The sequence below is a fragment of the Manacus vitellinus genome, unplaced genomic scaffold (genome assembly GCF_001715985.3).
Source record: "Manacus vitellinus isolate BGI_N305 unplaced genomic scaffold, ASM171598v3 scaffold_25_pilon, whole genome shotgun sequence".
Classification (NCBI taxonomy): Eukaryota; Metazoa; Chordata; class Aves; order Passeriformes; family Pipridae; genus Manacus; species Manacus vitellinus.
Window position 1 is genome coordinate 700,337 of NW_021939882.1, and position 140,559 is coordinate 840,895.

The 140,559-nt window shown below is 45.6% G+C and overlaps 5 protein-coding genes across 11 annotated transcripts; 3 read left to right on the forward strand and 2 right to left on the reverse strand.

The window, feature by feature from the left end:
• Positions 1-5,984: 5,984 nt before the first annotated feature.
• LARP1 (La ribonucleoprotein domain family member 1) lies at positions 5,985-40,228 on the forward strand. Of its 2 annotated transcripts, none has more exons than XM_029960272.1 (20): positions 5,985-6,072; positions 14,515-14,541; positions 27,930-27,991; positions 29,529-29,594; positions 30,332-30,503; positions 31,061-31,192; positions 31,368-31,520; positions 32,194-32,356; positions 32,606-32,750; positions 32,891-33,065; positions 33,925-34,094; positions 34,337-34,696; positions 35,888-36,011; positions 36,616-36,821; positions 36,919-37,025; positions 37,409-37,560; positions 37,827-37,971; positions 38,204-38,313; positions 38,817-38,944; positions 39,527-40,228. In XM_029960272.1, exons 5-20 carry the CDS (start codon positions 30,380-30,382, stop codon positions 39,746-39,748), a joined length of 2,616 nt encoding a protein of 871 aa, XP_029816132.1. In that variant the 5' UTR covers positions 5,985-6,072; positions 14,515-14,541; positions 27,930-27,991; positions 29,529-29,594; positions 30,332-30,379; the 3' UTR covers positions 39,749-40,228. The 2 variants fall into 2 exon arrangements, with proteins under 2 accessions (XP_029816132.1, XP_017929060.1); XM_018073571.2 differs by lacking the exons at positions 5,985-6,072; positions 14,515-14,541 and adding exons at positions 19,993-20,053; positions 22,938-23,032.
• A 5,878-nt stretch (positions 40,229-46,106) lies between these two features.
• FAXDC2 (fatty acid hydroxylase domain containing 2) lies at positions 46,107-60,977 on the reverse strand. 6 transcript variants are annotated; one of them, XM_018073578.2, is made up of 11 exons: positions 60,870-60,977; positions 57,159-57,268; positions 54,906-54,970; positions 53,723-53,770; positions 50,873-50,964; positions 50,671-50,768; positions 49,861-49,982; positions 49,338-49,543; positions 48,335-48,440; positions 47,484-47,650; positions 46,313-46,469 (listed from the first exon to the last, which is right to left on the reverse strand). In XM_018073578.2, exons 4-11 carry the CDS (start codon positions 53,768-53,770, stop codon positions 46,313-46,315), a joined length of 996 nt encoding a protein of 331 aa, XP_017929067.1. In that variant the 5' UTR covers positions 54,906-54,970; positions 57,159-57,268; positions 60,870-60,977. The 6 variants fall into 6 exon arrangements, with proteins under 6 accessions (XP_017929062.1, XP_017929067.1, XP_017929066.1 ...); XM_018073577.2 differs by having other exon boundaries at positions 57,159-57,288; XM_018073576.2 differs by lacking the exon at positions 60,870-60,977 and adding an exon at positions 57,396-60,831.
• A 1,684-nt stretch (positions 60,978-62,661) lies between these two features.
• Positions 62,662-68,716, forward strand: CNOT8 (CCR4-NOT transcription complex subunit 8). The gene is made up of 6 exons (XM_029960246.1): positions 62,662-62,879; positions 64,514-64,707; positions 66,136-66,297; positions 67,093-67,237; positions 67,912-68,022; positions 68,337-68,716. The coding sequence occupies exons 1-6, from the start codon at positions 62,763-62,765 to the stop codon at positions 68,484-68,486; spliced, it is 879 nt and encodes a 292-aa protein (XP_029816106.1). The 5' UTR covers positions 62,662-62,762; the 3' UTR covers positions 68,487-68,716.
• Positions 68,717-70,864: 2,148 nt separating this feature from the next.
• Positions 70,865-87,534, reverse strand: GEMIN5 (gem nuclear organelle associated protein 5). Its single transcript, XM_029960167.1, is given in 30 exon segments — positions 70,865-71,466; positions 71,992-72,088; positions 72,518-73,091; positions 73,712-73,874; positions 74,524-74,781; positions 75,353-75,563; positions 75,791-75,910; positions 76,034-76,181; positions 76,550-76,687; positions 76,987-77,082; positions 77,678-77,806; positions 78,181-78,294; positions 78,802-79,029; positions 79,261-79,432; positions 79,830-79,969; positions 80,074-80,255; positions 80,636-80,709; positions 81,002-81,138; positions 81,844-81,938; positions 82,428-82,513; positions 83,203-83,415; positions 84,044-84,203; positions 84,631-84,763; positions 84,958-85,086; positions 85,311-85,462; positions 85,966-86,147; positions 86,669-86,823; positions 86,998-87,079; positions 87,081-87,366; positions 87,527-87,534. Coding segments are annotated over 30 exon segments (4,818 nt in total). The 3' UTR covers positions 70,865-71,310.
• Positions 87,533-94,062, forward strand: MRPL22 (mitochondrial ribosomal protein L22). Its single transcript, XM_018073625.2, has 7 exons — positions 87,533-87,537; positions 87,723-87,878; positions 89,573-89,708; positions 90,861-90,926; positions 91,409-91,486; positions 92,316-92,385; positions 93,580-94,062. The coding sequence occupies exons 1-7, from the start codon at positions 87,533-87,535 to the stop codon at positions 93,789-93,791; spliced, it is 723 nt and encodes a 240-aa protein (XP_017929114.2). The 3' UTR covers positions 93,792-94,062.
• The last annotated feature ends 46,497 nt before the right edge of the window (positions 94,063-140,559 follow it).

Genomic DNA, 140,559 nt, shown 5'->3' on the forward strand with positions numbered 1-140,559 from the left:
TAGAGGACAAGTTAATCGTGCTAGGTAGAAGTCTGTGTTCGGATTGTTTGGTGGTTTGTCATTGTACTCCCTGACATAAGCAAAGCTTAAGAAAATCCAGGGCAGCGTCGCTGTCTGCATTTGCCTTGTGCGTTGTGGCACAAAACTGGTCACATCGCTCCTTTGTGTGAAGGTTGCACTCCATTGTGATGCCTCCTAAGGGTAACAATTCATAGAAATAAACCAAAAAATGCAAAATTGCAAGATTGAACGTTCCTGTTTGAGGCTCTGGTCTAGGGGGTGTCCAGATTCATTACCAGGCCCATCAGCCACAAAGGTGTGTGAGATGAGACAGCTGCCCAACACAAACGGGGTCCTTACAACTCCTGGGATGATTTTTTGGAGGGAGCGAGTGAGAGTGTGTCTGTAGCGTGTCCACACAATTGTAGGGTAAGGGAGTAATGCTGCAACATCAGAATTATCCTTGGGCCCAGTACAGTTGTCCCAGTATTCCCGAAGGTGTTTAAATAATGGAATTGGTTGGTGGTGTCTTCTGGGACACTTGGCAGCAGCAGCTGGTTCCAGCAGTGCCCCCAGTGCTGCTGCCTGGCTCTCTTCTCTTGGGGCATTGTTTCTTTTGCTGCCTGTTCGTTAGCAGAAGAGAAAACGTGTAAAATAAACACGGCTGGTGAGCTCCCATGAGAGGCAGGCTGCCAGCTGACCTTGCCTGGCAGCGTTGCGCCCAAGCACCTTCTCGCAGAGTTTGCCGGCTCCCGTCATGTCTTTGCTGCTTTGGGTGGAGAATTTCTTTTGGCAGATACTTACCAAAAAAGATCTGAAGCATGAATTTGTGTGAAAGAATGTGCTGGTGAGGTGAGTTGTGTTGTAGTGACCTCCAGAAGGATCACCCAAGGAAAGTGACTCTTTTTTACCCTTACAGTGAATTGAGAGCTGCTGAACTCTGGGAAGGCACTGCTGGATGTCTTTGGTTTCTAAGCAGAGCTTAGGAAGCCTTGGCTCATAATCCAGCAGTGTTCCCAAAGCAATGCTTCTGTGCTGGAGATATTAAATGTTTTCAGCCCTGATCATGCCAGAAGTAGTGAGGAGACCAAGAAGTGTAGAGCTGAAGACAGCTCTATAATGATAAAGGGATCCCTCTATGACTTGTTTTACAGGCTTTGAAAGCCCTAATTTTTTTTTATAATCATTGTATTAATTATAGACCCGTAGAGCAGATTTAATAGACAAGACCTACTTACTCCTTAGGTGTTCACTCATTCTGTAATGGTCTGTGTTGGAATTGGTGTTTATAAAAGTAAAGGCATTGAGCTCTGGCCCAGGGGAGACAGAGCCACCTGCAAGATCTTGGTGAATTTCTGCTGCCTCTGTTGGAATATGGTTAAGGAACAGCTTAACAAACCCACCTTTGATTGTTTTGAACTGTTTGACTTGTGACAGCTGGGCGAGTTCAGTGCATTGAGGGGCTGATTCGGGGACTGAAGAACAGGGTCCTTTTTGGCGGATCAGGATTTACCTTCAGAAGCTCATGTCTTGCCTACCTGCTGCAGCGTTTTTTGAGCTCAAGGTTGGCAGTGAAGTCAGTAATATAATAGGGTGTTTGAGTAAATGTTTCTGCTTTTTCAGGAAGGAGGACTCTTGAAGCAAAGCCTCTCCTCGCTTTTTAACCTCCCAGAAGCATGACAGTGTAGCAGTAAGTGGAGCAACCATTAGGTCGAGTTAAACAGCAGTGATACTGCTGATGCTGTAAGCAGAGGCTGAGGCTCAGCTGGAGTGGCACACTAGAAAATTTTCCTGATGTCCTGATAAGATGTGTGTTACATTTGTTTATGTGTCTGTTTCAGAGTGGAGGTGCGAAGATCCTTTGATCCCTGAGATATGCACCGTCCTGTCCTATTTGACAGGGCTTGACACTGCTGACTGCTTGTGAGGGACGCTGCAGAGATGTAATGATGCCTCGTTTTTACTCTAATGATCTAGTAACAAGGTCTATGTGACTGTCCCCTCATTATTACATGTTCTTTTCTTATCATGTAAATAAATGCAGCCAGCAGCCTGGCTGGTGAAGGCGTGATGGTAGTGTGTGTGTCTGTAGTAGCAAATGAAACATTTTCTGGCAAAACCAGCTTTGCACTACTGTCTATAAACCAAATTCAAAGTATTTTCTCCAACTCTTCTATAGAGGAGAAGTGTGGCTTGCAGTTAAGACAGCTCGACCTTCTGGAACATGTTGTACTCCTCCGCTGTGCCCTGCACCGGGGCTGGTGCTGATGCAAGCACTGGTACAGACAGGTGTTAACAGCACCCCGTTTTGAAAACCTGCTGGATTTATTTCAAGAAATGTTGCATCAAGGCAGTTGGCACTTCTTTATTTTTAAAACCATTTACATCTTGGAAGTAAGAACACTCAGGTTTTAATGACCAGCACTGCAGTCCCTGAGCTTTGCCTGCACTAAGTTTTATGCCGTTTTTCATTCTCCTTGGAAGCGCTCGACCAGGAAAAGCAGTGTATTTCCTAGTGGAAATGCAGGAGGTGCTTTGATTTCTTGAGTAGAGTTTCTTGCATGCCATTTGGCAAAGGCACTGGGTGGATAAGCAGTACTTTCCAGAAGGCACACCTTGGTTGCTACCAGCAAGCACCAGAGGTTGCCTGACTGTTGTTAAGAGAGAGTGCATGTTGCTTTATGCCAGAGCAGAGGTTGGGTTGGCTACCGGTCCTGAAGAGAAGGCAGGGGAAGATTTGTTAGCTTCTCACCCCTTGCAGACTAACTCCCCATAGGGCTTTCCTTGAAACCAGCCTCCAGCACAGGAGATAGGGTGTATGGGAAGCTTATTTTACCTTTGGTGTGTCTTTGCGTTCAGAGTAGACACACTTCTGTTTGCTCGGGCACCCAGCTCGGTAGTGCTACACACACCTATTTCCAAAGTGTTGGGCAATTCTTGCTCTGTCGTGGCACGTAATTGTGGAGCTCTCCTGGCTGTTTGTTGCAACAGAGCTGCTATCGCAGCAGGAGGCCTCCCTCCCCATCACCCCAAGTTTCCTCTCCGAAATATTGTTTTGTTCCGATCCCACAACTCATGTTTGAGTAACTCTCCCCGCCTTGTTGGGGAGGATGAGGGTAACTGGAACTCGTTGCACCAAAAAAACGTGAAGCTTAGTGTTTTCCCTCCCCCGCATACCTTTGCCCTTCAGCTTTGTGCTGGACCTTTGCCCTGTTCTGCACTGTTTCGGGAAGGGAAGGCTGGGGAATGCAGCATAGCTCCTGAGAGCTGACTCACTGGCCCTGGTTGCTGGGCTTCAAGAGCCTGCTTCTGCTGTGACCTCTGGATCCAAACTGCCAAGGCATCACTGAAGGATTCTCTCCAACCACCTCCTTACCTTCACAACTCTTCTTTTAAGCTTTTTTTTGCCTGTGGTGTCATGGAGGTTTCCACCAGGAGTGCATCAGGGATCACTGGATTGGGCAGCAGAAGGGCTTGGTTCAGATGTGAAGACTAAAGATGTGAAGGCTTTCCCAGAAAGGAGGGCTGGGAATGGGGGCACTGGGGCTGCAATGCTCTGCTCTCCCTTCCAGATTATGACACCCGATATCCTTTCGCTGTGCTCAAATAGTGTGAAATTATCCTCAGGGGAATGCCAAATGCCGACTTGGATAGAGTTAGGTTGCTCTTTACATACTTGAGACTACTTTGTAATGAATCTCTGACACCACCTCAGTGGTTGTGCTTGTTTGGCAAAATAAGGAATGAGCATTTTAGTAGGCAGCCATGCTGTTCAGACCAGGTGGAATGTTTTAACCCTTACAGTTATTACAGCTGTGCTTACCCTAAGTCCAGTTGGGACCGGTGAGCTTTGTTCATTCCTAACCGCGATACACATTTACATTATGGTCTTTAGCATGTTATTTAGCCTCTGGTCATCTTGGCATTGAAACCTTTGCTGACTTCCTACCAAGGGCTTGAGTCTCTATGCTGCTAGCTCTGTCAAATCTCTGGCTTGCTGTGTACACAGAGAGCTTGGGGAAAGAGGTGATGCAACCTTGGTGATACCTGCTGGGCTCTACCATCGTGGTATTGCTGACTAGGTGGAGCTTTGCATGGGCAAGAAGTTGTCTCCTGGGGTTGAGTAAAGCTCTGGGTACCTTGTGGATCTGTGGCACGGACAGCTCTGCATTTTTTCCTTTCTTCACTTGAGACTGAGCTTCAGTTCCAAAGTCATTCTGCAGGTCCAGGTCCTCGTTAGTGAGCTTTGAGTGGAGTTGGGAGACTTTATCTCCTTGCATTGAAGTAACTGGCTAATCTGAATATCTTGCAGCAAATAATGCAGCTGCACAACTTGAGCAGGTCAGAGGAGAGGGAAAAGAAAGGCTTCAAAGAAGTTAATGCAGTGCTGGGAGAACTTACAGCTACTTGTGTATTTAGGCAATGCTGATGGGTGACCAGAACAAATGGGAACTGAATTTGGCCTTGAATAAATTGATTACCAGACAACTTTGTGGGGAGAGTCCTGGGTCAGGGTCAGCCTGGATTGCTTGGCTGAAAGACATGGGTGTGCACATGAAGGTCCCGCAGCTGTGGAGTAAAAACTGGCACGAGGCATTTGGTGGAAATAGGTTTGCTGATAGCAATTCTAATGCTGTGCAAGATAAACTTTTGTTTTTGGGAAAGGTTGTGGAAATGGTGGTCAAGTGTCAACATGTTTCTAAAGGGAGGCTCATCCTGTAATTGGAGATTCCCAGAAGATCCTCTTAACTGAACTTTCCTCTATCAGTGCATGCATTTATGCTGCAGTTTTGGGGCTTCCTTGGAAGGCCTGGGTGGATTGTCCTTCCCAAGCAAATCGGTGTGTGATGTGTTGTGGCTCTGCTGGTCTAAATATTGCACCAGGCTGAGCAAGCTACTGGAGCCATCCTTAGCAAGTCATCTAGCCCAGCTTTGGTGTGACACTCACTGTGGATTTTGCCAGGATCAAGAGCTCTTCCTGCAGCATTAAAGCTATGTGTGCTGGGGGATGTTCTGCTGAGACATGCAAGAGAGGGAGGAAGGGCTGTGAACCTGCTTTATCAGTGGTTTACCTTCATTGTCCTTCTAGAGCAAAGCTGACTTAGGGAGCAGCAGTTTCCCTTGACACTTCCATGTGTTTCAGCGTTGTATGGGAACGTGCAGCAGGCTTCAGTACTCTGCATGGTTGTGATTTTATTTTGTGGGTTTGAGTCACTCTGTTCCTTTGCGTGGCCACAAGTTGGAAGGTTTGGTAGAGTTCTCTGCTTCAAATAGCTTGGGAGTGACAGTGTGTTGGGGGTGATGATGGTGGCCCTGGCTGGGTTGGGTGCTCTGGCACCACAGGCCAGAGAGAAGCCTCCATTTCCTTTAGAAATGGTCAACAAAGGTGGTTGTTGGTGTGACTGAGGTCTCGGTGCTGCTCAGTCTGGCTCTGGTGGCAGTCAGAGGTAACACAAATGCCCTTTGTTCGCTTGATCTAGGAAAATGGCACTCTGGTTCCCTCCAGAGTGGGTGTGACGCTCACAATGTGCTGGCGGGCACAGCTTGCCCCAACCTGTGCTCCTGGGGAGGCACGTTCACTTCCTGCCGGACACCTCTTGAAGTGGCTGGAAACAGGTCTGCAACCTGCTGCTTTAGCAGCAGAGCTGGCCTGTGACCTGGCCACATGTCCACAGGCACTGCTCTCCACTCCCAACTTGCTCCCCAAAGCAGCCCCAGCCTCTGATGGGGCCGAGGAGAGGCATCCCTGCCCCACAAGGAAGGTGTTGAAGGAGAAGTGTCTCCAGTGCTCCAGTGTCACTCCTTTGATCTCTGGCAGGCTCTGCAGAGATCCCTCGGTGACCATGAGAGTGACAGCCAGGGAGGTAATGGGGGCTTGGATGGGGCTTGTGAACCTCACGTGTCCTTGACACACGAGCCAGAGTTAAACTGTGATTGGAAAGCTGGACGGGGGGCGGAAATGTGAAGCGTGTCCTTCCTGCTGGCCGCCCGCCGGTGCAGCCGGAGGGGCTGTGTGAGCCCGGGGGGACCGGCAGCTGGGAGATGGGTCCTGCTCTGCTCTTCCCGGCCCAGGTATGGGGGTGCAGTCCCGGGGGGAGGTGGGAGGAGGAAGCGGAGTCTGTGCTGAGCACACTGCTGAGCACGTTTTTCCAGCTGAGCGGCGGCGTGTGCCGCGCTCCTGCAGAGTGACTCTGCAGTCTGCAGGGCATGGCTGCGCCGGAGGGACCCGGCGAGGGGGGCTCTTATCGCTTCTGCTTTCCTGGTAGTCATTTGACTTCTTTGACTTGCCTGCCGGGAGAGAACAGGGGGTTTTCAGGGCTAGATAAGGTAGCTTTTAAGAAGTTCTGAAACACTTGAGAAAAGAGGTGAGTTTTTTCCTGACTAAATATGTGGGGAAACAAGTATGAAATTGGAAAAACCACAACAATGAGGAAAGGGTAAAGTTTTGTTGATGGGGGAAAGTAAGAGAAAAGGTGTGTGGGGAGATTGGTGTTTTACTTGCTTGGTAACTCAGAGATGGGTATGTTGCTAAATACTGAGCACTGTCTTTAAGCAGATTATTTGTGATATATATTCGGCCTTCACACTAAGTCACACTGCCCTTTTTTTTTTTTTATTTATGACTGTGGTTTTGAAAGCTCCTAGTTAGTGGGGTAAACGAGTGATTAATTTACCATATCTTAGTTACCAAGCTGTCTGGTCTGCACACTTACAGATGACAAAGCTAGTGATGGAATAAAAGAGTGAGAACTTAACGGTTTATAAGCAACACTTAAATGTTTGATAAGCCAGCATTCACTTCAAACTACAGGAAATTAATTTCTTCAGATTCTCCAAGGTCAGATCTTCCTTTTCTTTATTTTATTAAATGTTACAAAAGAAGCACTGAGTTTATTCCTGCAAGACCCTTAGGATTCTTTTGTACCTCTGCTGTAACCAGAAGGGTTGCACTTCCAAATAGTCACAAAGTCTGTGTCAACTCTCCTGGCCTCACAGAATGGGCCTATGAAAATAAAGACTTGACCATAATAAGAAATAGCAATGCTCTTGGCCTCCTCTAGCACAAAAAGAGATACTTAAAGGAGTGACTGAAGCGCTTCACTGTACCTGTGTACCTCCAGGGCTCTTGTTGGTAGGTCAGCTGCAAGGCTGTGTAAGTGGGCAGCAGGTAAAGGGAAAAACAGAATGTAGAATTAAGTGTAAAGAGTGACAGCAGTATGCAGGATGCTGACAAAGTAGCAGCAGATACATTGCTCCACATTTTAGTATCCAAATAATGTTGGGAGGTTTTACTCTGACTGAAACAGAAGCGATGGGATATTTGTGCACGAGGTTCCACCCAGCAAAAAAGAAGAGCAAATCGCAGAGGTGTCTCCACCATGTGCTCAGATGACAAAGCAGGAGACTTCACTGTCTGCAATCATATTGAATTTCATTTCCCAGCTCCCAGCTGAACCTTGAGAGCTCGGGGGAATACCGACTATGATCTAATGCATCTTTTGAGTACTCAGAAATCCTCGACCACTGTGGAGGGTCTTGCAGTGATCTGAACAAAAGGGGACTTTTCTTTTGGCTTCCCAGTCTCGGGTGAACTCAGCTCCCTGCTTGTTTGGTTTTTTAATTAAAGAATGATAAATGTGACATTTGCACACTGTGCAGGGAAGAATTTTCTGTTAGTGACCCATGATTTTAAATTTTTAAACTTAAACATCTAAGAACAACTGTGGAGATGATTTGGAGAAGACGTGGCAGATTACAGCGAGATAACCCTCTTGTTGGAGTTGAAATCTGAGTTGATCTAACTGCCAGCAGAGAAGTGGAACCAAGCACAGTTGGAGTTCGAAGGGTGATTGGAAAGGCTTTGTGTTTGATTAAAACCAAGCAGATAGCCTGGACCAGAGGGAGGGAACATCTCAGACTGTGAGTCTGATGATTTGTAATTCAGTTAAGAGATTTAATTATGTTGTCTTCACTGTGCTGCCTTGTGTATCCTACATCCCCCCTACTTGGCCCTCTGCCTCCAGCCCTAAGGTGGAGAGAGTCTTGCAATTTTGTTCCTGGAGTTTTCAGAGGGATTTATGGCATCCTTGACTGATATTATGAGGCTTACCCATGATACTGGTGGTTTTGAGGAGCTGGGGTGGGATCCCCTTTCATGGAGAGGCTGGATTTCTGGCTGCTGTAATGGATTCTCCTCTGTAGAGAGAAGGATCTCTCCTGCCTGCTGCTTATTGCACTGTCCTTGGGCAAAGCTTGGCTGTGGAGGCTGAACCTGCCCTTGATGTGCACACAGATAGTGTGACAACCCTTTCAAAGGGAAACACCATCCTATCTCCCTTTCCACAGTATGGGATCCAGTTGGCTTCTGAGCTCCACCAAAATGGTTCCTGTGTTTCAATAAGAGTCTTTAAGACATGTTAATTTTGCTTGATTGTGCCTGAAATTTTGCTACCTGTTCAATATCCGGTGTCTTAAAGAGCAATTTGGGGAGGATGACTGTGATCATTTGGCCCAGATTCGTGTAGGGTTGGTCTCCTGGAAGGCTGGAGGTCTGCAGTAATGTCACTTCAGGCTTACTGGTGATTAAAGAATGTGAGGCAGAGCTGAATCACCAGCAGCTCCATAGGAGCAGTAATTGAGCACCTTTAAGGTACCCTGTACTTCCTCTGCAGCTCCTTGTTCGGTTCATGATTAGGAATGTTGGGACTCTTGCCTGGAGCAGCAGTATTTTGCTCTTTCTCCATTTTGGAGTTGAGGGAAGGGGTTAATAGGAGAGAACACCCAGTGTTTGTTCTCTCCAGTGCAAGCACTGATAAGTGGATGGGAGAAACAACAGCCGTGACCTTCCAGTTATTCCTCGTGTGCCTGTGCACATGTGAGTGTTGGATTCGCAGGACTGTGTTTGGACAGTTCTCATATTTCTGGTCAGGCTGACCAGATGCATTCCTTGGAACCCCACTGGCATCCGTGGCGCTCAGAGAAGAGACCTGGACCCTCTTCCACAGGGATCTCTGTAAGGTGCTTTTGCTGGACACAGTGCCGGTCCCACTGGTGCCCGTGTTTAGACAGTGTCACAGCCCTGCTCTGTCAGTGCTGCTCCCCTTTGGCCTGGAGGAGACTGAACATCAGCATTAAGGTACTAATTTAGTGTTGGTGTGAAGTTAAAGTTAGGGAGCTGTCTCGGACAGGTAATGCTCTGACTTTGGAATAGGTAATTTTTTTCTAGAGGTGTTCCTCTTACAGCTCGTTGATGCTGGAGGTCTTCATTCCTTTTCAAGTACATAAGCAGTGGCCCCACAGCTGAGCTTCACCAAACCCACAGGTGCTTATACACTGAAAACCTATTTCAAGCATTTGTTTCCATGTGGTTTGTGGGAAATTGATGTTTAGCACTCACATTGACTGTAGCTCTTGAGCTGGTGTAGGCGACAGGGGTGTCTGAGAAGGAACCAAACCTCTCCTCTGAATGGAGAGTAGAAAATCACTTACTGGGGTCTGCTAGTCTGGATACCCTTGTGGAGGAATTGATGTGGGTGCTGATAAACCCTTCGGCAGATTTTTCTTTCTCTTGCACAGACCATAGGTGGTGTCTTAGGACTTAACCAGCATCAGGTTAGGATTGATCCATCTGTCTCAAGCTTCAGCTTCTCTTTGAGAGGGGGTAAGGATACTTCCTACAGTAAGTTAAGAGGCATGGGAGGTGTTTGTGTGGACCTGGCAGCTGGATGGGGTTGGGAAAATCTAAGTGGCTGAGAGCTGGACCCTCCCTGAGCCTGCTCAGCAGGTAACAAAGGAGGGGAACCGGAAGCAAATGAGATCTCAGGAGTGATTTAATTGGCCATGCTAATCTTTGGGTTTGGGGTTTCTTGCTTTGCTACTTTTTCCTAATAAACCTCGCCCCCTTCTCTGCTGAGCATTGCTTTGAAGAGTCCTGTAACTGTCTTGGGAACCTGTGCAGGCACTGCCTTGGCCTCTGAGGATGGTAGAGGTTTGAGCTGGAATGTTGCGTGGGACAGGGAAAAGATTCAAGCACCACTGGTCTCTTTGCAGCACATGCTGGACTATGTAATTTGGACTTTTTTGCTCTTTGGATCGTCCCTGCTGGGCAGCAGGTCAGGAGGAGAGATACCAATCGATCCTGCCATCCACCAGCACTTCCCTTCCCAGTCCCTCTCCTGGGCAGCCAGCACAGCCCTGCAGCTTTCGAGCCATTGTGATCGAGTTCTGGTCACGTCTCTGCTGCCGAGTCCCCGCGTGACCTTGGAGAGGTCATTTGTTTTGCTGACGTCCGAGTCTTTTGTCTGCAAAACGTGGAGGATGATTTGGTTACAACTTCACGGGTCGAAAGCCAGAACAAATCAGCTGGTGTCTTCCTGTAGCAGTGGCAGTGTGGATGAGCCCTGTGTCCCGCTGGGAGCGGCTGAGGAGCTAGCTGTCATCTCCACTGGTACCTGTGCGTGCAGAGGCGCAGCCTTTGCTCAGCACACCGGTGCAGTGGTACCAGGCAGCGTGCTTTGGTGACTGGCAGGTGACACAAAGCACTCTGAGGTCCTCTTCCCCCCAGCTTGGAGAGCAGGAGGGTAATTGGAGCTGGTTCCTGCTGGTGCTCCGCCTGCGGCCGCGCGGCCCCTCGGCAGTTATGGCTGGAGGTTGCTGTAATAACGAGTCAGCGTTTCTCTTGCGTCAGGGATAATGAGCTGCTCTTCAGCCGCTGCCTCCTGGGCCCTGCCAGGAGGAAGCAGTGTCCATGGTGGAAAAGGGGGGCTGGGAGCAGGCAGTGGGTGGTGGAGGTCCCTTCCCAGCTGTAGCTTCTGAGCAGGGAGAAGATGGGCTTCCTGCGAGGGTATTTGGAGTCAGCACTGTAAGTGTGGCTGGTGGAGGAGCCCCCTTGGCAGTGTGCTTCCACAGGGAGTGGGAGGAGCAGTGGAGGGGAAATGGGGGCTCACAAATGGGGTAACCTTCCTGGACCTGTCCCAGATACCTGAATAGCAGCAGGAACCAGATAGCCCCTGGGGAGGGGGTATGTGTGTGGATGCATCAGCTTTTCTCTTTAGATGCCCCATTTTAGCATACGGGCTCCTCCTGCATGTAAAAATACCACCAGGCAAAAATTGAGATTCTGTATCCACCCCCCCCAGCACCACCTAAAATCAGGACAACTGCCCTCAATTTAGTTATGTCTCCTGGGCTTTTTGTGCAGCATCTCTTGGTATTGGTGCTCAGAGCAAGCACCCCTGTACCACATCTGCACCCTCACTGGGTGGTCCTGAAAGGGGCACTCTATGCCCGTCCCGACACTCTGCCATGCACACCCTGGACCTCCTCCTGCTCACTCCTTCCTCCACCTCCCTTTCCTGAAAACGGGAAGAGTCGTGGAATGTGTTTTCCATTGAGATGTTGTAGGCTGTGTGGATACTGTACAGAGCCCAGGAAGGATGGTCATGGGCTTGGGAAATAGCTGGCTCGGCAGAGACAGGTGCAAAGGTTAAGAGATGACTGGTTCCTGTGGTGATTATAATCCCTTTGTTTAGTCACCAAGTCTTTCTGATTTTGGGCACATGCTGAGAAACCAAAGTGCCTGCATGCAAGAAGGGGAAGGAAATGTGAGACCATAGGGCCCAAATTTCCTAGGCCTTCTTATTTGCATTATGCTCCTTCCCTCTGGGCTGACTGAAGGCTATTTAGTGTTGGTCCAGCGGGGCAGGCAGGGCATGGCTGGGATGTGTGATGCAGGCAAGGGCAGAGCTGCCTGGCTCCCACACAGGGGCTGCCCCTCCTGGGCAGGTGGCTGATGGGATGGTGGAGAACTGCTGTGGAGCATGGTCCTACAGTGTCTGGCCTGTGTTGGGAGACCTGGCATCAGGGTGCTTTGGGAGGTAGCAGGTGGGAAAGCAGGGTGTGTGGTAGCAGGAAGCCAGCTGGTTTTCTGGCTTCACCTTTCTATGTTGGGGCTTCGCTTGTCCAAAATGTCAGCCTGATCTCTGTGCCTGGGTCTTTTGTGTTTGATTTTTAACCTTGGGAGAGCTGGGAAGGGAGCTGACCTAGACAGGCAGCCTCAGTCCTGCAGTGTACTAGACAGGCTCCTTGGAGAGCAGTCCGAGGGGTTTATCTTTGCCTTGCTGGCCACATGTGTTTCTGCCTCCTTCCCTACCATGGCTTTCTTGGGAAAAGAAAGCGCTGCCTGATTTAGACTTCTCTTGGGCACCTGAGGTGCTGCCCTTAATTGGCAGGCTAATTTTTAATCTAGTCACTTGTGCTTGCAGGGGAAAAAGGTGTCCCAAAGGGTCGTTGTGCCTGACAATCCCTGACCAGCCCTGCCTCAGATGTGTGCTCCCAGCAACCCTGTTTTTAGAAGAGCAAGTCCTGCAGACTGATTGCTCTATCCTTCTTCTCAACAGTGGGGAAAACTTCCTACAAGCCCAGAGTTCTGGATCTCTGCTCTGGAGAGGTTGGAGTCAAATCTCTGTTAATTTTAGGTGTGATGAGTTGGACAGGTCTGACCACTGGATACAAGTGTCATTCCTCCGCAGGAGTTGCACTGGCAAACCTCTTGAGGTGAATGTGAACTGTATCTGCCCTCGACCATGATGTGTGGTCCTTGAATTCTACTGACCTCAGCCACTGAGGAGTTTCACTGCTTTTCTAGTAAATGTGGTGGCAAATCTGCTATTGAGTTGTGGCTGAGCTCAAGAGGAGCCAGATGAACCTTTCCACACATCTAGAGTCAGATGGGGCAGTGGGGGATACAGCAGTGAGATGAGAGGAGACCTTGAGGGACTGCGGGCTGGGAGTTGTGGTGGTGGCGTGACTGACAGGAGATGTTGCTGAGGGGTCACCTGCAGCTGCTGCCTGGTTTGGTGGCAGTTGTGGTTTCTAGAGGTGGGTTCTAGCCTGGACCTCTTGTGAGTAGTTGGTTCTGCTGCGGCGTGTGTTTGAGGAGTTGGTTGGACAGCCTAGCAGGAATGCAGACTGGAGAACTGCACCCACTGGGGTATGGCAAGGGCAGTGATTGCCAAGGCCTGTAGTTCTTGACGGGCACAAAGGAATTTCTTTTATCAACCTTTATATTATTATTATTTTATTTTGCTTTCTGATAACAGCTGATATAGCTGAGTGAAACAGGTGGGATACCAGTGGATGCATTTGGGTTGTGGGCTGGTGGAGGACTGCAGTAGAACATGCAGTTTGCAAAGGATCCAGACTGGTGCTTGGAAGCTTTTCTGGATGTGTTGGATTGGCCCTGATATCATGCCTTCAAATGGCCGCAGACCATAACTGTGTAATGTCTTGATTTAGGGCTTTTTGCTCCACTTACTACTTCCTGCTCATACATGGGATGAAAGCATCCCTGCCCGAGGATGCTTTGAACGTGGTGCAGTGTCAAAGGTAAAGAAATAGAAGTTCTTTGTGTGTATTTTTGCTGTTTTGGCACTGGCTGAGCCCAGGCCAAAGAGCATTGCCCTGTATGAGGGGTAGTCCTTGTGACTTTCCAGCTGAATGTGTGTTTTGGGTAGCTGATAAGCAGGAGCCAGGGGCCTGCCCCTGTCCCAGGAGACCTTGCCTTGCTGGCAGCCTCCCTTCACCCTTCTCTTCCAAGATCCTTGAAGAAAACAACATAATGTATTGCTGTCTCAAAAGTACTGTTTTCATAGCTTCTGGGGGAGCCTTTATTAACAGGCTTTCTCCACGTACAGTGTCCTGTGTGCTCCTCAAATGAAAAATCTTCCATCTGGTCCTTCCTAGCTACTTCAGGAAACATCCTCCCAGCAATAAATAGGGTCCTTCAAGAGAAGGACCTGTACCTCTAACTGGAAAAAGCGTGGGGTGGTCGTGAGGTTGAATAATCTGTGTCAGGGTCTTAACTCCCCAAGACTGCACAGCAAACTGTGCTTGCTGACAGGGACACCTGAGCTGGGAAGGGGAAGGCATTCTTCTGGGGTGGTGGGTGATGTGCCAAGGCACTGGGTGCCCATTTGATGATGGTTGGGTGCTTCTGGCTGCCTGTTCTCTGATGTAGGTGCTGTGTTAGAGCCAGGCACAGCTGCCGATGTCCCTGGTGGCTGTGAAAACCAAGGACCATGAGGAAAATGCTCACTTGGCTTTTGCCTTGCCTTCCACCTGTGCTCCCTGTTAGATGTTCTCTGCAGGTTTCCATCTGATATTGCTGCTCAGGGGGAGTGTGGGGGTGCCACCAGCTAGCTCACTGTGTGGATCTTTGTACATCTCAGCAACCTCTTTTATTGCTCAATGCTGTGTGTTAGAAGCCAATACAGAAGGTTATTTATGAGAGCAATGTGTTCAGGTAAACACAGACTCCTTCAAAATCTTTCTCACAACAAGTGGTTGAATTGAGGTGGGTTCCAAGCTGGATTGATGTTTAACTTGAGATACTAAGAAAATACTTCCTCTATTTAGCTAAAGCAAACAAATCGAGAGAGGAGACCTTTTAAATATGATTCGCACTCCAGCTGCAACCAGTACTGATTTTTTTTCTTTCTTTTTTTTCTTTTACAGATATATTTCCGACTGACAGCCAGTCTGGTATGTATTAAGTAAAAATGGAACTCTTCAAACCCTCTCCCTTGCCTTCCCTGCACTTCTCTTTCTGCAGAGCCAGCACTAACCAGATACAGAAGACCGGTAGAAGAATATGCAATGGGCATTAATTTTAAAAAAAAAGCCCATAAAACAAGAAAACACCCAAAAACCCAAGCAAAAAAAAATTCTTAAAATACAAACCTCTAATATTTTGGCCATCCTCATATGGCAGCGACATCTTTTATGCTTTCATGTAGTGATGACTAAACAGCGAGAGGGTTACTTTCCTCCCATACATTGCAGCTTAGCAAATTTGGGTTTCCAGGGTGAAAGAGTTTGGCAACTTGTTGGTCTTGGTCATCAATCATAATAGAAAAACATTGACATGTCAAGATGCAAATGTAATTCAGACTTGCTGTTGTTTATATATTACTTGTGTGCAACTGGATGTGTCCATGAACCTGAAGATGTATATCTGAATTAGCAGTACTTTGGAAAGATTCAGACTTTCCCTGTGGCTTGTAGTCTGTGTTGCTGTCTAGTATTGCTGTTAAGGACAACAAAAATACAACAGTGTTGCCACCAGTGCAAGACCAATGAAAACTTCCTGGCCCCAGCAGTGTGTGCACATTGCTGGGAAGGATGGAGCAGAAATGGATTGGGGCCCCTGAGAGGAAGGGAGGCTGCTCTGGGTAGAGATCCCAAATCAGAAAAGGAGTGTAGCCAGTATTGATGATCTCAATTCTTGCCTTTCCCAAACTGCCAGAAGGTCTTCATCCAGGTTAATGTTGTCAGAGTGCCAGGACTGAAGAAGAGGTTTGTGTTTTACCCAGTGATACCAAGATGGGTCCATAAGATCTTGTCTCAGATCTGTAGTGCCATGTGGAGTTATTCTATAGCAAGGCACTGGGAATGGGAGTCAGTGCCTGCCTTGGCTTTGTGCAACCCCAGGCACCTCTGACCTCCATCTTTGGCTTTGCATGGGATTACATTTCACCAGTTCATGGATAGTGTGAGGATAAATTGCTGCTGATTGTGGAAGCATTGCATGATCAGGATTTAGAAGTATGGGAGTCAACACCATTGTCTTAAAGATGAGTTCAGTAAAAGAAACTCACTGGTTTAGAGCAGTGTGGTGTAACATTGGAGACAGTGTAATTTAACTTGTGAGTTGAACAGAGGGCTGGGTGTTGTGGATGTGTTTCCAGAGCCCTAGCCAGCTAATGAGGCTGTGGTATATAACTGAATCCACTGGATTAAGGCTTTGATTCCACATTTGTAAGTCTCAGGATTTTCTTGCTTTCATAACATGTGTAAGAGTGACATATTAAGACTGGTTTTGAAGGAGCAAAGGTACGTTCCCATGTGTTGAGTTCATAAGAGGCTTTTCTCCACCCTGCTTAAGATCTGTCTTTGTTGGGTGTTGGATTTTGTCTGCCTGTGCTGCAAAACTCAGAGATGTCCTTTGCTTGGCACAACTCCACCCTCTTGTTCTCCAGCTGGTTGGGGACCTCCAGGGTGGGGCACAAATGTATGTCTGCAGCAGATGATAGTGCTTCAGAAAGTGCATGTTACATGTCAATAGTGTTACAGAAAACGTTACCTACAGAGCTTGGGGCTTTTTTACTATTCTGTATTTTTTTAGGAGGTAAGTGAAAGCTCAAACAGGATTCCTCTTTATAGTAGCTACACAGGACACTGTACAGTCTTTCTCCAGAAAAACCTTCTCCAGAAAAACTTTAAAGCTGGTGCCATGCCTTTTCTTCCCATGCACTACGCTTATCTGGAAGCCCTGGTATCTCAAAACACAGTGAAGTGTGAGCCCAGCAGGCGAAGGCAGAGCAGCACTGGGAGCATACCTGGCACCAGAGCTGTTGTGCACTCCTGAGGCTGCTGGGTTTGACTCCCTCACTTCCCTTTCCTTGCTGAGGTTGTTGAATGAGTTAATTTGCTCAAGTCTGTTAGTGCAAGTCACTGGGACTCTCATACCTATGTCAGTGCCTATTTTTTAAGGTTAATCTTGTAAGGTCAGATGGGACTGTATGGGCAGTTTCCCCTCTGAGTGAAAAGTCTGTTGTTCTTCCTCCCAACGAAGCAGTTAGCAGAGTGATGGAGGATGCTAAGTTGCAGTAACAGGGTTGGGAATTGCATGGGTGAGGAGCCTGAGCCAAAAATCAGCCATTTGGTAGGCACAGTAGCTGCAGAGTGCCCCAAAGCGTGTTCCCGCTTGTTAGTGATGGATGCCAGAGGCGTCCTGCCCTCAGCCTGGTGTCACGTGTGAGCTCTATGGAGGTGGAAGGGCAGCAGTGTTTGTGTCCTGGTTACCTAATAGTGTTTGGAAATACAGTAGTTGTTGGAGAGAGGCCTCTGACTTTCCTTTTGTCTGGCACAGCGGTTCCTTGGTCCTCTCCTCTCCCACATCCACCAACTAGATTTGGCATCAGAAGAAGCCCCTTCAAACCATGTGATCTGGAGTTCACATGGAAAGCTGAAAGACTGTAGCACCCTTGGGAGATGCAGGGCTGGGCTTGGCAGGGTGGTGGCAGGGCAGAGGGACACTGATATTCCCCACTTCTGCTGTTGAAGGAGAACTGGGGGAGTACATTTGCAGCTGGGCTTCCTGTGGATGTGTTTGCCCTGAACACCAGACCCCTCTCTGAGGTGGCTGATGCTCCACCTCCCAGAGCCTGCTACTGTGTGTGGTGGTGAAATTTGCTGCCTGTTCTGGAAGGGAATACTTCTATCACTTCGAACAGATCTCCTGCTGGCTTCGTGTGCTGTGCCTGTGCCCTCCTGGCCTCGTGTGCCACAGCCAGCCCTCCTCCTCTCCATGCTGGAGGATCCCAGACTTTTTAGTCTCACCTCTTGAGGAGCTGCCTCTGGGTGGTTTAATTGCTTTTCTTTGACCATCTGTAACACTGCTGTGCCCTTGTTGAAATCCAGAGACCAGAGCTGACTGCAGGGTGCAGTTGTGGATGTGCTGGTGTTCAAGAGAGCAACAAGTGATGCTCTGCCTTGGTCTCACTACTCCTGATGACTTTTTTTAATCTACTGCTGCACCCTGACCTGTTCATTTTATACAATTGTCAGCTGTGGCTGGGATATCTTTCTTGAGTTATAAATGCCCCTTTGAATTAAATGCTGTAAAGTTTTCCATAAAGAGATGAGGGTGATATTACTACTGCAAGGAAGTAGTTTTTAATCCTTTATAAAGAAAAGGAGGGGAGATAGATCTTTAAATTAGAAAAGTGCTGTGTTGCTCTCCTTTTTTAATTGGGTATTCCTGACTTCTTTGACAAGACTGATTTACTGGGTTGTTTTTTATGCTGTGTATTGACACAGGGGAGGCAGCCACCTGTGGCACTGAAATTACCTAGATTAGAGAGAGTGGTTTATGCACCAGGATCAATGTGATTGAGCACCCAGGAAGGAAGCTGGCAGGGTTTTTTTGTATCAAAGTTATTCAGAAAATCTAGAATTTCTCTGCATCTAGCTTAAGGTGGGAGGCACAAGTGAGGATGTTGTATTTTGTGCTTGGACAGCATGCCCTGAAATCAGCTTGGCTGAGGTACAGTAATCCTTAAGTAGCAAAAAAAGAAGCCTTTCTGCTTGCTCTCAAAGATGGCAGGGATATTTAAGTGCCTTGTCATGGTTTTAATGCTCTGGATTCGCCAGCTGGAGGAAGCCCCCATACCTGCGCTTAGTTTAATCCAGGTGCTTATGGGACTGTAAGATTTTTCTCTGCTCATTTCTGGAGACACTTTGCTTAGCAGGTGACCTAGGTCTGGCCTCCCTGAATTCCTGGGAGTGTTTACTGCACTTGCTCTCCTGCCTCCAAATCGCTCTTGCTTTTCTCCACCCCAGGAGACAGGGCTGGATTTCTGCCTGGTGGTGGCTCTGTGTTCCTTGGCTTCACAAGCTGAGCTGCTGCTCAGTCTCCTCATTATATGCAGTCAGGGAGGCAGGTTTGCAGCTGTCCTGGTGCAGGCTTTGAGGGTGAGGTTAAGTGGTCGCTGCACAGGGGACACTCTGGTCCTACTGAGATGCCTCTGCAAAAGCAGCCAAAGTCCAGGTACGGGAATCAAAGCAGGAGGAACTAGGAATGATGTTACTTAAATTACGTCACAGTTTCCTTCCTAAAAGCCCCTTTCTTTGAGATGACAGGTTTTTCCAGAGGCATATTTTGTGCAGAGGTTGCACTTTAGCCTTGTATGACCCCTCACCCCCTCCACTGGCGCAGTGGGAGCTGTGCAGTCTCCTCACAGACAGTGTGAACGCTTGGAGCTGGAGGGTCTCGCGGCAGGCGCTTGGCTCTCGATTCCTGTCTCTTCATTGTTAAATATTTACAGTGAGACGTACCAGATGCTTCCCAGGAAGGGTTTTGTCAGCTTCCAAGTCCCCAGCTGCAGCTGCAGAAGAGGCTGACGGCCATTAAAGGGATCATGTCAGCACGACAGTGACCTCCTCTCGCTCATGCTGTGGGTGCCACCGGTTTTGCTGTCTCGGTGGCCACAGTGGGATGCAGGCAGAGAGCACCCCTCTGCTGATGACAAGAGATTAATGATGTCTGGTCCTCAGGCTTTTGTTTTTCGTCTCCTTTGAAGTTGTTTCACTGCAGTGGCAGAGGGAGCGGGTGATGCTCTTGGATTTTGTTGCTGCACATCTTTTTTTGTGGGACTGTCTCTCCATAGCAGTGGTGCCCACGTGTGACTCCTGCACGACTGCCTTCACTCCCTCTCTGTTCTTGGCATGACAGTGTCTGTCTTGTTCACCTATCCACCCTGTGGAGAGAGGGGTGGGCTAACAGGGAGGCAAATTCCTATCACCAGCTCTGGACACCACCAGCCCTGGGCATGCAGACTCCAGCAGGCTGGAGCATTGCTGCTGAATGCCACTCCTGTGCTGGTCTCACTGGTCAGGTTTCCAGTGTGCCTCCTGCTTTCAAGATAAGGTCCAGGACCTTGGGCTGGGCTCTGTTTGTGGGCTTTGGTGCTTATCAGCTTTTGCTGCTGACAAGGTGACCCGCTCTGCAGCACTGAGGATGAGGAGGGAGGGTCCCCCTAGCCTGGGCCGTGTGCTGGTCTGCCCCCCTACAGGACAACCTGTAGATGCACACAGGGCTTGCTCCTGTCTCAGTGTTACAGCTGCGATGGACGAAGAAATTCCCGGGTCTCATGGAGGTGGGATCTCCAGAGGTGGCAGGTCTCCTTCTCTGGGGGGGGCCAGGGAGGAGCAGCCTCGCTAGGTCATCGTTTTTCCAGCTAAATATAGTTGCCTGTGCTTTCATAAGGTCAGGATTTTTGTATCACGTGACTGTCTTATCCCGCCGCCCTCGGTCAGAGTAGGGGATCGTGTGTCTGAATGGGTAATAATTAACTGTTAACTAGCTTTTCATTAGAGCCTGGCAGAACAGGCAGAGCAGTGCAGCAAAGGCTAAGGGGAGCAGGAAACTGCTCCTGGTCCCTCCTGGAGGGTGGACACCCCCTTTTAATTTGCAAATCAGTTGTCCCCAAAGGTGAGTGGGTTGGGTTTTCTATTGTGTTTTATAAGGAGTTGCAAGTCTTGCATTGTTCGTCTGTCCTTGCTGTCCTGTTGTTCCTGCTCGTGTCACCCTTCCCTTCCCCCACTGTGAACTATCAACTGATCTCTGAGCTGGATTGGAGGAGGGCCTAACCCTCATCTCATCCAGGGTTTGGCCTGCCTGCATGCCCCGGGCCCCTGCAGCCTTGCCTCAGGCGCCCTGCTCTCCCAGCACTGAGGTGTCCTTGCTGTGTGGAGCTGCCCTGAGTGGCAGCTGGATCAACTCATGCCTTTTCTCAGGGGCCCAGCCTGTCCAGGATGGACTGACACAGTGTTTTCCCTGGAGCACTGCTGGCTTTTTCAGCCCCTCTCCCTGAACCATTTAACCTGGCAGAGTGTTTGCAGGTGTCCTTGAAGGCTTTTCTGTCTTCCATCCTGGCAGAGGAACTGCTGGTTACGTGGTCTGCTGGCTGGACACTTGTCTGCACTGGTGCTGGAGTAGCCTCTCTGCAGGGATGGTGGGGTGATGGGTGCCTTTTTCCCTGGTTATAGAGGACAGGGTGGCTCAGCAGCTATGGGAGCCTGAGCCAGCCCAGCTTCCTCATTTTGACAGTTTCTGGAGTCTGGTCAGCTGGGTGACCTTGGCTGTGTCCCCTGTGTGATGCCTCTTGGTTTCTGGGAACCACTGGCTTTCTCAGCAGAGAACCCTTAGTTTAGGACTCATTTTTTTGTAGAAAACTGGGGAGGGGGAAGGGTTTCGTGTGCTGTCTCATTCTGCATGTGCCTGGCATCTCGGGGATTGTGTGCAGTGGTGTGAGCATGGATCGTGTGTCAGAAGTTTCCTAGAAATCTCCTTCAGGGAAGAGCATTGCTTGAAAAGGCAGTGGAAAGATGTCACTTGCCCTTAAAGAGAGTTCATTTGCTACCTTTAATAGTGGCTGTCTGTGCCAGGAAGAATCCACAGTGCCCTCACTGACAGTGTTAACGTTAGAAATGCCTGTCAGCATTTCTTAAGCCGCTCCTCCTGGAGTGTAGCTTGGCCACAAGTTGAAGCATTTCTGTCTTGGGTAGAGAGATGCAGGGAGGATGATCATGCATTTTTGGTAAGTCCAGACCCTTCCTGTCCCCCGTTTGCCCTGGAATTAAAAGTCAGACCCTGCAGATCACTGGTGTGTGCAGAGCTTGTAGCAGCTATGCGCATTTAAAGGAGCAGTGCTGCTCCTCAGCTCCCCGTAAGCAGGGCTGTGCTCTGTCTGAGCTCCTGCTCGCTCTGAGGGTCTGTGCAGGTCTGTGCTGCCTGTCTGTGCTGTCGGCAGAGATCGGCTCTGCACGTGTCCTGAGCTGCTTTACCTCCCCTTGTTCCAGGGCTTTTGGTAGTATCAGCTGAGGGATGTGAGAGCTTGGAGAGCTGGGATTATAATTTGTGTGCCCACACTCTCAGCCTGTGACAGAGGTGTCCTGCCTGTACCTGCCTGTATCCTGGCCTCTCTCCCTGCACTTTTCCAGGGCAAACTCATGAGCTCCCAGAGCTGCCTAGGACACCCAGGTGGGAATGTTCTCATGCTCTCTATAGAGCTGTCAGATGCCCTTTTTGAAGTTATTTTTAGAGAGTGATCTTTGCAGCAGTTGCAGAGCTTACATTGCAGGGAGGTGTAGGCAGCTCCTTGCTTCCTTTGCTTTTACAGTAGGGCTTGTACAGTGGAGCTTCTGCTGAGGAGCTGTGGAAGATTGCTTGGAAGGCTTTAAGCCATGGTGCCTGCAGCTTATCTCCTGCTCCAGTGGAACCAGCTTCCCACATGCTTTACAAACCTCAGTCCCACTCAGCCATGCACCTTAAGGATCCAGTCTTCGGCTTGGTCCTGACCTTGCCTGTACTAGTGCAGCTTTTCTTGCATGTGCAGGAAACCTGTGATATTGCTAAAGTGTTCCTAAGTCTTGCCTTTGTGAACAAGGCCAAATGCTTCTAGCATGAGACCATGTCCTGCAAGTGGTGTTCCTGGGTCCTGCAGTCCCCAGGAACAGGTGGGAACCCCTGTTGTGGAGACACCAACCTCCTCATGCTGGAAGATGTCCTTGTGATAACATTTCATTTAAAGTTGTCAGAGAACTCCATCCCGTGCTCCCTTGGTTTCCCCCTCTGTGCATGCACACACCTCCAGCTGCCACTGCAGTTTGGTGGGAGATAAAGCCATAAAATGTTTCAAACCTAGAGGAGTTGCAGTCTGTGTGCTGAGTCTGTCCTGAACCTTGCTGGCTTTGTGAGCCTTGTGATGCCTTCAGCAAAATGTGAGCATGCCAAGCAGTCAGTGCTATAAATCCCAGGCTTTTCCACTCGTGTGGAGCTGCAGTGACAAGCGTTACCCATGTCGGTCTGGCATTAGCTCTGACACACGGCTGAGGCGGTGCTGGGAGCAGCTCCTTGGGAGGCAGGCAGAGGTGGAAGCTGCTAATCGGTCTCGGGGGTATCTGCACCTCTCTCTGCACACAGGAGTGCTACCAGATCACTCCCTGGGCAGGCTGAGGCCCCCTCCCATCTGCTTGTCCTTCCTGGCCCCTTTATAGGAAGGATACGTTGCCCAGCACCGCTGCCTTGCTGATACAGAAATGGCTGCAGCACCCACAGTGGGCAGACAGTGTTTGTCCGTCCCTCAGGGCTTCTCTGCCTGTAATTTCAGGTGGTCCTCTTTATGATGGAGTCTCAACAAGAAAAATCTTTGGCACCATCTGCAGCAGGTGACCTGCTGGTGGGAGGGAAAGGGCTGTTTTTGTATTGTGGGTCGCATCTGGCCTGCAGGACTGATCCTGCAAATGTCTCTGGAGAAGTTGTGCTATTGGTGGGCATGAAGCTCAACAGCTGTGTCCTCTGATGGCTTGACCAGGCTCGGACTCTGAAGTCATGGAGCTGAGTACATGGACAGCAATGAGTGCCACAGGAATGCCTCCGAATCTGTGTCTTGCCCCTGGTGCTGTGCAGGTAAGGCCATCCTGGGAGAGAGCTTGCTTGAGGCCTGGAGGAGGGACAAGGTTGGTACTCTTGAGTTTCCCATGTTGGCAAGGTGAGGATACACCTTTGGAACTGTTATCTGTTGGCTCTCTAGGTCTCCTTTTAGGCCAAGAAAGGGATTTTTGCAGCCGCAGTGGTGTCCTGACAGGCTTGGCTGTGGGTGACTGCCTCTGCTGGGTCTGTCTTATGGGAGTTGCTTTGCAGGTTGGTGCTGTCCCACCACATCTTTGGTGTGTGTCGGTACCCCAGGAGGGACTCGCCCACCCTCCTGGAAAGGCTCTGAGGAAGCTGTCTCCAGGGGAAACAGTTAATCTCAGACTGGTTTTCTCTGTTCAAACAGTGAGCATGGATATACCAATAGTGTGAGCGAGCAGAGGTCCTCTTGAGTGTAAGCTGTCTAATGGTTTGTCTTTAGTCTTCTCAGAAGTTGTCATACCTGGGTGTCAATTGGTTTCTCAGGAGGTTAATGCAATACCTTGTCCTTACTGTGTCATTTTGACTGGGGCACTATTCCCCCTCTCACTTGCAACCTGCCAAGCCCCCCCATTGCTCTGGGCACAGCTCATCTTTGCCCAAGCTGCACTTGCTCTTTCTCACCTAAAAACCTCTAGGGAGCATTGCCAGAGTGGGTGTCCTGTGGTAGTGTTTATGACCTGTGGTCTTCATGTGTGCCAGGACTGTCCCGTGGAGGACTGTTTGGAGACAGAGTAGTGGAGTGGATCCTGGTGGACTGCTGGGCACATGGCTGTCTATCCCACACGGCACCCTCGAGCTCCTGCTGGGGCTCTGGGGAAACTGGGGATACCAGTTTGGCTCTTCCAACCCCGTCAGGACCTGCAGTACAGAGCATGCGCCCCTGCCTCAGCCTCTCCAGCACAAAGTCCGGGCTCTTGGCTTTGAAACCACCCTTATCAGCAGTTTCTCAGGTGCCAGGCCTTGGGCTGGAGCAGCACGGGAGCAGGCCTGCTCCTTTCTGTTGTCTTGGCTGCTGGGTAAGGAGGGGTGTGCTGTGTCAGGGATGGAGCATATGCTGGAGCTGAGGACTCTCTGTTCCTGCTGAGAGCCTGGGCTGCCCTCTCAGGCTGATGCTGGGGTTCTCTGAGCCCTTGTCTCTGTCGCACATGAGCGGTACACCTGAAGTAGGCACTACACCATTCTTACTGTAGGTGCAGGTATTTCTGCAGTATAATGCCAGGTCTCTGCCCATCGCTGTAGATTTATTCCCTCTCTTCATCCACCTTCTCTAAAATTCCATTGCAAACTGCATTGGGATGTAAGAAAAGACAGGGAACCAGGCTGGCGGGTGTTGGTGATTTTCAGAGGTAAGGTCTCCTAGGCCAAGCTCAGTTTTCCGTCTTGGGATGGAGGGACATTTAGCTGTGGATCTGCTGTCACTCTGGCTGGGCTGTGCTATCACTCTGCCTGGCCTTGTGCAATGGCTCTTCTCCTTCCAAGTACCAGGTGTCACTCACCTGGATGCCCCCATGAGCTCCCTCCCTGAGGGCTGTGCCACTGCCATCCGTGGGCTGGAGCAAAGCACAAGGTGTCTGCACAGCCTTGCCCTTGGTGTTTGTCGGGTGCATTGGGGAGCAAGTGTCAAAAGCCAGCGAGTGCTTTGGCTGCACCGTGCCCATGGGAAGGGTTTGGCTGCTATACTGGTGTTGGGGCCACTGTGGGTGCTCCCACCTGTGCCTTGTCCCCTCAATTGCTAAGAAATAATCTCTTGACTGGGCAACCCTATGGCTGGGCAAACAATCAGGCTCTGGCTGCAGGCAGTGAATCCAAACTTGAGACCTGCTTTTCTGTTCCTGGCTGTGCCAGCATCTGTTCTGTGGCCGCAGGCAAAGCTGCTCCTTGCTTCCCTGCCCGCTGTCCCCTTGCCAGTCTCACACCACTAAAGCCCTGGCTCCTGCTGCAGCTGTTTTCTCTGTCCTCTCACACACTGAGGCCCTGTTTTTTGGGGGCTGGTCAGGGAGTGCTAGTGCAACTGAAAATTACTTATTGCCAACAAATAAAGGTAAAAGGAGGGTTGTAAAATTACCAGAGGTCTGAGACATCTGTCAGCAGCTTTTAAGGGCTCAGCTATGAACCAGGGCAGTATTTAGTGTCCCTCACTGCTTGTCCTGAACTCTTGTGTGGGGTGAGCAGCATCCACTTGTTCCCCACTTCCCAGGTTGATGCAGTGACAAAGGACAGTTGAGTTTTTGTACAAAGGGTCTTCTCAGCTGAGAACCACAAGATGTGTTGCTGTCCCTATAGGAAGGACTTCTGAAGCCTGAGCATCTGGATTAACCTAAATGTGTTTTGGGTGCGTTGGGTTTGGTTTTTAAAACACTTGTGTTTGCTAGAGTCTCTGCAAGGCAACATTAAGAGCAGTTTTGGGTTTGATGTCCAGGAGCTTGACTCCAGAATTGCTGATGGGTTGGAACTGGTGCCCTGGGTTAGGCTGGTGTGCCCTAGAGGGTGCCAGGCATGCATGGCTTCTGCTCACCACGGTCTTGGCTGGGTGGATGGTGTGTCCAGCTTTCTGTCTGCCAACACTGTCACACCCTCTTGGTCTCCTACCTTGGTCTCCACCATGAATTGCTGGATCTCGACTCCATCATCCACGCTGGCTTGGCTGTGCTGCCTGGAGCAGCCTCCTTCCCTACCTCCCTCCCTGCCTGGCTGCAACCTTTTGTGTTTTGTCTTCCATAGCCTCTGCAAATGCTAATTAGTCTTCTCAGCACCTCAGCGAGATAAGGGATCCTTGTTCCTATCTTGCAGATAAGGAAAGTGGCAGAACTTGTTTGAAACAATCTCCTCCCTCCCCCACAAAGATGATTGAGACTGTGGCACACACCCCTGCAGCCTGTGCCCCTACGTCCTCTTTCACTTCGGTTGTGAGGGCACCATTCTTGACTGGTCCCCAAAAAAAGCACAGGAACATCTATGGCCATGAGGCTTCTGAGCTGAAGCAGCTGGAGGACAAGGCTGGATGCCATTGCTGTGAGCCCTGGGGCAGCAGCATGGTGGGAGCAGGCGCTGGGATGGGATATTCGCAGGGAGAGAGGGAGCCCTGCTGCCTCTAGCCCAGGAGATTGGTGCTGATCAGGCTGCAGAGCAAGTTCAGTTATTTCTTTCTGCAGTGCCAGTGATGTCAGTGCTGTTGGAGCAAGCAGGGGTGCTCTGTATGTGTGGAAAACTGGGCTGGCTGAGGGTGCTGTAGCTCCGGGTGCCTTTTGAGGCTGTTTTTAGCTGGTGACATCTGTGAGCGTTGAGGGGAGGATTTTGGGGGCTGTTTTGAAAGCACTTGCTCGTCCTCCACTATCAGGAAAGTTCAGAAGCCTTGTGGCAAGCTTTGTGCAGTAGAGCTGGGATTCTCAATGAAGTGCACGTGGAATAAATGAGGGACATGTGGGACTGCTACTTCTCATGAGGGGAAGCAATGCAGATGGGTTGGGGAGGTCCTGCAGGAAAGGGGAGGATCCAGGGAGAGCTTGGACTTCCCTGGAGTTGAAATCCCTGTGCAGATGCCTTAGAGAGAGGAACTGGGGAAGGGGAGTGAACATTGAACATGGCTCTGTCCTGCCATGTCTGACTCTGCCTTATTGACACTTCAAAGCCTCCAGCTCTGAGCAAGGCCGGGCCAGCAGGATGAATCACTGGTTTCAAGGCTCGGAAGGGGACCGGTTTTGATCATCTAGGCAAAGTTGTCCAGCCTTGCACAGGAGATCAAAGGCAGCTTTGAGCAGAGCTGAGTAGGCTACTTAGGGTGTTTCCTGGGGCATCCCCAGATAGCCTCTGCATTCCACCCACCCTCACCCTACCCCCAGTCAGGGCTGCCTTGCTTTTAAACAAAGCCAGTGAGTCAGCGGAAAAGCTCACGGAAAAGCTCACTCCTGCCGGCTGTGTGGCACCTGGCACGGGCTGCCCCTCGAGGCAGGGGACAGTGGGCCCTCCTCTCCCTGTGGAGAGGGGAGGAGACCCTCGTACCTGTCCTGGAGGAGACCCTCGTACCTGGTCCTTGTGGGGCTGGTTTGTGTGGGGCAGTGACGTGCTGCTCTGTTGGACTGTGTGCCCTGCGTGAGCCTGATCCGGAGACCTTGCAGCCAAACCTGTGAGGGGGAAAACAAATCGAATTTCTATTTCTGCCTGTAAGGAGGTGATGTGTGAGCAGGAGCCAAGATGGGTCATGATGGGGTTGAAGTCTTTACTTCCTGTGAGGTCTGTGGTGGTGTGAACCCCAATAGTTGCACTCTGATACATTAAAACACCCCAGAGGCACTCTGGTGCCTAAATACTTTTGGCTGTAGCAGGATTTGGGCACTTCATGGATCTGGTTACTTCTCTCTGTATATTCCCTGTTATGAACATGCTGTCCCCTGCTGGGATGCTGGAGTTCAAACCAGGAGACAGCAGTGCCCGTGTGTGCATCCCTGCGCCGAGCCCTCCTCTGCACCCTGGGGAGGGCTGGCCATGGCGTCATGATGGGCCTTGGCTGTTCAAGGGCGTTTGCTTTGCTGTTCAAAGCAGATCAGGTTCTCCCTGGTGCTTTGCAGAGCAAGCTGAGCTCCTCAAAACCCCTCCTCCCTGGCTGGCAAGGCTGAGTCGGGAAGGCAGAACTAAGTCAGGGAGTGCCTTCCTGCAGCAGGATGGGGTTAAAAGTCCATCTCTTGGCCACCTGGATTGATTTTCTGATGTTGTGATAAGGCCCTTAGGAGACACAGGTTGGGAACTGGCTCTGTTTCCTCTTCACCTTTTCCTCTTAGCCCTCCTTTGCTGAAGGGGGAGCTGGTTTGCTTCCTGCCTGCTTCCCTCCAGAGCCAACATGCCCACAGCCCTCAGCTATGTTTTTAACAGTTTTGTTCTCCTCCTCCTCTTGCAGAACTTACGACTCCAGCAAAAGTGGTGAGGGCTGCCAACCCAAGACAGCGGAAAGGAAGCAAGGTAAGGCTGTACCTGCTGTCCCTCTCTCTGGCCTCCAGCTTCTGGTGCAGTTGTCAGTGCTGCATGAGTGTCTTGGGGGCCTGGAGAGCAGACCCCTCCCTTGGCAAGCCTGGTTGTGGAGGGGCTGACCTGCTGGCATGGCTGCTTGCAAGGGTGTGGAGGAAAACATTGTGATTCTCCATCTCTTCAGCATTTTAGTGGTCTTGCATGATACCTTGTCTGGTTTTCTGCCCAGTCAGGCAAGGGAAAACCTTCTTACCTCCTCTCTCACAGGGAGGTGCTTGGAGCAGTCCTGGATGTAGAAAACCTGTCCCCCACTGCAAGGACACCCCAAGTTCCTTGTGGGCTCAGCCTGTGCCCTGTTTTGCAGTGCAGGCAGGGCAGCAATAGTGGTGTGTCCACAGGTCCCTTCTTCCCTGTGCTATCTGTTCCTCACTGGCACATGGAGAGCCAGGGTAATCGATTTCAAACAAAGCAACTCCTTTGGAGGAACCTGGCCAGTCTGTTCCAGGAGATCAGTGTGTGATGGAGGGACAGTTACTGCTGAAGATGTTACATGCAGCTGGGGCACAGCAAGGGACATGGGTTGTTGGTGTTGGCTCCCAGCAACCAGTGAAGACGGATCTGCAGCGTGATAGGACTTTCCTTATCTTTTCCATTTTGGAGAGAGGAGGGCCCTGGGGATGGAAGGTGCTCCTGTCTGTGAAACAGGCATGGCCCTGCACTGGAATTGGTTTTCTCAGGAAACCAGCCTCCTGAGGAGAGGAGCATGGCACCTGAATGTAAAGATGTGATGTCCTGAGGAACTCAGTGACTCCATAAAAACCCCACAGGGGCAGTGAGGAGTTTCTGTGCCCAGATAAACTCAGTGCCCAGCCACGATTCATTGGTACCTGGGCAGCTCTTTAGGTTCTTTCCTCTGTCCACTGGTTCTCTCTGAAATGTGAAAGGTAGAAATGATGGCAATGGTGAGGTCATTTATTGAGCAGAGAAGTGACCAGTGTTCCCCATATGGGCATGGGGTGACTGGAATGAGGGAGATCCCATCACCTGCTTGAATTTTCTCACCAGTCCTGCTAGACAATCTGTTTGCTTTGTTGTTGGCATGTGGGTGTAGTTGGGCACTTAAGTGGAGCTGTGCTTGGCTGTGACCTGCCACTAGGTGGAGGAGGTTCTTTAATGGGATGTGGTTGCTTCAGGTGGATTTAGAGTGCTGGAAGCTGAGTGCTTTCCCTGTCCAAGGGATGGTGCTTATGGTGAGTTAACCTGGGCTGCTTGCCTACCAAATGCTGCTGCTGAGGCAAAATGAGGCTTGCAGGACTGGTGACAACCTTGTTACAATCGCTGATAGACATAGTTTTTTGGGATTAATTCAGGGACCCTGCCTTGGAGGGAGAGGGGCTGTGTGTGTGCAGTTTGTCTGTCACCCTCAGGCCTCCCAGGGACAGCTGTTTGTGGGACGGTGGTGCATGGAAGTGCTTCTGGCTTCCCTAATGCAGAGAACAGCACTAATGGGACCTTTCTCTTTGGACTCCAGGTTGGTGACTTCGGTGATGCCACAAATTGGCCAACACCTGGAGAAATAGCCCACAAGAGTGTCCAGGTGAGAACACAGAACCATTGCAATGAGCAGGATAAGGCCCTTGCAGACCTCTCTGTCCCTCTGGAAGCACTGGCTGAGCCAGGCCATTTGGGGTGCTGAGTGTCAGTGTGGAGGCAGCCAGGAATAGTGTGCAGGGGATTTCCTTTTAGGGCCACCCATGCAGCCGACTCCCTCCCTCAGTGCTATTCTGGGAACCTGGAGCCCAGTCTAAGCCCTGGGCTGGGTGAAACAGGTAAGGCAGCTCTCAGACCCACTCTCCTCAGGGCTACTTAGTGCAGGAAGGGGCCTGGGCCAAAGTAGGACTTCCATAGGAGGAACTGAAAATGTGTGAGAAAAGGACTGGTGTGTCTGAGGGGCTTGGCCCTTCCTCTCCTGCTAAGGGACCTGGGTGTCATTGAAACCTTTCTATTTTTGGATGCTGCTCTGCCAGCCCCTGGTTGTCTGTCACTCACTGTTTTGCCAGTCTGGTCCCTTATAGGACACTCCATCCAGGAGCTCCAGGCCTCCCTGGCAGTCCATCTTGGTATCTCAGCACATCTGGAGCACTTTGCAGCATCTCCCAGGCCCTTGCCCTGCTCATCCATAAGCTCCCCAGAGGAGCAGGACAGCTCTGGGAGGTGCAGAGCAGGGATGCTTCCAGCCTAGGACAAGGTCTTCCTGATGGGACAGTTGGGTTCTACCTTCAGCCCTTCCTTTTTCCCACCTCTCACATCTTTCCTGCACTGGTGTGTCTCCAGCAGCCGCACAAAGCACCAACCCTTCGGAAACTGCCTGTCAAGAAAGACATGAAAGAGCAGGAGAAGGGGGATGGGAGTGATGGCAAAGAGAGCCTGAAAACCAAATCAGATGAGTCGGGGGAGGAAAAGAACGGTGATGATGACAACCAGAAGTCAGCGCAGAAGAAGAAAGGTAAGGCAGAACCTGATGAGGGCAGTCCCCTGGCCTCAGCCTGGCTCCCCATCCACAACCCAGATGGAAGCATCCACTGCCTTCCCTGGGGGCCATGCTGCAGGAAAGAATCCCAGTGTGGGGACAGCTGTAGTGAAAGGTGTTGGCAGACTTCAGAGGAGCAAAGTGTCATATTGGTGGGAGCCAGGGCCCAAGTAGGGGTGTGACAGGAGCCTGCCCTCCCTGCGCTCTGTGGTGGCACAGAACAGCCCCTGACTGTGGGTTGTGTCAGCTGTGGTTGACACATGGGCTTGGTCTGGTCTGAGCAGGGGCAGAGGAAGGACAAGTGCTGTGGCAAGTGCAACAGGAAAGGTCTGTCCCTTCATGCCTGAGAGTCCTGGTCAGTGCCTTTCTGCATCCAGCAAGGCCTGGAGGGATGTCCAAGGACAGGGTCTGTCCAAAAGGCCCTGCTGCTTTCTCTCCTCCATGTGTGGGGGTTGTGTGGCAAGAGAGGGCTGCGGGGGAGGAAGCAGATGCTCTCTGAACCTATGTCACACCCAAACCCTGTCCTTTTGCAGGCAACAAACACAAGTGGGTCCCTTTGCAGATAGACATGAAGTCAGAGGTGCCTAGGGACAAAACCGCCTCTCGGAACAACCGGCAAAACGAGCAGCACAGGCACCCCTCCAACAACCGCAGCGAGCTGAAAGGTGGGGGCTCAGGCTGGGGACCTGCTCCCTGCCCTGGCCGTGGGGCACAGCAAGCCCTCATGCCCAGTGGGCACATTTCCTGCCTTCAGAGGGCTCTGGGTGCAGCGGGCTTGCTCCAGGGAGGTGCTTTCATTCTGTAACACTCCTCCTGCCTCTCCTTCCCTGTCTGCTGCAGGCTGGCACCCAGACAACAAGCACGAGCGCAGCTGGCAGGACCACGACGAGACCTCCAGCGTGAAGAGCGAGGGAGGGGCTGTGCGAGGGACCTTCCGGGGCCGAGGCCGTGGCCGTGGCAGGGGCCGTGGCCGTGGCAGAGGAGGTGATCACTGTATGTGTGGTCTTGTGACAGCAAGGAGAGAACTGGGCATGTGACAAAGTGTGCACAGCTCTGCGCCTCTGCGTGTGAGAGATTTGGGCCTCCGGAAGTGGGCTGGGAAGGGCAGAGCACTGTAGGGATACAAGGAAATATTGTGGCAGGTCATCCCAGCTGATAAGTTGAACTGCTTTTAACAAAACAAAAAATTCTTACTAGTATTTTAATAGAAGCAAATGTCTTCCCACTACTCAGGCCAAGCTGTTCTTCCTGTTTTCTCTGCCTTGCAGTATTTCTGTGAGCAGGAGTTGAAACATGTTGATACTCCGTGTAGGCTTTATGTCATGTTGAGAGCCAAGCAGGAGGTGTGTCTTGGATAAGGGAGAGCGTCTGCCCTGGCATTGGACTGGGCAGTGTCTGTGCTAACCCTCACCTGGCTTCAGTATAGGGCCTTTGTGTGTCAGCTGGGCTGCCCAATTGCTCCTGGATAAGAGGGCTTCTGGCCTCTCCTGTGGCAAAGGCAGAGAGCATGTGGATGAAGGATGTGGGTGCCCCATTATGGGCTGCAGTGGGGTCCTCAGGAACAGTGCAGGGGGAACTATTGTACAGGAGTCCGGCCCCATCTGGCAGCACAGCCTGTCTGGCACATCCCAGTGTCTCTGTGCTGACCCTTACTGGTGTCCCACAGGGCACTTTGACTACCAGTATGGGTACCGGAAATTCGAGGGCTCGGATGGCTCCCGCACCCAGAAGTACGCCAGCAACATCACCTACTACTTCGACAACATCAGCAGTGCTGAGCTCTACAGCGTGGACCAGGAGCTGCTCAAAGACTACATCAAGAGGCAGATGTGAGCACCACCTCTTGTCCTTGTCTGAGCAGTGGGTGGTGGGGGGGACTGCACAGCCAATCCCATGGGAATGGTTAGAACTGAGGTGTGTTGACACTCTGCTTCACTTACAGCACCACCTTGCCCCACATGTGGGCTCCCGAGACTTCTCCCTTCAGTAGCTTAATTGGGAGGGGGGTATAATTCCTTAGGCGTTGCCCAGGGGACAGTGACTTGGAGCTTCCTCTCACTGACATGTTGTCCATACAGAGAATATTACTTCAGCGTGGACAACCTGGAGCGGGACTTCTTCCTGCGCCGCAAGATGGACTCGGACGGCTTCCTCCCCATCACCCTGATCGCCAGCTTCCACCGAGTGCAGGCACTGACCACTGACATCAGCCTCATCATCAAGGTGAGGGCAAGGAAAGGTGGCCTTTCCTTCTTGTCCTGCATCTCACCACCCTTTGTGTGGTGCCTGTTTTCTATGGACGAGTTAGCCCCTCAACGTGCCAAGGCTAAGTGCTAAGTTAACCAAGTATCCCTTGGTTCCAGGCTCTGAAGGACAGCAAGGTGGTGGAAATTGTGGATGAGAAGATCAGGAGAAAAGAGCAGCCAGAAAAATGGGCTCTGCCTGGCCCTCCTATGGCAGACTACACTCAGACTGACTTCTCACAATTCATCAATTGCCCTGAGTTTGTCCCCCGGCAAAGCTTCCAAAAAGAGACAGGTGAGCTCTGGGGGAATGTGGAGTGAGGTGTGGGATGCAGTGCTAGGACTGCAGCAGGACTGAGACCCTGATAGTCAGGAGTGTTCCCCAGGGCAGGGCTCTGACACTGGCTTTCTGCCTGGTGGTGGGAGCTGATCTGAGCTCTGTCCTTGGACCTCCAGAGCTGCTGCCTCCATACGTGGGGGGAAACATGAGAGACTGAGTCTTGTGGCTTTTCCTCTGTGGGGGCTGAAGTCATTCAGGGAGGGTCACTCCTGCTGGAAGTCTCTTGGCTGTGCCTGGAAATAGTCTTATGGTTGCTGGGCAGAGCAGAGGACACTTGGGAATCCAACTTTTCCTTACCGGGTGAGGAGATACTGGGCACAAATTGGGCAACAGGTGTGGAGCTGTCAACCAAGTGCTGGGGAAGGGTCTGCTGTCCTTCATGAGCTGCTCCTGCTCTTGTCACCTAACCCCATGGGGGCTGGCAGGAGCCCAAACCTGCACCTGAGAGCCCAACTGGAGAATCTTCTTGGTCCTGTTGTAAGAGTTTTGGCAGGAGAAGATCTATTCCCACTGGCTCCAGACTGTCTTGGGAAGGTTTCCCAGAGAGCAGCACAGCATCTGCCTTAGGGCTTTGTGTGTCTGGGAAGCTGTCACCTGCAAAGCTTTGTGGCCACCACTGGCATTAACTGGAGATTCCCACTCCAGCACCTGTGGGCACTGTGCTGGTAGCCTTGGCCACAGGATGCCAGCTAGTCCTGCAAGCTGTGCTGTGCTGCCGGAATGACTCCTCCTTTGGTCAGATAATTTGTAAGTACACAACCCCCCAGGCTCCCTCCCTCCCTCTAAAGCACCTTGTGGCTCTTTTTGGCTCTAGAGTCTGCTCCTGGCTCCCCACGTCCTGCCAGCCCTGTCCCCACCAAAACAGAGGAGGTCAGTAACCTGAAGACAATGCCCAAGGGCCTGTCCACAAGTCTACCAGACCTGGATTCAGAGACATGGATTGAAGTGAAGAAGAGGCCTCGGCCTTCCCCAGCCAGGCCCAAGGTAGGTGGTGATGTAGGAGCTCTTGGAGTGGGGGGTTTCCCAGTTGTTGAGGTGACTTGAATCATAAGTTGGCAGGCTTCAAATCAAATAGGGTACTTGAGCCCCTTTGGAGCTCCTCCTCAGTGGTGTGAATAAGGTGTTCTGGCTGGGGTGAAGAAACAAGGGGCAATAGCTGGATCTCTTGTCACTTGTTTCGCTGTGTGGTCTTTACACTTGTGTCACCCTTGTCCCCCTATCTGTAGAAACCAGAGGAGTCAAAGACACCCCAGCAGCAAAAGCAAAAGGACCAAGATGAGCCTGAGGAGCTCGACTTCCTCTTCGACGAGGAGATGGAGCAGATGGATGGCCGCAAGAACACCTTCACCGACTGGTCAGATGAAGATTCCGATTACGAGATCGACGACCGCGACGTGAACAAGATCCTCATCGTGACGCAGACACCTCCTTACCTACGCCGGCATCCTGGTGGGGACCGGACTGGCAACCACACCTCCAGGGCTAAAATGAGCTCGGAGCTGGCCAAGGTGATCAATGATGGGCTCTACTACTACGAGCAGGACCTGTGGACAGAGCAGTTTGAGCCAGAGTATTCACAGATCAAGGTGAGAGCGGCTGATCCAAGGAAGGGAGTGTGTGTGGGCTGTGGGGAGCCTCATGTGTGGCAGGGTGGCTGATGGTTAGTGTGGGGTGAGAAGGGCAGTACAGCAGGTTACAGCCCACTCATGGGGTAGAGCTAAGCTGGGATTAGTCCTCTTGCAATGTTTGGACTTCCTGGTTCCCAGCATCATGCCCTGCCATGTCAGGGATAAACACAGCTCTGTAACAAGATGTAAGGCTGCAGCCAGGTAAACAAAGTGCCAGTAGTGAGGTGACCTGGAACGTGGGGCCCATTGCTCTGCTGTCTGCCAGGGTCTTGGCTGGCAGTGCCAGATCTGTGAGGGGAAACAGGTGTTTGCACTGTCCAGAGCACCCTGTGCTTCGTGGCACAGTCTGTTGGAGACCACACGTATTGGGAACAGGTTCATAGATGGCTGGGCTGCACTTGGCCTCTGCTCTTCTCCGTTTTGGTATCAGTTTGCACAGACATGGGCTTTTTATAGAAAGCTCATCTGCTGCTTTGAAACATTTGAGTCCCAGCTTGGTGACTCTCACGGTTGGGGACTTGCCTAGACTTGCTCAGTGACAGAAATTATGGCTGAAAGTGGTGTGACTTGTTGGAGCTACAGCTGGGCTCAGTGCTTCCATGTCTGGTTCATGGCCCCCTGGCTGAAGGAATGCTGCTGTCTGGGGTGACAGAAGCTGTGGGGGGAGCAGGTGACAGGGACAGTGTGTGCTGTGGGTGTGGGTCCTTCAGATACATGGGAGTGTTGTGCCCCACTGCTGGCGTGGCTGTGGGGGTGTGGGGAGGGAACTCTAGGGCCACAACACTGTGGCAGTGGCAGAGGGGCCTGGCTGAGAACAGGTCACTGAGCTCACCTTGAGCTTTTACTGCACCAGCACTGGCCTGGGTGGGTAAAAGCCTGAGAGAAGCAAGTGCTAATTAGTGGAGCTGCCTTGAAGGATCCCTGGAAGCTTAGGAGCAGCAAGTGGTTCATAGTTCATAACTGGACTGTGCAGTGCCCAGTTTTCTGTCTGCCACACCTCCCCTTCCTACCTCTGTGCAGCAGGTCTCCCTCTGGGCACCAGGCCCTGTGACTGCACTCAGGGCCAAGTGCCGTGGCTGTTGCACATGGTTGTGATGGGGTGAGGGCAGAAGAGGGCAATTTCTTCACCATCTTCCTCTTACAACATAGCAAGAGGTGGAGAACTTCAAGAAGGTGAATATGATCAGCAGGGAGCAGTTTGACACCCTGACCCCAGAGCCCCCCGTGGATCCAAACCAAGAAGTCCCTCCAGGTCCCCCCAGGTTCCAGCAAGGTAAGAGATGGGGCATGAATGGGTTGGACTGAATTTGTCCCTGTTCCTTATGCTGAGAGGTTCTTGAAGGTTGGGTAGCAGATAGGGAGAAGGAATTGGGACCACAGGCACGTGGGATTATCTTTCCCAGAGTAATTATGTTCTTCCAACTGAATGTTTTGGGGCTCCGTCAGAGGAGGTGCAAAAGAAGGGGTGTCCCAGTGGAGTGAGGTGACCTTGGCAAATTTGGACGTAATTACCTGGATGTGACTTTCCTCTTGGACCCTCTCTGAGTACCTGGAAGGCAGCTGCCTGCTGGACCTTGTTTGCCTGTGTGTGCCCCCAGTGTCATGTCCTTCTCTTGGGAATGGGGGGTTTGTTGCTGTAGTTTGCCACTAGAAAGCAAATACCTTGTGGGATCCCTGGAAGCTCCATCCTTGGATCTGCTGCTAGGCTTTGGGTTTTCTGACCAAGCTGATGTCATGCTGGATTTGATGCTGGTCTTGTGGGAGGGCTGGGATGTGTCCCTGCATTCCTCCCCTCCCTACTTCCCATCTGCCAGATGGCAGAGACACTCATGCTCAGAGCTCAGCCTGACCTGGCTGGGGGGGGTTTCTCCCTGCAGTACCTACAGACGCTTTGGCCAACAAGCTGTTTGGAGTCCCTGAGCCTTCCACCATCGCCCGGTCTTTGCCCACGACTGTACCAGAGTCACCCAACTACCGCAACGCCAGGACCCCCCGCACCCCCCGCACGCCGCAGCTGAAGGACCCGACACAGACGCCCCGGTTCTACCCCGTGGTGAAAGAGGGCAGGACGATAGATGCCAAGGTGGGAGCCAGGGCTGGGCTGCATGATGGGAGCTGGGGTTTCCCAGCTGGGGCCTAGGGAGGAAGGGAACACATCCCTGATATATTGTGTCTTGCAGACTCCACGGAAAAGGAAGACGAGGCACAGTTCGAACCCTCCGATGGAGTGCCACGTGGGCTGGGTGATGGACTCTCGGGAGCACAGGCCACGAACCGCCTCTATCAGGTACCAGGGACGTGTGTACGAGATCATGGAGCAGCCAGAAATGGGAAAGGGAGCGAGTGTGGAAAGGAAGGGGGAAGGCAGCATCTGCTCTTGTAGGGGAAGTCTCCTCTTAGGTGACTGCAGAAAGAACTAGGACCAAACTTGCCCCTCCTGGAAGGGCTTGGGGAAAATCTGAAGCCATGGAGAACAGCGAGATGAAACTTTGTTAGAAACATTGATTCCCTTCCTAGTAGGCTATTCCATGGCTCAGATCCCAAGCCCAGGGTAGACAGTCACAGGGAGTGGGACCAGCAGACAGGTGCTATGGGGTGGAGCGTGGCCCCACTCCGCTGTTGGGTGGGTGGTGCCAAGGAAGGGTGTTGACAGGAGTCTCTCATGCTCAGCTCCAGCCCCTCGGAGGGGACTCCAGCTGTCGGGAGCTACGGCTGCACCCCACAGTCCCTGCCCAAGTTCCAGCACCCTTCGCACGAGCTGCTCAAGGAGAACGGCTTCACACAACACGTCTACCACAAGTACCGTCGGCGCTGCCTTAACGGTAGGGACGCTGAGGGGACAGGGTGTCCCTGCTCTGCTGTGTTGGGCGCAGGAACTGCCACAGAGCATGGACACAGGCATGGGCAGGGTCCTGTGGGACAGCCCTGCTGACAGCTGATGTGTCCCCATGGTTTGTGGAGAGCATGGGCTGCAGTGTCCAGCACTGGGGCTGGGTGTTGTCACATTGCCATGTGGCCCTCCTGTGCACAAGCCCTTGACTCCCTGGGAGAGGATCTGCCTTGTAATTATCCCCTCTTCCCAAAACAGAGCGGAAACGACTGGGCATTGGTCAGTCCCAGGAGATGAACACGCTTTTCCGGTTCTGGTCCTTCTTCCTCCGAGATCACTTCAACAAGAAAATGTATGAGGAGTTCAAGCAACTGGCTGTGGAGGATGGAAAGGAGGGATACAGGTAGGAGGGGAGGAGCAGAGTGGCCTCTCCTGGAAGGGGAGTGAGGGAAGAAGGGTTGGCCTTTTACAGGGCTCACAGCAAAAGGCAGCAGCTCTGCCTTGCTCGAAGGTGGGTCTGAGGTCACCCTCAAGTCACCTGCTGCTGGTGCTCAGCAGGGCTCTCGCCTCAAGAGCCTCTGTGCCCTGTGTTGTGTGCACCTGTGTGTGAGCCCCCCATGCTGCTCTGTTCCCAGGTATGGTCTGGAGTGCCTTTTCAGATACTACAGCTACGGGCTGGAGAAGAAATTCCGGCCAGACATATTTAAGGACTTCCAAGAAGAGACCATCAAGGATTATGAAGCTGGTAGGTGCCTCCTTTGGGATTGGCAGTGATGTAGCCCAGCTGCAGGGCTGCCCCTGGGCCTCTTCTCATCATTTTGGGGAAGCCACATAGTGCTGTATGTTAACATGTGCCACGGGGACCGGGTAGACGTCCTGTTGCTCACTTTGTGGGAGGGTCAGTGGATGCTCACTGTCCTGAAGAGTCCTGGGGTATGGAGGAGGGCAGTGGGGGGCTGTAGCTCTCCCAAGGCATTCCTTTAGACACACCAGTTCACATAAGATTTCTCAAGGCCCTCCAGTGGCAGGACCTTGTCACCACCAGATCAGCTGAGCTTGGAGACATCTCAAGTCAGGGGAGCTTCCCAGGACTATTGTAGGTTGCTTCCTTTGAGGTTTTCCATCTGGCCTAGGTTGTGCCCATCAGCAGGACAGGAGGGTTTGTGGGGAAGCCTTGGAGGAAAGGTGTCTGACATCTGGTTTGGTTTTTGTCCTGCTGACATCTGGATTGGTTTTCTTTCTCTCCAGGGCAGCTCTATGGGCTGGAAAAGTTCTGGGCCTTCTTAAAATATTCCAAAGCCAAAAATCTGGACATTAACAGCAAACTGCAAGAATACCTCAGCAAGTTCAAGCGCCTCGAGGACTTCAGAGTAGATGTGAGTAGACACAGCGCCTGCACCACACTGATGTACCTGCAGACAGCCCTTGGCCCCTCCAAGGATGGAGGATTTTGGGGGGTCCCCAGGTGGTGGCAGGTTGGGGAGTGGGAACAGTGACATCTACTGCTCCCTGTTATTGTAGCCGGGCCGGGAACAATCTGCAGGGTTGGAATATTGTAAATCCACTCAGAGCAGGATGAAGGAGCTGGATGAGCCCGTCCTCCCTGATGAACTGAGGATGGAGAAGGAAAGGGAGCCTTGATGGTTTTAGTAGAGCCAACACTGTGTGGAGCTTCTGCTCCCAAACTTCTGGACTATGCCCCTGTGTGGGAAGCAGGTGCCTAAGAACAAGTTATCACCATTGTGCTTGATTGGAAGTCAGTCAGTCTTTCTGTCAGCAGATCTGTCAGTGGGAGGTTTGGAGAGGAGGGCAGCTGAGTGCTTGGGATATGTATGTTCCTTGTGGGTCAGGGAGAGAAGTTGCAATTGGAGGCTTGCAGGAAGGCTCTTCCCTGATCCTGCGGGAGGGTACCTGCATTTGGAGGAGGCTGTGCTGATACTGGGGTGCTTCTCTTCCAGCCACCCATGGGGGAGGAAGGTGGACACAAGAGATACCCTTCAACGTCAGGGGGAGATGGCAGGAAGCGCTACCCATCCCAGTCTTCCAGCAAAACGGTCAGCCAGTGCCCATCCAGCCAAGCCCACGCCTCACCCAGCCAGCCTGCACAAGAGGATGCCAAAAACCTGAGCCAGCAATCCCCTGCCCCATCGGCTGCAGAGTCGCAGACAGTGGGGAAGTAGAGAGGCTGCAGCGTCTGCTTCCTGCCGGGGGATGGGGTGGGTTGGTGGGGGACTGGCTTGGAGAAGGGAAGACATGAGGGGGTGGGACAGGAAGGGAGCTGGAAGGTGGGTGCCCAGGAATAGGCTGCTTGGGAGAAACTTCAACGCACATGATCTTCTTCTCTTGTGGCTGGAAAGCAAAGACTATCTACATCTAAAACACCATTTTGCTATTACAACCCTGACCAGAGCCAGACCCGCTCCCAGCAGACCCACCCTTTCCTTTCCCTTCCCTCCCCTCCTGTGCACACACTCATGTCTTAGCGTCTCTTCAAAAAAAAAAATGTGTTCTGGTTGGGTTGGAAAGGGGAGATTTTTTTTATTATTATATATATATATCAAGTTTTAAATTATTGCTAGAAGTTCGTCTGGATTTACCAAAACAAGTCTGCTCTGTGTGGCCCCAACGACTCCCCTCTGTGTCCCCCCTCGGATCTCGCGGGGCAGCCGCTCAGGAAGCTCGGAGGAGCGAGGTTCCCCAGTGGGGGACCGAAGCCACAGCGTGTCACGATGCTGCGGAGCCTCTGATCTCCATGACCCGGCTGGCGTCTCCCATTCCACGTACGGCGGTGCCTCTCCCGACACCGACCTCCGCGACAGGAGCATCGCCCTGTTCGTCCTCCTGCTCCCTTCCCAACGTCTTCACCTTCCCGAGGGTCTGGCTCTTCCCTCTGCCCACCTCTCCCTTCTGTCACGGACAATTTGGAAGTCAACCAAAGGACCTTTGCCAAGGATAGGCTTGTTCTGACTCCTTCCTGTGAGGATGGCTGGTTGGGAGGCTGGCAGGCACCTGGACTCGAGCCTGCGTGGACGGTGCATCCGCTGCCCCAGGAATGCCCATCGCATGCAAAGACAGGACTTTGCCGAAGGAGCTTTTCCTTTTCCCTTGGAAAAAATGACATGACATAAAAAAAACCCACAAACCCCTCTAAAAAAAAAACGACGACAAAAAAACTCTTTAAAAAGACACATCTCCCTTTGCTTTCTTCCTTGGAAATATTATTGAAGAAAAAAAAACAAACAAAAAAAAACAAACAAAAAATCCCCAAAAACACACAAAAAAAAGTTGCCTTATGGTGGAGCTGGACGGGGGAGGCTTGTTGGTTTCCTGCATCCTGGGGTGCACTGGGCTCTTGGCCCCCCCAGGCCCAGAGACTCCTCACGGCATTGCTGCCGAGCTGATCTTCCCTGCGGCCTTTCCTCTGACCCCGCAGCTCGCTCGGATGCCTCTCCTGTCATGGAGCCTCCCTGCCAGGCCTGAGTCTCCTGGGGAAGGTGCCGAGGGCAGTCAAATCCAAGACTTGTGCTCACGCTGTAGCTGAAGCTGCTCCGCTGTGTTTGTACCATGGCAGCCTCCTCCCCATGACAGCAACTGAACGTGCTCATGGCCTTGCTCAGACCCCCCGGCCCTCTCCAGGCAGGAGGTTGATCTGCTCCAGTCTGTGCTTCCAGTGTGGTTGGGGGGTGAGCACGGAGATTGTCACAGCAGCTGGAGGTCCTTTCTGTGAGCAAGTCAGAGAGCTGGCGTGTTCCTGGTGCCACTTGATGCTGTAGCCTGACAGGGAGTGATGCAGCCCTAGGAAACCTGTCCCACAGCAGTCGCTGGCTCGGGACTGCTGGTGCAACCTGTGCAGGGGCGAGCAGGAGACCTGCCCAGCACAGGAGAGCTCTCACTTCTCACTTTGTGTGTTGTGGTTTGGCAGGTGGCTGCATGGAGCCTCCCACTCAACACAGTCCCTGTGCACCTCCCAGGGCTCAGATGACACCGTGCAATGCAGCTCCTTGCTGGGCTGAGGCAGGGCGTGGCTGCAGAGCTGCTGTGGCATTTACTTGATTGATCCTGCTACCCCACACCGGGTGGGCTTTGGCAGGCAAACCCTCCCCAGCCTGTGAGCTTTGCACGGGGCATGTGTCAGAGGAGTGAGATCTGAGATTTCCAGTGCTACCTCTGGAGTTGCTCCAGAGGTAGCACCAGAAAATTGTTTCTTTCCAGCCAGACCCACCTGCCTTGCTGCCACCGTGCTCCATCTCCTCAGTCCCTGGAATACCTGCCGTGCAGATGGCTTGGCTGTGGCTCTGGTGCTCCATCGCCTGAGCTGCAGAATGTGCTCCTTTGTGATGTGGAGTGGAGCAGGTATGCAATAGGTGGCTCCAGAGGTGCAGCTCATTGTGTGACCCTCTCTGCACCATCACAAGCTGGTACCAAACAGCGTTTTCCCAAAGGATCCAGTTGATCCAGAGCTGCATCTCAGAGCTGGGAGGAGTCATCTCTCCAGGGCTGTCCTTATGCAGCCACAGGGCAGGTGGGTGAGAGCAGCCAGGAGCTGAGGAGAAGGAGCAGGAGGGGGAGCATGGTCAGGCTGTCATGAGCAGTGGCTGTGGGTGCTCACTGGGCCCTGGCTGAGGTCATCACTTCCCAAACTGACACTGCCTCAAGGATGCTGCTTTGGTGGGGGGAGCTGGGCTGGAGTGAAGTGGCTTCGTGAACTGCTGCTAGAATTGAGAGCACGGCTGGGTTTGAGAGGCTGGGGAGCTGCTACTTTGCTGTTTCCTGGTGGTCTGATCCTGCCCTGCTCCATCCACCCCTGCTGTGTCACCCTGCAGCTGGTACCACTCACAGGCCAGATTCCAGCAGGCCAGCCTGCCTGAGGCCATGGATGCTCCACTACGGCAGCAGTGCTCTGGGGTTGTGGGGTGGGAACTGGGCAATATGGGCAAAAAGTTAACACTTGTACAGTGCTGTGGCCGTGACTGTTATATCTGGATTTCCCCTCTTGTGAGCCAGAGTCAGATCTCTTGAGGTTACGGATGTAGCCGGGTTTGTCCCTGATTTGGGAAGGAGGAGGCTGGATCAAGGACATTGGAGATGTGTTGCTGGTTGTTTGCAAGTGGAAGCGGGTCTGGATGTGCGCGGGTGGCCCCGTTGCCACGTCCTGTGCTCCTCTTGTGGGTGCGTGTTCTCTTTAGAAGCCAATTGTCTGCGTTTTAGCAACAAACATAATAGGAAATGAGGAGGAATGAGCTTCTGCTGTGGAGTTGTTGCTTGTGGAGCAGACTGTGGAATTGCTTGGGTAGTAGAAGAGGTAGAACGTTTCCCCAAGAATTTCCCAAAATCTAAGTTGATTTTAAATAATATTTTCACTTCTGAGTCTGAGACTCTAGTCTCAGAGTTTTCCCTTCCCCCTCTGCCAAGTCAGTGGTTTGTCACCTTAGTGTGTGCACCTGTTTCCCAGGGGAAGGTGGGTCAGAAGAGCAATCCCAGTGGTCCCACCACCCTCCAGGTTTGTGGACTGTGTGCCTTGTTTTACTGTCCGTCGGAGAGCAGCGGGCAGGGCAGAGCAAAGAACAGATGGACATGACAACTTGAGGCAGCTGTTTCTTGCTCCCACCTGCCTTCCTCCAGATGGAGGGAACACAGAGCCATTCACTCCTGCTCTGTGTAGGGGTGGGTGCTGGCAGAGGGCAAGGGAGCTCCTTGGAGCAGTGTCCTGCACCCCTGTGCTGTGTGGCCGTGGCCAGGCCAGGGCTGCCCAGGTCTGTGCGTGGCTGCAGGAGGCACCGCACATGACTTGTGTCCCACCTGGACGAAGGGACAGCTGTCCAGAGGGGCGTTGTATTTGAGGAAGTTCTTGCCCTCCTGTAGAGGACGGAGTTTGGCCTTGCTTTTAGCTTGGATCCTTCACCTCCCCGTGTTCTGTGCTTTTTTTGATTTTAGAGGTCCGAGTGGTTGCACATGTGCTCCTGTGAGTGCTGATCTGTCCCGCAGCTCACGAGAGCTGCGTGGTGCTGGTGCCCAGCTGCTTTTGGAAAGGTCTGAGGGAGGCTGAGTCGGGAGGGGGAAGTGCTCCCCTCTTCTCAGGAGTTCCCCCAGGCTGCCACAGCTTGGGGCTTCTTGCTGAGGTCAGCCCATCTTTGGGGTGCAGGTGGCTGCAACAGGTACAGAGCTCTGGCGAGGGGTCAGGAGTGGAGGTAGAAGGTGTGTTTCAGAGGAGGTTTTGTTGCTTTGCCATGCTCATTTGGGAAAAACAAACAAAAAAATTAATAATACTGCTGCTCTGTTTTTGCCTGTCCATCCCTCTTCTGCTGCCCCCTTGCACCCCTGACAGGGGTCCCTTGAGTTTTGGGAACTGCTCGGGACTGGTCGACTGTACTGTAACAAACTGACGTGTTTAACCTCAGTGTCCTGCCACGTGTCTGCATGGCAGTGCAGAGGGGGCCTTCTAGCTGTTAATGCCTTTCCAGTTATTTTGTCAAAAAGAAAAAGAGAAAAAAAAAAAAAAGGAAAATTGTATATGTAGCAAGCTGTGTTTGCAATGCTTATTGTCTCCTGTCTCCTCTGAGGCTGGTTATGTCACTTGTCACTGTTTGAAATGGGTGCTGGGCTCTTCTTGAGGGGGTTGCTACACTTGATGTTAAATGCCTCATTGGCTTTTTTTAAAGCTTCCAGTACAGGTAACAGATAAATGACATTTTTAACAGATGTTCCTCTCGGTGGCATGGAGCAGGCGGCTGGAGGGCAGCATTTCCAGGCGTAGTTTACAGTTTCACTTTCTGCAGACACTTGAACATAGGACCGATGTATCTGTGACAAGCACATCCCCTTGGTGGGAAGCTCCAGAGGAGCGGGGAGTGTCCTGGGTGCCAGCAGGCCCTGCAGGGTGTGCCGGGGTCCCCCTGGCCCCCCCGTGCTGTCCCTGCTTGCTCCCCAGGTGCCAGCCCTGCACCAGGGGGGCTTGTGCCCGTGGTGCCCCTCGTGGGAGGGGGTGCTTGGCACCACTTGGTCCCTTCAAGCCTCCCTGGTGCAGCCCCGCTCCCCCTCCTCCCCTCCCAGCCTGTCCTGGTCCCGCTGGGGTTGAAAACCTTTGGATCTGTGGCTCAGAAACCCCTGCTGAGCTGCACCCCAGTGAGTGCAGCCCTCTGCTCTCTCGCCTGGAGCTAAAGGGGTGATGGTTTGATGTGCTGGCCCTTCTCAAACCCCATGTGTCCAACCTCAGCCTTCTGTTTCCCAAAACTAGAAAGTGTGTGCAACCTTCTTCAGCTGCATTTATCGTAGAGACAAACTTAAAATGACTCATCACAGACCATGTATCACTTGGGAGGAAAATCTTGTTAATACGGCCGGCTGTACATGATCCATCTCTGTTGATAGTACATAATCTTTGACCCATGTGCTAGGATCATCATCACGTATAAACGGAAAAGAGAAAAATGTAAAATACTTGAATGAGAGCTTGTATTATAACATTAATATTATTCAGATTATCTGCTTTCTAGGCTGATGTGATTCATTATTCTAGTAATGCTTTAGTCCTTTGTAATTTGTGGTAATTATGCTTTTTCCTTTTTAATACAAAAAAAAATGTATAAAAATAAAAACTTCAAAAGACATCGCAGCCTGGGTTTTCTGTTCTGACTTGCCCTCCCAAGGGAGCTGGGAGCTGATGAGTGGGCCAGGTTCATCCCTGTGTGGCTGTAGGGACCAGAGGAGGGCTGGGGAAGTGAGCTGACTTCCACAGGTAGAGCTGGGCTGACCACAGGTGAGTGCAGCACAGGTCAGCCCTGCGTGTCCCCTCCTCAGGGGGCTGCTCTAGCACTGGGGGGAGATGTGTTGTTTTTGTCCCAGGCCCCCAGGCAAGACTGGAACTTAAAAAGATTGAGAAAATTCACAGTATGTCTCAATAGGTCTGTAGGTACTTGGGGATGTGGATAAAGCTATGTTGAGTCCTTTCTTACAGTGTTTCACTGATGTCCACACAGCTCAGGACAGCAGGAACTCAGCTTTCCTTGGAAAGACTCTTTCTGTAATTTATCATTGTGGAATTTTGGTTGTATCTTGGAGCGAGATGAGGCTCAGCAGGAGGAGGTGATGGCAGGTAGCACATCAGCTCCCAGCTCCTTCCCTGTCCCATGAGGGGAATCTCACTTTTGTTTGCCACTGGTCTGTGGAGCAGCCATGAGGCTGTGACAGCTCTAATTCAGAGTGGGACTGACCTCTCCCAAGGAGAGACTGCTCAGGGGGAGTCAGGTCTCTGAGAGACCTGGGAGAGTTTCTAAAGCTGTGCGACCACTGATTTTTCCATGGGATTGCATCTACTATCCCAGGTGCTCTGAGTCTCAGAAAAATAGTGGTTTTAATACTATCACATGCAATTACAGTGACCTTGCTGGTGTTTCTATAGAATCAGTGCTGCTGAGAGTTGCCTGTGGAAACTGGTGCCAAAACCTCAGTAATTCTTAATGAAAACTCCCCAGAGTCACATGGCCCAGAACACACCTGGTTCATGCACAGGCAGCTGGAACCAAGGGACAGTGCAAGTAATTAAGAAGCAAACCACTACATTTTGCTTAAAAGTAGATTTCTAGAGCAAGAGTTTTTTGCAGTAAATGTGCAGTCATTTCCAGCAGCATGTTTGACTTCAGTTTCGGGTCTCATTACGTGTGAACAATAACTTGTTTCCCAGTTAAAATACTATTTGGCATAAATCATTGTCTCTCACTGCTGGTCACAGGAGCTGCTGGGCTGGTTCACTCGGCCCTCTTGGGTGCCTCGGGGATGCTTTCGGAGAGCGGTGTGAGGCCGAGGAGGACCTTGTGTCTTTCGAAGGCTTTGGTTTGTCTGAACACTCTGTCTGTGCCATGCAGATAATCCAGCACTCCCAGGACTCCATAGCACTGGTTGAACCTGAGAACCAAATGAAGATAAACATCGCTAGAAAGCTACTGAGGTTACCTCGCCTTTCGTATTTCCATTCCTTTGGGAGCCCTGTAACCTGTCTGTGATTTCTGTCCCTGCACCAGTCTCCCTGGCAGCTCTGTTGAAGCCTGGGTGAAACTTGTGCAGCTTCCCTCTTTGATGCCTTTGTTACCCAGAAATGGTGGCACTGAGCAGCAGCCAGGACTCTCCTGGGCAGCTGAGCTGTGGGAGCAGCTGGACACTTGTATTACCATTTCATGTGCTCCCAAGACTCAACTGCCATGGGACACAGAGTGGCTGTGCTTCCAGCACTGGGATACTGGCACAGCTGTCCTGTCCAGAGAGCATCTTGGATCTGCAATCATCTGTGTCCTGACAGGAGCTAAGATTCAGAGGAAACAACAGATAAGAACTGGCACCATGTTTGTTGTGCTGCCCAACATTTGGGGGGTGAGTGAACTGTCCCATGGGCTGGATCTGTAGGAGGGGCAGACTTGAAGAATCTGGTACACATCTGGGAGATGGGAACAGTTCTTCCACTGCTCAGGTATGTGTCCCTGAACAACCTGCTGCAACTGCTCTCTCCAGAATAGGAGGAGGCTGGGAATCTCTGCCAGGAAGGGTTGTGATTGTCTGGGCAAGGTGTTATCTGATTAGTGTTTCTAATCCCAGTGCATGGGAGAGGAACAGACAGGCTTCCTGCATGTTCCCTTCACCTGTGTGACTTGCCCTTGCTCTGTCTTTACATCACATGCAATGTCCTCTAAACTTCTAGGAAGAGCCTTGCAGAGAACTGTCTTTGACAGGGCTGGAGTCCCTTGAAATCCTGATCTGTTTAACTGCTGTAAGAACTGGCAGCATTCAGCAGGTGAACTGGAGAGCTGCTCTGCCTGTACATGAGTCGTGCAAACCCACTTGACCCTTGGAAAGGAGCTCTGCCCACCAGCAGTGCCGGAGTGCCGGCAGGAGGGGAAGGGGAAGCTGAGCAGTGCCCAGACGTACTTGAGGTGGTGGAAGTCGTGGAACTCTGGAGATGGCAGGAAGGGCAGGTGGTATCCGCAGTGTGAAATGCTTGTTGTTATGAGAGCAAGGGAGAACCACACTGAGATTGAAACAATGTGAGACCCCATGACCATCGGGCCAGTTATGACAGGCAGCGTGTTGGAGAGCTGGAAAGGAGAACAAACCACCTCAGTAATGCTCCACAACAAGCAGACCCTCCTCTAGGAGCTGAATTGTGTCACTTGGGTGATGCATGACATTAGTTTTGTGCAAACAGCACAAAGGGAAGATGCCTCTGTGAACATCTTAATAAAGCTACATAATCATCCAAAAAATAATTATGGGACTAACAGAGTTCTACTAACTGCAAACCACAGTCATAGCCCAAGCTCCCTAAGCTTGTAGGAGGAGTTAGACATGAGACCAAACCATGGATGTGAGGGCAGCATGATTCCAGTAAATCATCCTGGAGTCTGAGGTATGAATTTCAGCTTCACTGTGGAATAACACTGAGGCTGCTCTTGGGAAACCTCACTGTAAAAGGGAGGCCTGTGGACACACACAGTGATGTGATGATCTGCATCACTTCACTGTGTCCTGCCCGTGACACACAGAGAGACTCAGAGCTGGTGCTCTGGCCCAGGACTCCTGTTAACAGGAGATGAGACTTCTAAGTAGAATCTTTTCAAGGTGGGATGTGTTTTCTGGGAAGTCTCAGCTGGAGCAGCGTTGGGAGACACTCCTGCAAACACTGATCACATTTGCTTCTCTTCTCTTACCACTTCTCCTAATCCCATGGAAATCATGCTCCACACAGCAACTGGAGGGTGATTATGGGAGAATCCACTTACTATGTGTTCTACAGGGTGAGCATAAATGGAGACCACGCCGACGGGGGCTGTCCACTCATGGTGCTTCTTGTGAATGTGCTTATACAGGACTGGGTGGTGAACAAGCCTAAGCAGAGCAAACAGAGAAAGGAGAAAACAGAGAAAGGCAGGTTTTGAGCTCTGCAGAAAGGAACATGGAATAACAGAACACAGAATTTCTGTGGGGGACGTGCTCATATCTCCTCTCACTTAAGGATTTAAACTGGGAATAAGAGTGTAGGACTCCTGCCTTCCTATGCTCTCTCTCTATAGTACTGAGCCTTCACTCAATTGATGTGTCCACTGGCTGATGTTAAACTTAGTCCACATAAATCCTATAAATCAATGTCCCTGAATGACTCATTTGCTCAAATATGGGAGTACTGCTTAGGGGAAGACTCTGTATTTTCACTGGTTTGACTTTTCCAACTGCCAACTATTAGAGTCAGAATTTTTGGTTCCATGGGCCCTTTGTAAGAAATAGATTTTACATTTTTTTTGTGCATTTGTCTAAAAGGGACAAAGAGTGCTGAGCTCACTTCTGCATGGGCTTTTGTAGGCCTTTGTCCTCCTTGTTCTAGCTTTGTCCTCTAGAAATCCTGCAGTGTTGGGAGCCAGGCCCTGTTTCGTAGGTGTGTACAAGGGAACGGGAGATCAGTCACTGACCTTTTGGACTTTTTTTCTTTCAGGATACTGAGCCTCACTCTTTTCAAAGAACACAGCTCTTGTGTAAAGCTGCCTGTTTTCTTTCTTCCTTAGCTTCTAAGCTGTTCCACCTTTGTAATTTTACCCATTTTTGCTTACTCTAGGTAGTGGCAGCACCAAAGCCTCATGTTGTAAGGGTGCATTTCAGGACCTGTAAATTTTCCCATATAAATACTAGACTGGTGGAAGAGGAGGACTAGGATTATTGCTGTTGTAGGAGATGAGTATAAGCTTAAAGGCATGGAGGAGAATCAGAGTCCTGTTCCTGTGCTCAGCTCACCTGTGTGTATAATAGAAGAGAATTTCCTCTATTATGATGAAGATGCTTAGCTCCACAAGAAACCACTGGAAAGTGGGTAATTCCTTGCTGAAGGTGTTGCCCCACCATTTCATGACATGGAACATGGCCACAAGCATAGGCAAGGAGACAAAGAACTGATTACCCAGTGCTGTGTAGATGGCTTGGCATAGCTTCTTTGTGTCCACCTGCAAAAGAGAAGTCAGGACTTGAGGCAAAGTAAGAAGTGATGCAGCTTTAGTTGGAAGGATAAAAAGCTTTTAGATTTATAGGCAGTTCTTTTTGGGACCAACTTTTTAACAAGCTGTCAATCCAGATCTGATCAGTAACCTGATTATAGGATCTGCCTTCCTCTCTGCAGTGGATATACAAGACTTGGCTTGATTCTCCTGGAATCCTACCTGGTTGCAAGAGAAAAGCATAACAGGTTCTTCTCCCCATTCCTGGCCTAAGAGACTGCAGGAAGTGTTTAGCCAGCAGAAGAGGCAGAGTGGGAAGTACTTACAGGATCATTCTTGCCCAGCTGAATGCGATAGCGAGTAATGAAAGTTGGCTTTCCTGTTATATCAGCCACCATAAGGATTCCATTGAAGCCCCAGAAAGCAAGTGCAGGCATCAATGCAGCCCCTGTGGCATGAGGAGAGGGCAGAGATGTGTGAATGAATTGAGAGCTATGAATAAATCAGAAACAAAATACACTGGCATAGTATCCAGAGGACCTTGCTGGAACTCAGATGTGCCAAGACCTGCCCTGAGATGCTTTAAAATGGAATATAGGTAAGTTTTGACATCCAGGTAAGATCTAAAGAATGGGGAGGAGGTTAGAGAGGACAAATGTCTCACAGGTTGAAACTTGAGAAAACTGAGGCTAAGAAAAGGCCTCTCTGTTCTGGGTTACTTTTAAATACAAGTAGTATAACGTTGAGTTGATCCCTAGAACCTTGCAAGGTCCCTATAAGTTCTGTTCACCAGCTGTTAATCACAGAGAAGAGTTTTACAGGTACTAGAGCAAGAGTAAAATCCATTAATTGTACTTAAATTTTTAGTAATCAGTTCTGCTGAGTCATTCAGTTCTCACAGGAGCAAAGTATCTTCGCAGGGAAGCCATTTCAGCAGCAGAAAAATCAGATTTTTAATCTGTACAGGGGGTCTAATGGTGACCCCATTCAAAGGCAGAACATGCACAACATCAGCTGCCTCTGGCTTCCAAGCCAGTGCTTTTCTGTGGGATTAGTGAGTTTGGCAGGTCCATGAACCCCTTTTACATACAGTACATGGATGATTTCTCCTACAGAGGAGTGTTGTTAAAACTCACCAAGGAGGAAGATTGTCCACTCATCTCCCTCAAAGAAGTTGTAGAACTTCAGCCATGTTGTTTGCCAGAAATTGCCTAAAGTTATATCCTGCATAAACCTGTGGAAATAAGAGTTCTTGGTTGCCCATCTTCTTGTCATCCACTTTTTTCCCCTTTTCACAGAAAAGTTTCCCCTCAAGCCACTTTGTTTGAACAATCTTACCAAGAAACAGAGTTCACTAAGGCAGTGAACATGAGCAGGCCTGTACTGAAGGCATAGGCACTGATCTTCAAGGCATCCCAGAGCTTCTCTTCCTGTGAGAATCAAAAAGAGAAAGCACGTGCTGCTGAGGCCTGCCCTGGCATTTTTGGTATTTGCAATGGTAAAGGCAGTCCTGTGATGGCCTGTTTTGTTTCATACACACTCTAAAGTAACAAAGCTGTTATGGGATATTGTGTGTAATTGAGGGGGGAGTACACACACATCCATCTGCCATGCTTACAGAGACCTGACGTGTCACTGATGTGGAATTTCTCTGGAACAACCAAAGGGAGAGAAAGGACCACTGATTTTTCCCTCTCTGTTTTTATTTGGCATGCTGCTCAGTACCTGGAGGGCTATAATACAAGGAGCTTCTGGATAACTCGGAGCAGTGGGAAAAGAACACCTGGGGGTAAGGAGTGGTGCTCCACTTCAGCACCTCCCTCCTTCAGTATTTTCTCCCTCCCAGGATACAGTATGCTTTTTCCCACCCAAAATAGTCAAGAACTGCTGTGCTCAGATGACCTGGTTAACAGCTCCAGTTAATCCAGAACCTCTCCTCTCAACATCCCTTTTTGTTTTGAAGACCCTTTGTGAAGCCCATTGCCCACATGCCCAGAAACTTGCCTTTTTTCCCCAAGTATAACAGAGCTTTAACACCTTTCCTTTCGTAATTCACTTTGCTGTGCCTTTAGGCCATCACAGGTACAACTCAGCTCCAATGCTGAGAGTACAACTTGGCCAGCAGGTATCATGTGCCATCTGTATAAAACAACTGCACATCAACAGGGAGCTAAAACACTCAGCTTCTCACAAGTACAAAGTTCTATAAATCCCTGCTCTCAGCCACAGAAATGTTATCTTCTGAGGAAATATTCCTGTGGGCAGCTCTAATGTTAGCAGGACTTTTTATCACAGTAAGGATTTTAACTGTACAGAGCAACTGCAAGACTCAGAAAATTACCAGTGAGACCTTTTGATTCTAGGAATAAGTATATTCAAAAAGCAGCATTCAATATTTGAATATTTAAATATTCAAAACCAAGAATATATTTAAATATTCAAAACCAAGAATATATTTAGCAAATATATGACAAATTTGTAATTAATCATCTGTCTTTTAGAGTGGCCCAAGTTTCAATTGGTTCTGGAGTTCAGCAATCTTAGTTTGGTTTTTCCTGAGTGAATATGAATTATATTTATCTACAGGATGTTTTTTAAAAAAATCAATGTAATTTTAAAATAATATTATATAATAACCAGCTATTGTCTTCTTCATTCCTCTGTCCTTCCTGTTTTTTAACTGTGGTGTTGTGCTGTACAAACAGACTGGAGTAGAAATAGTATGATTCATAGTTGCAGTTCTGCTTGTCTTCTGTCAGAGAGGACAAACAAGAGAGGCAGCTCACTGAGAAACATTGAATGCAGGTGGTTTAGGGTAATGCAACATAGAAAAATTCTCTTTACGTGGCTTTCAGATTCTGTAACAGCTACAGAACATTAAATGTGACCCAGGACTTGTCAGCAATATTTATCTGTTCCAGGACAGAACTTTGCTTGTTAGCACTGAAATATTCCTTATTAAAACAAACAAACATTTCCTCTTATCACCTTTTTTTTTTTTAATCAAGTGAGCAACTGGGGAGGAATTAATTGCCAGGACTCTTGCCCTACAGCTTGATGTTTGTGAACCCTACAGGTTTATATTATAGCAATGCTATCAGCTAACAGTGTTATCACTGGCTGTACTGAACTGCAAAGGCCAGGCTGGCAAAAGTCTCAACTCCAGCTTCAGATAGTGCCTGCTGGATCCTGGGCTGGAGATCTGCTCTCTTAGCAATTTCATACATCCATTTGCCTCCATGTTATGCTGAAGTAAGACTTTCTTAATCTTTAGACCCTGGAACATCACCCACCGATTCTTTAAAAAAAAATGTTATAAAAGCTATAAAAAGCTTTGAGCTTTTTCTCCTGGGATGAAGAAAGAACATACCAAACAAAAATTCTGATGTCTTACAAGTGTTAAAATTTTTAGTTAGACCAAATAAGATTTCAGATGCTTTAGCATCCTCCAGCTGAAGAACTCAAAAGTTTCAAAAATTAGTAACTCCTAGTACTCACCACACACTGTGCAAGTCTTGCCTTGAGACAGGATAGAGTAGGTAAAGCTCAGAACCTCAGCTATTTAAAAAGCCCTTTGGCTAGAAACTGTTTTGTTTTGGGGCTGTGCTTTTATTGCATGTGATGAAGTGATTACATGAACAAGTCACACACAATGTAATTACATGAGCTGTAGAAGCAGAGAAGTTTACATATATATATAAAAAAAATCTTGTTCATCAAGTCCAAGTACTTAACACCCTGTTTCTCTTCATGCCAACAGCTCCAGCACAGTAGTTTCCAAACTAATTCATGGATTGCTTGACTTCTTGCCCTTAAAGGGCTTGTAGAAGCTGGCAAATTCCTTAAGTGCAGAACAGGGTTGCTGCTGGCATGGTGAAGAGACTGGGGCACATCAGCTGGGTCTGAGCCCAGTGAGGTGGTCCAGCTTCTGATTATGGGGGAGTGTTGTGGGTTCTTGCCACACAAAGATAACAGGCCTTTCCTCACTTGCTGCTGTAGCTGCAGTCCACTGGAAGGGAAAAACACAGGGGAAATGCTGCTGTAGTGATAAGAGATGAGCTCCTAATTGTACTAAAGTGATCGGAATGTGGATGTGTCTGTCACTTCTCTTAGAAGATGATTCAACACATCCAGCCTTCCAAAGCACCTGGATAATTCTTCCCTTAAAAGATGACCTTGAGCCTTTACCTGCTTCTGCTGCTCAGCCACGGTGGAATATCCAGAGTCTCTTTTCATCTGAAATAAAAGGTGATGTAAGTAAGTGAACCTTGGACAGCTGGAGAGTGAAAGAACACACTGCTGGCAACAGCAAATCCCCTCAACTTCCAGTCAGCTGCAAAAGTGTAAAATATTTACTCTGTGTGCCCCGTCCTGTCCTGCTCCATCCTTCATGTTGACCATCGAGCAAAGCTGAGCTCTAGAGAAGAAAAATGCCCTTATTTCCTGATGAGTTAGAAGTGTCCCAGAAGACTAACAGGCATGCAAAAATAACAAAGAAATATGGGAGGATAGCCAAACCCAAAGCTTTTTGCTCGTGGCACACGTGTGTTGTGGCACATCTGCCTCCCTTATCTGACCCAGGAATACAGTGCACCCAGCAGCAGCTCCAGCCCTTCTCAGACTGTGAGGAAATAATGATGTGGGATGTTTCCTTCCATAACAACAACATGCAGTTAAACTAACAGGAATGAAAAAAAAAAATCCTAGAACAACAAAGTGAGTTTGTGCCACAAAGGATTAACACAGTAGAGCTCCACACAGCCTTCACTCATGTGGCAGAGAAACTGTAAATTACAGCCTAAGAACATGGTAACTGATAAAATCATCTTTGCTTCAAGTCCTGCTACGGTCAGTTAGAGGGTTAAAGTCCTAAATGGACATGTGGCCACCTCATAATAAATCCCCTTGCATCTGGCTCTGGCTTGACCATTTGTTAATCATTTTGTTAAAAAAAACTTCAAAAATAAATCAGACCCAAGGTTTAAATAGCTGCTGGGCCTTCACCACTGGCCACAGCCATGAAGGGTTCTCTATGTCAGGCCATGTCCTAGGGATTATTGTGTAGCTGTTTTTATATTGCAATGCTCTTATCATCAAATATAATTAGCAAAAGTTAACAAAACATTCCTTAATGTTTTCTTGGTTTCACATGATCTTTAAGAACAAACACACAAGTTCTAATAATACAACAGCCAGATTACTGAGGATTGAGGAATTTAATCCATTTTGCTTTTCATACTCAGCAGAATATTCAAGCACAGGCAAAACATGTTACCTAAGGTACAAAGGAAAGCACAGAGAGGTTTAAAGGCACCTGTCTAAGGCAAAAACACTTGGAAAATTACCCATTAGGAAGATGATATTCTATTACCTTTATGATGGAGGGAAGCCTCTTAGGAGTACTCTTCTTGCAGCGACTCAGAAAGGAGGAATACACTGCCAAAAAGAAGTCCCCTTATTAGCCAGAAGGTTATAGTTTCCCTTTGAAATTATAGCCTTCTGGGTTCTTGCAAATATAAGTCTGTTTATTTACAGGTGTTTCCAGCTCTGTTTCTCTACGTTACATATTAGTATGCAGGCTAAAGGGCATGAGATAGAAAAATTAAGACACCTTCTTCCTGCTTACTCATGGACAGAAAAGGACAAGAACAGCCCACCACACACTTCAGTGGAAGAAACTAATGTTAAACAGTTTTGAGAAGGAAAAAAGAAAAACTAGGCAAAAAGTGATTTGAAACTGGAAACTGTGAGCTCAACTCCCAACCCCTATTTCAATACCAGGGATGGATGTACTCCTATGGAAAATGCCAACTTTTGGTAGCAGTCTTAAAAAAACCCCACACCCAAGTTCACTTTGTCTCCCTTGGCCAAAAAAGGTAGTGTGAGAAGTGCCCTAAGGTGCTATTGCTTAAAATGAGAATGCATTAGGGAGCTCACAGTGTCCAGGGCTTCTTGTCTTTCCCCAGACCTAGAGCTCCTCACTACTGGACTCTGTGAGCTGCCAGGGCCAATCCTCTTCTCCTCTTATATGTTGTTTGCCAACCACAATTTTATTGATAAAATATAGTTGGACTCTAAGATAGTTGATGAAGAATACCCGTAAGAAACAATCGTAAATAACCTGCTGGCCTGAACACAACAGCGTGAATAATCCTTGCCACAAGGATAAATTTAAATTGATCTTATCACAGTTTTTACAAGACCTTCTGATCACATCTGTTACATAACATGCATTATATGCCCATCTTGTCACAGAGGTCCTCTCAGGGCAGGTGTGCCCACTGCCTCCAAGAAAACACCACTAATACTTGAAATATGTCAGGCTTGAATAATCCATTTATTTTTGAGGTTTTGTTCCATTCCAGCTTTCTTAACAGGTTGTTCAGAGCCTTCAACAGTTGAGTGTCTGCAGGGAGGGAGATTCCACAGCTTCTCCAGGAAATCTGTTCCAGCATTTGGCAACCTTCACTGTGATTTTTTTCCCCTCAGAATTTGCCTTGTTATAACTCCTATTATTTGCCCTTTGGCTGTGCACATCCCTATCTTTACAACCACTCAGCAGGGAGCTGAAAACAGTAATGTGCAACACTTATTAATGTGTAAAATGCAATATGCAACCTCTAGTAAGCCACACTTCAGGATAAAACTTTACATTATTTACACTAAACCAAGATAAATTTGGATGGATGAGGTTTTCCCCAACATCTAATTACCTACTCTTTTTAGTGTTGGGTAATGTCTCTCCTGATTCAGGATAAACCAAATACATTAAAAAACCATTCATGTAACCATGGCTGTTTCAGCAAACAAAAAAGCCATTCAACTGCTTGGCACTGCTCTCATGTTGGCATGTTTTACAGCCCCAAATCAACCAGTGAAGCTCTCAGCTGCCTGCAGCTATTTCCAAATATCAGCTAGAACTAGAGCTGTGTAAGAAAAAAAAGAGTTCCTTTTCAGTTATTTCATATTAGTTAACACAAAAATTGATCCAGATCAAATTCTCAACCTTGAAGTAAGAGTAATTGATTTTCCAGTCAGTCTCTTGACATTAAAGGGGATACATACACTAGTCAAAAAAGAATTCTACTACATTTTTTAAATTATTATTTCCATGTATAACTTCATTTGTCCAACAAGTGTTCATTAAGTCACAGATCTGTTTTCAGCAAATTTTCCACTTCAGATACCAGGACAGGTTAGTTTGTCTAAGCCATGTTTTACAATGCTCAGTTTAATCTGAAAAGGAAAGAACTGCCATATTTTTTACAATTGTTTTAACATGTGCATCATTATGGGGCAGACAGCCCCATCTCTGCTGTCCCCTTAGATTTCTGGTGCCCAAGATGAGGCACCACAGGTGCCATTCCCCCTGCACTGTACCCATTGCACTGCACCCTTCTGACAGCAGCCAGACAGTCCTGCACAGAGGGTGCAGCTGAGTGACTGGCTGCCCACCTTGGTATTCCTTCTGCCTTCCTGCTTAAACCTTCTGTTGTAGACCTTAATTCCCTGGAATCAACCTTTATAGCGCACAGACAGTGGAAAGCTGCTCCTGGGAGAAAAAAGGCTGTAACTATTCATGAAAGTACAGAACATATAGAAACAAAAACACAGGACCACTCACCTGGTCACCTGAGCAGTTGCATATCCACGAAGCTCTGTGGACAGACACAGGACCAGACGTTGTTTGATGTCCTACCAAGCCCTGCACAGGTCTGAGGGCAACCACTGTTCCTAGAAAAGCTCACAATGGACTTCACACAGACACACGATACTGCCTTTTAATGACTTCCTCAAAGTTTCTATCATATCTTTTCAAGCTCCTACACCCTTGAACTCTGGCTGCCCATTCTTCGCTCACCTCCTGCTGATGGTAGCCTAGGAGAGGTCCTTTGTGTCTATTCAGAGCCCAGACTTCAACTCTTCACCTTTCACTACTGCTGTGGAAACTTTATGAGGGTTTAGGCAAAGGCAACAGGGGTGTGTTTCCAAGCAGAGCCGGCTGTCCCCTCCCAGACAAGTCATGTGAAGCCAGTGCCATGTCACTCACTGTTAGTGCTGGCAGTGTTCCCCGTGCCTATGTGCTGTTACTCAGTTAAGCATGTGCAATGCATCTCTGCAGGTAAGAATTTTTCATCAAGAGTTCATCACAGTACCTGAGAATAAAAGAGCCACCAACGCCCTAAGGATAAGTAGTTTTTATAATACAGCAACTCATGTTTTGAGCACAAAATAGCTAGAGTGAGTACAACTGAATGGGTCAGAGGTGTATTTGTTAAAAGCAATAAGGGCTACTGTGCAATCTGGCAAAAAACCAGCAGTCCAGTTTTCATTCTGCTGTACTAGGTCTATAAATTACACCAACGCTGTTGTTACACAGTGTCCTCAACCAGTCACAGGCAGTGGTTCCATGAGGAAGAAGATGCATATAGGTTAGCACGTGCTTGGGCTTAGTTGTCTTTGAATATGATGTTTACAGACCATAAAGTCTGTAATTATGGTATTGCAGAGAGCAAGATGTAATTTACAGTAGTATTGGTCTTTATTATGCAAATGTGGCCCCAATCTGTTACTTACCCAATATGTAGTGACTTATTACAAACTAAGCTCTGAGAACTGAGTGTTATTATCATAACTTTCCAGACTTATTTTTTCACATGAGGAAAAACAAGGAATATCACCTCTCCCTCACAGTTAGCCTTGTATGGCCACTCTCAGGTGAAGGAACCTCTCACACCAGCAGAGCTGGAGCTGTGGAGGGCTGCAAGCGTGACTAGAATTTAACAGTGTTACTGTTGCTGTTGACACTTTCTCTTGACTAATTCCAACTGCTCCATAGTAGGAATTTGTAATTCTTAGCTACTGCTACTAATTGTTATTTATCAAAGACAGCAGACTCAACAGGGAGGAATGTGATTCCTTCAAACTATGTACTCACATGCAGAGGAGGAAGTGGAAATGGGCATTTCAAGAGGGGGATGCCACATGGATGATGTCCTGAGCCCATCTTGGTTTGGACTTGAGATTGCAGTGGGAGGATTGTCCATCCAACAGCCAAAAGCAGCTGATAAAACAGTGAATTTCAAAGACCTCAGTGTTCCTTTGTAACCACTGCTCAATTCCAACATGGGTGATCTCTGAAATATTCATACCCATAGGAACAGACAGCTCAGCACATCAGGGATGTGACAGCTCATGACATTACATCATAGGGATGTAAATGTCATTTATCTTCTGCTGCAACTTGTGTCTAGCACATGTCACTAATCAGCTGCTTCTCTGCTGGCTGTCCTGTGCCCTGCACTGGTGTCTCCACCACAGACACTCCAAGGCTGGTGCAATCTTTGCTGAGGAATGCAAGAAGTCTGATTTCTTCTCAGCAGAAAAGCTTTTTGATTAGAGACGTAATACCTTTGATCACTCTCCACAGTTTTTTTAATAGTCACTGGTTGTTTCACTGTTTGAAAAGAGTATCAGGAGAAAATCTCTGAAGTACATTTCAGGCTTGTACAAGCCCACTCTGATAGTTCCTCTAACACTGAAGAGGAATCTGACCTTGGCATGCCTCACCTACTCCCTAGTTCCCTGTGTTCTGAACCAGATTTCTAATCATCTCCTAGGGCACACGTGGCCACCACCTACTACTGCACTGGTGGCTTTGGAAGCATCTGTGGAACCACAGAAGGGTTAGAAAAATGTAAAATTTTAGGATTTCCATAAGTAAGTTTTTTCCTCATTTGTGGTGCTGTGACTGAGAGGAAAGGAACACAAAGAAAGGAACAACTGTTTCTACAGAGCATGATCCAGGACATGCAGCTCCAGCTGCCCAACATGAAAATGTTGAGCTAAAGCCCTTTATTCCACTTTATAATGTAGCTCTACACACACAAACTGTTTTTTGTACTCTGGTCTTAACAGAACCAGAGGATGTGAGGACTCCTTGGACTGCTGGACCTGGAGCATGGTAACTTCCAAGTACAAAAACCATGGGACTTTTTTAAAGAGGAAGGTGCCTTTTCCAGCTATTCTTCATCTTTATTAGCAATGATCAAAATCAGCCATGCTTGGAGAAACAAATTCTGATCTCCCTCAGCAAAATATGTCACCAGCACTCCCCACCAGTGCTTGCAAACATCCTTCAACAGCCTTTTTTTACACAGGAATTTTTAAACACTGCAAGTGTAATTTATCACAGGCAATTATTGCCTGCAACACATTTTTGTGAGAGTACCAAGGCACAGATATTTACAGTGTCCTGAGAAGATGCATCCTCCCTTTTCCCCTGGATTCAACATACCTTCGAGTGCTGGGTCTAAGAGCAAGAAAAATATGTATGTGTATTTAACTCTGAACTCTTTAGGGAATAAAAAAAAAGATCTATGCACAGAGTGCTGTAATCCAACCTGGTGAATTCACCTGCTAACAACATGTTTTCTAGCATGAAATCCCAAACTCAAGTGACCACGGGCAGAAAGGTGATTACTTTCTGCCCATGTAGCATATTGCATAATAGATAAGATACTCAATGCCAGAGACTGCAGAGCTAAGGCAAAATGGTAACTATCATCTATGAAGATAAACTTCGACTCAAAATAACATGAAATAATGGCATGTCATAAGATGTTGACAGCAACAAGGTCACTTGACAGAGAGCAGCACACAAAAACCCTCTTCTAAATGTTACATTTCTGCTGAGGCATGAACATTAAAACTGAGACACTGAACTATGAAGTGGGAAAGAGCCCATGAATCGGTTTTCCAGATACTTTGATCGAAATGGGTGGGCAAGTAGCTGAGACTCAGTGAGAAGAAAGACTCCCAAATGGTGGGCAGATAACCCAGTACTAGAATGCATGTAAATATATATATATATACACACACACACATATATTTATTTTATAATGGATGCAACCCTGTCCAGAAGGCAGGCAGTCTAAAGGAAATACTATCCAAGCTTAATTAGTAGACAAGCTTCCAAGTAAATTGCCTCTCTGCCATCAGCATCAGCCCGCAAAAGTGTTGGCGGCCGCGTTCCACAAACGGTTCGCTTATACTGCTTCACCAGGTAGAACCTTCTGTTGCTAACTTAATTGAAATTCCATTCCCGGAACAGCAGAAGCCAGACTAAAAGTCTGCAGGTGTAGCAGGGACTTGTAAGACTTCTACGCTCCTGCAGGAAGCAGCAGAATTTCCTCAACTAATGAGCTCGATACGCACTGCACCGTAGGGCCGGGACAGCGGTGGTTTGCACTCTGGGCCTTGGAAAATGAACCCTTATCCCGCTCCGCCACCCTGCGCGCCCTCGGGCCTGGCCCCGACCCGGGGACCCCCTCACCTCCCCTGTGGTGAGGGAGGGGCGGCCGCTGATCCTTCCGGGGACGCTCAGCCAAGGCCCGGCGCAGCCCGTGTCCCGAGGGTCGGCTTGCTGGGGCTCCCCATGCTGACGAGCCCATCCATGCGTTCCCGCCGGGCGCGATGTGCGCCTGTGTCCCCTAGGGAGCGGAGCTCCCGGCCTCCCTCACCCCGTCGTTCCTCCCCCCGCCCTCGGGCTTTGGACCAGACGCCCGCGCGCGCAGCGCTGAGAGCCCGGTTGAGCCCCATTCCCGGGCACCCGCAGGGGGGGGACGGGGAAGAGAAACACTGCGCTCCAGCGCTCGTGCGCATGCGCAGTGCAGCGGCGGCGCGGCCTGCTGCGCCCGCAACGTAACGTTTCCTCTCTCCTCCCAAGCCCTCCGCCCCGCCCGCCGCGCTGCGGCCGCCGGGGTTCGGCACCTCTCGCGAGAGCAAGCAGCCGCGGAGACCGGAAAGCGCCGCCACCCGCGGCTAGGGACCTGCGGATCCAGAAGCCATCGCGGCTGCGCGGGACGAGCGGCGCGTTGCCGCTGCCGGGGCTCGCCCCGGGCTGCAGTACCGCCGTGCGTGCGGGAATTCGCGGGGCCCTTGGCACAGGCACCGCTGGGAGCGGGCTGCGGCTGAGCTAGCCGCCGGGGACAGCGGCCCACCCGCTTTCCCCCCTGCCGCTGAGCCGCGTCCGGGCGGCCCCGCCGCTCTGAGGGCGGGGGGGGCCCTGAGGGAACCCCTGGGCTGATGAGGCTCGGTTGCTTCGTGCCACTTCCGCGGTGACTCGTGCCTCAGGGCCCGGCCGGGGGCTGGGCGGGACCCCTGAGCAGGGTCTGTGTTCCAGCCCGGGAGCTGTCCCGGGGTAGCGCTGCTGACGCTGCCGGTGTCAGCTGGAATGTTGAAGCTGAAATACCCCCCTGCAACGTGTCCTGAGTTAGATCAGGGAATCACAGCATCCCGGAGCGGGTCGGGTTGGAAGGGAACACTGCGGGTCAGCTGGTCCAACGTCCCTGCTCCAGCAGGGCCATCCTAGGGCACATTGCACAGGATTGCGTCCGGACGGTTCTGGAATTTCCCCGGGGAGGGAGACTCCACAGCCTCTCTGGGCAATCTGTTCCAGTGCTCGGTCACTGCACAGGAAAGGAGTTCTTCCACAGTTCACGTGGAGCTTCCTGTGCATAAGTTTGTGCCTGTTGTCTCTTGTGTTGTTGGGCACCACTGAGCAGATCCTGGTTCCAGCCTCTTGACATATCCCCCGTCAGACATTCATGCATATTGAAACTTATGTTGGTGAGTGTTCTCTCTAACACGTTATGTTACTGTGTTTAAAAGCTCTTCATCACAGAATCACAGAATGATTTGGGTTCAAAGGGAACTTAAAGATCATCCCATTCCACCCCCTGCCATGGGCAGGGACACCTTCCACTGGACCAGGTTACTCAGAGCTCCATCCAGCGTGGCCCTGAGCACTTCCAGGGCTGGGGCAGTAGCTGAGGGTTAAACATGAGGATTCCCTGCTGTACATCGTGTGCCCAGAGTTTCAGAGCTTATGCCAGGAGAAGGAGAAAGATGGGATAATGATTCTTTGCATGAATAACTGTACTGTTAATTGTGCATCTGCTCTGAAAAGGTGCTCTAGATTTCAATCAGCACATTTACAGAAAGTGATAAAAGCAAGAAGAAACTTGATGTAAACTTTAAATGGGTTGTTTGAAGCTGGAAATGGAAGTGTGACTGACTGCTAAAGAGCATTTATTCTCATGTGACTCTTTCTTCATTTAAAGCATTATTTATGTCTCTTTAATGCAGCTCACTGATAAGATTGCACAGCTTGTGATTCTGCACTGTTGTCTGAGTTCAGCATCAGCTGCCTTTCCTCTGCTGCAAGATGCCAGCAGCTCTTGCAGAGAACAGCCAGGTTATCTGTGAAGTATGGGCCAACAACCTGGAGGAAGAGATGAGGAAAATTCGGGAGATCGTTCTGAGTTACAGCTACATTGCCATGGTAAATGTTTTATACTTGACCTAATTGCCTTAGTCAAGGGATTTTTTTGGGTAGAGGGAGTAAGTTGATTCTTGAGTGAGAAATGATTTCTCCCTACCCCCAGTCAAGCTGCGATAGAAGAGGTGAAAAATTAAAAAGATGTTGAGTAACTTTCCAGAATTTAATACAAGCAGTGTTGAGCATGGATTGAGTGAAAAAAGGGCAAGATGGAGACCCACTTAAAAAGATGAATTAATTTAACATTTAGCTATTCATGGTATTTTAGTTTGTACAATACAAAAATGGAACAGGTCATAATTGTGTTTAAATTTCTATTTTTCCACTGGTGTATTTGTCCTTTGGATGTCTTTCTCTGTTTGGCTGTGGAAGATGCCATGGGACTGTAGGTCAAAAGGCCTGACATCCAGTCAGCTGGGCTGCCTCCAGCTCCTTTTTAATGAGGGCAGATGTTGATTCTTAGGGAAGAAAAATATTCTGGCTGTAGATAAGACAGTGTGTTCAGAAAGCTTTGTTTAAGAAGACCAGAATCTCCCCCGGGTGGGAGGAATCTCCTCCTGCTCTTACAAGTCTGTATCTGCTTGGCAGCACCCAGTGAGTTACTTAAAGAACTGGTTTTAGTTTTGATACTGCAAGTTCTGCCAACTTTGCTTAGAAATACTAAACCTCAGGATAGGAAAAGTCCTTAATAAAAGTCTGGCACAAAGACAGGTGCCCCTGCAGTGTGTGCAGGATTTCTGTGTCAAATGCAGTTGTGGATGGGAATATGATTTCTTGTTGTCATATGTCAGTGGGAAATGAGCTTTTTTGCATCTTTTTCATCCCACTGAAAGTGTGCTCAGGGCCTGTTTTAGTGGCTGTGCTGTCAGAGTGGACACAAAAGCATCTTGGGCAAGGGAGAGACTCTGTCAGATGCACCAACCTCTGGGTTCGTTGTGGAAGATTTTGCATATAGTCAGTAGAAGCTACATGACCTAATCTGAGGGTAAAAATAGTGTGGCAGTTTGGGTTTCAGCAAAGGTAGCACACAGTCTCTGGCCAAGTAAAATGTTTTTCATCAAATAGATGGTTTTTTTGTCTAATAGAGGGTTGCTGTTGTTGAAGTCTGTTTTGATTGATAGTAATTTTTGTTAATGTAGGCATTGGCTGTTCCTCAGAAACAGTGAAGGTTTCACTGTCTGGGCTATCAAGTGAAGATGGTCAGAGTGCCAAATCTAACTTGTATTTAGAACGTGAAAGAATGCTGAATAAATAAAAACTATTTCATTGTAGTAGATTTAGAGAAAATGAGGGGGTCTGTTGCAAGGGAGAGATGTTTAGATTGTACAGTAATGCATGTTGGAGGGCTTTGCAACGTTTTTGATTTGGAATAAAACAAAACTGTAAGAAGGCATATGTGTAGTAAATTAATGCAATAGTTTATTAATTGTGTGGAGTTTTTTAGTGTCTGACTTGTAGCAGTTTAAAAGCTGTACGAATATGGAAAAGGAGGGAAAAAACCGCTGATTTTAACAGAATAATTCACAGAATACAGTGCTGAGACCTGCAGGTGTGGAACCAAATAAACTTCCAATAGAGGGATAATAGTGACTTCTAACAGAGAACATGGTGAAACAAAATTTTCCCTTCTGTCCTAGGACACAGAGTTTCCTGGAGTTGTTGTCAGGCTGATCGGGGAATTCCGCAGTTCCACAGACTACCAGTACCAGCTCCTGCGGTGTAACGTCGACCTGCTGAAAATTATCCAGCTGGGCCTAACTTTCACAAATGAGAAGGGGGAATATCCTTCTGGCATCAACACCTGGCAGTTTAACTTCAAATTCAACCTCACGTGAGTCTTTTGAGCCGGGGAATAATTTCCTGTTCTCTTCTGCTGTGGAGATGTTTTCCTTTGGCAAATGCTGGTGTCCGTGTGCTCATCATCACTGGCTAATTCCCAGCAATAAAAATTCAGATTCTAATGCAGAATATGTGGGAACCTCTTTTGGAGTGCCAGGAGTTAATAATGTTTCTCGAAGTCAAAACTGTGCTAAAATCCTTAATACCCTTTTATCTCTTGATAATTTTATGTGTCTTATTCTGGAACAATGTTATAGTCTGAAACTTCATGTATTTTATGTGTATATATATATATATATATATGTATATAAAAATCCATGTCTTTCTGCTAAAAATAAATGGATGTGCTGTTTTCATCATAAAAGACCTCCTCACAGATCCATGCTAAAATATAAACTGGGATCTAAAAACATGTTGGTGTAATCATCACACCTGTTCAGGAGAATGAATATTGTTAAGTGGAGCGTGGCAGTTCTTGTCTCCTCCATACTGCAATATCCTGGGTTGCAGCTGAAACAAGTTTCATTATTCCTTCCCCTGTAATTATAAAGACAAACTCAGCATAATTACCACTAGAGCTGCCTGGAAGTAAAGAAAGGTTTATCTGACAAAACCACACACTTATAGGAAATCAATTAGTGTTTTTATGAAGCTGTCATTGGAAAGCATTAGTTACTTTGTGCAGGGCACACAGTTCTTGAACCCAAAAGTTGTACTATTTACTCCACAAATCTGTGAGCCTCTTAGAAGTATTGAATCAGAGTGAAGGGGTTTTCACAGTGTGATCACTTCATTTGACTGAGTAATCATATTGATAGGAACTTTGATCTGTGTGTTGTCATGTCCTTTCCTCCCCCTCAATTGAAGCAAACCAGTAAAGAAGTCAGGTTCCTGCTCAGCTCTCTACCAAGCACATCATCACTCATCCCCGTCCTCCTTCCTGAGTCAAGGGTGATGCAATTTTGTTTACTCCCAGAGATGGAAGTGGAGGTGATGATAAAGTGGTACATGCTGTGAAGTGAAAAGGAAAAATGTAGACAGGAATGATGCTCAGTGCTTTAGAGTTGCACATCTTCCTCTTTGAGAGAACTCCCCTTTTCTCTGTGGTGCTTCCCTTTGCCTTGCAGAAGAGGCATTTTTCAAAACTCAGTTTCATTTCTGTGGAGTTGGAATCTTTGGAATTTGCACTAGCAAGAGTTATTAACTAGTTACGATCACAGAGCAGGTTGTTACAGATGTAGGAGGCTGTGGTAATGATATTAAAACTGAGTCAGTTTGAATTTTCTAGAGAGACAAATGTGGAACCCAGAGGTCTCTTACTGGTCAGTCCAATTCTTGAAATACTGTGTGGGGACAATTTTTCTAAAATTAACTTATCTTGGCAGCACCTTAAGTGCAAACCTGGTTTTTTTTTCTTCAGGGAGGACATGTACTCTCAGGATTCCATAGACCTCCTTGCCAGCTCTGGGCTGCAATTCCAGAAGCATGAAGAAGAAGGGATTGACACCCTGCATTTTGCTGAGTTGCTGATGACATCTGGGGTTGTCCTAAGTGACAGTGTGAAATGGCTCTCCTTCCACAGGTGGGTCTGAGATGGTCACTGACCCTGTCAAATCTTTTCTTGATTCTGTGCTTTTTTCCATGGAGACTGACACAGATTTTAAGGAATAAAATTAGCAGTCCTGCAGTTCTTAAAATAAGATATGAAAGCCAAGTTTAAGAAGTAAGGACATGTGACACTTCATGGTCTGAATTTTGTTTATGTGTTGCTTGCAAATCCTTTTGCTGTTACAGTCTCCTTCAATGCAAGAAGTTAGTAACAATTTAAAATATGATTACACTTTAGTAAATGCATTGTAAAGTAAGGATTTTGTTTCTTTTTCCTTACCATACTGTTGGTGGTGCTCTGAACTTCCATCTTGTGTTTACGTAGAGCAAGAAATCTGTGTGGTTAAGATGTGTTTCCTGTAGCCTTTCAACCAACTTGATTGCAAAGCCTCTGGTGTCTGATGCCATCACAAGTGAAAGGACCTGCCATCACCTCCTCCTCTCTCAACAGACACTTCCAGGGTTTCCTGCTTTTCTGTATTGCCCATAGCTACAGAAATGTACAGTGTTGAGAAGAAATGTTTGTTCTTCCCAATGGCTTAGCTGTTTCACAAGAGGTTAGAATCCTCAAGGAGGATTCCAAAGTCCTACACTGGCATGAAAATCAGGATGAGTTCTGGCTCTGATCCAGAGAACTTTTATGAGTGTCAGAATATGTTAAGGCTTGAAAGGTACAGCAAGTAAAATTCTGTTGAAAAATGAGATATTGCTACCGACTGAATTACAGGTGCTGCCTGCTTATCTGGTTTCTGTATGGGTTTTTTTTCAGTGGTTATGATTTTGGCTACATGGTGAAGTTGTTGACAGATTCCAAGTTACCGGAAGAGGAACATGAATTTTTCCATATCTTGAACCTTTTCTTCCCATCTATCTATGACGTGAAGTACTTAATGAAAAGCTGCAAAAACCTCAAGGTAACTTGTCTCTCCCCAGCAAGCAAGTGATGGGCATCAACACTGTAAATGTACAGGAAGCCAAGTGACAGAACTGCTACTTATGTTGTCTTAAAACTGGAACTTGTGTAAAAGCCAGTGGTGACACAGAAGCAGCTATGACACAGTTTGTCTCTAATGGATGCTGCCCTCTCCACATGAGACTTATCAGTATGTTTATTATAAAGGAGACATTCCCATAGTGGGGAATTCCCTTCCGGTTTGTGTATCAGAGGCTAATTATAATTCAGCATATTTCCTATGCAGGGCTGTTTCTTTTACATGAACCACTCCATGACTTCATTAGTTAATCAGTTAGTAGACACTCAGAGGGTTGAAAGTAATCTATCTACTGAATCACAGCCTTGTTTGAGTAAAGGGAGGGAAAGGTCCAGCATGTGTAACCTATGAATGTACCCACAGTCATCTCAAGTATCTGCAGCAGGAAAAGGAAGGCACCTAAATTTGAGAAGAGTTATTTATGCACTCTTGAACAGTATTTGCCACTGTGTTTCACTCACAGCTGGTGTGTGCGTACTGCTGGAATCTGCATCGATTTATCATATTCAGTGTTTGTCCTCATGTTTTGGAGAAGTGTGGCAATTTTGGCAAGAGATAGATCTTCTAAAATAAAACCTGTTCTGTTTTATTTGCAGGGTGGCCTTCAGGAAGTGGCAGATCAGCTGGATTTGCAGCGAATTGGACGACAACACCAGGCAGGATCAGACTCTCTTCTCACAGGAATGGCGTTCTTCAGAATGAAAGAGGTACTGCAGTGTCCTTTCTCCCGTTCCTACCCATAAATGTCAACATCTACAGTGTGTTCTTTGTTTTGTTTTGGATTTTTTTGAGCCTTGTGGCCATCACACTTCAAACTGTCAGTAATAGGAGTTGTTGATATTGGCACAGACTTGTTCTGTTTACTCCTCTTTCATGTGCTTATTTTAATTTGCACGCTGCATCTTAGGGGTGGCCGATTTCAAATAAGCTGTTTAATTAGCATTGGATGCTTTCTGATTTAGAGGCACAATTAAACAATACCTGTTTCTCTTCCCTGTTTTTTTTTTTTTTAAATCTGCAGTTGTTTTTTGAGGATACAATTGACGATGCAAAGTATTGTGGGCGACTGTATGGCCTTGGCACGGGGGTGGCTCAGAAACAAAATGAAGATGTGGACTCAGCCCAAGAGAAAATGAGCATTTTGACCATTATCAACAACATGCAGCCGTGATGAGCGGTGCCCCTCAGCAGAACATGTTTACCACATTGGCAGCTGCTATCCTCAACCTTTTTCCCTAATAGTGTCTCAAACAAAAGGCCTCTCCAGTCCACAGGCTGCGCAAGGCCTGCAGTGTTGCTGAAGAGCTGCATCTTCATTTGAAACCCAGAAGAGTTGACTGAATTCCTAATACCAGCATTTGTGGTTTGCCATATTTTTAATACCAAGGCCAAAGGACAGAATCTACTGTGTATACCTCTGTTTATTTTTTCCTCTTTATACTGTACAGAATCTGCAAGGAAGATTTAATGGTAGCTATTAAGTAGAGCTAAGGGTCTGGAAATCCAGTGACAATGGACACAGACATGCACACAGATTTGCAATTTGTGCTTTATAAAGCTTATTTTAAAACGTCTGCATGGTGTGAGGGTGACAGCTTCACCTCATATTTTGCTAATTTTATCTTTGTGTAGTCTGCGAAAATTGCTCCCTTTGATCACTGCAGAGGTTTGGGAGTGGATGACATTAAAAATGATCCTTGCAGCTAAAAATATTTGGAGATTTGCTTTAACAGCCATAGGAGTGGATATTAATGGAGCTGATTTGATCAGAACTCCTTAGTTTCTAATTCTGTATGTTACAGGTTTGACCAGTTCTGAGCCTCAGCTTTGTTCTTACGGGTATTAAGGAACTGTTCTGGAAATAGATTCAGAGGCCCAAAAGTTTACCTTTGACAGGGGATTGGACCAATACTCTGACTTCAGTTTTCTTCAACTCAACCTACAAATTTTATTCTTCTCCTTGCAACACAGCTAGTTCAGCAGATGGATAAGTATTTGTTCCTCTTCTCTCCCCTGCTTCTTCAGCCCCTAATTTTACAGTTTGCTTAACAGATAAAACAACTGGTTCTTTTCATTATATACACCTGAAAAGTAGTTAGAGGATGGAAGAACTTGGGATTCTGACTTTGAAAAAAATGAGCTATTCTGCAGTGCTTTTTTTTCAACAGCTCTGTAATGACATTTCTTTAAAAAAATCCCTTTTGGACCTGTCAAACTTAAAGTTCATAAGACTTTGGCATTTTAAAAAGTCTTAATCCATTGTTATGAGTTGAGGTTTAGAGCTGGTATTTAAAATGCTTGTAAATACTAGGTTTTATTTTTTGTAAAATAAATTTTTTTAAACCAGGCTTTGTTTTGGATTTTCTATCAAGCACTAGAATTTCCAAAGTTGAGGCTCTGGAATCTGAATTTGGGCGATACATGCTAAAAGATGCTCAAGTTTGTTTCCTTTACTATTTATGATGTGCAACTGGGATAGTTCTTTGTAAAATCTGCTTTTGAGCTTATTGTACAATAGCTGATGAAAGCTGAGCTGAAGATCTCTGGGGGATTTGTATTCTCTTCCTGCTCATCTCAGCACAGGTCACAGGAAGGTGGAGTATTCTCACAGTGCAGAGTGGCCACTTAAAGGGAAAAATTGTTGTGTGTGGCACTTTCCTGCTCCATCTAAACTAGTGGTTCCCGCTGTAAGTGCAGGAAGGCAGTTTGGTTAAGCACTGGCTCCCCCACGTGGTTTTCGAGTACTTTGTACAGAATTTAGCGAGTTCGAGTAGGTGGCAACAGTTTAGTGATTAACACATCTACAGAAAGATCTTGTTTTAGTCTAACCCCTGGCTTTCACCTGCTGCTCTTGAAGTTGTTCTGAGCTTTATTTAGCTTGAAGCAGGAAGTCTGTCAGGATTAAGTTTGCATTTTGGCTGGAAGAATTTGGAACACCCTTTCATCTAAAAAATCCATCACTTCTTAAACAATGATCTTTAGTGTACTTACAAACTTTCTAAATTCATGATACATGCTCCCCTCCCACCCATATCAACCTTTCTGCTGCATTTAAAACATTGCTTCTAGAAGTGACTAAGACAGCTGCTATGTTCACTAAGGCTCATACAACCTTGTGCTTTTCTTAGGAAGAGTTACTTTTTCTAACCAGACAGGCAAAGCCTTCAGGTAAGCTGTAAAACTGGTCAAAATATTACATGTTCAAGACTGCAGAATCCACAATTGGTTTTGGCACTTCTAGAATAGCACCATTCTAGAGAGCTTGATTGTACCTCAAATTCACCACCACTGTAGCAAAAAGCAGTTTGTTCAGCTGTGGATGTTTTCAAAAGCAGGGACTTTTCCTGACCTGGGGAAATTCCTTCTCTCTCTCGCTAGTCATGCTGGAAACAAAAGATCTTGCCCCCTTTTACCTTGTACGGGTGGCTTCACCACACAAGGCTAAGCCATAGCACACATTTAACAACAAAAAAGAACCCACCCCAGACTTATTTTTAATGCATTTGCCCTTGCTTGATATTGATTTCTATATATCAAATTAAATACCAATTCATGGTGGTAGAAGACTTTATTTAAAGGAGGGAAAAATAAACTCACAATGCTTCTAAGAACAATACTGGCTTAAGGGTCAGTTTGGTTACAGAAACCATTGATTTTCCTGAGGGAAGCTACTCTTCCTCTGCTGAGACTGTACAGCTGCTCAAAACTGTTTCTCTTACATGTAAATAGCAAGAGCTTTCATGAGCATAGTTTCCAACAAATAGAAAAAGACTATACAAAAATCCTGTATAACAGTTCAAGCCCACACCCTCCTGCTTTTCAATTTTCTAACAGTGTCCTTAAGTATTGTTAGTGAATGAGCACAAGTGGGTCTGTATATAAACCTGACTTTTTGTTTCAGTAACAGCCACAGCCATCAAAACAAGCCTTCACTTGAAGAAAGAAGAGCCTTGGTGTTAAGTAACTGTAGGCAGCTCAAGAAGGGAGACAGAATGTCATGTCAAGAACCTCCTGACAGCCTTTTTGTAAATATTAGCACTGCTGTGTTTCCTAAGGAGATCCAGAGCCTGTTCCTGTAGCTCAGGAGGGCACTGGGATCCAAGGTGAAGGAGTACAAGGCAGCATTCCAGCACGTCAGGGAAGGGCAAGACCTGCAAAAAAGGAGCATGAGGTGACTGTCAATTACAAGTGCTCAACAACATATTCAGGTAGGCAGCTCTCTAAAAACACTGCTTTATAGAACCCTTGAAACAGAGATAGTCAGGATGCATTGTCTCCTCTTCACGTTTAACCCCGTTTGCCCCCTCTTGCATCATCACCATGGTTACATGTTTTCAAACATGTGATGAGTAGTTTCTACAGTTCTTGATCTATAAAGGCCATTTTATAGCTTAAATTTCTGATTTTACTGTTTATCAATTTTTTTTCCATACATAAGTAGCAAGGAATTACTTCTAAAATGCATGAGATAGATCCATACAGGATATCCCACTGAATTCTCCCATGCAGGAGCTTTAGCTACGCTTTCCAACTGGACAGGAAAAGTTAGGCTTGAAAGAAAAACACCACCCTGATGCCACATGTCAGCTGTGTCTCAGCATCACAATCCCTCCATGGAAGGGATTCTGTAATGAGGCTGCCCTTTCAGAACCACAATGGCTCTTCTGAAAACTTACCTTTAAATTGTCTGGGAATTCCGCTAGTTTCTGCTTTGCATTGAGAAGCTGCTTTGTGAGCTCAGGGAGTGTAATTGGTTGCTTTATTTCATCTTTGCTGTCAAGAAAAAAAACAGGTGTCATTGGTAACTGTTTTGCTTAAGTTACTGCATAGCCTCTCTCCTGTACACAGAGCACAGGAGATAAATGGAAAAGTGTTTTATGTTCTAGCTCCTTCTTGCCAAAGTCCCAAACACCTGTTCAACAAAGAAACAGATCTCTTAGACCATGCCTGTCCTTTTCATTGTCCTCCCCTTTTCAAGATGCCCTATTTTTTCACTGCAACAACACACCTCGTGTATCATGAAGCTGTTCAGCTGCACTAAGTTTAGGAATAGGGTGGTTCAGCCCCAGGAAAATGCAAGATTTCTGACTGTATGTTTAAGTGTCCCTGGGTGTTCAGCTGGAGATTAGAGGCAATTTGCTGCACAAACACACAGAAAAAAGCAACACTTTTCAATCCACTGATTCATGTGCTGAATCTTACCCATTCATCTGGTTGCTGTCAGAGCATGGTTTGTCTAATTCAGTCTCTGAACTCTGCTCCAGGTTGCTTTCCTGGGTGTTTCCATTTGTGTTTTCCTGGAGATTGTTCCTCTGCTGCTGATGCTGGCGGATCATTTCTGCTAAAGTCTCCTGGACCTCTGCTATATCTCTCTGGGTGTTCTGTAACACAGCCATCTCTTCTGAAAGGAGCACTTTGCAACCCTTCAGTTTTGACTGTCCGTCTACCAAATCGACCAAGTTAGTTCCTGAGTCACTTTGCGTCTCACACTTCTGCACTTCAGTTGTATTGCAGAGGTTTTCATCCATCTCAGCTGGAGTTTGATCCGTTTCTCCAGGGGAGGAGTCACCTGAAAGGTAACTCTTCTCAAGAGTTGTCTGCTCACTGGGGCACAGCACAGGATCCAACACAGCCTTTTGCAAGCCAGGAGGGTCTTTGGGTGAGTTCCACCACAGGTCATAGAGCAGTCTGTAAGCCACAAAGCCCTCCAAACTTCTGCAGGCATCCATGCTCTGGGAATTTGTGTTGTCTAGTTTGTGTCTCAGGTCATCACAGCCTAATAATGAAAACAGGATTACAAATAGTTCACAGAGCTTTCCAAAGACAAAGAGCAGATCTGGTAAATGAACCAGGAAACCCTGGAAACCCAAATCAGGGATTTACTCAGATGCTGGCAGAGCAGTACAGGAAGTATGAAAGCAAATACATCTTTGGAATCTTTGTAAACACAATACTTTGTTCTAACATGGGACTGTTCTCATCAGCTACAGCAAACTTCCTTGGTCCCAAGCTGCACAACGCAACAGTCATGAAATCAAGAGCCACAAAAGAAATGCACAGCATACTCTGAAGAGAATGAATGGAAGAGCAGGTTGAAGAGATCTGTAGCTGTGAGATGAACACAGCTTTCTAATGTCCCCTATCTTCCTTACAGAACAGAATTCACTCTGTTTCCTACATCAGCTGACACAGCTGAGCTTCTCACAGGCAGGAATTTTGATCACCCAGCGCCCCTTGCACTAGCAAAATTCTACAAGTTTCCATAGATATGGGTGTCTTGCTCCTTCCAAATGTTATTGTGCCTAGGAACATTAATGGACACAAAGCTGTGCTTACAGGGAAGAGCCCTGTATCTGTCTGTCAGTGCCAGGAGAACAGACACAAGGAGAGACTTACCCTCAGGAAGGATGATACTGCAAATCTCCTGCATCAGAGTGAAATTACCAGCATCAAAACTGCGGGTCACAGCCCCAAGAATACTTTTCACTGCCTCATCCCAGGTACCAGACTGACAGCTCAGTGCTGCAAGGGCCAGGTCATGGGAGATACGGAAAAGCACCTACAGAAAGCACCAGAGAGCAAATTAATGGTTTTTACTGCAAAGTATGAGCTTATGGCCACTGTGGAAGAGCCCAGAAGCACATGACTTAACTACAAGCAATTTTAATGACAATGCAATTTACAGTCTCCTTCATGCAGGAAATACAGCACTTCTACATCCCTTACAGCTGTAAAATCAGCAGCTGTGCTTGCATGTGTCCTACTAAGTAGATGAGAAGTGGGAGCACACCAACTGTCAGTGACTCACCGTGGTCAGAGAGAAGAGCTGCAGGAGCACCAGTCTATGGACAGACCTTGTAAACTCCAGGATATTTTAACAACAAGCAGCCCTGCCTCCCCTAAGTTCAATACAAACCCCTGAACCAGTGCTGAGACTACTCAGCTATCTCAGTCACTCCTGGCCAGCACATCTCGGTGACCTCAGTGCTCACCATGACGCCATACGTCCAGTTCTTATCCTGCACAGACACAAATGCAGAAGCACCTGGTGGCTACACAAAGCTGTCCCAGCTGATGATCATCTCTTTCTCCCAAACTACAACCCATCCTGCGGCAGGGTGCAGACATCAGTGTCCTGGCAACGTCTGGTACAACAGCACAACCCGGCTGGTTTTACTGTGTGTGTGTGCAGATCAAAATCCATTTACCTGCTTTGGGGGTGTGTTGCTGGTAGAAGGAGGATGCTCAATCTGGTGCAGCTGCTCCCATGCACATGTGGCTCGTTCAGTGGTGTCCATGCCCAGCACATTCTGCCACACTTCTATCACCATGTCAAAAAACGAGGCCTCTCTGTTCAGCTCCCAGCTGTGGTAACAGGGGGGAACGGGGCTCTTTTGCTCACAGGGATTTCTTTCACTAAGGCACCTGCAAAGCAGCTCGTTGAGGCAGAAAACAAGTCTTTGTCCCTTTAAAAAGGAAAAAAAAAATAAAAAAGAGCACTGAGCTGTTGCTACAAGAAAAACAATCCCTTGCTGACCACAGCAGGTACAATGATTTAAGAACATCATGGCTGACAGCAGTTTGCTGGTGACAGACTGACAACGGCAGCTACCAAAGAACAATGGTGACACAGACTCTGATGGGAAATCAGAAGGAAACCTCAGAAAAAGCCAAGGTAGTCACCTGCTTCTCAGCCCACTTGAAAACAGATTTCAGGTTTAAGCCTCCAGCAGCTGGACTTACAGTTGGGCTCATTTGTTCCTTTTCTCACACTTAAAAAAAGAATCCCCCTTTTCTCAACAACCTCTCATACAACTAACAAGCACAGAGTCTACCCACCTCCCTACCATGGGCCCTCTGCAAAGACACATGCTTTTCCATAGGGTCATTGCAATATACTCCTAGAAAAATATTTTCAGGCAAAACCAGCTCAAAAGACTACTTGTGGACTACTAACATATGGGAAGTAGTGCCAAATTAAGATAATCTGGAGAGACAAAACATGAAAGAAAGCAGAAAAGAAATGACCAGACTCACAAATAAAGTTTTATGTTGCTGAAGGACTTCCTGAGCTCCCACCCAGTTGCTCGATAACAGCAGGTCTTGTGCACATCTCAAAGACAAAGTTGCTGACAACTCCTCCTCTCCAGTTATCAGTGCAAGCTCAGCAGCAGTTTTAAGGGATGTCACATCCCCTTTTCTTGACAACACTTTTACTGCATCATAGGGTGAAGAAGCCCCCAAATAACTGAGATAAAAGCAAATCAGATTGATTAGTACTAAAATACAATTTTAAAATTGTGTTGCAACACAGTAGCTTCTTTTCCCACCTACATTAGAGGGAATCTAGTGAGATAGGCTCACCTCAGACAAACAATGACCAGAGGAGTTAACAGAATTAAACTGCTACAAAACCAAGGACTTTCTTTGTTTCAGGCATGGAACCAATTCTGTCTTTTTCCCAGTAACACTCACCATCTGGCAGCCATGGAATAATGACCAGCTTTTTCTAACAGAGCTGCCCAGCTGGTGTAGAGATCCCTCAGAATTGGATCCTCTGGACGCAACCTGGCCTTAGCAATTACAATTGCTTCCCTAATGCACATAAGGGAAAACAGACAGAAAAGTTAATTGACTTGTGTACAAAAAGTGAAACAAAATGTCAAATCTAACCTACTAGAAAACAAGATAAAATGCTAAACATAAATATACAGCAACCTGTAAAAATTGTTCACTTTCAGGAGCTCGATGGCCTCATACACTTTATGGATGGACAGGAGATGGGAGGCAGCCTTCACATACTGCTCCTGGAAACACAGCTGCTTTGCAAAGGCTTCTACTGTCCAAACCCAGGCCTGATATCCAACTGCAAAAGAGAAGGCAATATCACTGGAGGCAAAGGTTAAGACTGGAAGAATTCATGTGGGATGACATCATCACTGGTTCTTCAACATGTATCTACTCTCTGCCCCAGATGAGTTTCTTATTTCTTAACCATCCTAATACAAGTTCCCATGAGGGAACAAAACAGGGCAAAACTAGGGCTTGAACATGACTGTAGGAGTTCACTACCAGCAAAATAACTTAACAGCATATTTAAATCAACAGCCAGCTGTAAGGACTGCTACTTATTAGAAAGAACCCAACTCCTGAGTTCCTATCCCAGAAGGACCAGCATGAGGGTACCCTTGGCAGCCAATTTCACCTGCTTATGTGTTACAAGAGCAAACATACCCATGGGTGACATTGCCACGAGCTGGTCTGTCAGCTCCCCCCTCTCAGCAGCTGCCTGGAGGACACCCTTCATGTCTCCTTTCCACAACATGAGCTGCTGGAAGAGCTCTGGATGCCCATTCTCCAAGTGATGTTTTCCTGTTGGAAGCAAGCACACCTCCTATCAGCAGGAGTGCAATAGCATTATTTGTCACAGTAAAATATCTTGGGAAAAGTGAGATCAAGCACGCCCAAGATACTGCAGGTTTGCATCTGAAAGGTGCAAAAACTATCTGGGAAAAATATGTATTTTCTTCTTTTCACACAGAACTGCATTCTTAATCCTAGACTGTCATCCAAAGTAGAGAAAACTTGAGCATTTTTCCCAATTTGTTTTCTCCTTGAATGTACCAGTTACAATGAACATACTGGCAAAATGGATTCATTATTCCACTTACCTTCCACATCAATCATCTTGTGCAGAGAATCTCTGTCTGTGAACAACCCCAAGTGGATGCAATCCTTAAGGTCAGGGGACACATCTTCATTATTATCTAAACCAGATAAGAAGAATATTTAAGAAAAAGATTTAAGATTTGGTACAACACTGGGAACTGGAACGTGCCAAGTCACTACCACTCAGTTACACTCAACTGCTGGCAAATACTTATGTCTTTTACTTCCTTTCCTGCATAGCAGATTTAATAATTTGCAGATCAACACTCAGCACTTAGTTTTAAGTTTGATTAGAAGGATGGTATTTGCACAGAACATTTATTCTAAATCAAACATAGCACATTTCTTTGCATGCTCTAAGGAACAATACTGTGAGCAGACAAACATTTCCCTCATGGCTTGTTTTCCTCTGCTCACATTATACTTTTGAAGGTGAAAGCATTTTGCACATACATAGACAATTCTACCCTGTCTCAACAACATAGGATCTTACCCAAAACCTAGCTGAGTGCCTACAGAGCACAGAAACACTGCAAGAGCAGTGAGATAAGAGACCACAGTTAGTCATACACTTTGATAAAGGGGAGGATTTTTAAAAACTAGTGCCCAGTTGTCAGCCAAGTCCCTGGACACACATGATTCTGAGAACTTGAGAGCACCTACCCTCTAAGCATTTTAGTTTTATACTGATACCTTTAGTTTTCAGACATGTAGCCAGCCTCAAGCAGTCCTGATGCAATTCATCTTTTGATCTGTGATCCATGAATGTGCTGAAGGGCAGAATAGAGCGAGGCTTCTTCTTCTTCAGAGAGGCATCAGGAGCTGAAAAATCAGACACATTGTAGTCACTGCTCCTGTTACAGCAGAACTATTCCAAAGCACCCTCTTCCTCACACTGGAAATCAAAAAGCAGATGCTCAAGAGCCACAAAAATCTTTACTATGACAAACCTGACTTTTGAATACTGATCACTTTGCATATTTTCTGCCCATCTTGCCTGGAATAAAACTAGCAACTAAAAGGCACCATTAAACACTTACTGAACTGACCTGACAAACAGGGCAATTAAAATAAACAAACACACTCTTATTTCTCTGGCACTTATTTGGTCACATCAGGAAGGGAAGCTGCAGCCAAACACAAGCCTAGAATGAGAAACTCTGCAGGACTGTTAAAAGACCCTAAAACACACTAACTTGGTTTCTCTTGAGGTGGATCCTTTTTCACAGGAGCAGCTTTCTGGGTCACAAAAGGCTTTGGCAAGTTGAATGAAGAATAATCATATGCAGATGAAGATGTATCCTCGGACACTGTGGAGTTAAGTGATTAAAAAAAGGAAAACCAATGAATGGAAAAGGCCACAGCAGAAAAATTCACATATTCACAATCTGTTACATTAACTTTGAAATATACCAAGCTTTGCTTTGCCATAGAACTTAATAGCTTTTTAGGGAAAGGAAGTATCAAGAGAACATTAGAGAACTGTCAGAAGGCTAAATAAGATGTCAACAGACACTAATGAAGGTCTACCAGTATTATAAGATTTATCACCAGAAGGCAACACTGATCAAAAAATCACATTGTTTCAAGCCAAACACAGTAACTCTGTTCATGAGGCCGGAATCTTCTTATTTAAAGACAATTACTCCCAAACTAGTCTAGAAAATTGTGAAACGCATTCCAGAAGCATATTTCCTTCAAGTGGACAATTTCAATAAAACCATATAATGAGAAAATCTGCATGAAAATTAAAGTTGGTGGTGCTCTGAGGGCTGAACACTCTGGGAACCACTGAACTAAGATGATTTAATTATTACCAGTCACAGAGACTTTATCAGGCAACTCTGTCTCCTGAACTTCTTTTTCTCCTTCATGGTCCAACACTCCATTTTCCTCCAGCAACGTTTCCTTCATGCTTTCATCTCCATTCATGGCATCATTTACATCCTGCTTGCCTGAACTCTGTCCTATAGGCTTTTTTTTCTTCTTGGCTTTGACTTTTGGTTGCATACTTCTTTTTTTCTCTAATTCTATACTCTTCTTGCCTATAAAAGATTGCGATGTTAGTGTATTAGCTGCCTGTCTCTGAAGATCAACATTTAGTTTCCAAATAAGGATACAACTCAATTTAAACCTGGACATGGTTTATTCCTGAAGAGGAAGCAGGCAGATTTGGAATTCAACATAAGAACTTACACCATTTCAATGTGGCAACCCTCTATTTCCCAGCTCCAATATCACATTCAGGAAAGGATGCTTTGTTTGAATATACTTACCCTGAGGGGGCCGTGTGTGCTCCTGCTTTGAGATGTGCCATTTGTGAACAGAAAAATCATCTGCTCCTGTATAAACACAATCTGAATCCACTGGTGACCACTGGACACTCAGCAGGCGGCCCTGGTGCCCTCGGTAGTTGCAAAGTGGCTCTTCCTTCATAACATCCCATACCTTCAACAAGAAAGAAACCCAGTTACTCAGAAACTCTATTCTTCCCCTAATACTCTGCATCTTCTCATGATTTGCACCTGTAGGAACTTCTCTCTTGGGTTTTTGAAGGGGTATCTCAAACACCAACACGCAAACGGAGAAAATTCAGGGCTTGCTTTGTTTGCATTGATACAGTTGCATAACACCTTTTTTTAAAGATTCCAAAGTGTTAATACAAAAACAATAATGACTGGACTTACAAATCATTTTGCAAGTTGCAAAAACATAGAGACAGGTGCGTATCAGGTATCCAGAATCAGGAGATGGTTACCAAGGGTAAATTTGCAGTACTTCAGTAGTTTATCTCACAAAAAAGCTCTGGTGTTTAGCAATACTTCTGAGAGGCTGTGGACAGTACCTGTGCAGTGCCATCATAGCAAGCAGATACCAATCTTCCCTCATGGTGGGGGCTCCAAGAAAGACTTGTTATTTTAGCTGTGTGCCCAGCCAGAGTTCGAAAAGGCTCTGTTATTGTCAAAGGACTTTCTGAAGTGCTCTCTGAAAGAAAAAAAAAGAAAAGGATCAAGTATGGCCAGCAAGACAAACCAAAACTAAACCAAAAAAAGATGCCAAAACTTGAAATATAATGTGCAAACTGTTACCTACAACGCTCTTCAGATTATGCACATAAATGGTGGCATTGATTGAGCCTGAAGCTATCAAGTAACTCAGCTCTGGCTGGTTCCCATGCTCATGGTGCCAACGAATGGCATTAATCAGCTTGTGATGCTGTTGGATAGTGCAGAGCAACTTCAAGTTTGGGGCCTGAAATATTTCAATTGAGCTGAAATATAAGAACAACAGGGTAAGAATTCCAGTACTTGGTGAAAATGGTTGTCTTGCATGAGCAGAATTATAGAGCATAATTACAGTAACTGAATTTGTGCTTTCTGGATTCAACTCAAATCCTTGTTTCATACATCAGTAAAAGTGCATTTCAACCATGAGTGGATCCTTGAAAAATAACTGAGTGTGATAATGAGGATCCTCCATGACAAGAGCAGCTAAAACAAGTAACAAGGAATGCTATATTATCATAACTCAAACACATCAGCAGGGAAAGAACAAGAGACAAAGCAGGGCAACAAGAAGTACTTTTGCTTCACCAGTGACTCTAGTGAAGATCAGCACAGACACCACACTTAACCTACAAGTGAAACGTACCCATCCTCATTGCCAAGGGCCAGGAGTTTGCCATCTGGTTTCCAGCTGATCTCTGTACGTCCAGGCAGTTTGTGCTGTAGAAAGAAGACACAACTATTGCCAAAAACTCTTAAATCTCTGTCAGAGCAAGACTCACAACTGGACAGAGGTGCAATTAATCTCACAAAAGGCTCCACTGCTTTCATAGCAGTTTAAACAGTTTGAGTCAGTGAGTGTCTCTGAAGTTCACATGTGGAGACTGAGGGCTTCAAACTCTTTGTTACAGATATATCAGGAAGGCCAAGTCAGAAGCTTACAACTACAAGGCCACAGAAACTATGGCATGGTTACTGTGAATTCATAAAACCCCCTCAAATTCATACTCACTTTGATTGAATTAGTGTCTCGGATGACTTTGTTGATGTCATTTGCTTCTCCATTAAGATTCCAGGGATTGTGTTGAAAAACAATACCTTCTCCAGCACAACTATATAAAGTTACAGAGGGCTGCTCACTTTCTTCTCCTATCCAACAAAGAAAAAAAGCTAAATATACTGTGTTCTTCATCAGTCTTCACAGAAGTAATCACTCCCACTATAAATCAAAGCATTATTTCAAAAGGCTCTATGCATCTCTCAATTGCCTGTAGTCCAGCAGCAGGAAATTCTCACAACACAATCCTATGAAAGGACCTTTCATTTCTACCAAGAGATCTCTCATAGCACAATCACTGCAAGTACTAAAATGCCCTTTAAAGTTTGGTCCTAAAAAAAAAAAATTCAAGTTGTGTAAGAAGAGCTAATGGAGCAGTTCTGTTCAGTTCAAATGGCAGAAACACACTTCTGGAGCTGAGGAACATGTATTTCATCTGATGCAGTCACTGAAAGAAGCCTGTGTGGAGTTACTGGGCTGTAACACCCTGACAAACAACCCCAGAGGTGTGATACAATCCTCCTACCTATTTCCTGAGGATACTAGAATTCAAAAACTAGAATAGTTTGCAAAAATTTTTATCAAAAATTATTAGCAAAATACTACTAACAAAAATTATTAATAATTGCAAAAATTATTAACAATTCCTCAAGCAGAATGCATTCTTAGCTGCTACAAAGGATTGCTACCAAGAAAATGGGGCTCCTTCTCCTAAGAAGGGAGGGCATCCCAGCTTCATGGCATCTCTGAGCTCTGCATGGATGTTCTACTTTGTCACAAGGCGTTGAAAAACTCACCAGAAGTCAGAGGAGGAGTTGGAGGCCCCCAGGCTAACGCATACACAGTCTTCTTGTGGTAAGTACTGGAGACCTGAGGTGGCTTGTTCTTAGCACTGGGCAAGAAAGATAAGGAAGCAGGGCCAGTCAGGTTTCAGCAAACAGAAATTAAAAAAAGATAAAATCAAAGCAACATATTTCCAGACACGAGGTGCTTTAACATACTAAAGCCATGGCACAACCAAGCTTTCTTCAACATCTGCTCTAGGACAATACTACAAACTGTCCTGGTGAGCTTTCCCTGCACGATGCTTCTCCTTCCCCAAAATTGTCTTTCTAGCTAAAGTCTTCCCCAACTCATGTCCTTCCACAGGTGATCTCTGGTCATGCAATTTTAAGTTTACCTTAAGGCAAGTTGACCTTAGAAGCTATCAAACATAATGGAGATGAAAAAATGCACCAAAAATCTAGCTGTTTGAATAGTTTTAATTTAGTTCTACTCTTGTCCAGCAGCAAAGATACTCCTCAGGAAAGACCACACCACCCACGTGTGGTAACACATCAGCAGGATCTGACACTAATGAATTTGAAAGCTACTTTTTTACCTGCTGGAGAAGGTGTCAAATATGCCAACTTTTCCATCATCTGTTCCAAAAGCCAAGGAGCCTTCCTTAGTTGGATGCCAGGATAACTGCAAGAAAAATACAGAGAAATATATAATGACATAAGCCAAGACACTTCAATAATAAATAAAAGGAAAACATTGAAACTGCTGAGCAAGGACTATGCCTTACACCCACCCTTCCAACTACAGCCTCTGGATCTGATCACTCTGCTCTGAGTATCAAAGGCTCTCCCTTATCAGGTATGGTGGGATAAGATAAAATGGACTACAAATCATTAAAATGCTATTTGACACCTACACTGCAAAACAAAAATGGAAAATATGATTTTACTTCTGCCAGCTATTTTACCAGACTGTAGCTTCTGGCTAGTTCCTGGTTAACCTAAACTGAAGACATCTGTGTTGGTTTTTGTATGTGTCAAACTTCCTAGCAGAGCAAGGGCAACCATGGATGAAACAAGGAAGGATGATGAAGGAGGATAAAAGTAAAAAGTAATGTAACAGCCAGCTGGACTTCAGTTGATTTTCACTAGATGTAGTGAGGGCATCTAGGGTTGTAAATAGGTCTAAAAATTTGCTGGCAGACCCTAAAATGTCTTGTAGACTGAAAGAATCGAGTACAAAATGAACAACTTGGCTTTTGCTGGGAAAAACCTTCTTCAGAGTGAAAGAGAAAAAAAAAACATACTTGAAAAAAATGGAGTGAAAAGAGCAGAAGAGATAAGAGAAAAAAAAGGAATCCAAAGCACACTTACTGCTGTGACCTTGGACTTTATGCTTTGCCAGAAGGTTTTAACATTGTAAATATTGTTCATGGACAAAGTATTCCACACCCGGATCATGCTGTCTCCAACCCCGATGGCAAGACAGCCTGTGTCCACAGGGGAGAAGGCAAGACTATAGACAAAGCCTCCAAGGGAGGGCATGGTCCAGCTGCAATCCAGAGTTGACAGGTCCCAGCACTTCACCTGAAGAATATTTAAGGAACAAGGGACAGTTAAATATAGAGTGACTGATATGACAAGGAAAAACAAAGCATGTTGTGAGATCAAGAATTAAAAGGTCAAATTCAAGGCCTGACAGTATGTGATCTGCATCCAGAGGATCACATGTCACTGACAGGGCTGCAATAGTTGGAAGACTGGACACAATGAAATGGACACAATGAATATATTTCAATACTATGGTCCTCTTCAAATTTCAAAATAGGAGGCACTCTGCTGCCTGTAAAAGGCCAAAGATTTAAAAAAAACCCAAAAAAACCAGATGCTTTAGTTTGTACAATTAAATGATTTTAAGAAGGAAAACCAGATCTTTTAAAAGTGAAACAGGAAAAAGAAGCGGTAAATACTCTTTAATAAATGCTTACCATTCAAGTCCAGAATGTCATAACAATTCACCAGGGTAAGAGCTTGAGCTTATAAACTAACAGAAAAATACACAACCTGTGCTCACAGCAAATCTGAAGCAATGATGTTACAAAATGCTGAGATAAACCCACTTAAAAAGAAATACTGTGGCCCTAAAAAGCTTAGCCTCACTCAGTCAAACTGTTCACTACAGGCATTTTTATGTTAATTTTAAAATGGTTCTTACATCTCTGTCCATTGAAATGGAAAAAAGGAGCTCTTTGTCTTGCTGCTTCACAGAACTGAGATTGAACACAATTCGGGAGTGGTTTTGTCCTTCTGATGATCCCAGAAGAGTCCACTTGCGTTTTCCAGATTGGGTCAAATTCCAAAGAAGCAGTTCTCCTCTGCAAAATTTAAATTTATTTAATTTTTCACTTCAAAAGAACAACATAGGCCATATACAGACTCCACTACCTGTGCACATTCTGCAAGTACAAGACTAATACAGCTTGACTCACATCCACTGCACCTGCCTGTACAGAGTTGCACACAAACACCACCCCGAAAATTGACAGGTCATTTTTCCCCACTAGATGGGCAAAAACACAACTTGTACCATTAGCAGTCAACATTTAGTTAGATTATGGGAGAAATTATGGGACAGTTTTCTAGAAGCCTGAAGTCCCATTTTTAGTCTTGACCTATCTTGTCTCCTGTTATACTGGGAAAGAAGGAGGAAGGGAGTGTCTCTTCTACCCAGCACTTCCTTAAGTATCAACAAATGTATCTGCAGCTGCTGATGGTCCCCAGGCTGCTGAGTGCCCTACTCACCCAAAACCACTGGACACAATTTCTGTGGCACGACCAGGAGGCCAGTGAACAGTGAGCCAAATGCGCTCCTTAACAGCGGGATCGACAGCTCCACCTCTTCTTTTGGTGTGGGGCAACTTCAGAGTCAGCACACCTGTGGAACCAAGAGGGATCATCCAGACCTTGCACATCAGAATTCCCTGACAGAAAGAGTAGCCCTGTGAATCTGCAGCTTTAAGTACACTGCCCATGCTTTAAACCATCAGATTAGCAGACAAAGGCTGCAGTTAGAGAACAGCTCTCCCACCACACTGTCACTGTTTATCTCACATTATTAATCCTACTTACTCCTGCCTCTGGTACAGCTCCATATTCGTATGGTCTGATCTTTGCTTCCCGAAGCCAGGTAACAGCCCTTCTTTGTGGTTGTGTCCTGTGTCAGCTCCCCATTTGGAACTCTGCCTTCCTCTGAAGGAACTGCTGAACACCATTGAAGTCATGTTATTACACTTTGAAATTCAAAGCTTTAAAAAAAATCAGCTGAAAAATAGACTGATTTCTATCAGAACACACTGTACTGAACTTATCAGTTGCCTTTGCTTAGCTACTTACCAACCTTCTATAAAAAATTCAATTCTCCAGAAATAGACATTTACATGAAATAAAAATTACTTCACAAACTATTAATCACTTCTACATACCCTGGACCTCATCTTGCCAAGCAGGTAACCTTTCTTCACCAGGCACAGGGCACCAGGCCAGACAATGTATTTCATCCTCGTGGCCCCTCAGCCGATGCAGGACTTCTCTTTTCCTGCTGATATCAATGACAACCACCATGCCATCCTTGTAGCTGAAAGCAGAGATCTAAATTAATGAAGAGATTCTTGGATGCTTGCGGGATAATTTCTAAGTGATTTCCAAGCTCTTTCCAGGATCACTATTATATTATAGACGGAGAAGCCAAATCCTAGCAGCAATGGGACTGGCAGCCTAATGGTAATGGGAGCTCCAGTATGGCAATGGGGTGCTTGCAGCTGCCTTTTCAAGAAGGGCAACCAGTATACTTGGCTGCAAGAATGACAACAATCCATTACTAATGCAGCTTTCAGTCAAGTTTAATTAAAAATAACAGTTTTAAGAAACCTCAAAAATGCAAATTGAACTTGGACAATTACACTCTTATGGATTTCTGTGTCTTGCAGGTTTACCACATCTAAATGTTATTTCTAACTTGTACACTAGAAGAAAAGCCACCAAACCCTTTCAAAATTAACCCTACAGCCATGTAGCAAAGAATTCCCAATAAGGTTCTTGCAGGAGAATAGTGGAAAACAAACCATAGTGAATATTTACCCGATGGCCACCAGGTTTTCATGATGAGGGGAACAAGTGAGGCAAAAAACTGTGCGAGGCTCTGGGAAGAACTGCTGGCTGTCACTTCTGTTGTACCAGTAGCAAACAATGACACCTTTTTCATCACCAGACACAACGAGATCCTTCACAAGAGGTGACCAGTGCAACGCAGAGATTGGGTTCTGAGGAAAGAGGATTGAACACACTTAAGAGCTGTTCCACCACCACCTAACACAGAATAAAGGGCAGAAAATAATCTGTGAGAACTCCCCAGTACCAGTTCAGAAAACAATTTGTGAGCACTTTCCAGCATCAGTTCAGTTTGTTCCAATGTGTCCTGGGTCTGCTGGGCTTTAAATGGACGCAGACGCTGATCTGGTGTCCTGAGTCACAGAAAACGTTCAAACGTACCTTTAATCTGCCCCAAGGGGAACAGTAACGTGCTGAGATCATTTTAAGCGAGCTGGGTTAAGTGGCAACGAGTCTAGACCGCGAGCACACTGGTTTACTGCAGCTTTGATGGCAACCAACAGCTCATTGAGATGATGCAACGAGGCTCCAGGGCAGAACTAAAACCCGGCCAGAGGGTTTGAAATTCACCTTTGGGTGAGGCAGCCTCACCCTGCTTTGTGTGCGAGCCCTAAATCACCGCACCCTCCCGTGAGTCCCTTTGTCCCCCGCTCCCGGTGGCTCCCGCTCCCACCTGGTGCCGGCTGTACTCCAGCACCGGCGACAGCGACGCCGCATCCCAGATCTTGACGCTCCCGTCGTCGGAGCTGCTGGCGCAGAGGCCGCTCTGCCCGGGGCAGTGGCAGAACGCGAACCCGGAGATCCTGTCCGTGTGCCCGATGAGCTCCCCTGCACCGACAGCGACAGACCGTGATTCAAATCCTGGATCCCCGGAGCGCACGTGCGGCTTCCCTACACCCCCCCCACACAAACCACCTCCGCCGGGCTCCCGCCACCTCCCCGGTAGGATCCGGTCCTCCCTGAACAATCGCGGGGGGGGCCAGGGAGTGGCTGTGACGGTACCGTAAAACGTGGGGGCGGCGGCTCCGATATCCAGTAGGCAGACGCGGTGCCGCGCCTGCGAAGCCGAGAGGTTGCCGTCGCCTGCTGGCGTCGCTGCAGCGGCTTGCTGTACCTTAGTTGGGGGAGGCGGGCAGTGGCCTCTCACCCCATCCCTGTCCTGTCTCCTGTGCCCGTTCCCGTCTCCGGCCGCCCAGCGCCCCCGCTACCCGCCACGTGCCCCGGCGCTTGGCCGCCGAGCATCCGTCGCAAAACTGTCGCAAACACCCTGCGCCTCTCTGCCTGCCGCGCGCTGCGCAAAGCGCGGCCGGGAAGATGGCGGCGCGCTGGGCGCTGGGCGCGGGTGAGGCGGCTGCTGGGGGGGGCTCTCCCCTCAGAGGAGGGCACCGAGGTGGTCAGAGGGGTGGAGCATCTCCCGTGAGGAAAGGCTGAGGGAGTTGGGGTTGTTCAGCCTGGAGAAGAGAAGCTTCGGGGCGACCTGGTTGTGGCCTTCCAAGGAGTGCCAGAGGGAGCGGGCGGGGAAGATGTTTACAAGGACATGTAGTGACAGGACGAGGGGGAATGGCTTTACACTGACGGAGAGTAGGTTTAGATAGGACATTAGGAAAAAAGTCTTCCCTGTGAGGGTGGTGAGGCCCTGGCACAGGTTGCCCAGAAAAGCTGTGGTTGCCCCATCCCTGGGAGTGTCCAAGGCCAGGTTGGACGGGGCTTGGAGCAACCTGGGATAGTGGGAGGTGTCTCTGGTTTGAACAAGGTGATCTTCAAGGTCTCTTCCAACCCAGCCATTCTGTGATTCCATGGTTGTGTTTATTCCTCGATCTCTGCTCCCCCCTTTCAGGCGGTTCCTGGGCGCGGGGTCTGCTCAGCTGGGCGCGGCCGGAGAGGTGAGTGTGGTTCTGCTGCCCCCCTGCCATCCCCAGGCAGTGGGACACAGGCAGCCTGCCCAGGGGATACCTGGGGCTCTACCCTTTCTCTGCCTTTCCCCCCTGCCCCGGGGCTGTGGGAACAGGTCACTCTCTGCCCCTGTGGTGTCTTTCTATGTACTGAGATGTTGTGCCATGACAGACGTGTCTTCCAGATTTCCTCTGACCTTGTGGTGCAGGTCACAGCAACAATGTACCTGTTGCTCCCCCCTGTGCTGTCCTCAGCCACTGCTTTTCTGTAGTTGCTGGATTTCCCTCTCAGTCTGGAGGGATCACAGGCTGTTCTGTGGGAGCAGTGGTACTGCTGTATCCCTGACTTCAGAGGGAAGACTGGTATGGATCCTCCAAGTGCAGAGCTTTGGTCTCTGCTAGAGCCTGTGTAGTTAAATTGCAGAGACCTGTGTCACCAGAGGAAGAAGAAATAGGTTTATGTTGCCCTTACTTTGCTTCTTTGCAGTTGGACAGAATTATCTGCTCATTATTTTACTAAATTCTTGTTTGTGTGTCCCACTTGCTGCTTGTGGATGGTTCCTTCTAGCATTCCTTCAGCTTTTTTCCGTCCTGTTCCCCTCGCGCCTCTATAATGTATTTTGTTTGTTGTTTGTCAGTTTTCTCTTGCTTGCAATGTGTTTGTGTCCCTTCCTAAAGTTAGGATAGTTTTGCTCTTCACATGAGGCTGGATTACTTTAAGATAGAGGGAATGTGATGTTCCTTAAGTTGTCGGATATATTAATGTGCTCTCTGAGGGCAGGAAGGGAATGCTTAGTTCATTCCTGCTCAATTTGTTAAACTACAGAATGATATTCATGTGCTTGTCAAAAATTGTCCTGTACTAATCCATGATATTCTCCCTGATGATGATGACTTGTTGCCTTGTTCAGTGACATTTTTAGGTATTAATCAAATAAACCAAAACGTAGAGGTGTACAATGTCCTCTTGAAACTAATCAGCATGTTTTGTTTGCCAGTTATTTTTAAGATGCTTTGCACAGTTTGCCACCCACACGAAGCTGTTCAAGGCTTAGTAAAACTCACAGTATCTGGTCTTGAACTTGCAGTTGGGAGTGGCTGCCCAGTGCTGCTTTATTTAGGCAGCAGGGGTGCAAAATGTAGCTTGGTTTTTCAGGTTCTGAGGTGAGCAGACTGACTGAAGACTGATTTTTTTCACTGTCAGCTTGTCTTATATTGACTTGATTGCGTTTTGGAAGTAGTTCAGAACATCTCTCCTTTCAGATTTCAGAATGTTTATAAATTTCTAATGCTTTGAGATACTCAACCCCTTGAAAAACTAGAAATTTTTATTGCTAAAAATGTTGTCGGTAAGAGTCAAATAAGTATTGGTAGGTCTTGGAAAAGATATAAACAGAGGTGACTGTGCCTTTGTGGGATGATTCAGGAGCACTAACTGTGGAGTCTTGTGCTGTACCAATGTCACTGATGGTTCATGGTTTGCTTTGGGAAGCCTGGGGTTTCTTGTTGAATTAAAAAGCCCTTCCAACATAAACTATAATACACTGTAATAGTTTGATTTTATGAGTAGGAAAATGTGTTGATTCTCGTTATCAACACAGGCAAGTTCACAATTTTCCAGCTAAACTGGGCAGGGAAAAAGAACTGTTGTGTTCAGCAGCTGAGGCTGTGGTCTTGTCTTGCAGGTGGCTGCCATCCTGTAGCCTTTTCCCTCTGTCATGCATCCACACAAGCACATCTCTGCAGAAGACTGGGAAGTGGGAGAAAAAGAACAGGATTGTTTACCCTCCACAGCTGCCTGGAGAACCCCGCAGACCAGCTGTAAGGATGCACCTGGGAATGTCCTTACCTGTGTGTGGTCAGCAATTTCTGAGCAGATTGTCACTGGCTCTGGGTGACTGTACAAGGCACTAGTTTTATAGCTTATTTGTTCATTATTTCAGTATATTATCTTTGTAACTAGGAAGTTGCAGGTAAATGCAAGTGGAAGCAAGGCTCCGAAGTTGCATAGGAAGAGAATGTTGTGTATTTGATAACTGAAAGGACCAATTAGTGCTGTTTTCACTACAGCTCAGCTTGGGAGGATTTTAGGTTAACTCTTCAGTATTTACTCGCTGTCAAGAACTGATATTTTTGAATTCCATTTTTGTCATTTTTCTCCATTGGGAATTGATGTGTTGTGGCCTCTGTTAGACACACTGCTCAGCAAAGTAAAGTGTTTGCATGTCAAAAGAAAAGAGATTTTTTGGGCATGTACTTTTGTGGGCCATGAGCATTCACTGATTGCCCCTGTGACCATTAAGCCATAGGATGTAGAAATCTCTGATGTGGCCTGTGCTGACTCATGCAATGTGGGTGAAAATGCAGCTATCGACTGACTCGCTTATTAAATCAGTTTTTTACCTGTTTATAAAGAATGCCACTGCTTTCAAATATTTATTGATGTTAAATGCTACTAGCTACTGTTAGTCCCTGTCAGTAATAATGTTGAATGGGCCTGTGGAGGCAGCTCTTCATGCCAATCAAACTTGAAAGCATCTTCTCTTCTGAAGTGGTAATTAAGTTCATTCTGGTAATATTGTTTAGTTGCTCTCCCAGTAAGTCGACTTGACAGCAGAATAGTATTTTTAAGACTGAATGGGCACGCCAATCTTTGCTTCTAAAGGTGGGGAGGATGAGAGGAAAAGATGATGAGAAATCTTCTGATTATCCTTTTCAGGGACTTCTATTTATGAACAAATTGTCATTAAATTGCGTTAAACTTTTCTGTGTGCCAGCAACTTTTTTTTAATACTTTCAAATATCAAAGTTTCAAATCTCAAAGCTGTGCCTGATCCAGTGTGCTCATGGTATAGTAGGGAGAGCCATACTTATTTTATTCTTAGTAAGAAAATTGTGGAGCAGGCATGGATGGTCCATTCTTGTTTTCACAGGAAAATTACTGATCCTGGTAACTTTTGTTTTTGCACCCAGGTAATATATCACTGTCGGAGAGACATAAAATACAGCAAAGATAAGATGTGGTATCTGGCAAAACTGGTAAGCAAAGAGTACTTTGTACTGTGTTAGAATGCAAAATTTGATTGCTGTATTTGCCTTAATGGCCTCTTCAATACTGAGTCCTTGGGATGAGCCTGGATCTGGACAGGGAGCAGCTGTTTGTGGTTTGGTTTAGCTGCTTTATCCCAGTGTGCTCTCTCAGGTGTACCCAGGATCATGCACAGATTATGCACTGTGGAAGAATTTCTGTGTTGATTTCTGCCTTGTGGTAGATGGCACGAGGAGTTTTGAAAGATAGTAATGGACTGTTTTTTTCTTTAAGAAAAAAAATAATGTTTTGTCAAGATTTATTCAATATTTAGCTCAGACTTTCTGTGTGTAAGATATTGAAGAAGTGGTAATTAAGGAAACTAAAGTATTTTTGGTTTTTGTAATGGCAATGTAAGTCAAGTAATGTCTTCTGAATAAGAGAAGGGAAATAGTTGTAATTGCTGGAGTTAATTTTAACACTTTGATTGCAGATAAAAGGAATGACCATTGATCAGGCTCTTGCTCAGTTGGAATTTAGTGACAAAAAGGGAGCAAAAGTGATCAAAGAGGTATGTAGTAGTATTCTTTGACACTTCTAGTTTCAAGAAAACTTTAAAATCAATACCTGTCACCTGAAGTTTGGAGATATTTCTGTAGGGTCTTATGTTTTGAGTAAGCCTGTTGAGAACACATTCAAACAACATATTTTTGTTACAGTCATGTCATACTGTGACTTATAAATATGTTTGGATCACTTGTGCTGGCTGTGTTCATTTGTCATGATGATAAATTACATGTGGGTGCCCTCTGCAACAGTGCTTGGTGTTAAGTTCCTGGTAAATGATGCAGAATCCTGGTCTCTAATGGCTGTTACATCTGTGTGCTTTGGTTCTTAAGAGGTGAAGGATATTAGCAAGGAAAGGCCTGTAAAGGCACAAAGGCTTTTGATACACTGTAGTTGTTAGGATTCTCAAATCACTCATTTTCTTGGCTGAAGCATTGGTCTCTGGCATAATAATGGCAAAGGTGTGTCCTGTATGAGCTGAAAATGTTGAATGACCCAGGTTCATTTTGCCCACCTTAGAATTTGTTTCTAGTCTGATGTCTAGTTAGACAAAGGTCTATAGATGGAAGGCTGACAAATGCTGATGAGAACCATCATTTCCACTCCCTTTCCTCCCCAAAAATGTACTAAAGTTCTCCTGAGGCTATTTCAGTCTGTATGCAAGGAACATCCTTATGTAAAAGATGCTTGTCTTTTAACAGTTTTTATCTCTATAAAATACTTTTTCTATAACTGACTTAAACTTTCAATTTCTTCCATGTTATCTAGAGATAAGAAATAGCATTGCTTGAATTCCTACTCAAGTATTTCCATTTCTTTTCCTTTTGTTACAGGTTCTGTTGGAAGCACAGGACTTGGCCGTAAGAAAGCACAACGTGGAATTCAAATCGAATTTACATATAGGTACATTTTTTTTTTAATTTAGTGCAGGAAAATGTCATCCTACCCTATGAAAAAGTTTTATCCTTAATAAGTTTTTCTGGCTTCAAATCAGCAGAAATGAATAGAGGGCAGTTTCTGCTGAACTTATCTTTACCAAAACATGAAAGGCACGTGCTTGCAACACAGCTGAAGTTAGCAGCGGTTTTTGAGCCTTTAGCCATCACTCTGTTGCAGTTGGTGCCTGACTGGTGGTGTTCTGGCATCTGCCAGATGCATCATTTTTAAGATGCATTCATCTGAGAGTGGAATTTCTGCTCCTTTTGTGAACAGAAGGTCCTGAAGAGGAAGATGCTTGACATGAATATGAAATCAAACCGTTACTACTTTTTAATGTTACCAGTGAACAGAGATGCTGGAGGCTTTGTCTGTGGCTGGTACAGCTAGATTTGCAGGATCAGAATTAAACTTCTGTCAGAAATTGTATACAAGTAAATGAGTATTGACAGAAAACTTCTTAGTAAAAAGATGTAGTTGTTTACAGGATAAGCTTGGAATAACTACAGCATTTTTTAGCCCAGAAAAATGTTAGAGAAATGTTTACTTGTAGGTGTTTTTAGGCACAAAGATATTACTTCCCATTTTGTCTAATGTGGCGTAAATTTTACTAAACAGACCTTATAAGCTTAAAGTCACCTGGACTGTAGAGCAAATTTGATTAGAATTCTTTGGAGCATTCCAGGCCTCTGCCATAAGAAGGTTCAGCTGCTAGTGCAGGACTGGACGTGTAGATAATGAAAATACCTGTGATATATGCAATAAGGGGAGAAAATGAAGTCTGTAAGACTTCTACAGGAATTCATGAGGCAAACTACTGAAAAGCAGTGATATTAATATCACCTTCAGAAGAGCTATATAATTTAGTAAGTGTTCAGTCTAGCTTCCTTTGGATTTGCCCTTTCCTACATATTTATCTTGTGTGCATGCTTTCTAAATTCACCTCTTTTGTGCTCCTGAGGAGTGTTAATTCAGCTCACAGGGCCCTCTGTATCACTGATCTGCTGAATGTAACAGAAGAAAGATGGGGGAGAGAATCCTGAGTAGAATTAACTTTCCAGAAGCAGCCACGAAACATACACTGGCAAGACAGGTGTTACTGTTGCAGCTGTGTGGCAGTTCATCCTCAACTCAACAGTCCTTCTCTCCTTTCTCCTTCAGCCGAGTCCCTGACGGGCAGAGGCCGCTACGTGAAGCACATTCGTTACCATGCCAAGGGCATGTTTGCCTTCATGAAAATCAACAGGTGCCACTACTTTGTGAAGCTGATGGAAGGTCCTCCTCCCCCTCCAGAGCCACCAAGGACTGGCTTTGACCAGGCAAAAGAATATGTGCAGCAGCTGCGAAACAGAACCCTTGTTCATACGCTCTGACAGACTGTTGTGACTGTATAGGTATCTCTTGTTTGACAATGTAATTGTATAAAAGAATAATTAAAATAATGCTTTAGTTATATCTTTGGTGCTGCTGGAGCTGGATGATGTGAGAATGATCATAGGGTTTTTTCTTATTTGTCAAGCCATAGGCATGGAAAAATCTTGGAGCAGCAGATGTTATTTGCAACACAGCCTTCAAACGCGACCCTGGACTGTCAAATCTAGAATATACGATGCTGTTATAAAGCTTGTAACGAACTGAAGTTCACACAGGTGTCTCTGTTATGTATGGGGGGGGCTTTGATGGTAAAAATATGTGCTTGACAGTCAAACTGCAAGATCAGATTTGGACTAAAAGTAGTAAAATTTCTTAAAGTAGCTACAGCATTGGAACAAAAAAAGCAGCAATAATATTTAAGAATACAGACATCGATTTATGGTTTATCTGGGATGTAATACTTTCCTTACAGCTATTATTGTGCCTCTTGGGCATGTGTCTGGGAGTGGGGAATAAAAAAAACAATCCTTTAAAGTTCAGGTTTTGGCAGTCGGTAGGTGGCAGTGTTTAGTTTGTCAGAGAGGAAGCGGCAGCAAAAACCTAACAGGGCGTTGAAACTCTTCTGGATTCTGCCCTTGGCATTAATAGTCTGATATGTGCATGGAGCTTTCTGTGGAAACTCAGTGTGGGTAGTAGGCACAATATGGAGAAAACCTTGTTTTGTTGAAGAGTGAACTAATTATTCTGCGCTATCTGGAAACAAATTGCTTTGTAATGTTGGAGAAAGTAACACTCTGTGGACATAATATGAAATGGCTTGTTGCATATACAAATCAGGCTTTCAGTTCTATGAAAACAATCCCATTTGTATCATTATTTCTTCGAAGAGAAAAAGACTGAGATCAGTAGGGGGAATCTCATTTCACTCAGTCAAATTTTTAACTTCAGATGGCCAGAGTTCATGAACATCACCATAAAAAGAGAACGAGCAATTGCTTGTTCATGCAAATGTCTGATATTTAGACTTTTCCATTCTGGGAACATCAGTATGGGAGATAGATTGCTTACCTCATCTGGGTCTTTTTACCACATCAGCCTGTGGTAGCCTTTCTTACGTGTGTTTACTTGGATCAGTACTTGAATGATGGTTGAGAGCAGCTTCTGTAAGGAAACAAATTATTGTCCTAATGAAGGTGGCATACAGGTGTTTCTTTTGGCTACCAAAGAAAGGTTCTCATTATGTTAAAGAGTATTGGGGATGGTGAAGTTACACAAGAGGTCCATGCAGAGCTCAGTCCTGTTAATGGGTGCCTGTTTGCAGTCTGGATTTCTGCAGTGCACTTTCAGACACATTACTTGCTGTTAAAACCACGATTTAGTAACTTGTCTGAAAGGTGTGTTCTGATAAAACTCTCTATCTCTGCAGTCCCTGATGTGTGTTTGAAGAACTGTTTCTGTTGTACTGTGATAAACAGCTGTGCTTTGCTCTGCCAGCTGCCCTTAAACTCTTCTGTCATACTGAATCTCTTACAAGTTGTAGCAAAGTTGAGTCATTTAATCTTTTTGGGGATCAGCGATCTGGGAGAAGACTAAAGAATTGCAAAATAATTCAAGTTTATTAAGCACTCACACACATTACACTTACATACATATAAATATCTAAACCCTGGCTTCTAGGTGTTTTATTCCAGTACCTATTTCTCCTGCATACTGTAGATTTTGCTTTGGATCCTTTTTGAACCTCCAGAGAAGGCTATATCCTTAGAGATAGCATTGCTCTGGTTATGAATCAACAGAGAGGGAGAGAAGTGAGAATACGACTGATGTCTTTTCCAGCTTCTTTGTGATGCAGCAGATGGCCCTGAAACTCCTTTAAACAAACAGACCTGGGGCTTTCAAATATTTTCGGTCAAAAGGTATGGCTTTTGCTTGTCATTCTTGTTTTCTTCCTCAAGATAGTAAGTGGGAAAACTCCTTTTTGACGTGCTTTTAGTCTTCTTATTCCTGAGTAGCCTTTTCTGCCATCTTAAAGATGCATAACCCAGAGTGAATCTTTATGGTATTGGCTAAGGAAGCTCTACAGGTGTGTTTGTAACAGGGAAGTTGGGTGAGGTGAGGGGCTTGAACTGGCTTGGTCCCTGCCTTTCCTTGGTAGGATGGTAAGAATGAAGTGGTTTCTGTGATAGTTGCATCAAAACACTGATAAGGGAACCTGCCTGAGATGTAGTGATAAAGCTTTTTACTGGTAAGTTCTACATATACATAAAATTTGAGGGGTTTGATTCTACTGTACTTTCTTGGTAATTAGTACATCTGCACTTTAGTTTGGTATCTGATATGGATTCAGACACGAAATTCCATGCTAACTGCAACAAGGTTTTAGCAAAACATCATTTATTGCTGTGACCTCTGATAAAAGAGTGTTCTTAAATGAGAAGGGACGGGAAGGAGAAACACCAAGGCCTCTACTTGGTGCTGATTTCATGAGTAACATCTGGGGGCACTGTAAACTCACCACTTGTCTATGTGCTGATGTTACAAAAACTGGAGAAGGAGCAAGTAAGTGTGAAGGTGCAGTGAGGCTTCAGGGAAATCTGAGGAGAGCAGAACTGTGAGCTGTGCTCAGCAATGTGAGATTTAATTGAGAAAAACTTCCAAACCTGCTGTTGGGCTTGTTCATAAACGTTTTAAAGTATCCATTGAGAAAGTAGAAGTACTTCTGTCAAGTCAGCCTGATGTGGTTTTGGATGTGTGTGGTTTGTTTGCTTTTTTTTTCCTTTTTAAAACTCCTAGGCACTTATTAAGGAGGTAGTAAGGAAAGGCTCATGAATATACTTATAAAGTTCATTAGCCTCTTTTAAAATGTGGAAGATAAATGACAGTGTGATAGACAATGACTGGACAGCTGGGTGGGTACCTCTGGCTCTGGTCAGGTCTGTCCTGGGAATTGCTGTGGTTGAGGTGTTGGGGCTCGGGGGGTACCTGGGCACTGACAGTGTGTTCTGCCCAGTGCTCCAGCTGTGTTGCTGTACCTGGTATGGACTTGACACGACCAAGGCCAAATTGTGTGATTACCTGGGGCACAAACAGGAGCTGTGTCACAGCACTGCTGCTCCTGCTTGGGAAACCAGTCACTGGAGTGAAAGAACAATAGGAGTTGCTACTCTCTGCCAGTCCCTATGAAAATCTACTGTTGGGATGCTGGGAAGTTGTTTACAAACAGTATTATCCTTTAAATAGTAATAAGGTTACCCCTAATGTCCTCCATGGACCATAGAAGCAGTGTGACATTTCTCAGCATATGAGCTACAGTCCTCCTGCTAGAAAGGCCCCTAGTTCAGGCTCTTCAAAGAACAAGCCTTTTTGCTGAATGACATCTATCCACTGCTATATATCCAGTTGCACTTCAGCTGTGTAATTTAAAATAATTAAAAATTAAACAAAATAAGAGACTGTAATAGCAGAAATAATCACACAGGCTGCTGTTTGCTGGAGCCTTACCTAGGCAAAATTACTTGAAAGGAGGGGAAAGTTTCAGGAACTGACTTTTGAATACTTAGACTGAAGTAAGGAGCAAGATATCTTCTGGGAATAGTCAGCAAACTCAGAGCTCATTTTGTATTTGCTCTATAACATCAACACTGTCTTCGTGTTTCAAGGAAGTTGTATGCTGGTATGGAGGGCAGGCTGCCATTGAAGGGAACAAACCAAGGAGAGTGTAACTTTACCTTGGGCAAATTAAACGTTCACCTCAGAGTATTAGCTGAGGAAATTAATCTGAAAGTCTGTAATACACTTGAACTGAGCATCCTTGAAAATGAAGACAAAACGTGGGGCAGAGCATCTGAATAACTACTGCATTTGTGGGTGCTGCTTCTGTGTATCTCACAGTAGTGCAGCCATCAAGTTTTGTGTGGTAAAATGAACTTGTCAAAGATGAACCTAGATAGACTCCCTTTTTCTTTGCTCCAAAAATAATGAAGTGGAGGCTGAAACCGTATTTGTATTCGTATGATATCTTTATTTTAAATTAGCTCAGAGTTGGGACCTTTGTTAACACTGCATCAAGTCACCTGTGTCTCTAACACTATGGGAGGCCCAGCCACCTCTGGCCTGTACTAGTGCTATGCTTGTCTCCCTGTAAAAACTTCTTGCCAAGCCAGCCTGAGCTTCCAAGCTCTGTTGTCCTTGTCCTTTATTCTGTTCCCTGGTGCTACTGAGAAGTGATTGACCTCATCACATTGTAACTCCTTGTTACTGTCAGATCACCCTGCTAACTGACCTCTTGGGCAGGATGAACAAGCCCAGCTTCAGCCTTTCCTCATAAATCCTGTTCTCCAGCTTCCCCATTTCTGTTGCAGTGCAGAACTTAAAACCAGACTTGGTGTTCCAGGTACAGCTTCACCAGCACTGCTGAAAGGGAGATAACTTCCTTTGGTCATCTGGCCGCACTTCTGGTGGAGCCAAGGATGCAGTTTGCAGCCTCTGATGAGAGTGTGTTGTTGGCTCTGATGTTCATGCAAGTCTCAGGTCTGTGTTAGGCTGCTCATCAGAATTGCACTAAGGACCTGTAACACCTGTATTCCAGCTCTCAGTGCTTTTCTGTTTACACTGATGGGGACTCCTTTACTGCTAGGAAATTGTTCTGCTGCGTGGGTGACAACTTTCTTTCCTAATAGAAAAGTTACAAAACAGTTTTCTGGCTTCTGTTGTTAATCAAACTCTGATGCCAGCGAAGGGTGGAGTAAAGGCATTTGTATGTGCTGTTGAGGTAAACTCCAGCCGTGTGTGCAGCTAGTAAGTGAAATGTCTCTACAACTCTCCTATTGATTATCACCTTCAAAGCAAGACAAACATAGGTCCTTACTCTGTGCTGGCCATGTAAATTAAAACTTTATTTAAATGAAAACAGAGTGGACTGTGAGATGCTCTGGATTGGGCCAAGAAAGGATTGCTGTTCAAAACCAGCTCCTCTGGATGCCCCCGATTCTTTGCCTTCTTTTTTTCCCACTTGAGAGTCCCAATAGTGCATTAAGATGAACTCAGTGGTTAGTAAATTTTCCCCTGTGTAGTTTACAAGCTCAAGGTTATGGGCTAGAACAAGCGGTGTCATGCTATAAATCAGATGTAATGGAACAGCTTGAGAGAGTGCACAGGAGTCCTTCCCCTCACACAGTGTGTGTCCAAAAACTCTGAAGGTAGAGCTGGCACAAGCCCAGGAACCCCCACAAATGGCTGATTAAATAACTAATAATGAGCCTCGTGCTGCTGCCCTCTCTTCTGGAGTTTGAATTTCCTGAATCATTCACCTTGCTGTACTGAAAAACTCTTAAAAGAGCTGAAAATTGGAAAAAGCAGAAGTTTTCACCAGAAAGTGGGTGTAGCTGAACCCCAGTGTGGTGCAGAATGGAGGTGGGACATCTGCCTTGTGGTAATTCTTCCAGCAACTAAATACCTTTTGTCATAACTTGCATAACTTATCATAACTTGCATAGCTTTAGCTTTCAGCTATTCATTATTCTGATTCTCATCACAGGCTTAATAAGTCCTTTTCTATTTCTTTCAAGCCTGAAATGTGTCACTAGTTCAGTGAGGTCTAAAGACGAACCTGGCTGTACAAGTGGGGGAAGGCAGTGCTGACTTAGGAGGCAGGCTCTTCCCGGGGGTCTGGGCTTGGGGTTTTACTGGAGTTAGTACTGAGGCTGAAGGCTGCCTGGAGGGTTTATATTCTGTCAGCTCAGAGCACAGGCTGAAGCAACAATTTGTGCTGTGACAGAGGTGCCCAAGTTGGAGCCTGTAACATGGTTCTTGTGAGTAAAGACAAGCTGGAGATACTGAACCTTGAGCTGGAAAGGCTCAATCACCAGGGATGACTTCTAGAGACAAAGAGCTTCTAGTGGGGGACAGCATATCCATGCATATGCTCCAGCTGGGTTTTGTCTGCCCTGTCCATATGAATTGGGAAGCTACCCAGGATACCCGTTGGTAGCAACCTCTTAAAGGGTTCTGAGTTTCACCCTTAGTGTGCCCAGGGCCTTAGGTAAATGTAGAAATGGGGTTGCAGGCAGGTCAATGAGGGAAGACAAATGGCATCTTCTTGACCAAGGCATATCCAGAGAAATCTGAGTGTGAAACAACCAGAACCGAGGTGCCCTTAGGAGGGGGAGGTGGATTCCAAAGTCAGTGAAGGGAAGGGGTAAAATTATTTCAAACTTGGATTTACCTTGGGCTGACTGGAGCCAAAAATAAGGGTCAAAAGTCTCGTGCAGTTACACCTCTCTCACCTACAAAAGTCAGTGAAAATTTCTGAGATTAAGGCAATGCCAACTGAACTATTGGCTAAGTAGCCAGAAATGTCTGAGTTTGTCTCTAGTATGTCACACTTCAAAGCAGAGATTCCCAGCTGTTCTCATCAAGTCTGAGGTGTTTGAAGATACTCTTCATTTTTCTTTTGCTCTTATTATCTGTCTCTTTAGGGGGCCTGTGTTCACTGCTTTTGTGGGCATGGATGCTTGGAAAGGAATTATTGTTCATCTTCTCCATCTGTTCTGATGCTGGATATGCCTGTCTTTTTGAAGGCTTTCAGAGTCTGTGCTGGGAATGCATTTCTCTTCCCAGTGTTGAGAGATTTGTATTTTTAATGGGTATTTGTTTTATCTATCACATGCTAGATTTATTCACTTGATAATCTCTCAGCAACGCAGGCAATCTTCTCATGTCCTGATCTAGCATGCAGGGATTTTATTAATTTAACAGTTTGGCTTTGGGCTCAGATAGCCATTAGAGGCAAATCCTGCAGTGTGCTGAGTGTGCTCACCACCCCCAGAACTGAGAGCAGCAGTGACTTGCAGGGATCTGCAGCTGCCTTCAGGATTGTGCTCTTAGAAGCTTTCCTTGCACATGTAGTCTATGAATAAGTTACTGTGTAGTGTGTCTTTCCTTCCTAGACCATACCTTTCTTTAATATGATTTCTCAATGATAAGTGAGACTTCTTGATTGAATTTTTGCAATGACTGCCTGTGCTCAGTTAACCACTTTTGCATCTCTTAGGAGTTCTTTTTTTATGTCCGTCGTCTTTGATACAAGACAAAAGCATTCTTCCTTCTTCAAGGTGTGTTTTCTTAAAGTTAGTTGGAAAATGAGGGGGGGAAGCAAACAAAAATACTTTCATGAAATGACTTTTCTACTCCACTCCAGCATAGTCCTGGAGTAAACTCAGTATCATTGTGCCTGAATCTAAGATGTTAACATTTCTTTCTATCTACAGCAGGGAAAAACAACAGGTCTACACAGAAGCTTCAAACTTATTACTCACTTAAAAAAAAAAATAATTCAGATCCTTTATCAGTCAACGTCCTATCTTCATTTTTCAGAAACAGGTTTCAGATGTTACATTTGGTCCTGATAGTAATCACCTAAAATTCTAGGTTTCAGAAGGAGGCTAATAATAAATCTTTCTGATATGGCTCTGGGAAAGCAGGGGGATAGGGGTGATGACCCAGGGGTTCATCATATACTGACAAGGTGAAATGCAACAGCAGCCCCTGCAGCTGACAGTTCCTTGGCACAGCTGTGACTTTGGCAAGTCAACACACTCATGGCACTGATAGCGTAAACATTTTGTGGCAACTGTGCAAAGCAGGCAGCCAATTATTTTACTAATGATTGCTTCTCACTGCTCTCCTCCTCCTTCATCTGCCCTAGAGAGGAAAACTTTCTTCCCTGTACTCTGTCCTCCTGGATAATGGCAATAATGGTTTCTTTCTGTAAAAATGCTGTCTAACTCTGCAGTAGCCTGTGCTGTGTGGGACTTGGCTCAGTAATTATGGTCCTCTCCTAAGTTCCCTCATTTTCCAGATGTTATTTGTAGATCTGTCTGTTGCTGTGGTGGCTGTAAGCAGAGATAGTTGTGAGAGCCTGCATCCCCAGTGATTCTGCTGCAGTTCAACTGCTTCCCATTAACCAAAGTGCTAGAAGAGTTTATGCTTCCAGAGGTGTCTAAAATCCTCCTCATGAGATGCTCAGTGAGGGCTTTGCATATGTGGGTGGTGACCTGCTGCTGCTTCATTTGTACAGCTGATACTGGCTGACTCCAGTACTTTCAACTGAGGAACATAATGGTTTGTGTGCCCATTAAATTCTCAGAGTAGTCTGGCCCCTGGGGAAGATGAGGGCTGTAAGAGCATATATACACCAACACAAAGGAAGAAAATGTTTGGTACAACATGTGGGTATGTCAGGAACAGAGGGGTAGTTTTTCCTGCTTGCAGAGACATTCTTGATTCAGTGAGCTGAAGGTTAGTTGTGGCCTAAACAGGAGCAGCAAAGCAGGATTCCCAACTTAAAAAGCTCTGTTTGCTTTCAGAAGCCCAGGGTTCATCTCTGTTTAGTGAATCCTGTAGGTTAAATATGAGTTGTCCTAAGTTAACGCTGTTTCTGTATAGCAGATACCTACTGGAAATGATTCCCAGCTTCCTTATCAGTCATCTAGGACTGTCTTCTTAGCAGAATCTTGGATGGTTTCTGGGCATTATGACCATGGCATCATTCTGACCTTAATTCTGATAAATACTGTGATACAATACAAACTGAGCTCCATCCTGCTGGTACTACATTGCTACCAACCCCCGAGCTACCTGGATTAAAGGCAGGTGGAGTGTTCAGCAGTGAAAAGGAAATTCAGATACTGTCCTCCTCCATCAATTTTCGAAGGAGAGGGGTGCAGCTTCCTAATTGAAGACTATCCTCTCCCTCATCCCTGTTGTCAGCTATGGAATCCAATACAGCACTTTCATCTAGAGACAGTGATGAAGTGGTTATTAAATGCAATAGAAATCATTCAGGCCCCTTTTGATTAAAAGCTTCACTCTTATCTGTGGCTTTCTATGTTTTTAGGAAAGAGCTTGGCAGGGGCAGAACTAGGGAGAGAAATACTTCCCCATTTGGTTATTTTTGGGGGAGGGGGCTTTAAAGCACACAAAGGTAGGTGGTAGGTGTTTGCCTCTAAAGCAAAGGGTTGATATATTATGATGTAAATCTTAATCTTGAGAGTCTGGGGTCCCTGTCCTCCCCAGCCTGGGCACAGGGCATTTGAGCAGTGATCCAAGTGCATTAAACTGTGTGGAAATGTCATCTTTTGGGTACTTATCATGGAATAAAGCACCAAACATTTGAGAAATAACCATTACTTTGCATATAACACATGCCAGAAAAAGTGTGAAAAAATGTCAGAACCCTTCTATTAGCCAGCTCTTTTGAATAGAAACATAAAATATTAATTTAAATCAACTGAAAGGCATTAAAAACTTGATGTTCTCTTTGCCCCAGAAGTACTCTGCTGATAAGAAACAAATTAAAAATGCAGAGTTTTCAAATAGCAAAAATGCTGCATATTTTAAATGAAGTTGGTCTTTTTATGTGTAGTGTTTTGGACTAAAAAAATAATATTAAATGCACATAAAAATGATTACTGTAAATGGTGAAAACATCAAAGTTTGGCATCAAAGTTAAATGAAAGCGCTCGGAAGTCTGTTTATTTGATCTGTACATAAATAAGCTTAAAAACAAGCCAGGGTGCTTTTACACAGCCAGAACTGGGTAGCCAGTTCAACTTCCTCTGCATCCCAGAGATTCCCAAACTAGGTTAGATCCAAACATGGTCAGTATTTTTTGGGGTGATTTTTGTGTTTGCCCAGCATTCCTCTCTGCCAGTGCACCAGGGAAAATGAGTTGGGAGAAGACATGAGTTACAGGCTCTTATAAAATGCAAGAGTAAATGAGCTCCAGGACACTGAAATAAATACCTCTTTCCTCTTCTAGTTTTGGCGTGAGGACTATGAAAATGAAGGTAAATGATGAGTCCTTGACCTTGTTGAAGCCAAGGCTCATACAGATTAACCATATTCTCCCTGAGTTTATTTCACCACCCATTCCTGGCTTGGCAAGAAATGTGAATTAGGAATATGGGTCAGAGCTCTGTTTATTTATATCAACTGAAGATCTACTACAGACATGAGCCACACTAATGTTCAGTTTATTTCAGTTTGCTCCTAGAAAAAAACAAACAACAAACAAACTTGCGATGTGGGATCTGTAGGGAAAACAAATGGGATGAAAAAGACCCTACTGTGCTTTACAGGAATCTGCATGGTGCAGAGGAATGACTCTGAGCTCTGGGAGCTCTTTTGGTATAGTGCAAATGTAAGACCTTTATCTACAGAGTGCCAAGCTGCAGCTCGTTTACTGTGGGAGCTGGAAGTTGTAAGCAACTGGAAGCAAGACTTCAAAGAAAACCACCTAGGCTCCTGTGACTTCTGTTTAGCAGCCTGAACCTTTTGGGATCAACAGACTTTCAACACTAAAGGGGTGCGTGACAGTCAGTAAAACACACTCTCGAAACCTCTACAAGTTTACTCTGTTTCATTTGGCTTCTAATCACAGCCCCTCTGAGCACAGACCTTTCACCAGGACCCTAAGCTAGAGCTCCATGTGGCTCTGTGGTGCAAGGGAAGATGTTCTGCTTTGAAGAGCAGCTTGAAAGGCCACGTGTTGCCTGACACAGGAGAGCATGCTGCTCCTTCACCTGGCCTCTGTTTGTAGCCCTGGAGTTCAGTGTGCATCCTCTTCAGGAGGCACATCCAAGCCTGTGCCTTTGGAGATGGCAACTTCAACTCCTCTTCTGGGACTGCTGCATGAGGTCACTGCAGGGCAACCAGTAAGGCAAGTCTTAGTAGAGGACTTGCCCTTCAAAAATTCAGCTACAGCTTTAGGGTGTGTGTGCCTCTGACTTATAAAGCTGTTATTTTTCCTTGCTGAGAAAGTCAAAATTGTCCTCCCCCTGTGTTCTCTTCCATAAAACAGTTCCACAACACGTCCCCCAAAACAATTAATTATCTTGTTAAGGTGGGGTTTCTTTTTCTTCCTGGAAGCTTCCCCTGTCAAGTGCTGGAAGGAGAAATCTAAAGTCTCTGGATCACTTTCCATTTTCTTGCTGTGAGTGGGAGTGCAGAAAAGATGCTCTTAATGAAAATAGCTATTTTTTAAGGGAGAGAAATAAGAAACCTCCCCTGGAATGAAAACACAGCCTGCATCCTGCCAGAGGGGTGGCAGCTGAGATGGCAGGCTGCAATTTGGTCTGTTCTTTGGGCAACATGCTGCTTTTTATGCCGTGAGCCCAAATTTCACTGGAGCCCTGTGGGAGGGTGGCTGGGCTCAGGGGTGCGTGGTAAGGCTGTGGTCAACCCTCCTCTGGCAGCGTGATGCTGAGGTAGCTGGGCTTGCCTTCTCTGAGGATTTATCAGCTTTTCAACCTGCTTTCCTGGCTCTTGCAGATGTTTTTATTGTAGTTGCCACTTTACAGTGTCTGGTTTATTTTAGTTTTGTACAGTATTCTCCACTGCTTCCATTTAGTGCCAGGTTGAATTTCACAGGGACCTGCAGTGCATCCCCGAGGGAGGGCTGAGGGAAGGAGGCTGCAGAAGGGGACAGGGTTGGTGTGTTGCTGTGCTTACAGTAAGATCAGACTCTGAGCAGAGGTGCAGAGAGCAGGCTCTCAGTACATGCAAAGATGGTTTTCAGGTATGAAATTAGCTCAAAATTCTCATGGTTCTGCTTTGTGAACAAGAGGAAAAACTAGGAGGATTCAATGTTATCACCCACATCTCCCTTGCCTGGGAGAGCTTCGCTGCAAGTGCAATAAATCTGTTTTCCTATGAATGCAAGAGAGCTCTTGAAATAATCTCATTTCAATCCCTCCTGTTATTTTTAATGGATTCCAGGATGAGCAGGTTGCTATGTATAGCTTTTTTATATACAAATTCAGGTTTGAACCCTGCTGAATATTCAGTCCAATTAAAAGCAAAGTCTTTGCTAAAACAGAGGCAAGGGGAACAGTAGGGAAGGATTTCATGCAAATGAACAAAATAATGAAAACAGGAGGACTGAATGTTATTCATACATATTCTTACAGGTAATTATTGTGATTTCATCCCTAAAAAGTGCCTGATTTAAGAAGAAGTGATTGTATTCTAATAAGTACTTGTTTATTAAACTTGCAGTGACTGAAGTTGAATATGAATTATTAAAATGTCTGTGAGGTGCAGGGTTGTTTTTTTTTTTACCAGGTGTCTGTGAAAAATAAAAACAACAGGAGAACATGCAGCAGAAGAGGCAAAGTATAAGGCAAGAACTGGCCCAGGATCAATGGTCCCAGTCTTGCTGGCCACGAGACAGGATTCCCAAAGTCTGCCCACAAAGCCAGAGCTTTGAGCCCGTCACCTGCAGGACAGCCCCTACCCTGGGATGTGGGGAGGGGTCTGCACTGCCCAAGGATGTGGGAGGCATGTGTTTCCCTTGAGAAATAAGAGGAAATTCGGGAGAGAATGAGAATACCAAGAGTGCAAAAGTAACAGCAAGTGTGTTGCAGCACGTGACAAAGAGGAAAGAGGGAAAAGGGAATGGTCTGTGAGGACAGGTAGCATCTGTCTGTTTATAAAAAGCGTGGTGTACCCCGCAATTTCCAAGTACCAGAAAGGTTTCGACAGGGAAGTAATTACAGAGCAAGGGAAGCCTGGAGAACTCAATAGATTTAGCCTTGTAAGAGGTTAATGGCTTGGCCCTTAAAATGTACCAGAAAATGCAAGTAGGTTTATGTGATGGCTTTGACACATTCTGGCAATAACTGCAATGTGAAGATGTTCCCTCCATTTGCTCTAAGCCTTTGACTTTACTCTGTCACTGTGGGAAACTCATTGTACATAAAAGAGTGGATGTGAATTTCTGCTCCAAAATATTTGTGTTTAGCATAGTTTAACGCAGAAAGGAAGGTTATGCCTTTGCACTGGATATCTCCCAGACTTCCCAGCAGTGTCAGGACCTGTTGACCAAGTTTGACAGTTGAGGACAAGTGTGGAAGAGATTGAAGTTTATAAAAAATCAGTGATAGGTAGAGTGGAGATCCTATATGCACCTGAAAAAGAAAAGCTGTGGTGCCCTCCAGCAAAGAGGCCTCATCCTGGTCCTATTCCAGGAGAACTTCCACCTGCAGTTCCTAGAATGTGGAGTACATCACACACTTCACACAAGCCAGTAGAAAACCAAACTGAATTTTTTCTTTTTGTGCTAATGTGTCTGAGTTCTGGAGAGCTATGGAACCAAAATGTCCTGAACAGGTGATACTTCTCATCTTGAACAGCACCTGTGCAATTGCAGGCTTTAATTTCCCTTGATTCCTGGGAGTTTGCTGTGTGGTTGTACAGTTTTGTCTAAAAGAAAGTTCAAAGATTCTTCTTTAAGCCCAACAACTTGCTGGGTGACAGAACACAGGTGCAGCCATATCCATATTTTTGATTGCTGGTTATTCATGAGGTGCTGCAGGCATATCTGCCTTTGCAGCTGAGTTCCCTGCTGTGTAGTCCTGCTTCTGTCAGTCTCCCAGAAGAAAAACATGCTTTGGCCCACTGATGTTTGCACGTTGCTGTTTTCTTCACAGTTCTCATATTTTCAACATTTATAATTCAGATGTCTTCAGAAAGAAGTGACAATTTCTCTTCTACAAAATAAAGGGCATAATTACTTATCTTAATTATTCGTCCTCGCTTACTTACTTACCAGGTCGTATATTACTCCGAGGCTTTTAGTGCCTTGGGCCAAAAAGGGTCATTACAACACAGAGCCTAATGACCTGACCAAAAAAATATAAGTGAGGGAGAACAAGTCCTTCTCCACTCTGAGCTCTCTGAAGTCATTAATGGATGCCTTGGGAATTCTACAAAGCAACAGCTCGGAAAACAAACAGAATTGTTCAGTGTTGAGTATCGCTCTCGTGACATCAATGCTATTACAAAGATTTACAGCTGGAATAATTCAATCTGGGTTTTTCTCTTCCCCCCATTGACTCACATTTTGGAAGGCAATCAGACCCTGAGAGTTGGGTTTTGCATAATTGAAGCACCAGAACATATTAAGTGGAACGACTAATGGGGACGAAGCTTTTCCTTTCCTTCCAGACTGGGTTATCAATTATGAATTAGTGGCAATCTAAGATCAAAGGGGTTCCATTTTTGCAGCTGAATTTGAGGATTTTGGAACTGAACAGATGAAATACAACTAATGACTCATTTCAGGAAGGCTGAGACAGGAGATAACTGATGGGTGGAGTTAAGTGTTTGCTTTAATATGTTTCTGAACATGGACATACATTCTTAAACGTAAAACTGGATGCTGAGATCAAGTTACTCAAATAAAATGTTGCTGTTTGTCATGTGGGGCATCACAGATGGAAATGTGGTCTGTAGCATTTTTTCTTAATGCTGTATATGACCTAGTTATTGAGACATACTATAGAAATGTGTTAGGTTTACCATGTATTTGTTACACAGAAGGCTGATTTACATTAATACATGTTCCATTACTGCAGAGAAAATACATCTCTCCAGGAAGAACAGTTCAACACATGCTTAGAACAAAAAACATTATGAGGGTTTTAATTTAAAAGTGGCTACAGCCTAATGGAGGGGCATTCAAGAGAGCAGTCTGAGGCAGGACTTAGCTACACGCTCCCCAAAGTAGCAAATGAAGCAGTTTATAACTCAAGATAGTAGATGATGCCACAAAGATCTCAGGAGCCTTAGGGAACAAACAGCAATCTGCTGTGATTTCTGCAAGGAAAGTGCATGAAGGCTGGACAAAGACAGGGGCATCAGGTGCCTTTGGTTTCAAAGCCTTTTCTCCTTTGAAACACTCTGGTTCTAAGTAAGTGACCCAACCCAGGCCAGACCAGGTGAAGAGGGGTTTGTGATCAGGGGCTGAGAGCTGCTCCCCACAGCTGCCCATGGTTTGGGGTAACGGGTTCTGTGGGGGTGGGAGGCTGCTCAAGTGAGGCTGTGATTACTTGCTGGGGCTGGCAGGGAGGACACACCAGCCATGGAGCCTCCCTGCAGCCAGAGAAGAGGAATTTCTTAACCTGAAGGCTTCAAGGCAGCAGGAAGAATCTTCCCAAGGAGTTCTGGCTGCCCTGGCAAAAGTGAGTCACTGGTGTAATAACATTTCTGAATTTCTAAGGGAAAATGGGAGACTGGATCAGAGGAGAGGGCTTGGATGGGCTGCTGGGATCAGCCCTGGGGGCTTGAAGCCTTTGTGATTGCCCAGCATTTCTGTTTGTTTTATCACTATTACTGGCTATCTGCTCTCACTTCAAAAGCACAGCCTAAAAAGTCAATTATTTTGTATGCCTTTATGTGAAGTATTTCTTTTTGGCCTCAAAGTTATAATTTTTAATAGGATGTTAGATAAATTTCATGCTACATATTACTTATTTTGTTTGGATAATGCCTTCTAAATAGGATTTTAGATAAATTTAATTTTAATTGTTTCTTATTTTATTTGGATAATGCCTCATAGTAAGACTTTTGAAATTAATGTGAATCTATTACTAAATTATAATAAAGCAATTATGAAAATAATGAATTTATTATCACAACTGCTGTTGGAATAAGAAGGAAGGAGATTCTAATGACCTGATTCACCTTTGGTGATGTATCAGAGAGAAAATGAGGCTGGGAGTACTAAATGTTATATTCAAACAGATTAATATCTGGGGAGAAACTTCTAGAACTTTGCACTTATCTGAAATGGGAAATGAATATTTACTTTGGAATAAAAAAAATAATTCTAAATGCAGAGGCCAAACGGATAAAACCTGCTTCAGCTTTTGTTCAGCAATCATCTGGTTGGTTTCTTTTTCTTTTGTTTTGAGGACTTTGAACATTCTTTTTTGAGGTTCTCTAGTGAAAAATGCCTTTTCCCCCCCCATTTTGCTTTTCATTTAAGCAAGCTTCGACTTGAGGAAGGTGTGTTCCATTGCTCTCATTTGCACAAGGCATTATTGTTATCTGGCTGTAACACTGAGCACCTGGAGATGAGAATATCTCCCTCTACAAAACAGCAAGGAGCCTGTTTAAATCAGCGGTTTAAATGTTTCTTTTTCTTTCTCTGGGTCAGTGTCTGTATTTGTTCACCTTGTCCATGTTTCTGTAAGGGTTTCTCTACTTCCTGATACTATTTTTATTCAGATATAGGATAATTTATAAATCTTAGTGGGAGACAGTAGAAGGCATGGCCTATGCATGGTGTTTTAAAAATAAGCCTAAAACAATTATTATAGGAAAAACAGCCTTTGTTTAAAACTCTGGGCTAGATTTGATGACGACTCTCTTGTCAGACCACAGTGTAAAATTTCTTTCTCTAGAGGATCTTCCTTTGGCTGTAGAGCTATTGCTTAAGTTACTGCTCTGTCTGGAGAGGGGAACTGACTGGTGCACTGAAAAGGTGGACAGTGATAACTTTTTGTTACTGATTTGTCATCTGATGGTTTAAGTCTGCTCCAGGAATGGGCAACTGCCCTCTCACCTCTGGCGTGCGAGGGGTTCAGCCCTTGGGGTCTTGCTGTGGCTACAGGAGGGTGTGGGGACAGGGAGCCTCCAGCTCAGGAAATCTTGTTTGAGAAGTGGCAGAGATCTCTGGTACCTGCCTGGGTTTTCACAAACCTGCCTGGGCTCACTGCTGGGTGTCGTGGCCTGAGAGGGGAACATCTCACACCGTGCGAAGGGATCTGACTAACGCAGGCAAACGAGTTGTACAGCCCCTTTCAGGCACAACAGGAAAGCTGCTGGTTTCTTAACCCCTGACAGTACATGTAACCCTTAGTGATTCTGTAAAGGATTGTCTTCAGTGGTTTTTGGGCTTTGATCCTAGATGCAGGCTCCCTGCACAGAGGGAGTCCTGTGAACCTCTGTGCTGCTGTTGTTACCCAACCTGGGCTGGAGCTTGAGGGATGCTGTTCTTCATGAGGCCTGATCCAGGGGCTTCTGGAGGTGAAAACATGTCAGAGCAAACCACACGGAAAACTGTTCTGCTCAGAGGGCTGCAGGGTTGGGGGCTGGTCTGGGGAGTTAAACCCCATTTATTATCTCTGCATGGCTCTGCATCCTCTGGGCTCTTCCCTTGTGCTGCCAGACCATGCAGCAAATTTATTCCCTGGAATGTGCCAGCAATGGGAGCAAGAAGCTCCTCTCCCCTCTGTTTGCTGTTTGTTTTATTTGAGGTGTTGTTAACCTTTACTCAGTGCACTTATTTACTTCAGGTTTTAATAGTGTGATAAGGTCACTACAAATTTAGTGGGAGGCGTTTTAAGCACTCGCAGCAATAAATCACAGTGTACATCACCCTTGCGTGGTTTATCCAGAACCAGAGAAATCCAATTTGGTCCATAATATGAAGGCCAAATAAAGCCAGATATCATAGTGAGAAAGCTTTGACGTATGGCTCTGAAAGAACCTGCACACTTCTACTCTATAAATTAACAGCTATTTTGCAGAGCTGACAAGTAGCTGATATTCTTGGAACTGATCCTATTTGTGGCTTTTTCTCCCCCCCCTCTTGCATTCCAGTCTCTTGAACTTTCCCTTTAGAAAATCCAAAGAGAAGAAAAAGCAGGTTTAAAACCTAAAGTAGGTTTTAAAACACTGGTGGTATGGACATTTCTCACAAGTCCAGTGAACTTGCTGGTAGTGCATGAAACCCTAAAACCTCAGGGACTCGTCTCTGCAGGAATATGTTCTTATCCGTTCCTTTATACACTGGATGTTTTTTTTTTTTTTCCTTAGACAAGACAGCCTTTGCAGGTAGGATCAAACCAGCCTGCAGGTCATTGTAAGAGCTGCAAAGTCCTAGTGACCAGAAATGAATAGCAGCAAGCTCTGTTCAAGAGCTGTAGATAAAGCACAAGAGAATGTGTCATGGGCTACTAAACTGCACTGGCCAGGAAACGGGCTTGATAACCTGGCATGTATATCCTGCTTTAATTCCTGTTGGTTTATGGCCCCTGCAGTACCCCAGGAGCCCGGCCAGTCATCTGACCTTACCCCTGCCTTTAGTCCAGCAAAATTGAAAGGGTGTTTGAAAGGGGAGGGAAGAGGGGGAGGAAAGGATTAGTTGCCAGCAGTAGTGTCGGACTTCTGAACTCTCTAAATGACCCAAGAGGAGATTGATTTTGCTGATGGGTAAAGCCTAGCAACCTCCTGGGTTTTAAGCTAACATTAAAAATTAAATGCCAGTTTCCATGTTATTAAAGGTGGAATAAAATTGCTGCATCTTACCACATTCAGAGCAAGAAAAAGATGTAGACTTTGTAGAGCTCAGCAGTGCTGTTACTGCGAAGCGCAAAAGCGGTGTGAGGAGGAAAGATGACTGTCTCCTCGAGTTTCTCCTTCATCTGGGTAGTGAGAGAAATAAAAACACTCTCTCTGAGTGAGAGACAGTACTGTGATATCTGCCAAACTTGCCAGAGAGCAGTGTCTGGCTGGGCTGTGTGAACAGCACACCTGATGGATGCTCAGACGCAGCCTCCATAAAAACAGGCAAGTCAGGTTTTGCCAGGCACTGCTGCCTCTCACTCAGTGTCAAATACTTTCTGCAAGAGCGACTCCCTGAGTGATAGATTAAAAAGTAGCAAGAGCTCATCAAAATCAGGATACATCTTTTTTAGGTAAATAAAACCTTGTCACTATGGAAAAGTGGAGGTACTGGATGAATTTTTGCAGGGCCTGTGGGTGAGGCGATTTCCCTCTCACCACCACGAGGGTGTTTTGGGTACACATAACCATTGCTGGTTCTGCCATTTTAATTTTGAGTCCTTGCCTGATATCTTTTTGAAGACTGCAGCTCCTAGAAATGCCCGATTTGTTTGTTTTCAAAGGCATGAACCTCCTACCATCATCTGCATAGGTGGATCATGAATGTCTGACCTGTCTGCATCAGGCTGGGAGAAAAGCCAAACCTTTTTTTTTGTCATAGAACCCTGGGACTTTTGTCAGAGTACATGTATTTTTGGAGCAGTGGGGCTGAGAATAGCTGATGCTGTGTAACCTGATGTAGATCCCTATGACAGGACATGAAAGTAGTTGGTTCCTGCTGTGAAATTTGGGGAATGGGGGACAGAGGCTTGAATAAACTGGACGTGCCCTTGCTGCAACCTACCATAGGTGCAAACTATAGCTGTCACTGGCACAGAATAGATGGGAGCAACACAGTCACTGGGAAAAGGGGTACTTGTCTTTAAACAGGGTCCACTTGAAGCACTGGGTACCAGACACAGTCACTGCCATGCACTGAAAGCTGCAGCTCCAGAGCATTTTACATGTCAAATAGTGTCTCTTGGTCTTTAATGCCTAACTATTACGATTATCCTCTTTTAATTTTTTGCTGACTAACTACATCCATAACTTCTTTGCTCTAGTAAAAATCTGCTTAATGCACAGCCATGTTGTAAAGTCGAGCTGTAGTTCCAACATGCCTAATCACAGAGGAAGCATTTGTTTAAAAAAGATCCCCTTCTTTAGGAAATTTGCTTTGATTTGCAAAATAGAAAATGTATTCATTTAACTGAGCCATTCCTTTGACAGGTCATTATTTCACCCTTTTGGTGTAGTAAAAGTTTATTTTTTAATAGGTTTATTGCTCTTTGATTATTTGTTTCCATAGGCCTCACTACAGTGCTGCAGCTCTGATCTGGAGTACAGAGAACTAATTCTTTTTATGGTAGTCTATTCCTTTCACAAGTCGTCATTTTAAGTGCAGCTCAACTGTATTACAAATAGCAGTATGTGGTCCTAGAGGGAGTACCAAGCCTCTAATTTAATATTGTACTAGAGGCCTTACAACGTCAGCGCTGCTGAATCGAGCTTTTCTCTTTCGAGCCCTCCTCTGTCCCAAGGGGAGTCACGAGGTACCAGGCTGGCTCTTGTCAGTGTGTGTGGATGCTGCTGGATGTATGTATTCATCCTTCTGGTTTTGGATTTTTCAGGTCCTGAGCCTCACTAACAGAAATGAGTGTCCAGAGTGAACACTTATTTCAAGAATCTGAGGGAGGGGGATTGGACTAGTTGACCTTTAAAGGTCCCTTCTGGCCCAAACTATTCTATGACTCTGTAATATAGAGGAAAGAACTGTGTGTAAAAATCATCTGTTACTGCCAGGGTTTATGTGGTGAGATTCTCTGCTGTGAAGGCACCAAAACCCATGGAGATATCCTTAACTCCCTCTGTTGGTGTGATGCAGTTCCTGGCAGATCACAGCAGGCTGCATTCAGTGCCTCAGGAGAGGACACCTGAGTTTCCAAGGCCAGACTTAGGCATGGTTCTGTGTGTACTATTTGCTTTGTGTCTACTCCCCCATTCAGTGCTTTGGGAGAGTTTGAAGGATAAAACCTTAAAACTCTTGGTTTGCCACCAATAGATATTTAAATGGAAATGATAGTTTTATCAAAAATGATAGAAAATGACCCACACTGAGGAGTGGGGTTAAGACCACTCAACATCTCACATTACCACCAAAATTCACCATTCCTTCATCTATAGTATGACTCAAAGTTCTGGAAAACTCTTTCTTACCTCTTCATCTTTTGCAGAACTATTCTACCTTTACTTCCTTACTTCCTCTTCCTCCTCATCTAGCTGATTTTTCTCTGGGGAGGTTCCCTTCTCGTTGCTGACAGACAATGGCCTAGATCTTGTGCATCATTTTTGGAGAAAGCAGCTGAGCTGGAGCTCCTTATTCTCTGTGTGCTGTTTAAAGCTGGGCATGCTTCAGCAGAACTCAACCACTTTGCCCTTGAGAGTAAATCTCAAATTCCAAGATGCATCTTTACCGTTGTGTTTCATGCTCTGTGGACTGAAGTGCCTGTCAGGATTTCCTGTGAGCTGTGGGGATGAGCTGATACTCTCCATCTCCCTTCAGCATGCTGACAGGGCACTTACCATTACATGCTGACTGGTTCAATTTCAGTTTGCTTGTGTCATATTGGTATCTCAATCCCTGTGAGATCAGAGACCCCATTTACTTCGCAGGACTGGATTCTGTCTGCACTTGCGGTGAGCAGTGGTTGGACCTGCAGGAAAAAGTGATCTGGGTCACCAAGATCACTTGGAGAAGGGCAAGAAACAAGAATATTTTCCCTTTTCCGTAGGGAATTAAAGGCAGAGAGATAAGAGGAGCAGCCTTCCCTATGGAGCTTGCTAGAAGCCCTAGCAATGACTTTGAGGCTACTCTAGATGTGGCAGCATGGGAAGCATGTGGGATGCTCCTGGATGGAGGTCTGTGACTTCCCTTGGCTGTGGGAGAGTGGAAAATGGAATTTAACTGTCTGAACAGTACAGGCTTACTTTTGAAACAACTGTTTATTATCACTTACCCTGGTGCTGTTTCTCCATTTTCAGCACTCGCATTCCCAGACTTTTGACCTGGGATATGAACAACAGCCTGTTCCTGCATATGGGGCTGGCAGTCCAGTGGGAGCACATGGAACTGGAGATGATGCCCTGTGAAAGAGGGAGAGGGCACAATTTCAGGATGTTGTTATAAATATGCTTCTAATTGTTACCTTGCTTTGAAAGGCTTTGTGAAAGTGTGGACATATGGACTCCCCCAGCATTCAGTTGTTTTCGAGAGGCATATTGTGAGTGGGTGAATGGCTGATAGAATAGAAATAAGGCACACAGAATTTTCCCAAATGAATAGCTTCTGATTCTCCCATTAACAGGAGGTCCCCCTCTCAAGGTGACTTTATTAATTGGGCCCTTTATCATCTCTTGCATCACAGAGGAAAGTGAAAAGATATCAGCAACTGTGTGGCCCTGCGGACAGCCACCGTCTGCAAAATCAAGCACTTTCCATCAAAAATTAATTAAATTAGCCCAGATTCCATAAGTAACACAACCAGATCTCCCTGGTACCTCACAAGAGAAACACATTTTAACTCAAGTGCACCCAGAGACTGTATTTGGAAATTAAGCAATTATTAGTTTAATTCAGTCATCAAACTAATTTTACAGGAGCAGAAAATGCCAGTCACTGGAGCAGGTGGCAGCAGAGTGTGGCACAGCCTGCTCTGGCTCCAAAAGGATTGTGCAGTGAGAGGACAGACAGACCAACCGAGCTGTCTGACCACTGTTGGCATCCAGACCACCCTGAGCCAGAAGCAGCCCGTTAGTCTGTTCTCTCCTTGCTTTTCTAGCTGGAGTTTTTATTTCATGAAGTAGCATTAGAGACACATAACCGAAGGGCACCTTCCTTGGCTGACACAGGTGCTGAATCCCATGAGCTCGAGAGGGCACGGAGAGGTTAAGACCAGGAACTGGCCAAGGCTCCTGGACAACAACTTGCACATCAGCCACTGAAGAGTAGTAGTCATGACACCTAAATTAGAGTCTGGTAGGACTGTAGCCAAACTATGTACTGAGCATCACCATGAAGTGCATTAAGTGGCCTGTCACATGCAGTTTGCTTTTTGCTCATCCTCTGTCCTGGAGGCGATTGTGTGCACAAGGAGTTATTTGCAGTGGTAGGAATTTTTCAAATAACCCTACACCCTTCTGCCTTTTAAAGCAAGCAAGCTGAGATGTGGAGAGGGTTACAGCAGAGAGGGTAGTGATGGTCCTTTAATCAGACAATCCTTGAAAATTCTTTGATAGATACAGAAAAACATGTATGCAAAACTTTTCCTTTTCCTTTTTTTTTTTTTACCAGCTTGTTCTGCATCTGAGTCTCTTATAGAAATCAGAATTAGGTTTAAATATTTCCATTTCAGTATCCCTATCAGCTGCATGACTCCTGAGAGGATGCCTTTTCTAGGCTTTCTGGGAGTGCTTGTGTTTCCTTGCACCAGTGGATGTGCTTGTTCCATCTATACTCAGCTTGTCCTAAACTTGATTGATTTCTTGAGTTCCTTTACCTGCTGATGGGCTGTCTTTATTTGATGCATAAATTTTTCTCAGTTTTTTTCCAAAAGGTATTTTTTTTTCTGCCTAGCACTTGCAGCTGTATTTTAGCATTGGTGTTAGTTTCAAGTACTAGTAATATTCTGTTTTGATCTGTCCAGTGTTGATTTTTTTATTTCAACCCACCCAAATTGCTACTTCGACTGATCTTCACTCTCCTCCTATTTATGCCTCTATGCAGGTTTCTCTGTATGGTATGGTGGTGGGTTAACTGCTTGAAATGTGACATTTGACAGTTGAGGGATTTCTTTTTACTGGTACACATGGATACTTTAGGCAAAGTGACTTGAGATCTTGGCTTGACAGATGAAAATAAACTTCTCATTTTGAATATTTTTAATGGTTAGAGAAACCCAGCACTATAGGCTTTCCTTTACTGTTTCATGCACTAAAAAAATTCTTAGATCCAGGCATGTAGTCAGAGTTGTGATACCATGATGTTAGTTTGTTTGAAACTTTAACTTGGGTAACCTTTCTGGTATTTGCAGACTTGAAGTGAAATAAGACAGGAGGGAACATTTGGAGGCCAATACTCAGTGGTCTGTATGTGGAGTTTAGCCACCCACATGGTTGCTATTAATTATAATGATGGTTGTGAATCTACATTCTCATGCATCAGGTTGCACAATTACCCCTTTGGTGCTATTAGAGTATCTCTTGAGGCTGCCTCTTCACTTTTTGCCATCAGCCAGAGCACATGCCTCTCCTCCAGGGCATCCCTGTGTGATCCACTTCACCACTCTCCTGTAACAGGTCTCATTATTTGCTGTATTTCATCAGTTTTTACCTTAAGGAGAGGATCTAAATAGTCCTGCCAAGGCCCAATAATAAAAACTGGAAGGGACAGTACCAAGTGACAATAAAACAGTTTCTTCTCTGGCATCCAATACACAGAGCAGGGCCCTGTCAAGTTCACTCTCATCCTTCTCATGTGTCCTAAGTGACCACTGCTGTACCTGCAGGAACAGTTTCTACTGACGGTTTAGTTACCCACCTACAATTTTGTCTCTTCAGCAGCAGGAACTGTCAGTCTCTCTGCCCAGGGGGTTAATCTGTGCATCTGAGATGAAGAGTGGTGTGCCCATCATTTGACCTGTGCATGGCAGGAGCTGCCTGGGTGTATCTCTAGTGAAAGATGGCCCATGGCTGAGGGGTTGGACTAGGTGATCTTTAAAGGTCCCTTCCAACCCACACTATCCCATGATCTCCAGCCTGTCCAAAATTCCTGCTCTTGTAGCAGTCAGTGGCTTTGTTGTGAAGTGGTCCATTGCTGCTGGGGAGTTCCTGAATGGTCCAGGGCAGTGATGACTGACTGCACACAAACAGTTCTGTCCCTGTTGCTGCTTGAATTTACTGCTTAAATCCCAATTCTTGCTTAAATATCAGGTTGGGTTCTGGTTTTCATAGTTTGGCTCTAGATGTGATGAGAGAGACACAGGAAACTTCAGCAGTGGGAAGGGACTTGACCTGGATATTCCCAAAGCAGTTTCCTGCTGACTGTGCTCTGCTTCACAGCACTGGGGCTCAACCATCCTTAGTGCAACCTGCTAATCCCGTTGGTGACACTCCATGGAGGGATCTGACCCCAGCTGCAGTTTCCTTGCCCACTTAAGCGTGTTTACTTAGCTTTGCCAAAAAGGTGGTGAGTGAAAATTGCTTTTATTACCAGAAAAAGAAGTTTGCAATAAAACCTGTCTCCTTGGGTGCACTAATTCTATTTTACAAAGAAAGAACATATTGTTTTAATTAATCATATGAAAGCAAAATTAGCATGATTATGTGAAAGGTGCTGTAAATCATTCTGATCCACATCATTGAACAAAGAGCACTTAGTTATTCCAGAGTTGTTAAAGATTTTATCTACCCAAGTGAAAATTCAATTAGCACAAACCAGTCTCATATAAAACTAAGGATTCTGACTGCAGGAAAAACTTTGTGTGTGAATACTACCTTGTGCCAGTTTGATAAATTACTGTAATTAACTGTATCCCACGCAAGCTAAACAAAATTTACAGAAATGTTGTTGTACGAAAGGAACCTCTTTTCTCTCATTCTTCGGTAGAAATCTGAATACTGTCCATAATATTGTTTTGAGGATCCTGTTCCACATCAAGGTAAAAAAAAAATGCTGCCAATAAATGCAGAGAGCTCTGAAACTCATTGTTTTATGGGGGTTTTCCCCCTCTCCTGCTGCATTAGAAAAAGGCACTGCACTTAACAGGTTTCAACTTGAATTCAATTAGTTAACCCAAGATGTTTCAATTAAGCAACTTGAATTCAATTAGTTAACCTAAGACATTAGTAGCGATAGACAAACTAAGAAAGAAATGAGATTGCTGAGAAAAAGAGCTGTATTCCTGTTCCTGGTCTAGCAGGGAGACTCACAGAGGTGTTAAAGGGACAGGAACGGTGGACATGGCAAGTTATGCCAGAATACATCGCCCTAGAGGAAAAATAACCATACAAATAAACACGTTTGCTCTTGGACATGTCTTTTTCCTCACCTGTTAATTGTATTTGACAGGGTTTGACTGATTCTCTTCCTGTAAAGGAAAACTGCTGTCAGTGTCTGCAGGGTCAGGCTCTTTGCTGGTTCGTGCATGCAGTGACATATTGATACAGGTCTCTGGTCTGAGGTTTCTGTGTTGCTGTCATCCTGTGCTGCTCTTTGTCTTGCAAAACACCTTATTAAGCAACTGTTCTAGTGGGAGCAGTCAGGTAGAGTGGAAGTGGCAGTTTTGTTTCGGTATTCCAGGAGGGTTTTATGACTTCTGTGTAGGTGGTGTTAGGCAGAATATGCTGTGTCCCTTAGCCAGGCATAACTGTGTTTGGGGAAGATTAACATTATTATCCCTAAATAGTTGTGGCATTAGTCTTCTGTGGACTGGACCGTGTGTATTGAAGAAGGCAGCCCTTCAGGGCTATTGAATGTAGTTGCTACCTATTCTTGTTGGAAATGTTCAAGGTATGACCAGATGGTGCCTGGTGTCCATCCTTCATCTCATCTAGGGCAGTCTTTCCCACAGAGAAATAGGAAAAACCATGATAAAATTGTACAGTCTGAAGGGAAAAAATGGGAGAATGAAACCTCCTCTTTCTTTGGATGCTTGGGTGTAAAATGTGTCCTGTCCTTTGTTTCAGTTGTTTGCTTTGGTTGGATTTTCTTGGTAGTTTGAACCTCCTTTCAAACATATTGTCCCAGTTTGGATCTAAAAATGGCTCTGTTTGCCAGAAGTGGCACATATTGAGTGTCTTGGCCCATGCAGCAGTACCACAACAGACCATCTGATTTACAGGGTCTCTCTTACTTTTAAGACTGAAAACAAAACACCTGAATATAAGTAAGCCTTGAACAGTAAAACTGGGCTGGTGCATGCCCATGACTCCTCACCCTTCAACTAAACCTTGTGATAGATCTTGGCACGTTTTGATAATCAAAAGAGTGTCTGGATAAGATCCCTTTGTGCCATACCCCTTGCACTGATCATCCCTGTTTGATTCAGAGGGGGGGGGAAACCCCTTCTGAACTGCAGAATTGCTGGCACTGCTTCCTGTAGCACCCAAAAGTGTCTTGGACACCTCCCAAACATGTATTGGCCTGGTTTGATTCTACTTCTATTAGAGCTCAAGCACTGGAAGTCCTGTGGTCAGGTCCTCAGCTGGAATAAATGAGGATTGCTGTGATTGCAGTCAAAGATCTCTGTCAGGCAGCATCAGCTGAGGGGCTGGCTTCTGGTTTTTAAGGGAACATGTGGGCAAATGAAACTGGTAGCAAAGAGAATACAAATGGCTGTAAACTGAGGCAAGGCAAGTGAAAGTCTGGCAGGGGGGAGTGAGGGGGAGAGGATGAGAGCAAACACTTCAAGCAGCTGTCATAGAATCATAGAATCGTTTAGGTTGGAAAAGACCTTTATGATCATCGAGCCCAGCCTTACTGTCCCTGCGGTTTAGATTATTTAAGTGAAAACATTTACCTGCAGCACAAGTGAAAGATCTGTGTGGCTAAAGTTACATTTGAACTTGTTCCCTTGGAGGTGAACGGGCAGACAATTCCTTTTTCTACTTAAAAAAACAAAAAAAAAGCAAAAATAACCCCCCAAAAATGAGCACCCCCCACCGGTGGTGAGGGCGTCATTGGGCTGTGACTGCTACACCCCCTGTACAACCCCCAGTCCTGCAGCAGCTCTGCCTTTCTTTCCAGAGCAAATTGCTCTTTCTCAGCAGCTCACCTTCCCTGCCAGTTTAATTTCAATACAGTTGGATTTCAGGCTTCCTCCTCTTAATCCCCACTTATTTCTTTAAACAGAAATGGTCAACCATTTTGGGGCGAGGTGGATTAGTGGAAGTGTAGTATGTACTGGCAGAGAGTGATCTCTCAGTGTGGGAAAACCCTCAGCGTGTTTCCTCCAGTGCCAGATTATCTCTGCTGGTCCCCGCTGAGTGAAGAAATGGGTCATTGCTAATGTTGTTTAATTTTGCTTTTCTGAGATGTGCTCTGGCTGCCTTAGCTCTATGTAGCTCAGCTCTATCAGTTTGCCATCCCTAAGCCTCTGTGCCTTTCAACGGCAGGATGACAGTGGTAACGCTTTCACAGAGCTAAAGTGGGTCAGTTGTGGGGTTTTCTTGCCGTCCCCAAATTTTGCACTGATTTAAAGTCAATCACGTACTGAGTAGTTTATTCATCCTTCCCTCTCTTGCCCCCTTACGCTTTCTTGGTCTGTTTGCTGACCAAACGGTAACTCTTACAATTTTATGGCTGTCAGGTTGTGGAGTTTATTTGGCCAGTCACTTTTTGTTTTGCAAAAATTAATTAGATAAGGATAAATTTAAGCAACTGTGGAAATCAACAATGAAACATTATGTTCTCATTAGCCTGAATAATACAGTTGCTGTGCTGTAATCAGCAGAATCTCCACAGTCAACAAGACAGATGTGAGTGAGAGGAGAGTAAGTTTTGCAGTGACCTCTTGCTGAGAGGTGGTGGGACGGTCGTCTGCAATCAATATGCCTTCTTGGGAAAGGGCATCCTTCTTGGTCTGAGCCACGGAACGTGACCAGGAGGCTGTTCCTGGCTCTCAGGAGCAGAGTCAGCACTTCTGGTGCATTCCCAAGGCACTTGGCCGTCCTCCCCTTCCCATTGCTGAAGGGTTTCCTTCTCCACCCTGTCACTGTAGACTTCCTGCTGGGAGAGGCAAAAATTATTTCTTCTTTTAGAGATAGAGAAGAATAGAGGGGAAAGGAAAAAGAAGAGGTAACAGAGAAAATCAAGCTAGACAGAAGTTTATGTAGCAAGAGGGACGGAGTCTGTCCTTGTGTTCGGGTTGGTGTGTTCAAGCATGTGTGATTTTGAGCACTTTGAGATGCTTTTTATCATCACAAGTGCTACCATGATAAAAATAAAAAAGCTTTCTGCTGGGATAATGAAGAGCTAAATTTTATATTAGAGTAAGGCAGGATTTAAATGTTGTGCTATGTTTAATAGCCTGAAAAATAGATTTTGGGGACCCCCCTTTTACCCATTTAAAGTTCATAGCTCCATGTGCAAATGACTGTTGTGAAGGCTAAATAGAAATCTGCTGTGGGGTAGGATGGAACTCTGCTTTTGCAGAGAGGATGAGCTGTCATGAGTGGTGAGCTGCAACCTAGGAACAGAAAGGTGATTGAATTCCTGGGAGACAAACAGCTGAAGCTGCACTGACACATGGCTGGGGGCATGGATCTGGGGGTGGATGAGTCCCTTCTATAAATAATTGCCGAGGAATACAGCACACAGAATGCACAGGACAGGAAACAATGCCAAGGACAAAAATGTACGACTAGGGAATACTCTGAGAGAGTGGAATGAATCATAGAGTGAAAAAACAAACCAGAACAGAGGAAGGTTCTGGGGTTATAGCAAATAATGATGCACCTCTGCTGTAAAGAGCCTCAAATAAAAGGCACTTGGTGAAAGTGCTTTATAAGCTGTACACGGGATTGAATTCCCACCGAGGCCAATGGAATTGCTCCCATTTATTTTTTTTAATGAGTTGATTTGGGCATCAATGGCCATGTTTTGATCCCCTGTGCTTTGTGGATGTTTTCTTACTCTGCTGGGCAATATATCAGTTCATTTCAGCTGGACCGTTTGAGCACCAAGTCTGTGTTAATTGTGAGTTAGGATATCCCTGTTGTTGTTCAGGGTTGTGAGCTGTCACGGGATCAAGAACCTCTTTGCGAACCAGACCTTTAAAAAGGATTTCTGTTCCCAACACAGATAATGTTCCAGTGCAGCGCTTGTAGGGCTGTAACCGGGGCAGTAGTACTTTAAGGAAAGATGAAGAGCTGGAAAGCAGAACCTATCTGCAATTGTGAGGAGCACACAAAACATTTTCTTTTTAGCTGAGAAATCAAGACTGGTGGTGGGAACTTGTCAAATCAAGGTTCTCTAACCTTTTCTTCAAACCAACATAAGAAATTCACCTGGATTAAATGTGTGACCTAAATAACATAATTCTTTTATCTGCTAATGATACCAAGCAATTAGCCTGTCAAATATTTGTAGCTGACTAAAAAATATTTATATTTTTTAGACTTAAAATGTAAAAGACAATTTTACCTTTATATCTTTTGAAACTGTCAGACATTCAGCTGACAGCAGTAGCAATCTGAGGTAGCAGAATGTCCTTACTGGAGGCCATCCAGGGGTCAGATTTGGATCCCCATCTCCAAAGCATTGCTGGATCTTTAACTCCTGCATTATTCCCTCCCAGACCTTCTGGTCAGAGTAGTCCCAGGACACTGACACTGCTTTGTATTTTATTTCTCTCCCTCTAAATTACTGACCCCAAATATCTCTGTTTATTTTAAAGTTTGCTGTGACCATGTACCACATAACTGCACATCTGAGTGTAAATTGGGAAAAGTTGCCTGGGGCTTGAGTTTTATTGTCAAGAAATCATCAAGAGAATCTGGGAGCTGCAGCATGGTGAGGAGCCCCTGTCGACCAAAGGGGTAGGATGCTATAAGTGCAGTGAATCAGGAGGGTGGAGAAAAAAGAACTAATTAATGCTTATTGAATAAAACTATTCTGCTCTTTATCTGTGTGAATTAGATTTAGAAGAGGCTCGAGCAAGCTGATTCAGTGACATGGATTTTGGTGTAGCACTGAGGCCGGTATTGTTTGCAGAAGCAGACACCAAGGTCACATCTTTGAACTACACAAGTTTTTGATGGGAATAAAAATGAAAGACGTTAGTGGTGTCTTTGAACTGGTATCAAAAACAAGAATTGGAGGTCACAAAGTGACAGAGAAGGAATGGATGCACCTGAAATATTTGTGTCAAAAATGTCTTCAGCTGGGCAGAGTTTGGCACTGCACAAGAAATTAGCTGCATAAAAATACCCTGCAAGAAAATGCTTGAAGGGAGCAGCATGGGCTTGTATTGGGAAAAGAGTACTGCAGTGTGTAAATCAAATAGTTTGGAGTGTTGGCTGGGCTGGTGCTTCAAAGGCAGCAGCCAGATACCAAAACAGAACTCACCTGAGCTTAAGGAAAAAGTTTGAATTGACTGTGCATCTGCTTTTGGTTTATTCCCATTTACTGACCTTTCCTGGCTGCTTCCTCACCCTCTCCTGTGATGTCTTACTCCTGTCTGTGATTCTGTCAGCCTTATCCATCCATCGAGGAGGAGTGTTAGAAAGGGTTGTCACTCTCGATGATTGACAAAAGGAAGGGCATTTGTCCTTTTGTCTATCAGTGTGATAAGCAAATCCAGTGCCAGTCATTTGCATGCAGAGAGGACGGTTTCATTAAGAATTTCATTAAGATGGTAATGTTTAATGTTTCCTGGAAAAAATGAGTTTTTAGGTTGTTCAATTATATAATTAAAGTCAGAGAATTAGGGAAGATTGCAAGCTGCTTGCATAATGTGGGCAAGTTTAATGGTAAAACTTGTAAATAAGTTCAAAGGAAATGAGCTTTCTTTATGTTACTTGCCTTGAATGGAGTTTGTCTCCTGCAAGGGTGAGGGATATGGAGAAGGGCAGATGGGGAGTTAACAGGCTTTGACAGAGGAATGTATTAGCAGACAGATCTCATTTCTCTCTGAGTTTGAGCAACAGGAGATGGGTGACCTGGTAAAAGGCAGAAAGTGCTGCCAGCCAGCCAGGCTGGGCCAGTCTGCTGTGTGAGCTGTGCCGAAACCATGCCAAGGCTGGGACTTGAGAGCACTCCTTCCACTTTATTTAGCACAACAGTAGGTTATAGTGGCTTTGGCCTGGTGTTTTGCAGAGTTGCATTAGTTTTTTCCCTGTGCTGTGTCCATTCCCACCATGACAGGGGTGGAGGTCCTGCACAGGTGGGGGTGCTGCACAGGGGTCAAGGTATGCAGGATGTGTGCACATGAGTGTGGATGTATATATGGACATGTTTACTCCATACACAACACATGTATCTGAGAAGAACACATTCAAACACAGTGTTAATTCCTGAAGTTAACAGAATATACCCTGCTTTGATATAGGTTTCCTTCAGATCTAAATTTAAGGCAATGGGAATGGTTTAAGAGGGATCCTTTCCTCTATAGGGGACAAACTCTTCAAGATAACTTTACCCCATCAACACAGTTTCCACTGCAGCAGGCTGAAGTCCTTCTGTCTCTCTAGTTTGCCCAAATCCTACCTGCTATAAAAGTCTCTCCCAGTCACACCTTGGGTTTCCCAGAGCACTAGAGGAGCTGAACCTGAAGTTCTTTAGTGTCCAAATGGCTCATGAGACTCTCTGACTCCTCTCCTGCACCAAAACTAGTTATTGTTCAAGTGGGGAACTGTCAGGAAGCTGCTGTGCTCCTTTCTGCTGAGGGTTACCTGCTCCACATAGTTATTTCAGAAGATCTCCAAATCTTTTCATAGCATCCTTTAAATGTCAGTCCTGAAAAGTGACATAAAGGAAATTTACTAGGGAGAATTCCCAACAGAAACTCAGGCAGTAAAACACCTTAAAAAGAAAATGGTGACCTGACAGAGCTGCAACAATGTCATGTATTATGTGCTTCTCCTTTTAGTGCTTTATATAGCTTATTTTAAGGAAATTACCATTTTGGATGCACCATTATTCTTTATAAGGAAGATCTATCTTTGAATGATTTGAGAATGACAGCTGTTTCCTCTGTACTTATTTTCCTGGTTTTCAGTGTTCCAGTTTGTTTCACTTCAGGCTTTTATTTTGTTTTGTTAATTTGATGTTAATTTGTGACTTTTGAATGCTGTCCAGCATATTAATATTTCATATGGAAAATCATTTATATGAATTAATTTATTCAATACTCTTTTCCTCATTCAACTTGTGAAATATTCACAAAAATTTCCTTTAATTTCTTAAATCCCATCATTTCCCCCCCCCCAATATATATTTCACAACCACCCCTTGTGTTGTGAGATAGTTTAGAGTATTTCTTTTGGAGCATATGATGATGCTACATTTTTGGACACAAGATCAGTCTGTGTATTGTCCAGTGCTAATAGTCTGGTCTTGGTGGCAGAGTCCCTTTAGCCCCTGAGTGAGCTTTTGCCTCAATATCTATCCCCTGTTCTTGCAGATGAACAGTTTTGATTTTTTTTTTTTTCTTCTCCCCAACCTCTGTGCATTTAGCAAATCTTTTCAGCACATTTACAAGAATGATACATAGGTCTTTTATTATTATTTATCTGTAATGTTTTATGAATCAGTGAATCACATATTTGCCTTCTGCCTGATAAATACTTGACTGCAGGGAGAAATATACCCCGTTGGTCATTAGTAGTCAAAGAATGGTACGTCCTATGAGAATACTACTGGGTCAATAAAATTGTGTCTAGGCATTATGCTGGACAGAAGGGGATTACTGGGATATTGAATGGGAGGTGAGTGATTATTGATTGGAGTATTTGTGTTTTGAAATAGCTTTGAATAAAAACACACCATACATATTGTCACTTGCCAAACTTTTGGGTTGTCTCTGATAATAGAAATAGTCCTTTTGTGTTGCCCATTAATAGTGATGTTATTCACCTGTTCAGTTGTGGAGCCTGCCCACAGCATTTCAGGCTTGATTTGTGGCTCTGAGTTCTTGCCAATGAAACTGTGTGAATACCGGGATTCACAAGGTCCAAAAGGCACCCCATGGATTTGCCCATGACCTGTGGGTCCAACCAGGGCCAGTCCTTGCCCCACAGCTCAGTCTGGCAGTAACACAGTGGTCTGGAGCAGCTCCCTGCTTTAGCACCACTCTTCATTTAACATTTCTGTATTTACAGTTATCATAGCATTGAGAAGAGCGGGAATGTATTTTGCTTCCCAAATTCCCTGGAGGGATTGGATTTCTTCCTGCAAAGTAGTTAAGAATGCTGCATAGATGGGGAAGATTGATGAGCAGTAAGTAAAATATTTAAAGACGTGTGTAAGACAAGCTTTGCATGGTATCCATTTATCATCTTGAGTAGATTTCATCTCCAAGCTGAGTTCAGACTTTTAAAGGAGAAAACAAGAGCCTTTGCTCTTGGAACTGCAGCTTTAGAGAACTTGAAGGAGCAGCAGGCACTGCAAAATTAGTCTATCTCTGGATCTTTATTGAAGTGTTGGTCGTTCCACATTTATTGCTGCAAAGGCTTGGTTGGTGCTGATGGCAAGAGGGACGCAATCAGACATTTCAACAGTGTAATTACTCTGGTGTGGAGGCAACAAAGTTGTTCCAAGGTCATGTTGTCACATCAGAGCAGGCTGTTTCCTGCATCTCATTTTTATGCCCACACACAAAGAGACACTTTTCTGGCTGATATTTATAGAGAAGTCCTACAGTCATTTTAATTATGCACAACATACTGATGCCTGCTTCACTGATCATAATTGCAGCTCTGACCTGTTTTATTTTGTGATTTAGATGTTTTCTCTTAAGCATTGCTCTGGGATATGATTTACAGTGGCAGGTACTGGAAGTGAGGAGACAGCCACTGATAACACACCTTCAGCTGGCAGAGGCTCAGAGCTGTGGACTGTCACTGAAGGGCTCCTACGTGTTCTTGAGCAAGTGTTGCCATGTTTCAAACAGCTCAGAGGGGAGAGATCTGCCCCTTCCTGCTGATATGACCTGTCTTGTCCATCCCCTCTAACTTTGTTTCGCTTCCTAGTGCTTCCCAGCCTGAAAAGTTCACACTCTGTCTACTGCTTCTGAAAGGGATTTTGTTTTTTTCTGATCTGAATGATCAGTCATGCAAAGGCAAGTCCAGGAGCAATGTCAGTGCTATTCCATAGGCAGCCTTCTGCATGGTGGTGTCCAAGAAAAGCAGCCCAGCACTGTTACAGTGTCCCTTCCTTTTGTCACATTAAAGTTTCACTAAGCAGAGAAATCCATTTCTTGTAAAACAAGAAAATGTAGGAACGTGGCATCTCACGAGCAGCAGCGCTGCCAGCCTGGATATCAGAGCAAAAGCACCCCCAGGGAGTGTCTGGGGAGACTTAATTTTTTAAATCCCTTGTCATGTTGTTATGCCACTGGTTTGTTTACCAGCAAAGGTGTCAGAAGACAAGTTCCATGGGGCCTCTGCAGCGCTTGTCAACAAAACATTTGTCACCTAATGCTTTTAAGTGGTTATCCAGAGCAGGAAAGGTCTGAGTATTTGGGAGAGAAGACCCATTTCTATCTTTTGGAAGTCTTTCTCAGATGGAAGCTTTGCTAGCAGGGATTTCTGCTGGTGGAAGAAAGGATATAACAAGCTCTTTGGAGAGTACTTCTTCTGTGGAGTGCTGGTTGCAGAGCCCTGTTTTGATCACTTTAGCCCCATTAATAAGTCAGGGCTTGCATCTTTCCATCTGTGTTCAAATCCACCATAACTGGCACATCAAGACACGGCCCATCTGCACACAGACCCTGTGGTGGTTCTCATGAGCTGAGTTTGGAATCAGGAACACTAAAATTGAGTAATCCCATGCCCTGGGGCTTTAAATAATGCCTTTCTAGCTGCAGCAAAGGCTCAGGGTATTCCACAGGGTGATGGGATCCTGATTGCTAAGTCAATGAAGTACATCAGGCTCCCCCTTGTCAACTGGCAGGTACAGAGTAAGGGTTGGTCCCTGTGTCTGCTGTAGGAACTGGGAGCAGTTCAGTTTTTGCTATGCCCTTTTAAAAACCATTTTAACATCTTCTCTGAATTCTTCAGTTCAGCAAAAAACAACTGCTGGTGGTGACAGGATAAACTGGAGAGCCACTTCCACAAATGCCAAATAGAAATCTAATCAAGAAGTAGTGATCAGGAAGGTGGTTTGCTGCTAGCTTTACTTCTCCCCTGGAGTCTGTATTCCCCTCCAGGGATGGAGTCTGCTTTTTTTTGGTGTGGCTTTCTCTGGTATTTTAAAGAAACATGACATGGCATAACTCCTGTAGGAGAATATTGTATGTTCCATAATGTAACACTTTAATCACTGTGGAAGTGTTCAGCACGGGGCACCTAATGGCCCATTGGAATGGGCTATGGCTTTTCTCACCTCCAGGTTAATGGTTTGTAGTGCAGTTAGCTGCTCTGAAATGGGTTTAATGCCACTTGCTTAATCTAGTTTGGAGAAGAAGCCGTAGTAAGAGAGGAAATGTTGAGCTGTGTTTCAGCTGGGTTGTTGTTTTGTTGGATTTTTGTATTTTTATTTTCCTGAGGGTAAAATAAATGCAGGAAATGCTAGCCTTATTGTGCAGCATTCCCAGGCCATATCTGCTATTTTTTTTTTTTTTTTAGTAGAAACTGCAACAAACATTCCTCTTTTCTCCATGTAACTCAGAGATGCATCTTTGTCCCAGGTTTGCTGCCCTGGTGTGAGAGAGCTGGGGACAGCTATTGACTCCATGCTGATCTGAGGTGTGAAATAAATTTTATTTTAGCTACTGAGTTGCAGTGATTGTTCCTTATTGTGTGAGAATAAACAGCATGGGAATCTCTGTGTCCATTCACCTTCTCCAGTTGCATCACATCATCTGACAAGCTTTGTGGATCAGAAGCTGTGATTCTGTACAGTGTGGTTTTGTGGGTTTTTTTTGCTTGTTTGCTTGGGTTTTTGTTTTGTTTTTATTTGTTTTCATTTAAAAAAAAGAAAAAAGCTCAGCCCACTGACGTACTGAATACTGACAATTTGACTTAGAAGGATGACTTCAATCATGGTGCTGCTCTTCAAGACAGTGTGTCCTCAGTAAGAATGAAAATACCCATAGTCCAAAGCAAACAAGTAGCAAACTTGGATGGGTGTTTCCTGTGCCTCTCTTGGAGCTGCACCCTGCAGCAAAGACCTCCTGCATTTGTTTGATCCAAGCTGGAGGGTGGTTTGCAGGCCTGGCTGCTCCTCCACCTGGTTCTTTCCGAGGAGATGGTTGGTCAGTCTTTGTGGTGGCTGGGCCCTCTCCTACATCACGAACACCACAGACCTGTGCTATACAAAGCAGTGCTCTCCTGCCACAGCCTCCAACTTGGTCCTGGGTTTTGTAAGCATAAAACTTGCTGGGATAACCTGCCTCCATCACGCTCATTGCAGCTTCTATGCTGGGACGTAGTTATTGGAAATCATCAAAATGCTGTCTGTCAAAAAACACCACGACTGTCAGTCTTTTAATTCCGGAACACAGCAATGTGCTGACAGAAGAGAGCGAGGAGAGTGGTAACAAAATCAGCAGGACAAGTATGGGAGCTGTGAGGGGTTGTATATGCCCAGAGAGAGCCTTCCCCTGTGAGCAGCAATCTCACAGCTCACCTTCCCCTTCTGATCTGCCAGTAATGCACCATCGACTGAAAGCCAAAAGCTGTTTATTGATTATTACACACTGTTGTTAACAGGCACATGCTGAACAGAGGCATTGAAGTAGAGAGTGAAAATCTGGCTTTTGACTCCTGGGACTGATTTTCCGGGAAGGTGAAAGTAACCCTGTGGCAGTCAACAAACTGGGAAATTCCTGACAAGTCACACATCACTGCTAGGCTGTGGAGCAGCTCAGGAGGATCTGATGCAGAAATACTACCCATTAGTAGACCTCATATGTTGTCAGTATTCTCAGAGATGGGCCAGGGTGTAAAACTAGCCAGGCAGTACAACAGACAACAAGCCTGGTACCTTGGGAAAGTTCATCTTCCAGAAGTGCCCAGGACGGTGTGATGTTTGAATGTGCTGCCATTCTGGTATGGCAAGTGGTGGCCAAAAAGCAGCTTGGGCAGTAATGATGTGGCATGGCCAGCTCAAAAGGAAGAGATGAGTGTGTAGGCAGGCAGAGGAACAAGGCTGAGTTTTTTGTTTTGCTTGTGGAAATATGAGTTGTACATCACAAGTTGAATCCTTCAGTAGCAGTGCCAGGGTTTGTAGCTTCATCCCAATGCTCTCCAGGCCCAGTCTTCAGGTGGTGGGAACAGGTTGCTGAGGCTGTCACCCTTCCTTCACTGTTCATCGCCTGAAGCCACCTTGTTGCACTGTAATTGGTGAGAAAACGTGCCAGAATGGGCATGTGTTAGAGCCTCTTAGTAATTTTTATCAGACAATAAATGTTTTCATTTATTCTCTGTTGCAGAAGAGGCTTTGGTTACTTTTTGGGAAAATTGAACAGAGATAATAGGTTTCTGCTAATGCTCCTCTTCTATCTTGCTTACTCAGAGCTGGCCCTGTCTCTGCAGTGGGGAGACCAGCTTGTCCATTGAACATGTCACTGCCAAAGCAAACCGTGTAAATCTAATGATATTACACATTGCTCTCAAAGATGGAGAAAACATTTGTAATACTCTGGCTTATCACTAAGCTGCCCAGTCGTGAAAGAAGCAGCAAGCTGGTGCATTCAAATAATAGTATAAAAAATAAAAGAGGAGAAGAAAAATGTTTTATCAAATCCCTGCATGATTCTAGCTTTTCCTGTCAAAAAGACGAATGTTTTGGCCAGGTCACCATGATTGTAACAGCATCTGTAAGAGAGTTTTGATGCAATATTCGTGGGTGTATTGTTTGGTAAGTTTATTTTAGTTTTTCCCTACTGATCTCCTTTCCCATTCCATAGTTATGCTGAAAAAATAGGCATTATATACACTCTAAATTATTAAGTTTTTATTTATGGTGACTACCCACTGGTGAGCTTTAGTAACAATTATCTTCCTCTCAAAGTACAGGACTGCATAGCAGGAGATTAGATTGTTTTTTGTGACTTTGCAACCAACTTTCTTTCTAACCTTGGGTGAACCTTTTGATCACAATTATGTCTCAGAGCACCATTGTTATTAAATTTAATTATATTTAAACATAGAGTTTAAAACAAATATTGTGATATTAATGGGTACTGCCTCTTTTTTTTTTTTTTTCAGATCTCAACTCAGGGCTTTCACTGAGCTTGAGGGCAGCCTACCTTTGTGTTTTTAGCTATTGGGTTGCTTCATATCACTTTTCTTGTTTGTGTAGACCAAGCTCAGGCCCTCATATGGCCAAGGACTATGGGTCATGTGCAACATATGGGGCTGAGGGAACCCAAACCAATGCCTCTGCTTGGAGTGGACACAACTCCTGCTGTGTTAGTGCAGATAGGCTGCACATGGGGGGCTCCAGAGTCACCCTGTTGTGGAATGCTTTGGTTCACATCCATCCAGGGCTGTAGGCATGGCCTGGCACCCGTTCCCCATCGCACCAGGAATGGTGTGCTGCTGCTCAGGGTTGGGTAGCTCCTGGTGTGTAAGAATTAAGAGTCTCACACTGAACACAGCTCTTGGCCAAGGGGATTTTGCAGTGTCTGTATTACCTCTGTTGATGGTTTTGATGCCTTTAACCGGATTGAATTGTAGTCTTCTGCCAACAGAAATAGCGAAAAGACCTCCAGTGTGCCCAGTATGTTTGATCCGGAATTCACAAAGGGCAGAAGTCACTGCTGCATCTCTGGTCTCTCTTATCTTTGGCCATTTCTGCCTCTTTAGTACAGCAATATCCAGATTAAGCTGTTTAATTGCTTGGGAAATCTCCTTTTCAGGTCCTCCTCGTGTCAGCTAATGCACTGTCCGTGGACATGCAGTTGATAATGCGTGCCAGGTGTAGCCCAAGGGACATCCTCTTGCTCCACCTCCATGTTTTGCTCAATTTCTCTTTTAGGAAAGGACCAAAGGTCACAAGGGGGGTTCCCAGAAATGATCAATCAGCACAGTGAATCCTGTCACTTCCTCCCCATCACTCACTGGAAGGGGACACTGCATTCTAGATATCGGTCTTAATTGCTTTCTGAATGACAACACATTAGGTTTAATTACCCATAAAATTGAAGTACAGAGACTTTAAGTCCAAAATAATTTTCCAACTCAGTAATCTATATGTGGCCAACATCTCAGCAGAGTGTCTTACGTTTCCAAAGGCATTTCAGGGTGCAACAGTTACATGTGTGTCCATCAAAACACTTTTACCTGGAAAGACTCCTTTTGCATGTGGCATTTTTTTGGTTGCAATCAAAAAGCAGGACTCTGGCTGAAACTGGTGTCTGCAACTGAAATAACCTCTAGGATTGCTAAGTAGATGTGAAATTCTCCCAGATCAGAACAGTAGTGTTACCTTTTATCTTTTAGCTGATTGCTCTTGTAAAAAGTAACAGTGGGAAAAACTAAGCCAAATAAAACAGATGACGTTCATCCTCTTTTAACTCTATTGATATTAAAAGAAATAAGCCAGATCAGAAGCAGAGGGAATAACTACAGAGAAACTTTAATCCGCCTATGAAACCCTGTTAAAATTATAAGAGAAAGTAGTTCTTGCTTCTATATTTTAGTGAATAGAAACATGATTAAAAGAGGCATCCTTGAAGATTCTGTTTCTTTGTTTCTGTTTGGTTTCCCTGCTTCCAGCCATTGGGTTCTCCTGGCCAGGGTCTGTCTGGAGCAAGTCTGCTTGGGTACTTCCAGCTGCATGTGGTGCCTCAGGTTTTCATGTTGTCATCTGCTTGGGCTTCATAAAGAATCAAATTGGGCAACATTTCAATTGCTCTAAAGCCTGACCAAGATGAGGCTCCACAGAATGAAAACAGGGCCCTTCTATCATTCCTTCTGCTGTTTTTTTTCTTTTCTTTTTTTTTTTTCCTTTCCTGCACACAGCGCCCCCCTGCACACCTCAAAGGTTTCAGGAAGGGAACGTTGCTATTTATGTGAATAAGAATACCTGGAATTAAATAACTAGTATTAGAAACATTAAGGTTTTAAAGAGATTGAGAGATGACCCACATTTCAGAGGAGGAAAAATGCTAAACAATGAGAGTTCTGAACCAGCTGTCCATGAACAGGCCACAACACTGGGAGCCCATAGCAATGAATCTTGCACCTTCAGCTGCTTTCTGTGGAATAATTTCTCCTGCATTTGGAAGGAAAATAGTAGACCCTGGTCTTACCCTGTTAAACTGTAAGTCTGTTTCCATTTCTTCCTAGTCTGTGGGAAGAAACCACAACAGAGTCTGTTATTCATGGTGGCTCTGAATTCAAGGAATTAAATAAGATAGGTACAGGCTATGTGAGCTCAAGCACAAAAGCATATTAATATTTCCATGGTGGCTGGCTGGGTTTCTGCTTGCAGTGAGTCACAGCTTTGCTTATGCCTGCTCTGTATCTCAAAACCATCATGAGTTTTCCTGTTGCTTTCCCTATAAATCGTTCTTTGTCGAACAAGCTACATACCTCACTGAGCAAAAGCTGAACATTCCCTCCTTTATCTGCAGTATATATTATTCTGCTAATGCTTGTATGGCTACTTTTTATTTTTTTCAAGGTCATTAGTCACTTGCCACGATGGTAAAATGTGATGAACAGCCCCATGAAAAGTTCAATGAAATGAATAACTAGCTTTAAACTATTTTATGGGGGAAAAAAAAAAAAAAGAAAAAAAGGCAGCAGTAAACCAGGCAGTGTGTTTCATGTAGATGATTTTTCTGTGATTAACCTTGCAAGGCTGAAATTCAGTCTTGTGCTTTGATCTTTAGATACTGTTATGAAATTAATAATCAAGAATTTCCTTTATTATTTTCCTGTATTCTTTAGCTTCTCAGATAAGGTGTTTGGCAACTGGAATTTCCTTGCCTCTGAGAAATAGTGCTAGTCCTTGTGCATATTTATTTTTTAGTAATCCCAGAGCTTTCCCCCATAAGTCACAGAGTAGATGAGTAATGAACTGGTTTCTCTTGGAGCCGTTTTACTCAACATAGAACATGCTGTGACAAAGTAATAAATTCACAACAGAAAGGGTTTATCATGGTGGTGGATATCCTGATATAGCGAGAACCTGGTTCCTCAGCGGGAAAGATGCTATAAAGATATCAACCCTGGTGTTTGTATTTACTTACTCAGATGAATAAGTAAATAAATCAGAAGCAACTGGTTTAAGAAAATAAATAAATTAGTTATTGTGGCCTTCAGGCTGAGCTAGGAAAATGACCTGTGGCATGGTGCTTGTACCTTGCTGTGAACACACTGATCTTCTGTAGTGACACAAAGGATTAAAGGCTCATTAGTGGTGTTATCTAATGTAGAGGTGTCCAGTGAGACCTGAGGAGGGTTAGCAAGTTGCTCTGAGATTTTGATTGGAGGTTCTTTTGTCTAGGTAAAACACTGTACTTATGAATAGAAGTGGAAGTGAGTATGACTCTTTTTTCTGCTGCCTTTGAAGGTTTTCAAATTCCAACGCTTTCAGTTTCTGCAATTTTTTGTTTCTTTAGCTGCTGCAATGCACACAGAGGTGAGGTTTGTCTTTTTGGGAAACTCAATGCAAGTACATTAATCTATTTGAATTCTAAGGGCTCACTGAGAGAAGTCTTGTATGGATCTTGATTCACCTTTGAATAGGAGTGACTTTTTGTTACAACTGTAAATGAACAGCAAATTCAGTGTTGCCTTTTTTTTTCTTTCATTTTTTTTTCTTATGATTACATTCCAAATCTTATGTTATTTCACTTTATAAACCAAACTCTCTAAAAGGGTGCTTAAAAGATGCATTCTTTTGTGTTGAATAATTTTGCTTCTGTCTTTCATGGTTACCCAAGAAGTCTTGAGACCACAATCAGAGAGTCTCCTATATAACTGAAAGCCCAGGGAGCAAGCAAGATTAAGTTTTTTCTTTTCATGTCTTGCCTATGTAATTTTTGGAATAGGGCAGATTCAGGTTTTTTGATAGTTTATTGGTGGCAATAAGACTTGCATTCCTTCCAGTTAATGCACTGTGCAAAAGTAAAAAGGCATCTAAGCAACTTGTGGTATTTTGGTGGACTACCTGATGTCAATGGAGTTGGGAGACACAAGTGACAGAAGGAGCATATCCTGGGGTGACAGTGTAGCTGCAGAGGTGACTTCCTCAGAGCTGGAGAGTGAGTTGTGAATGCTGGGAGCAGTCACTCTATAGCCAGATACTGTCTCTTTAGAGTCAGTACACATAATGTCTCAAAACATTATGTGTACAATAGTGTAACCACACAAATAAATGAAGGATAACCCACCTGATTTGATGGAGTTTAAGTGCTAAACCAGCAGTATTTTGGAGATGACTACTCCCAGCCCTGGAGTGTTCAATGCTGGCCGAGTCCAAACAAGCTGCTCTGTGGGCAGACCTGGGGAAGAAATACCTCTGTTTGTTTCTACTGGGGCTATAAGTGGCTTGAGTTTTCTAAAGATGGCTTCTTGTTGTCAAATTATCAGTTATTATACCGTTGTTGAAGTGCTAGACTGGATATCTCAAGTGCCACTTGAGTTGTAGCAGCAGATTTGTTGGCGAGCGATGGAGACAGCGAGAGAACACAATGCTCGCCCAGGGAGAGGTTGAAACTGTCACTTTGCTCTTTAATGGAGACAGGAAAGGTAATTAACAGCCAGCGTTGTGTACAGATTCGTATTTCATGGGGAAGATGACTCATTTTGGCTCTGAGCAAGCATGAGAATGAAATTAAACCAATGCCTGGTGCCATGCCAGTGACTTTGGCATTTTAAATTATCTCCCCTCTGTGTCCCAACACAGGCTCACTATATTTTCAAAATCAGTATGCACTTTGTGGAAACAGGGGTTTCCAGGCTCTCTCTGTAGGTGAAATATAGCTTTTATTTTCCTACTTGCATCCAAATCCTTCATTTAGTAACCTCACTGTGCATTAGCTGTGTGGTTTTTATGTGCATCAGCTTCTTTCCATAGAGTCTTTATATTGTACTAGCTCAAGGTTAGATTTATTGGGGTGGTTGAGGAGTTTGTTGAAGATTGTGTCAGGCAGGATACATGGAAAATGACATGGGAAAAGGCTGAAATTTTTCCTCCCATTGGAATTGTGCTACCTACAGTTTTCTCCTGCATCTCTGATGATCAGGATGGCCTGGAGCTTATCTCCATCTCCAAAGAGTTGTGGGTTTTTTGTGTGTAACGAGTCAGTGGGAAACTCCAAAGAGAGCTGCAGTTTATGCATTTAAGTTTGGGCAAAAATGCTGTGAATGAAGCACAAGACAAACTGTAATATTCAGGGCAATATATTCTCTGCTCAATGATGTGGATTTACTCTCTTTGTTATCCTCTTTGGGAAGTGACCAGTAACAAAGGTCACAAGTTAGACCAGCCTTGTCCTTGCTTGCAGGGGCCTTTTCATTCTGCAAGTCTTCCCTTTTTTCCTCTGAACAATATAGTTCCATACTTTTACCTGCTGGTGGGTGAATGGGTATCATCACCAATTCATGGAGAGACTCTAAAGGCACCATTCAGGTCTGGCCAAGGATGGGTGAGGATTTTGTGGTCAGTGGGATGAAAGAGGAAGAGGGCAGTTACCTGCCTCCTCAAGGACCCAGCTTCCTAAATACCATGTTATGACAAGGGGGAAAATTGCTGCTGAATGTGCCACTTGCTCTGAGAGAGAGGTGGGGACAAGCAGCAGCAGCTGGTTGAGGATGGGACTGTGTTCCCTGCTCTGTGGAGCAGCCTTGGGCAGCCGTGAGTCTGTCCCTCTGTGCTGTCCACAGTTTCTCCAGGGTCACTTGTGCTAACACTGAGTATTGAACAAATAAGTTAGAATTCCAGCTAATATTTACCTTTCAGAACTGTAAAGGACTATCTAGTGCCTTTTTACTACCCTGGCAATGTAATAACCAAAAATGAGACATATTTTGATATATTCTGAATACATTCCCATGCTTATGCTTGTACAACTTTTTGTACAAGGTGGTGGAGACCTTGATTTATTTTAAAATATTTATTTATTAAGGAAAAACATCCATAAATAAACCTCTACTGATGGACTGATTCATTATCTCCTCCCCCGCCCAATTCAAAAATAACAACCCAGATCCAGCCCCCCACCAGCTTTACCACAGCAGGAGCAGAATTCAGATAATGAGGGCACGAGGAAAAGGTTACCAAACAAAGCTAAGGGAGTTAAATTTAGAAAAGAAAGAGCTAACAGGTGGCCAGAGAAAAGGGAGGGAGGAAGACTTTGGAGAGGCAGTGAATAGAAATGTGATTGCATTCGTTATGGGGTTTGTATAATAGGGAAAATGTTGGGAGTAAAATAAACTCTATAAAGAACTATTTAAAAATGTATTGTTTGCAGAAAACTGTAATCAATCTAACTGACAGTCAGGAAGGTCTATTCAAATTGCAGGGTTTTTCTCCCTTGCACTCTTACCAAAATCTGCTTCAACAAATTGGGAAGAATATAGAACCAGTTATTGAACCCATCCACAGGCAATTTGAACAATTCCCAAGTCCTAACTGCAATTGTGCCTCTCCCTTTGCTTTACTTTATGGTATGGTCTGACATGGTTTTGATCCAAGGGTTCATCCTGGGATGGTAACACCAAGATCCAAGTGCCTTTCAGACCTTTGCTTGCTTGTGTGTCTTCATACCAAGTTGGTTTTTGCCTCAAAGCCAACTTTTATCAAAGGAACAGTAAAAAAACCAGAGATCTAACACAGTCATCTACCTGCTGCTTTCATTTGGCAATGATAACTTTGACTGCAACTGTGCTCCATAGACTGACTCCTAAAGCAGAGATTAATTGTCCATGCGGGGGACTGACATGTAGCTAAAGAAAGAAGCAGAAGCTTGGCCAGTATTATTCTACACAATGCCCTTGGTCTCACTTTTTATGATGTTGGAGGATATTGCCTGAAAGAAGGATTTGGCTCACAGTGTGTGACAAGAGTGACTTGGTGACTAACTCAATGCTGTATTTATTTTGAATCAGTACTGGGGCTTTCTTAGTTTTTTGTTTTACACAAAATTGAAGAAAACTCTGTCTTGGCCACAGAGCTAGTTTTCAGATATTTTAGACCGAAGAAATAGGATTTATTTTTAGCATTAGTTATCTGCAACGCTGCTTGTGTTTATCCATCAGTAATGGGCTCCAGGAATACCTAACTCCTCATGTATGGAGACTAAATGAATTTTCATATGTAAATATTAATGTTGCAGGTATTTGAAGTTGGACAGATGAATCCCAAATGAAATGCTCACTGTACTGAACTGGAATTTGGGAGTCTTAGCTGCACTACATTTTAGAGGGTTTTTGTCAGTATAGCAGTATTAAGCCCTTAGGTAATATATTATTGTTTATACTTAGTGGAAATCCTCTAAGGATTACTTTCTTTCTTCTTGTAGAGTTTGACTAGATTAAGGAGGTGTATTATGACAGTGCTGTATCACTACTGGGTTTTATCTGAAGGAGTAAGTTACGTTTCTACTGTCCCTGAACCAGCTGAGCATTGATATGGTCAGGTTCCTTTTATGGCACCTAAATGTGGCCTGTGGCTGGTGTGTCAGAACACAGCATTATCCCAAAGATGATGTTTCAGTCTCTTTTTATGATTGAGGGACAAACTCTTGAATTTCTTCTTTGACATGATGGCAACTGACACTATTTTCAGAAATATTGATTCTGAACAGGAGCATTTAGATAGTGCCACAGCCATTGTTACAAGGAGAATAACAAGGTTTTTCTTTCTCTCTCCTTTGTTAATCCCTGGAAAACATAGTTCTGGCTACCTCAGCCAGCTTTAAGAGGGAAAATGCAGCATGCAGCCTCTGGTCTTCACTCAGTGGAAATGGTTTTATTTTGGACATGCTTTTAATTCAACAGATTGGCTCAATCTCAGATGGCCTTTCGATCCAATTCTGCCCTGACTTTGATTGATGCTATCTCTCTATTCGAGGATTGACTAATTAAGACTATGCTATCTAAAATCAGTTTGCTTTCCTTGTTGTTTTTTTGTTTTGGTGGGGTTTTTTCCACTCAACTACTTAGAGTTTGAAATGGAGCAGGGCACCCTGTTGTACAACTTCTTTTAAAGTGTTTTCTTTCCCAATGCTAAAACCAAATCAGATTTAAACTCTTCTCTTTACTGTAGAGTTTTCCATGATCCAATCTACCTGTACTTATTTAACCCAATCACCCTGTTTTGGATGACCACGTTGTTAATTTTAGTATTGATTACCTCCTCCCTTCATTCATTTTTTTTTGGGCTTGTTAACCAGTAGCTTGAGATTCTGCAAGGGGAGTTTGCATAGCATAGCTTTGAAATTACACTTGGAAACTATTACTTGGACAGTTACTTTAGAGGCATTCTTGGAGGTCATTACAGTTTTTGTCAAGAACAGTTTAATTCTCTGCCATTTTCCACTTTTGTTATTATTGTGGATTGTCATGGGAGCAGGTTAATTTGGTCCAATTTCCTCCTCGTGTTCTGTCCCTCATCTCATGAATGCAAACACGTGGAAACTGGACTCTGCAGAAGATTAAACCTGTGGCAACAAGTAATTCCTGTGACAGAGACTTTAATGAGAAGAGAAAAAGACCTTAAAATATCTCCTTTCATTTAATAAGGATAATCTGAGCAGTGGTATGAAAACCACTGGAGGACAGCTCTGACCTGTCTGCTGATCATGTTGCAAGCTATGGTGGGACTGACCTTTGGGCAGGTACATGTGAGAAAGTGAC

What these genes read in the sequence shown, in the direction of transcription:
- LARP1 (XM_018073571.2), top strand. Translation starts at nt 22,969, where the DNA reads ATGGACAGCAATGAGTGCCACAGGAATGCCTCCGAATCTGTGTCTTGC. An exon ending in CAGAGTATTCACAGATCAAG is followed by an intron (nt 34,697 to 35,887) that starts GTGAGAGCGGCT and finishes CTTACAACATAG; the next exon opens with CAAGAGGTGGAGAACTTCAA. An exon ending in TCCCCCCAGGTTCCAGCAAG is followed by an intron (nt 36,012 to 36,615) that starts GTAAGAGATGGG and finishes TTCTCCCTGCAG; the next exon opens with TACCTACAGACGCTTTGGCC.
- FAXDC2 (XM_018073573.2), bottom strand. Translation starts at nt 53,770, where the DNA reads ATGAAAAGAGACTCTGGATATTCCACCGTGGCTGAGCAGCAGAAGCAG. An exon ending in TGGCTGAGCAGCAGAAGCAG is followed by an intron (nt 50,965 to 53,722) that starts GTAAAGGCTCAA and finishes TGATTCTCACAG; the next exon opens with GAAGAGAAGCTCTGGGATGC. An exon ending in GTGGACAATCTTCCTCCTTG is followed by an intron (nt 49,983 to 50,670) that starts GTGAGTTTTAAC and finishes CTCATGCCACAG; the next exon opens with GGGCTGCATTGATGCCTGCA.
- CNOT8 (XM_029960246.1), top strand. Translation starts at nt 62,763, where the DNA reads ATGCCAGCAGCTCTTGCAGAGAACAGCCAGGTTATCTGTGAAGTATGG. An exon ending in AAATGGCTCTCCTTCCACAG is followed by an intron (nt 66,298 to 67,092) that starts GTGGGTCTGAGA and finishes GTTTTTTTTCAG; the next exon opens with TGGTTATGATTTTGGCTACA. An exon ending in CGTTCTTCAGAATGAAAGAG is followed by an intron (nt 68,023 to 68,336) that starts GTACTGCAGTGT and finishes TTAAATCTGCAG; the next exon opens with TTGTTTTTTGAGGATACAAT.
- MRPL22 (XM_018073625.2), top strand. An exon ending in GAGCAAAAGTGATCAAAGAG is followed by an intron (nt 91,487 to 92,315) that starts GTATGTAGTAGT and finishes CTTTTGTTACAG; the next exon opens with GTTCTGTTGGAAGCACAGGA. An exon ending in CAAATCGAATTTACATATAG is followed by an intron (nt 92,386 to 93,579) that starts GTACATTTTTTT and finishes TTTCTCCTTCAG; the next exon opens with CCGAGTCCCTGACGGGCAGA.